This window comes from Brachycentrus maculatus, unplaced genomic scaffold, assembly GCF_059751285.1.
Source record: "Brachycentrus maculatus isolate JH-2025_06_01 unplaced genomic scaffold, ASM5975128v1 h1tg000601l, whole genome shotgun sequence".
NCBI lineage: Eukaryota > Metazoa > Arthropoda > Insecta > Trichoptera > Brachycentridae > Brachycentrus > Brachycentrus maculatus.
Window position 1 is genome coordinate 144600 of NW_028281340.1, and position 144179 is coordinate 288778.

General features: G+C 31.0%; 1 protein-coding gene across 2 annotated transcripts; it reads right to left on the minus strand.

Moving 5' to 3' along the window:
• Positions 1-10702: 10702 nt before the first annotated feature.
• LOC148301148 (LIM domain transcription factor LMO4.1-like) lies at positions 10703-116250 on the minus strand. Of its 2 annotated transcripts, XM_088273740.1 has the most exons (6): positions 115716-116250; positions 64933-64995; positions 25352-25656; positions 23941-24066; positions 14642-14792; positions 10703-14165 (listed from the first exon to the last, which is right to left on the minus strand). In XM_088273740.1, the coding sequence occupies exons 2-6, from the start codon at positions 64936-64938 to the stop codon at positions 13947-13949; spliced, it is 807 nt and encodes a 268-aa protein (XP_088129866.1). In that variant the 5' UTR covers positions 64939-64995; positions 115716-116250; the 3' UTR covers positions 10703-13946. The 2 variants fall into 2 exon arrangements, with proteins under 2 accessions (XP_088129866.1, XP_088129865.1); XM_088273739.1 differs by lacking the exon at positions 64933-64995.
• Between the last annotated feature and the right edge of the window lie 27929 nt (positions 116251-144179).

The following is a 144179-nucleotide window of genomic DNA, read 5'->3' on the forward strand; positions in this document are numbered from 1 at the left end:
AAAATAGCTCAGTTAAAAGAACCGTTTATTTTTTTAATTGCTTTCTGAAAAAAATATTTTGAGACTCGCTTGATCAAAATGACAGTATAGCGGCTGTGGGAGGAAAACTCATTAAATTGGCAAACAATGTAACGAATAACAATTGTGCCCAGAGTGTTTTGAAATTTTCTGTTTATTTCTTGTAGTATTATAATTTACAGCATTTTGAGTGTGTCCAAATACTTGTTCACAAATCTAGATTATCTCCAATAAGAAGTTTTTTATTATTATTTTTGACATCTCAACATAGGTGAAGAAGAATATAGAAGTCTGAGCATTTACACTCAAAATGTTGTAAATAAATTAAGTGGTTAAATTATAAGCTTAAACATTAAATTAAAGGATATTTGAATTTTTTATACAAATGAAAGAGTTTCTGTTAAATATATACCTATATATATATATATATATATATATATATATATATATATTGATATATATATATATATTTATATATATATATATATACATATATATATATATATATATATATATATATATATATATATATATATATATATATATATATATATATATATATATATATATATATATATATATATATATATATATATATATATATATATATATATATATATATATATATATATATATATATATATATATTTATACAATACAATTTAAAATATTTATCATTCAGGGTTTTCATCACTTGCCACATATTTATAAATACTAAGTTTTATACTCTCATATTTTATCAGTAAAAGTCGACTTATTAGATTTTCCAGGAAAATACTTTAACAGTTCTTTTTATGATTTATATTTCATATTTTATTTTATTAAAATACGAAATAGAAATCGTATAATATGTTTGTTAAAAAAAAAAACCTTAAAAACATTTTACTTATCAGCCGGGTTCACTTTAAATATTCAAGTATCAAATTTTAATTTTAAAATAATATTTGTAGACGATCAATATTTTGAAATACGTGACATTTTGAGGAATCACTTAATAATTTCATTAAATAAACTTATGATCTAGCGTACTTTCATAATAAAATAATTTTGATGATTCATTGTATTCATTCCTTGGATTTTTTTTAATTTATGCTAAGCCTATAAAATACCAATATTTATATAAAACATAAAGGTAGTTACACGAATGGAATTAAATTTTGATTTCAGTGTTGAAATTTGTTTTAAGTAGGGTATTTTAATACATACAATATTTATTTAAATAAATAAAAAAACATTTCAAAAATATTATGATTGAAACAAAAAATGATTGTGATAATTCAAATTGTAAAACGGAAGCATTCCGAAAAAAATCTATTTAGGAAAATACTTTGCAAAAGGAAAGACAACAATGAATCTCGATTTTCTCACTTATAGAAATGGGGTTGATTTTTCAAAAGAAACGTTCATTTAACGGAAATTAACATGAATCGCACATTTTCTCATTTCAATTATCCTATTTTCTTGGTATGCATTTAGTGTAAATATTATCAGATAAATAAAGTTCAGTTCTTACAGGCCCAATATTTAAAACTTATTTCTATGCAATATTTTAAATAAAAATAAATATAAGGGATACATCAAACAAATATTTTAATAACATAATTACAATAAAACTTTTTACAACCATTGAGTGTGTCCAAATACTTGTTCACAAAATGGTATTTTATGGCGTTTCTCATGTGTGTGATTATAATCCAGGATTCGGACCTCACATACTAATATAAGAGTTTCTGCTTAGTAAAAAGCTTCTTTACATCTCACCAATAGATGTCTTCAGTGAAGTTCTAGTGATTCAATAACAAGGTTTCTTAATTGGTTCATGTATATAGAACTTCCAAAAATTTGAGTAGTGTGGTTGTCAATAATGGGTAGAATTGGTGAATGTTACACGTGTGAAAAGTGATCACTTAAACCAGCCTTAAATGCCCAGACTTCCATATTCTTCTTCATCTTTGATGAGATGTCAAAAAATAATATAATAATAAATGGTCGTATCCCAGTATGTAGAAAAAATCCGGGGTTCAGATCTTGCACATAAAAGGGTCTTTGCTAAATAAAAGCTTTCCTCAATCCAACATAGTAGATCGCTGTTGTGAACTCATATGTACTGTGTCAATAAAATTTAATTGATCAAAATATTTTTAAAGAAACTCACAAAAAATATCCACAAAATTCTGGGTGTGTCGAAATCCTTGTTCACAAATCTGAGGATCTTTCATGCATCTTGCAAACATTTAAATAAAAGAGTAGATTTACTAAAATCAACCATAGATTCTGCCACGAACTTATACATGAAGCGACGTGAGAGTTATGTGATATATGCAGGGCTTTCATGTCAAGATTTTTTTTTAAACATTGTATATTCAAATATCATTAAAATATTAATTACAATACCATAATTTATCATTTTGATGAATTCTGTAAATAAAGATTGTGATTACGTAAGCGCAAACATTTTTTCCTCTACTTGATTTTGAAAATTAAAACAAAAATACCATGAAAAACAGTGCTTGAATGCCGTTCTACCGCGTTACATGGAAAAAAAGCCCTGTATATATGTATGAGTTCCAAAAAAATCAGTAGTATGGTTGTCAAGCTACACGTGTGTCCAGTCTCCGACAGATCATAAGCCCTATAAATACCAAAAGATATATCAAAATATAAAAATAAGATCACCCACTGCAGTTATGTATTATTTAGTACAATGTAATTGAATGGAAAGCAAAATGTATCCGATACGCGTTCACACAATGAAACCATTTAACCCTAAAAGTGATTTTCCGCCAGTAGGTCGAGCTGTTCCGTGTAGAAAGGGCGTCCCCACCTTTCCTCGCGTCTTTCCGCAGACGCCGTCTGACATAACAAGCCTACCTAGCACCCATACGTCAGCCAGACATGCTGTGTTTAGGTTACTTCCAAATTAAAGATGGTTTTGATAACAATTCCATCATCAGCGCGAGCGGGACGGGAGATGCGGCGCGCTGGAGACAGAGAGAGTAGAGATGCTCAATTCTATAGGCTAAAAGGAAATTGGGGTGATTTTTCTCGTGCTTTCTTTCTTGGGTAGCAGGGGTTATCAAGCGGCCGGTGGGGCCAAGCGAGTGTCACTTTTCGTTAAATGGCTTTGTACACATGACGGGCGGTGTTTCTGAATGGGAAGAGCTCTAAGGGACGTTTTTCATTTGTACACGTTTCGACGTCGAGTTTCAAAGGCTTAATTTCATGCACCTTCATAGAAATTGTAATAGAAAAACACTTTTTTTTTACCAATTGAGTTTCTTTTATTGTGACGACTAGTTTCAGGAGCTATGCTAGCATCTTCAGGTCTAATATAAATATAAACTAAAACAAAATAAATAATTATGTGTTCTATAAATAAGGAGAGAGGTAAGGTTCTTACCACAAAGTAAATGCCGAAACAATAAATAAAATAGCTTCTATGAGTTTATTTTTTTTAATGAAACAATTTTTTGAATTTTCTACCGCAGTTGTTTTCATCGACATGTAATAAAACTTTTTTAATTTATTTTAATGTATTTTTTTTAATAATGAACATTTCATTTCACAAAGTAAATGCAGAATCAATAACTAATATTCTTTGAGTATGATACTTAGAACGTGTACTGTATCGAATACAGGTTTTCGATACGTATCAAATAGTTTCATTGTCACTCAAAACAAAGACAAAAAATAATTTAGATCAATTATTATTATTGAACCAGAAAATAATTACTAATTTTTAAGTCTATTTTTATGCCTACTATACCTCTTTTAACTACTCGTATCAAAGATACATAAATATTGATTGTTTTTTTTTCAAAGTACAATAATATAGAGTAAAATTCTATTTATATTTTATCACATAGTTTTTTATCATTAATGAAAATCAATTCTATCTAAACATAGCTGAAGAAGAATAAAAATATCCGGGTATTAACAAGGCTTTCGACCTATCATAGGATGGATGACAGATCGTAATTTTTTTTCAAAATAACGAATCTAGATATGATTGAACTCTTATGTGTCTCAAATTATACTTATATATATATATATATATATATATATATATATATATATATATATATATATATATATATATATATATATATATATATATATATATATATATATATATATATTTATATAAATATATATATATATATATATATATATATATATATATATATATATATATATTTATATATATATATAAATATATATATATATATATATATATATATATATATATATATATATATATATATATATATATATATATATATATATATATATATATATATATATATATATATATATATATATATATATATATATATATATATATATATATATATATATATATATATATATATATATATATATATATATATATATATATATTTATATATATATAAATAAATATATATATAAATATATATATATATAATAATAAATATATATAAATATATATATAAATATATATATATATATATATATATATATATATATATATATATATATATATATATATATATATATATATATATATATATATATATATATATATATATATATTTATATATATTTATATATATATAAATATATATATATATATATATATATATATATATATATATATATATATATATATATATATATAAATATATATATAAATAAATATTTATATATAAATATATAATAAAATATTTATTTAATCAGAAAGAATGAATTTAAAACAGAAAGAGTGAAAGAAAAATTATAATGAATTATGATTTATATCGAAAATCGACTGTGAAGGGTTGATTGGTAATTTATATATATTTTTTTTCATTTGCTATCTTATTTATTATAATATTTGTCATTCCCAAAGCAGCAAACATACTGTATAAGTAAAAAAAAATTTTTAAATAAAACCACTTTATTCTTTGTGTTTTTTCCAACCGGTTTCGAAAGCACCTTGTCATCTTCAGAGATGAATATGCACAAATCCATCCCTTAATCTGTTAGCAAAATACATTCGAGAAACTGTAACTAATTTGCTGTGGATTAGCCAACCCTGTCTCTTATGATTGGTAGCGAATAAATATTGGGCTGTATATTATCATTATTCTCAATGTTTTTTTGTAACTCGGATACAGGGGTGGGGGAAGCTTACAGGTTATGGTGCGGGAGGGGAGGAAGGGGGTTGGTGGTGGTTGATTTCGAACTGAAAGAAGAGGAGAGGGTGGTGTGTTTTACGCATTGTAAATGGGCGATTAAAGGAGCCTGTAAGGGCATGCGTCAGGGCCGAAATAAACTGAAAGTTTCTGAAAGATCATTTTCGTAGTTACTCGTTTATATAATTTTCTTTTTTTCTTATTCTATAAGATGCATTTTAATATTGGAAAAATATTTTTAAAATATGTAATATAAATCGGATTTATCACGTGTTTAAATAATACTAAAAAATCAAGCACTGTCGATTTTCGTTAAAGTTTGTATGTATGTATATCCAACACGTATTTATTTATTTTATTATACATGTTAGTGACAATCACATCTATAAAATAACTTATTTTTCCGTTTTTTTTATTTTTTACAAAATAGAATATGCGTCAATTTACAAAATAAACTGTGTAATATAAAGTATAAGAATATAAAATAATAATAATAGAATAGAAAAGGCGATTTAAATATGCAGATTTTTTAAATTATCATTTCCTAACATCATCATTTCTTTTAAAGATGAGTATATAAAAAAATATATGCGTGATTTGTTACAAATTAAAACAGATTTAATTACTAGACACTAAGCACTATCATTAAAACGTAAAATATATGACCAAAGTAATGTTTGTCGCTCAAATAAATTATGTAAAAAAATATTTCCTTTTTAAAAAGTGAATTCACTTCACTGAATCTACGAGGAACAATAAAACTACACTCTCTAATAATAATAAAAAAAAACTCGAGTACCTCTGTAAACAGATATTTTACCTTTATTTTATTGATTTTATTGTTTATACTTTAATTAATTTAATTATTTAAAAAAAAAATAGAAGTAAAATAACTGTGAACAGAGAGGGTGTGTAGCAAAGATTAAGAAATTCGACTTGCCAAAAATTATCCGAAACTCCCATTATCAGCTTCAACTATATGTTTTCCTGGTCACTATATCACTTACAAACTACCGATTTTTTTTTAAAATAAAGCACTTATTTGATTTTAAAATTTGAAAAATAGTACGTACCATAGTAAAATGATCAAAGAAAACACTTGTTTTATACCACTTGAGTTTTATTAAAGACTACATGTTTCAGAAGTACGTACAATAGTACATTTTTGACCGTGTTTGTACATATACGTGTACCTACGTAGAAGGCCATGTTTAAATGGCATCAAGAAAAATAACGTATTATTTCAGGGAGTATTAGTACAAGTAATATACTACGCATTTATAATTTTTTCCCACTACCAGACGTTATTTTGGACGAGGGAAGGTTCACGGAATGCAAGCTGACTGTCCGATTGTTTTGTTTTTTCAATATTATCTTGTTTATTACGAGATGATATTTTTTTTAAAGTACAACAATAAGATTTACGGTACTCAATAAAAGATACACAACGGGCTATGCTCACAGGTGGGCAATGAAACACAGACTGAAAAATAATCCGCAATTACAATGACGATAATAATTTGAGGGTATGAAAAAAAAATACAATTCAGTAAATGCGATTAACTGGAATCTGACGTCAGAGAGTGACACAATTACGCGGTAGAAAAAATAACGAGTTCGAAACAAAAAGTTTTTAAAAAAAATATTTATTACAACTAACCATCACGCTGCTTCTCCGTAGGGGTGGACAGAAAGAATAGAACGCCACACCACTCTGTCTTTTTATTTTTCGCCTCTTCTACCTTCATCCATCTCCTCATACATACCCGACGATCATACCAAGTTTTCATTTACTAATCATTTATTATTTTGAATAATTATTAAAATGAATGTGAGTTTTCGTAGTAAAATGATAAGCATTTAAATTTCTACTTATGAAGCCTTTCATTTCATTGTTAGCAGTATAAATTTAAACATTTTTAACCCCAGCTTTATAGTTCATAGTCAGAACTTACAGTATATTACAGTTTATTACCTCTACGTTCATAATTTACCACTAATACAACGATGGATTATCTGATCAGTGCTCTTTGCACCATTTCGATAAATAACCGATTTAGAAAAATAAAGTGTCGGATTGTGTTCCCGTGGTTAGTGTCGCGGACTCTTGAGTCAGAATTTCTCGGTTCGAACCCACTCTACCACAATTTGATACCTATTTCTAATAATAAGCCGCTTAGGCTTACAGAAATAGTATGAAATTGAAGTATTCTTGTAAATAATAAAAATATGTAAATAACCAAAAATATGCTTTTGAGACTTTTCAATATGTTCGTTGTATTTAATTTTGTGAAATCAGGAAAAAATGAAACTTTTTCAGAGCACTGAAAATTGATTTTTACAGGGGTAGGTTTAAGTACAGCCCTGTGATAAAGGGTGGTTTGCCATTTAGCCAGTTGATTCAGTGTTGAAGTGATTTTATTTGCTTCTTGAGCGTCGTCTTGCTGTCGAATAAAGTTTCACCTAAATGGTGTTATAATTTTATTTAAGAGAACTTGATTTTCAAAAAATTGTTTTTAATTACATATTGTACACATGATTGGTTGAGTGAGCGGGGTTACTTACTTTGGATATAAAGATAGTCGGTTCGATTTCCCATTTTGTTTTAGATCTTAATATGTAAAATAAAACAATATTTTTTTTTTTAAATATATTGTTACATACTGTTTACTTCCGCCTTAATGGTTCAGTAGTAAGCGCATTGGCGTCCATGCTAGATATCCAGATTCAAGCCCTAGGGGGGTCATAATACAGGTCATTTTTATTATCATTTTTTTTAACATCTCTTTGGACTGGTACAATAATACCAGGACTAAACATATTTCCTTCACACAAAAACGAACAATATAACAGTGCATTTATTCGATGCAGTGCCCTACTCACCGTTGGATCCAGTTAGGAGTTAATAAAGAAGAATTCCCTTTGAAGTATGTGAATTTTTTAATTTCATATATTATTAACGATTTAATTCAACTTTTTTAATAATGGATCGTTTTTATGTGAACGTTTTGTAGTCGGTATTATGTTTCAGGTTTGAAATCTGGACTATTAATATTATTGTAGAAAGCGCTAAAATAATATTTTAATTAAATTTTTTTATCAACTTGGGGATGAATCCATTTCAGTATCTGAACTAAATCCATACAAGACACTTTATTTTGATGTCTCCCGGTGTAGAATGTTACTTCCGTTTCAATGACGCACAATCAATAATGGGAATAAGATTTTTGATGGCATATTACTCTAAAACATTGGACAGCCCTTTTAACCCCCATAACTCCCATCCGATGGGATTTATTTCAGATTATGTGAAGGGTAGGCAATAAAACAAATAGCCTTATGGTGTAGGTAAAGGGCACATAGCTAATTTAATATTGTTTTAGAGCATTTCTAGAGGGTGGAGGAAAACGCCGAAATAGGAAAAAGATTGAGCGAGTATTCAGCTACTGACGTCAAGACTTAGATTGGTTTATAAAGGGGAGTTGGATGAATTAGGGAACATGAATCACTGATATAAAAACTCATTTTTTCTTCCTTTTTGATATATTTTCATCCTGACTGATGACGTCAATTATTCATCGTGAAAACTCGAATATAAAGGGATGTTTTAGGCATAAAAATATTTTGGTTGCAGTACATAAATTACGTTCAGCATAATGGGGGAAATTAGATGAAATTTAAATATGACCCCACCAAAATGTAATAAGTAACGTGCATTTGAGGGCTTTATATTCAAAATATCGTAAATTAAAAAAAAACTAACCATCCATCACACATCTTCATAATACATAAATTGCAATGGAGTTCAAAAAATTAAACGCCAAATCAAAACATAAATTGAATTCAATTGAAAAATAAAAATTAATGTTCAAAAAAAAATTAGACAATTAATATTACTAGATTTAGCAATTTTGTAATTTTTTTTGTACAAAATAACAAGTGTTATTTTTACTTGTTATTTTGTACAAAACAACACTTGTATGTGTGAGAGCATTTTTTGAGTTTATCAATATAAACAAGACTAGTTTCGAGAACTAATGATGTTCTCATCAACATGTGAAAATACAAACTGTTGATGAGAACATCTATAGTTGTTGAAACTAGACGTGTTTACATTAAGAAACTTAAAAAGTGGTCATAAGTAAGCGTTTTTTTAGTGTTTAAATTATCATCATATTCCACAAAGTTAATGCCAAATCAATAAATTAAATGAAAATGATTGTAAGCGAAATGTCCGATTCCGGGCAGCGGCAAAGGTAATGACCAATATTTCCAACAGAACGGATCCTAATGGAACATGTTCTCCCCTAACTGTATTACAAGTATTCCCCTCCACTGTAACTGTGTGGTGTCGTATACTGTAGTTAAGTGTACGGTACAGCATAACAGAGACGGACTGTCCAGAATACGTTGTTCCTCTGACCCATTCAACGCCAATGAAAAAATAAATGTAATAAATGAAACTTTTCTAATAACTTATAAGAAACGTCTGAGACATTACTATTTATCATAAGAATCCAAACTGTCTATCAAACCTCCTCCTTTAGTATTTACCTGTACCACCTTCCCTAAACTCCCTTTTTCCTTTGCTTTCCTTATTATCATCAATTGGTAATTTATGTTTTTTTAATCTTCTCTCTGATTGCAATATATGGTATCAAACGTTTTGATCGATATCACTGTCTGTTTTTGGTTGGTTGGAAGACATTGCTTTTTAGCAGTAAGCCCGACAATGTATTGTACTTATCTGTTTTCTGTTCATGAAGTATACATAAATAAATAAAAAATAAAATTTATCTGTAGTAAAATTAAAGCCTATTGTGTATCTACCTGACTTGAAGAAAAACTATCCTTTCACAACATTTTTGGTGTGTCCAAATCCTTGATCACAAATCTCGGTTTCTCCACTTATTTTCAGTTATTTTTTTTCATTTTTGAATATGAAAGTCTAAAATGTGAAAATCTTGTTTTCAGGTGGGTTTTCAAGTATGTGAATATAATCCAGGATTCGGACCTGGAAAACAAATAAAAAGAGTCTCTGTTCAATAAAAGCTTTCCTCATTCCAACAAAGATGGCTGTTGTGAACTCACACGTACTGTGTTACGAGATTGATAAATACATGTATCTAGAAGATCCAAAAATTTGAGTAGTGTAGTTGTTAATCATGGGTAGAATTATTGAATGCTACATATGATCACTTAAACTAGCCTATGGCAGATCGTAGGCCCGGTAAATGCCCAAACTTCCATATTCTTCTTCATCTACGTTGAGATGTGAAACATGTAAAAAAATATTGTAGCTTATTGTCAAAAAGTGTAATGACCTCTTTTTCGCTGTGACCGGAGTCCTCCTGTTCACCCTCTTTTAAGAATTTCCTTTATATAATGAAATGTTTTTTCAGTTCTCACCGTTAGTGTACAAATATTTTGGGATCATTTTTTGAGTTTTTTTAATGAGGTAAGGGGATCTTAAAATAAGGCAGGAAAGGGTTATATTGTCGACAGTAAAAAAAACATAAAATTTCAGGTTTATTTATTTATTTTTTCTTTGGTCAAATCATTGGTTTGGTTTATAATGAGGTTGTGATATATTTTCAATTATAATTGATTTCAGGTTTCAATTCTCCAACTGTCAACAGTTATAAAATTATAATTAATACCTCACATATTGTATTAAGGTTTCCTATAATAATTATATTTACATGTACACTCACATTTTTTTAGAATTAATTAAAAGCTTATATAAATTGATTATAACCAGAAAAGTCAATAACTTTTTAACAATCATTCATAACGTAACTTATAAATATATACGTTTTTGTAACAAATAATATTTTCAACAATGCAATTAAAATAAAATATATTCAGAAAAAAATGCTCTTAATTATTTAAATAAAGCGCGGATTTTTTAAAAGTCAGTCATTAAAAATGAGATTCGATATTTTTTTGGAAACTACTTATTAGAAAAGAGCATTTTTAAATCGGGATTATGAAACTTAATTAAATATGGCACATTACTTAAAGAAATTACTGAGATCGAATTTATGTTAATGAAAATATATTCGATGAAATTCTAAATAATATCTTGTTACGTATTTAGTAAATGAAAAACTGCCGCCGATTGATTATTTATTTAAAACATTAATCCGTGTTTGATAAAGTCAATTTTTTCCACAAACTTGGGAAATAAGTTTTCATAATTTAAAATAAAGTTAAATATATTTTGAGGATGGGTCACGTTGAATTAACTAGCGGCAGTTATCTTTTAAATTATCATTTGGCATTCACGAGCATTTCTGACAAAAAATTGAGTTTAATCAGTTAATATATTTCAAAGGAATGTTATCTAATACAAATATTCTAAAATTTAATTTTACATATTCACATATCTATAAAAATCTTTGTACAGTTATTTACACAACAGTAATTAATACTATTACGAGAACAGAAATAATCTCAAAGCTAATTATGTACGAGAAATGTTGCATATGTAATACAGTGTTTATAAATATTGAATTTACGAATTTAATTCAAACCATTATTTAAAAATAAAATAAAAACATGGCTCATTCCAAATCCTGCTTAATATAACACATTTTTTATTTATTTAATATTCTACACCATTTAAAAACAGCTTTTAAAAAAAAAACAATAAATTTAAACTTATTCTATACAAATCACATTTAATAAATAATAATTATCGTCATATAATATTACCATTATGTTTTACAATAACAAGCTTTCATTCGTAAAACTTGAGTTTTAACTAGACAGGTGCAACAGAATTAAAACACCGAATGAAATGACGACTTTTAAAAAAAATCTGTACTTAATTCGGTTTTTGGTTACGATTTCTAAAAGATAACCACGACAAAGTGCACAAATTTCGATGGGTATTGCGCATTTTCAGCAAAGAAGCTTTCTTTCCAGCTTAAGTTTTTGAAATCCAATTGAGAAATGTATTAGAATTTATGTCTCAATTTGAAATAAAAAACTTAAGCTGGAAAGAAATACAAGCCGAAAAAATAACGATTACCAACCATTCAATAACCGAATACGTAACAGTTACCTAGTATTCACATCTCTAGTTACAACTCAATACAGCGCGTGTTTATTATTTTAACAATAACGCTAATCTGTCACGAATAAACCCATTATCAATTCGTCACTATACGTTGTTAAATTCATATCAAATTACTTTATTAAGAGCTGAGTAATGAAACACAAGAACAAAAAAATATTAATATTCACGTTCATTAAAAACTGTGAAAAGAATCAACAGCCCAGTATAACGGGGCCCAATTATTTATCAGATTTACTCTTTGCTCTAACATAAACGATTTGGAAAATTACTCCGTTATACAAATCAAACTGGACTCTCCACAAATCAAATCGGACGTTTTACTAAACTAATCGGACGCTTTATTGTATTTTCTAAAAAAATTAAAATTTTTAAAATATATTCAAAAAAGTATTCATGATTCAAAGTAGTATTAAAAATCTTCTCTGAAAACTTTAATACACATCGCGCGCACAAACTATGACAGCGCGCCGCGTAGATTTGCCAACTTGCCAACTTACTAGTCTTAAGAATAAAAGATGTGGGCAAGTATTCACACTGATGGTATACGTAGAACTAATATGAACATATTTTAAATAAATTATTAAATTTTTACAAAATACAATATAACGTCCAATTTATTTTGAAAATCATCCAATTTTAAGTGAAAAGGCTGTATTTTAAATTCTATTGCAATAATTAATGTCGTCGATAATCTTGAAATTCAGAATGAAAATTACATCATTCATAGTCTACATAAGGTTTTATTAGGCTTTAAACACATATTGAATACAAATATAGACATACTATAAATCAGTGGTCTAAATTCAACTTAATGAACATACAAACAATTGTTTCTGATTAACTTTTGAACAAGAACTGTTATTTTAAACGATTTTTGGCGCACATAAATGAGAGTAAAATGGTATTATATACTCCTACTTAGAATCATTTATTATTTAACCATAAAAGAGGGTATTTTTGACGATACAGCGGAACCTCTTATAACGAGCATAATTCGTTCCAGCATCATACTCGTGGAGCAAAAAAACCCCCCATAGAAAGTAATGTAAAATACAATAGTGTGTTCCAAGCCGAGAGCAAATTTTTTTTTTAAATTGTTGAGGAGTGAAACAACTTTGAATGCAATACAGATTTTTTTTAAAAATGTAAATAAAAATACGAATTTGTGACAAATAATTATTTCTATTAACTAGAAAACTGTCAAAGACGTACCGACGCATTGAAATTTGGCGAAAATGTGCCATACCATTATTATTGAATAAATTTTTAGCACGAATTGCCACCTCCTTATTTCTTCCTGTGAAACACGATGTAACTCTATAAACTCTTTGGTGGTCAGCTCTTGACTGTGTCACAAGCTCTTCAATATCGTTGTTATTCACCTCGAGTCCCGGCCCGCAAGTGAATGTCATAAAAAAGGGACTTGCCCTTTCTCTGTAACTCGTTATGCGAAATATCGCTCGTTTAGGGAGAAACTTTTTTGGATTTTTATTTGCTCGTACTGCGAATTACTCGTTATGAGAGGTTCAACTGTATTTGCTTTGAATTTAACTTGTTTTAATAACGGTACAATCGTAACAAGTAGACACTGCGTCAATTAAGTGTATTTTTCAATAGAAATACCCTCGATTATTGTACAGACCATATTGGTTAGATGGATTGGTCTGGTGGGCGCGCCCTCAGTGATCTCAGCTGGGCGTGCCCATGCCCATGCCGAGGCCGTGCGAGCCCCCTTTGGGGCCCAGGTGCCCCGGCTGGTAGGGGCCTTGTCCCGGACCCCCGTTAGGCCCCCCTGCTCCCTGCTGCTGCGACATGTTGTTGTTCATGTCGCCAGGGGGGCGCACGCCCCCGCCGCCCCCGTGACCGTGACCGTTCATCAAGGCGTGTGGCAGACTGGTGTTGTTTTGCTAGAGGAAAAATTAAATATTTAAATTCAAAATTGGAAAGTTACACGTGTATAACGAGATCAACAATTTGATTTTACCAAAAGATGTCTCTGGTGAAATTCTTGTGATTCAAGCACAATATTTAGAAATTGGATCATATATATAGAACTTCCAAAAATTAACTAACTAACTAACTAACCATCACGCCGCTTCCCCGCAGGGATGGGCAGAGAGAATTGAACGCCACACTACTCTGTCCTTGGAAACATTCTTCGCCTCTTCCACGTTCATGCATCATCTCATACATACCCGCCGATTGTTACGACTCCTAACCTGACCACTTTCAAGTATTTGGCATACCTGACCGTGCCATGTTTTTCTCGGCGTAATCTCCAAGAATTAGTGTTTATTGAAGTGGTATTACACAAAGTGAATGATGAATGATGAAGAGGGTGTTAATTTTAATTTGTTCGAAAATAATAAACAATGATTCTTACGGGTGGTGGGGGTAGGTGCGTGGTCTGACGCTTGAGGTGGGCAAGTGGCGGAGGGTTGTATGCCATGTTGGCGAACACGAGGCGCTCCTCGTAGTCATACTCACACAGGATCTTGTTCTCACACAAATAGAACCTATCTCCAACACAGAACCTGTAACAAAACATCAAGAATTATTAAAATTGAAGGAATAACGCTAAATTGAAAATGTTTTTTCCGAACTTTATAAAATAAAACTAAATCCTTGTTTTTCCTTTATTTTTTTTCCAACCAGTTTGGATTGCCACTTGGAAATTTTCAACGAAGGATAGTAAGTAAAGAGAAGGATAATAACATATTCGAAAATTAAGAAAAAAAAAGCGGTTAACGGTTTTAGTTTTATTTTATAAAGTTTGTAAAACGTTCCACAAACTATCAGAAAAAAGTAAAAATCAAAAAAAGTTTTTTTACAGTTCAGCTATACGCTTTTCTAAAGCACAATGCATTTTTTTTTATTTTAGGGAAATAATAAAATAAAAAATCTTTCAGCAAAAGTAATTTGCGAAGTATATATAGCTTCCTCTATTTGAACGTACGTGAGATTCATTTCGAATAAGTTAATACATGTATATTTCAGGAAAGCCTGAGATTAAATTATTTCTTATGTATAGGTACTTCCATTTGTTGTTATTATACTTATATTTTTATCATATTTTTTTAAAGAAAAACATTAACAATAAATTATCATTTATTCTATCTTCCAGCATGGTAGCCAAATGTGATTGAAATTGCACTTTGGAGGTAGTCCATAATTAATAAAAAATAAACGCAATGTTATCTTGATCGTTAACACATTAAGGAAAGGTGATCCGCCCTCCACTTCAGTGTGATATTGAATAAATATTGGAGTGAAAAAAATACATATTTATATATATATATATATATATATATATATATATATATATATATATATATATATATATATATATATATATATATATATATATATATATATATTTATATATGTATATATATTGTATATAAATATATATATATATATATATATATATATATATATATATATATATATATATATATATATATATATATATATATATATATATATATATATATATAAATAATAAATATATAAATAATAAATATTTTTAAGGGATGATGTTTTTTGTTATAAATGTTATATCAGTCGGCGCAGTGTCCGAGAAAATGGTTTATAGAAAATTCCACAAATTGAAAGCTAAAAAAGGTGAAATCGCCATGTAAATACTTGTTCAAGAAAACATTTTTTACTGCTATCGCTCTCTGGTGACACGACATCCTCCGTAGGCGAAGTTAACAATTCAGGTCTCGCCTGTCATGAATTATTGTATTGAATCAGATGGGGCTGTGTGTCATATACAATAGAATCAGGATCGCAGGGCAAACAAGAGGTCCGGGCCAAGATGTAGGGAAAGGTTGTCCTTTAAAGCATTTTATAAGTCGTGTGGGAAATCATGGGGCCAGTTTCCCGCGCAAACGAATTGCACAAACAACATTTTTCGCGGGAACCGAATTTTGCCGCTGGACGTGGCAAAGGTCCGTATTTCAAATATTCAAACAAACAATGCAATACGAATTTGAATGAAAAATCGTTTTTCAGAGATCCCTTTTTTCCAAACTCTACATACATACTCTATACTCTATATATTTTTAACATCTCAACATAGATAAGGAAGAATGTATAAGTCTGGATATTTATAGAACTTTTGATATATCGTGGGGTAGTTTAAGTTATCACTTTATACACGTGTAACATTCACCATTCTACTCATGATTGATAACCTCACTAATACATTTTTGGAAGTTGTAAATTCTTCAATTGACACATTATTTTACAAGTGAGTTCTCGGCACCATCTATGGTTAAGTTGAGTAAGTCAAACCAGCCGTCGACATATCGTAAGCTCTGTAAATACCTAGACTTCCATATTTTTATTCATCTTTATTGAGATATATTATGTACTCTTCTGGATTTTACCTAAAATCTGGTGGTGTTAAAAATCTACGTAATTGGAGGGCAAATATGACTAGACAGAGTGTATATCAGGATAGATAAGTGTGGCGTTCTATCCTCTCTGCCTACCACTAAGGAAGACGGCATGATGATAGTAGTGGTATAACAAAATTCAATTGCGTTTTAAACATTTTCCGAACGTTTGTTTAAACTCAAATTTGGTATTCTAGAACACTTTCCTCGAGCGGAATAATATCGTTTGGAGGGAGAACAGTTTGATTCAAATTTAATAATATTTGAATGTAAAACGCATCAGAACGCTACAGATGTGCTGCCATTATAAATAAACAATCGACCAGTCCCGAATAAATTTGAATTCGATGTTCAGAAAAGGTCACAGGAGATGGGGTATTTCTCCTGCCATACTTTAACATGCATCTTGGAAATTCAACCAGAAAAAAAGATAGGAAAAATTGTGGAGTTGACATAGAATTTTAGAAAATCAAGTTATTTCCATTATTTAAACTAATATGAGTTTATTTCATGATAGTGGTTGGAGATTTTTTGTGGTATAACGAAAAATATTAAAAAAACGTATATATATATGTACGCTTCCTTGTAGTACCAATTGTCTTCGTATCACCGTAATTATGCGATAAATTTTATCATTTTAGTAAAGATGTGTTTGAAATTTTTGTAAGAAATATTCCTTCTTCTAATTGGTCTTAAATCGAAAAAAGTTAAACAAATATCAACTGATTTATTGAAAACAGAAAAATTTATGATAGAGATATTAAAAAAATATCGAGTTTTCCTGAATTTCTATTTACTTTTTGCCGTTGAAAAAATCGTTATAAAATATAACGAAATGAGTTGCTTTTATGGATTTTTATCACAAGTAGGTACTAAAGGACGGTAATTTGATAGAAAAATATTTTTTTACCCTTGTTTCTTTTTTTACTTTTGGAATTTTCGTCATAAAGACTCATATTAATAGTATTCTCCGTATCAACGGAGAATCCAGTATGTAATTTGCAAAATCAATTACAATTTTATAAATTGATTAGGTAGTCACTTTGTGGTAATGTATTTTTAATCAAAATTTTACTGAGAAATTTCAGTGATTTAGTGTTCACAATGATTTTACTGTTAGTGAAAATATCACTGTTTATCAATTTACCAAGAAAATTTTATGAAAAAATTACCGAGAAAAAAATGTAATTTTTATTATCTTCAAATTGATTAATTAAGGGTAAGTATTATTTATATTATCCATATATTGAGATTTTTTCAAAAGTACATATTTTGCTTTTGGCATTGACATATTTTATATATTTTTCGTCGGAATTTCATTTATTTGTAAAAAAATATATATACCCACATAATAAACAAACATACTTTAGATCCATTTTTGTTTTTTTAAATGATACATTTATAAAAATATTTTTTGCAGAAACCTCGTGTCTTGTCAGTGGAGTTTCTATTTTAACTTGTGCAATAATTTTAACTATAAAAAAAACTTCCATGCAAATGCAAATCACACATATCTTGATCTTGATATAGAATATGAATTTTGATTTATAAATTCAAACCCAAAAAACGGTAAAAATACGAAAGTGTTAAACGATTGATGAGTAAAACCAATTTGATACAAGTAATTTGGAAAAAAAGGTAACAGAACATCTTTCCATTGCAGTTTCCTGCATACAATGAAGTACGGATAAGACATAATATGATTTTTTTTTACTAAATATCATAAACTTGCACTTTAATTTTAATTTCCACTTAAAGAGTAGTAAAAATGTGTGGTTACGCGTAGACCACACGACCTAAATCTTCTGAATAATTATACCCTTACACATCCCTTTGAAAGAAAGAGTTGACTTTTATTATTTAAACGCACCCTTAAATTCTTTAAGCCCGCAATTCCGCAGGATATATGTTGGGGTCTACGAAAATTAGTCCCCTATAAATTTTTATGAAAAGCTGTTTCCATAAATAAGTGCAGGCTTCGATACACAAACCGATTGATTTAGTGTTGCGCGTTCTTTATTGTTATGGTCTGTAAATCCCATATATTTTTGCTTAAATTCACATATATTTCTTTCAAAACCGATTATTTCAAACAGCCTGCATTCTATACAACCTCGCGTATGAAAAAATGTGATTATAATAAAAGCGAAATTTTTACTTATTTTAAATCGTCTTTTTATAAATAAATTGAAGATTCTTCAAAATAAATCTATGAGAATAGTGTTTAAGAAAAAAATATATAATAATTTAGAGAAAATGAGAGAAGAACTCAACTGGTTACCTTTAAAAAAATACTAATATAAAATACACTTATTTTAATATGTAATATTTTTTTTAAGATAAAATCCCTAAATACTTTTAAAATGAAGTTTAAAAAAAATCATAAACATGTTACTAGAAATAAAGACAAAATAAGACTTCCATTAAAAAATACAGAAACAAAATTGTATTATGTATAAGGGTATGAAAATGTATGATGAGACGCCTGAATGTATGAAGAATAAAAAGAGTCTGAGAGAATTTAAAAATAAATGTTTTGTATACTGTAGCAATTTGTTAATATATAAGATGTAAATTAAGTGTAAATAATAGTTTGTATCAAATGTAATAAAAGCTTATTGAAGAAATAATAAAATAAAAATAATTATTATTAAGTAATAACTGCTGAAATGCTTAGATGGGTTAGCTGGAGTATCATATAGAGATAAAAAAAAATTTAATCACGCATTCGTGGAAGCCTGGGTGTAAAATGCATCAACAGTATAAAGGTAGAGGAAAGGCAATAGAGATAGTATAGGCACATAAGACGCAGAGAACCTGATCATATCGTGAACAAGGCAATCCCCAAGATTTTGGTAAGAAGACCAAAAAACTCTTGGACGCTGCACAAAGAAAACATAATTCGAAGGCATAGCCTAGGTGACGTTGCCCAAGATAGAAGAACTAACAACCTGAGGACGAGGAGAGCTGACCCCAACAGTCTACAAAGACGGTAAGTTTAGACAGAGCCAAGAAGAAGAAGAAGAAGAAGAAGAAGATAATAATTATTTTGTTTCTCAGTTATCTCTTTTCCATGGCAATACAGATAATTAATAATAATTGACACAAAATGTGAGTAAGGATGCATTTCCCCTGTTTGCAGTACAGGTTGGAATGTATGGCGATAGTAATAATTCCATTCATTGGCATATGTTAATTACATGATGGTATTATGAAGGCAGCTATCACGATTCGGAATTTGGAATATTATGCCGGTCCATGTCAAAACGCATTGGAATCAAATCAATTTCTATAGCACTCAATACATTTACTCGTAAATGATTTTATAGGGGTGGGTATATATAAATAAAAATATTTGTTTTGTAACGTTATCTCTAGTTTTTCGTTAAAAATATTAAAATATAAAGAATAATCAATATAAATTTTCAAAATGTAACAATTTCAAAAACCTATTCATCATAATAACCCCAATAATAATTCGTATTAGGGGTTGAATGCTGTGATTTAACCCGATATTTGAATGTTATGTATCGGCTCTCCTATGAAATTAGTTAAACTTTTTTTTATACCTCACATGATTTTAAAGCAGAAAAATAAAAAAATATTTTACATATTTCAAAATTTAATAAAGAGATGTTTTCACTCATGGTAACCTCAATAAATATCTAGAAAAATTTTCAAGGAATACTTATAATCTCTCTTAAAATATGATATATAGATGTATGATAAAAGAGAACTGATACAATACATACCATATTGATAGACGATAAAGATAGGTATGATAATAAGTTAAACCCTTGAAGACTGTAATAATCTTTCACAATAAATATTTATTTATTTCTTGAATGTATTTTGCCGATTCTTTGTGGCACATTTTATAAACTCGATAAAATAAAATAAAAAAATTTTTTAGTTTTTTTTTTAACATCTCAACAATGATGAAGAAGAATATGTAAATCTAAGTATTTCCATGGCTTATGACATATCATGGACTGGTTAAGTGATCACTTTACATACGTGCAACCTTCACCATTCTACCCAGGATTGGGTAAGAGCTGACTCAAATTTTTTGAACTCATAGTTAATAATAATAATAATATAATTGGACAACTTATATAGCGCCATTTTCGTAATATAATACCTCAAGGACGCTTCAGTTATATTGGTCAATCTTATGACTCTTTATTTTTGGTACTTTTTCCAATCAGGAATGGATATGTACTTTTTGTAAATTTTCCGAATTAAATATTTTAATTGGATGATTATATCCATGATAATGTTGCAGAATCACATTCGTTATTTTCATCCCTTTGCGGAGTCACACATTAATATCTGCAAATAATTTGGACAGTATTTCCAATAGCGCAGGGATATAAATTATGAATCCTAAAACGCTTTAAGCTCACAAAACCGAACAATAGCCCTCAACTTCTATTGAATGCGGCGGCGAGGGTGAATCCAGCTTTCAAATTAATTAGATACTATGACAAAATTAAACTCGGATAATATGACGGTGGTAATTCAATTCTGGCGTCATGAAATATTTCATTAGTTTAGACGGCAGTGGCTAGTATTTGTGCCATTGTTTAATCAAAATGTAAACGATAACATGCAAGCTGAATGCAGTCACTTTTCAATGGTTAATAATTTGGACGATCGATATTGCTGCACTTTATTACAAAAGGTCGTTCATATTCCGTGGAAACTTTTAATTGGACGCATTTCAGATATTTTGAAACCCCACACTAGTATGTAGAATATGTTTTCATGTTTGGTGACGAGCTAGAAACAACGTATATAACGTACGTAACGACGTAGGAGATAGTTACTGCGATAATGAATAGATTTATGACCTAAAATTACTGATATATCGCTGATATAACGAGGCATACTAGTAAAACGTATCAAGTCATACAAATGTGTTAAAGGATAATGGAGTTTAAACGAGAAAAGCTTATTAATTGATTCGGCGATCACTTCGTGGTAACATACTTGGTTTATCCATTAAGTCACAATGATAGAATCTTCCGTATTGTTTAATCACATTGATAAAAACAAGAAACAGCTTATACCCCTTGTTATCTTTCAACATCCCAAGGGCACAATTCTAATCACGCCGTTTTCTCTCAGGAGTAGGCAAATCTGCTTACTCTGAAAAGAACACCACCGCAATCTGTATTTCCATACAATCCTTGCCTCTATCACATTCATGCATCTCCTCATATGCCACATACCCCCTGATTATTCCAACCCCTAATCTAACCACATTCAAATATTTGAAATACTTGGCTACGCCAAGTTTTCCTCGGTCAACCACTGCTTCTATTACAACCACATTTGCCTCATAAATTTGTTTACTATTCTTTCTTCACTAATTCGATTCACACGCACAAACCATTTCAACACACATATATATTTTTTTAAATAATATTATGCAGTTGTAAACAAAATATGCCCTACTATATACCCAACGCTTTGTCAAGCCGGATAAAAATTATTATTTTTATCGACATTTAAGACAATTACATTTTTCTTGCTCATAAATTGAGAAATAGATTATGGTTGGTAATCGAAACAGAGGATGACCGAAGAAAATTTGGCATGATCAAGTTTTTCAAATACTTGATGTTGCTCAAGTCAGGAGTCATATGGAATAATCGGACATGTATGAATGTGAAAGAGGCCAAGATTGTATGCAGTGTCAGATTGGTGTGACGTTATATTCTCTCTGCCTACCCCTACGGAGAAACGGCGTGATACTTAGTTGGTTATTTAGTTAGCTAGTTACATTTTTCTTGGATCAGTATTTTGGATCATATCATATATATTATATATGCGGCTGATCTATTTCGAATCGGAGGTCAAAATCCTACGGTTACAAATAATAGAGCGTACCAGACAAAGAGTTCATCCACAATTGAACCCTCGCAAGTAGGTACTGGGTACGCGAATAGCTGTGACCTATTGTACGGGAGTGAAACGTTACCTCCACAATGGGCAGAGTACAACTTTATAAATAATACCCCTATAGAAGATATGATTTAATACACCAATTAACATTTCAATTCTTTGTTTCTGCGAATTGAATGGCGGGTCACGGGGGAGCGAGTAAGAGGTTCTTTGATAAATTATTATATCAGCGACCTGAGATTTGCTACAAAAGGGTTTGCTTTCAACATTTTAATTTCACGAAGAATGGATACGTTATCGCTTTATCTTTAGGAGATGCCGTTAACGCGATGATTTAGGGGGATATTAAAATTATTCCCGACTAAGTACCTATTTAGGGTTGTACATGATAATTAAACGAGATTTTTACTGGTGGTGGAGGCTGTTCTACCATCCAAATTACTATACGAATTGACTCTTTAAAACAGAACAAAACATCGTAAAGATGAAATTTTATCTCTGCAGTTTATCGATTTGTCTCAAACAAATATTGTTTAAACTCGTATCTACATAGATTAAAATATACCCATTCTTTTGTTAAAAATCGCAAATCACGTAATGTTATATACTGATTGCTTTTTAAAAAAATAATTGGCATCTCAACATAGATACAAAAGAATATGGAGGTATGGGCATTTACGGTTGTCAATCATGGGAAGAATTAGAGAATATAACACGTGTGTAAAGTGATCACTTAAACCAGCCTATGACTGCCCTGTAAATACCCAGACATCCATATTCTCCGTCATCTATGCTGAGATGTCAAAATATAATATGGAAAATATGTCCTATAATATGGAGATAATCCAGATTTGTAATAAGGTATTGGACACCTCCGTAGTGTAATGGTCAGCACGCTCGGCTACCTTTCTAGAGGTCACCTTTCCTTCATGTGTAAACGATCAAGATAACACTGCGTTTATATGACGCAGTGCCCTATGCAGCATTGGGGTGCGGATGAAGGTTTTACATATATATGTATATATATATATATATATATATATATATATATATATATATATATATATATATATATATATATATATATATATATATATATATATATAAATATATATATATATACATATATTTTATATATTTATATATATATAGATATATATATATATATATATATATATATATATATATATATTTAGACAAACTCAAAATGTTGTTAAGTTAAGATTAAGTCAAGGTTAATCTTAATCAAGTTACGATCAAAATCCGTTCAAATCGATATCAAGACAAGAAACTTTTTTATGGAATCAATTTTATGTTAGAAATAGTTTTATATGAATAAAGGTATTTTTTTAAATATTTTGAACCTTACCTGTGATTGCATTGCTGACAGGCGAAGCATTCTAGATGGTAAACGTTGTTCCTGGCTCTCATGACCATTTCAAAAGCTGGAATAACTTTGTTGCAAGCTGCGCAATATCCCGTGTTTCCAAATAATCTGTGGACAATAATACTTATTTAATAAATAAATACATAAAGTTTATCGTTTAATTCTCTTCATTTGACGAATTTTTCTACTGATGGCAACACAATCAGCCATACTGACAAATCTATTAAAATGCTACCCATATGTGAAAAGCACCCAAGACCATTACAAATATTTATATATACATACATACACGGATGTCCCATATTGGGCAGAATTGTGAACGTTACACAAATGTATTTATTTATTTATTGGAAATTAACAGCCATTATCAAAAATAATTTAAATAAACCATATAAGGAGCCGATAATCGGCTGTACAAACTCAAAACACAGTAAGGGACATTTTTTTGTAGTACTTTTTTTTTGCATTTTTGGACTAAGTAGATTCTACGTAGTCCAAAAATGCAAAAAAAAACGTACTACAAAAAAATGTCCTTTACAGTGTTTTAAGTTTGGACAACCGTAATGAGGCCAATTACTGATTTCACATTTTATACAACAATATATAATATATATAACAAGAAAGAGTGAAAATAAAGTGATTAGGTAGGTAATTAAAATAGTCATTAAGTTTACATTATCAGTCTTAAACCAAATACTAAACAAAGTTCATCCTTTCATATGAAAAAAAAAACAATTAACGTTTCGTCTTAAGTTGAGGCAACATTAATATTGCTATTTTAACAGTATGATGTTAATATTCCAGTGTCTGATGAGAACATATAATAAAACGCGTAAATTGTTAATATTTCCATGTTAGTTTTGTGTTGATTCTAAAAGAAAGACGGAAGATATCGTGAGGTGCGGATGACAACGAAAGCGATACTGGAATGAGCATATAAACAGAATGTTAGAAGACAGACTTTCACGTATCGCCCTAAAAGGAAACCCTGAAAGATGCAGACCTCCAGGCAGACCTTCAAAAAAGGGAGAGATAGCTAGGAGTCAACATTTCAAGAGCAACATGCGGAAGCACAAACAGATCCTGAGGATCTATCAAAATTAAGAAGTATTTTTTTCAAACCCTTATTCGCACCCTTTGATGCATAGGATACTGCATCATATAAATGCAGTGTTATCTTGATCATTAACACATGAAGGAAAGGCGATCAGCCCTCCGCTTCAGGAACCAGTCCAGGGTTATATTGAATAAATATTACAGTGAAAAAATCACTAATATTTATGTGACCCTCCCTGGGAATTGAATCCGGGACCTCCAGTATGGTGGCCGAGCGTGCTGACCATTACACTACGGAGGCGGACATAAAAGAAGAAGAAGAAGAAGAATTTCTCACCTGAGGTAGTCCCTCTTGCACAGGATGAGGTTGGCCTTGGTGTAGAGCGTGGAGCCCACCTCGCCGAGGCGACAGTCACAGCAGCCGCACTTGAGGCAGTCCTCGTGCCACAGCAGGTCCAGCGCCTTGAGCAGGAAGCGCTCCGTGATGTGCTTGCCGCAGCCGGCGCACTCCTGCGGCGCGGCTCCGGCGCCCGGCCCGGCGGCCGCCGCGCCGCCCGGCGCGCTCTCCTTGCCCGCGTCCATGGTCATGGCGGCCACCACGGGGCTGCTGCCGTTGGGCACCGACAGGACGCGCCTGTCGCTCTGCAACAAGCGGACAAACGGGATGAGGACATAAGCAAATACATGTGGAGCCGTTAAACACGACTTAGTTATATTATTTTTCACATTTCAGCCCAGACTTCAATTATTATTCTTCATCTATATGAAGAATAATAATTGAAGTCTGGGCATTTACAGGGCTTACGATCGTCCATCACTGGTTTAAATGATCACTTTACACAAGTGTAACATTCACCAATTCTACCTGTGATTGACAATCACACTACGCAAATTTTTTGGACTGACTGAAAGTGACCAACTAATAAAACGTAAAATGTTCAGGGGGGTCATTTAAGTCACTTTTGCTTTGGCAAGAAAATAAACAGTTAGTCATTTTTAACAAGTCAATATATTATACTTCCAAGTATAAAATACTTTGGGATTTTTTTCAGGGCTAGTAAGATATCAAATAGTCAATAATCACGTTTTTGTAAATATTGCACGTGGTCACTTTCTCCTGTATGACTACGATATATTGATCAATCTCGTGACAGCTTTCAGATAGGTCTGCGAATATGCGAATATAATCCAGGATTCGGACCTCGCATATAAATAAAAAGAGTCTACAATTAATGCTTTCCTCATTCCAACATAGATGGCTGTTGTGAACTCACACATACTGTGTCACTATAGCGGTAACATCTCTCTGCCTACAAGTACGGGGAAGCGACGTGATGGTTAGTTAGTTAATAATTAATAAAAAAATAAAAAAAAACCCTTATCCGCACCCAAATGGTGCATAGGGCACTGTGTCATATTAACGCAGTGTTATCTCGATCGTTTACACATGAAGGAAAGGTGATCAGCCCTCCGATTCAGGTACCAGTCCAGGGTAATATTGAATAAATATTACAGTAAAAAAATCACTTATATTTATTTTACCCCCCTTGGGAATCGAACCCGGGACCTCCAGAACGGTAGCCGAGCGTGCTGACCATTACACTACGGAGGCGGACAAATTAATAATTAAAGTTAATAATTAAAAAAATATATATTATATTACAAAGTGGAAAATCACACAGTCAGTATGTACCTTAAATATTAATTATTGTAGATTTACGCTCGGTTCCATAGTGTAAGTACAGTATCTACTCAATGAATTAGAGCCACGCAGAATTTCGCGCAATTTCTCAATTCAAACAGGAATAACTCAGAGAAAACCTTGAATAAAACAACATTGAATTTTATTTACACATGAACACTTTATTACGCTTAAATTATGCATATATTTTCAAATAAATATAGTTAGTATTTAGTATTTCCACCTTTGGCAGAAATAACTGCCTCAATTCTTTTTGGCATACTTAAAATGCACTGTTTTATCATGTTTTTTATTTCTTCGTCTTCTGACCAAATTTTTTGAATATTTTTTTTAAGACAGTCTACTGTCGGATTTGGAAATGAGTATACCTTATTTTTTTACATGCTCCATACGTTTTCTATAGGATTAAGGTCCGGAGAATTTCCAGGCCAGGGGAGAAAAGGTAGATTTTTGTTAGACAAAAAATTTATTATTGATTTAGCCCGGTGGCAAGGTGCCCCATCCTGCATGAAGGTGTATGGACCTTCTGTTGGGTCGAGTGTATGGTAGAAGGGTAATAAAATTCGTTCGAGGACCTGCTTATAGGAATTTTGGTTCATTGTTCCTTCCACGAAAAACAAATGGCCTGGTAAATTGTTAATAATACATGACCATATCATTGTTGCAGGGGGGTGTTTGATAACTTTTACCACACAGGCCTCATTGTAACGTTCCATTGGTGTTCTCCTGACGAATCGACGGCTCTCTGTCACGGCTTCTAATCAGCACTCATCACTAAAGATGACCCGAAAAATAATGAAAATTTAAGTTTAATTCAAATATATAAGTTTATTAACTCAAATGATATGTTGAAAATTCAATTTAAATAAATACCTTTTTCCAATCATCTACCGAATAATTTCGATGTAGTCTGGCCCATTTTAATCGATCCGCTTTCATTCGTGGTGTCAATTTTGGTACTTTTACAGGGCGCCTGCATTTCAGATTTACTTCGTAAAGACGTCGCCTCAGTGTTGATACCGATATATTTATACCCTCTTCTTCCAATTTTATTTTTAATGTTTTTGCTGATGCACTACGGTTTTCTTAGGCACTTTGAACGATTTTTCGATCAGTCCTCGGTGTTGTTTTTCTAATCCTATGACAGTTTTTTCGCCGATTGCTGGTGGCAGGTGACTGATTTTTTATTGATTTTGAAATTCTGTCCACTGTTTGACGAGAAACGTTTTCTTTTTTTGAAATTTCTCTATTAGATAGTATTCCTAATTTCAGTAGTACTATAACACTAGACTTTTTTTCCTCAGAAATGTCTTTACTTTTTCCCATTTTGTCCTTTTCAAAAAAAACACTTGTGTTTAATTTTTTTTTTATACTTTATGAACTAAAATTAAAAATTAAGTTTTTTTCACAAGACACGATAACTATATAACCTTTTTGAACAAAACATTAACCAGAACTCAAGAAACTTCACTAATAAATGAGATAGGACTATTTTTTGAACTTTCAACTATCCGTCTACCTGTGCTAATTAGGGACCTTTCTCAGAAAAAGGGTTTGAAATTTTATAAAGGCTTAAATAATCCAGGTATATTTTACATATTATTGAAGGTCATATACATGACATTAGATGTCAATAGAAAACTTAAAGTATTTATGTAAAATAAATATAATAATCCAAAAGATTTCAGAGTATTCAAAAAAATAATGGGTGGCCCTAATTCATTGAGTAGATACTGTATGTTATTTAACGTTTGCTGAGGTTACAATAAACATTTTATTGTATTTATTTAATATTATCCTGTATTTGTACCTAAGGTGCAGGAATAATAACCGTATATGAATGCTATTAACGATCAATAAATTTTGTTTGTTAAGCTAGATATATGTAAAGATTGAAAAAAACATATTTATTAGTTGCCTTAGAAAATTCTCCTTGCCAGGATTCTTTACAAAAATTTATAGCATATTTACTTATATTTATTGATTTGGCGTTTAATTTGTAGAACTCCATTTTAATTTATGTATTAATTTTAAATCAAACACAGATTATTTGAGTCTACTAAGTTGTATTTTATTAACAAAAACACATAATTTAACAACAAAAATTTTAAACATTTTTGTTAATAAAATACAACTTAGCAGACTCAAAAAATCTGTGTTTGATTTAAAATTAATACATAAATATTTACTTACAGTTTATATGTCTTTAAATTGAAAGAGAATGTTTAAAGTTAATAATAAATGAAAAAGGTTGATCCTCGAAAACAATACAATGGATTCAATATCTTATAGCAATCAAGATTTGTCACAGAGCTCATTTATTTGAATTATTCGTCTTCAAATCAGACACCACTAAATCTGATGTCCGAACACTAGATCATTGTCCTATTGCCTCATAAATTTTCGTTAACTACCTTATACCTTTTTTTTGCACATTCTGTTTCCAATTTAAAGCTTTCAATGTATATACGTTACAATTTATATATGTAGTATGTTGAATAAGTTATTATCTAAATATTACGGTTGTGTGCAACGACAAAATAATTAATGCGCTACGGCTATTCCTCTTGTTATATGTATTCTGTTTGTGACGGCTTAAGCCTGTACAGATAATTAATTATGATTTGTAATGGCGGATGACAGAATCAATCACAACCAGTCATGTCATAGGCAAGTAATTAATAATATTAAATAATCGTCCGGAGCATGGGGGATTGATAGGAAAATCATGTAAAAATACTTCATACAAAACACCTTTTAAAAAAAATGCAATATTTATTTTTAACCCTCCCTTCCCGGTGTTGTGTACCTTGTATTCAGTTTCAATTCAATTCAATTCAATTCAATTTATTCAATAATTAATATATACATTACAAACTAACATTTAAGGCGAATACATTAAAAAAAAATTAAAAGTAAGCAAGAAGACTCTCGTTAAATGTGTAGAAGAATACCGCTTCGGAAAACTCCTTCGGACACATAGAACAGATCAATATCCAATGTGATATTGTTCAACATAGCGGTAGCTCTTCCTACAGGCATAACCATCGGCAGGTTGGTCCTGTGTATAGGAATGTGAAACAATCTATGCCGACGCTGTCTTAGGTAACTATCGGGAACATACAGAAACATTGCTTCTAATAACCATAATATCTCTATAAATATAATACAACAATTTGAGTGTGTCCACTTGTTCACAAATCTGGATTATCTCCAATTATAGGAGTATTTTTTGACATCTCATCAAAGATGAAGAAGAATCAAGAAATCTGGGCATTTACGGGGCTGACGACCGTTATAGGCTGGTTTAAGTGATCACTTTACACACGTGTAAAATTCACCAATTCTAATTATTACAATTGGAGGATGCTCATATTATTCACATTTTGAGTAAAATAACATTCACACACTTAACGTGAATAGTGCTATGGTAGTGACACCAACCACAAAGTAAAAGCTTTAATCATGTTTTAATGATATAACATTAATTTAAGGATATTTTAATACTGGAAAATCAAATTAAAGTTTTTAAATTCTTAAATTTTAATAAAGTTAAGTCTTTAGTTTAAAATAAAGTTTTTGTCCGCCTCCGTAGTGTAATGGTCAGCACGCTTGGCTACCGTACTGTAGGTCCCAGGTTCGATTCCCAGGGGGGGGATCAAATAAATATAAGTGATTTTTTCACTCTAATATTTATTCAATATTACCCTGGACTGGTAACCGAAGCGGAGGGCTGATCACCTTTCCTTCATATTTTAACGCTCAAGATAACACTGCTTTTATAAAAATGCAGTGCCCTATGCACCATTGGGGTGCAGATAAGGGTTTGAATGAAAATGGTTATAATAGATATCAAAATTACATTAAATTTATACTGTCAAAAACCTGTTAAATATATTTTTTTAATATTTTTACAGGAGTGTTAATGTAAAGCTTTTTGTATTTTGAACAGATTGGTCAATGTTTTTTAAACTGTTTTCGACAATATTACACAAAGGCCGGCTACATAAAACAACACTCGTTGTATTTTAAAACATGTAACAATCAATCAATTATTCCTTGCGCTTTTGTTACGCTAAATTACATTATCGGCAGAAATATGATTTGAATATCACCGCTATTTATCTCATTTCATTCTAGAACACTGTAATTTATTTACTGACGCTTTGAAATGAGGTCCATTATTAAAATCTATTGTCAAATAATTATAATTAAACGAACAAAAACGTAAAGTTCCGAACGAAAATGTGCAATGAAATCAATAGATTTATTGATGTATTGTTATGAACCCAGCATCATTGCATAACACATTGAAAAGGTATTGTTAATGGGGAAACTATTGATTCGTTAATAATTATTTTCGTTTTCTTATCATATGTTTATTTAGTAAAAAGTTTACCAACAAAACGTCGTAAGTTTTTTTTTAGATATGTTCTTTGAGTCAATGGACATTTATGACACAGTAATTAATACTGCTATCCATCAATGTGAAAAAATCTTCATAATTACTAACAAATATGTAGGTTAATGAAATTCTTTAAAAAAGTTTCCGTAAGATATTTTATTTTTATTTTCATCTCTCAAAATACAAAACGTTTGTACTGAATGAAATAGTAACAAAGTATTTGAATTTTGGTGGTACTATTTTTTAGGTGAAACTATGTAAAATACCTGGTATCTGTGTTAAAATGACAGTTAAGCACATTTGGGTACCACGCTAGATATTTCCTTAACCACGAGGGTATATAATAAATCAATTTATTTTTTTTACCATAAAATTTATTAAACATTACTCTGGACTGGTACCTGAAGTACAAAACTGATCACCTTACCTTCACTTAATAAACGCTCAAATTAACAATACATCAATTTAAAACAGTGTCCTATGCACCATTGGGTGCGGATAAGGTCAGTAGTAAAAGCAGTAGAAGTATTTATATCGTTAGCCATAAATTATTTATCTTCCTAAATAATATATTTTACTGTTTTAAAAGACAAATGTAATGATATTGCATAAATTCTTAATTTTTGAAATATTTTATTTCAGTTAAATTATTTCCTGGAGGCAAATTTCAGTAAAATAAATGGGATTTCAGTGAAATTATTCCCTATACTTATACCCATGTGTATTAAAATACGTCCGAAAAAAGTCTACCAGTCGGGCGGGGCTTTGAATATGTTAGTATTACACTGCATCAGGTCCTCTCAGGAGATCTAGGTCTGTCAAATTGAGGCTCAATGGTAAATTGAAGCCCCCTGGAGCCTGAACTAGACAGAGCAGGATCCAGTGGACCTATCTACTAAAAGAAAGTCGTAAAATATATCTAATTCTATCCTCTAAATTCTAAAAGAGACAAAATTGTACTTTATAGATAGATATAAAGTATTTACATACATGCCCCGCTGACAGTGAGAGGGATTTTGCAGGCGTTAATAATTATTTTTATCCTTGATCGTGAAAAGCTTTGCATTATCGATTAAATACTGACATACTCTTAAGATTCAAAATAAGGATTTTTTTAAATGGATGAGTCCGTTTCTATATTTGACCTGGGAATGTGGCGGGAGTTTTCAGAGAGGTAAAGTTAATTAATTGAAATGTAACTTTGTTGTAAAATCACTATAAATATTTTATTTTAACTTAATTTTAATGTAAAAATAAAATTAAAATAAAGCCATTTGAGCCACATCTACCTAAGCTTCTTTCCCTAACCGTCAAAATATTTTGAATATTGTTTAGTAGATAGTGTTTAATTAATCAGGATAAAGTTATTACAAAGTATTTACAGTGATTTTAAAACAAAGTTACATTTTAATTATAAAATGGAAAATCACAAGGTTAGTGCTTCAAATATAAATTGTATAGTTAATTCTTTAAAAATGTGAATATTTTTATTTAAACATTTTTATTACATAATGATCACCCATCATTTTCACTTTTTGTAATTTATACATGTTTAAAATTAATGTATTTTCAATGACTGACGTAAGTATTTATTATATATAGTTTTCCCCTATTACATTAAAAGAAAGTAAATTTAATTCCTAAAATGATATTTTTTTATCCTTCATTCCTTAAATTATATATTTTTTATAAAATTTTTGTGGAATTTTTATGGTTGCTTTTTATAAAATACTTCTAACCTTATACATTTCTTTTAATTTAGTAACTTACATTATAAAATTCCTACCGCTAATTTACCTTTTGGCATTTTTTTATGAATTTTCAATTGATAAAACTTTGTTTTTTAACGTAAGCAGGACCAAATTAATGTAATATCACATAAGTACATAGAATAATAAAAAAATGCTTTAGACATTTAACAACAGTTACCGAACACTTTTTAAATGTTCAAAGCAACAATATTTTTTTATTAAAATTATACAGTTTTTTTTTTACTTTTATGCTTTTTACTTTTTACTGTTTACGATAAAATATTAAACCATCCAAGATCTTGATATTTCTCGACCGCTACCAGAGACATCTAACGAAGGATACTCAAAACAATTATCCGACGAGAGTACAATCGAGAGAAATAAAATTGAGGAAGGAAGTGGGCCACTTTGTGGAAACATTTCAGACAACTCTACTGTTTTATAGCCGTGATGTCCCAACCATACATTTCCTAACCACTGAATCGAAGTGTCTCAATTCAATACAGTACCAATTCGGTGTAATCGCTTATTTTTTACAAAATGCCGGTTACTTTATATTTTTATTTCGATCTTAAGTCCGGCTGTGAATTTATCAGAAGACAAAAAGGTATAAAGAAAATTATACCACTTCATACAAAGGTTATAGGTATACCAATACTTTATTTATTGTTGCGAAAATTCACGAAGTTTTTTTTACTCGGTTGTGGCGTCTGTTAGACGATTGGCCATATCGAGACAGACTTTCAGGGGTTCGGCAGACGAAGGGTAGACTAAGGGTGGATCTGAGGGTGTTTAGACGCGCATGAGAAGGGGAGGTGATTGATTTACTCTAAACCAACAATTTAACGCTCGAGTTGATCTGATTCATTGGATTTAGGTTTGTTGCTTTCTTAGCGGTCATCCGTACTCGGTCCAATACTGAGAGGAAGGACTATTGACTATTACGTTCAATTTATATATTTTTTTACAACTTTCACGTAATTGATGTAAGCTCTAGGAATAAAAATAATCTGCAGATGATTAAAGCTACATTTATTGAGAGATTAATATTGTCTGGAAAATGGACTACTGATCAGATTTCGTTGTTAGTAAAGACATTTACATCCTTTATTTTTCATATTATTACTATTATTATTTTATTTATTTATTTATTGACTTGGCGTTTAATTTGTAGAACTCCATTTTAATTTATGTATTAATTTTAAATCAAACACAGATTTTTTGAGTCTACTAAGTTGTATTTTATTAACAAAAAACACATAAAAAATTATATTGTGACAATTGTTTCACCTTGTTAGGGCATTATCAAACGAATGACATTCGTTTGATAATGCCCTAACAAGTCGAAACAATTGTCACAATATATTTTTTTATGTGTTTTTTGTTAATAAAATACAACTTAGTAGACTCAAAAAATCTGTGTTTGATTTAAAATTAATACATAAATTATTATTTTACTTTATTTTTATTTATATAATGTTATTTCAAGATTATTTTATAATATTATTCATTTGGTAGTTATTTCTATTTTTGATAATCTTAAAATTAGTTACACTGTTCTCTCCGATAAAGAGACTAAGCTCTTAAGTTATTGTACTTGGTGAGGGACTTATTTATTGTTTATGATTATGAGTGAAGTTATTTTTTTTATGTTCATAAACGTTATTTAAATTTGTTAACAGTAGAAAAAATTGGATTCCAATTTACGTAATATTTTAACAAACATATATGTATATATATATATATATATATATATATATATATATATATATATATATATATATATATATATATATATATATATATATATATATATTTATATATATATATATATATATATATGTATATATATATATATATATATATATATATATATATATATATATATATATATATATATATATATATATATATATATATATATATATATATATATATATATATATATATATATATATATATATACTATTTTCACTTTCTCTTATGAAACTACTCTACCATTTTAAAATCATTTAATCGAACTAGTAGTATGTAATCGAGTGGCAGGGTGGAAAGGACTATCGATATAATTTCAGGTTTCAAAGAACACATCATGAGACATTCACATATGCATAAATAGTTATATAAGAGTTAGTTAACTTAATACAGAGGTAGTTCAGTTAACAAAAGGCTGTACGCGAAGTGGCCATTTTCCGCCAGAGATCACCCTCAGCCCCCATTATGCCGTTGTACTAATCTGCTCGGGGATAATTCCACTTTGATTTACTTGGCCGACTATGAAAGGCTCTTCGGGAACATGAAATGTCTGAGCAGAGCCTGCCCGTGCGGGGCAGCCTGTTTGTGATGGGCACAAAGATCTAGTTTTCTTTGTTTGGCTGCATGAAAATACTACTGATAACTGTCCCAATCTCCTGATAGAGAAAGAAAATTGCAGAAGGCATTTTAATAATTCATATTTCAATATATCCACCCCATTCGGTAAAATATTGAGTTCATTTAAAAATATTAGTTTGGTAATAAATAAAAATACTTTCAGGTGGAACATTGCTTTGATTTCAAAACACTGTTTGGTAATATTCGAATATTGCTTAAAACTAATGAATCCGAGTGCTTTACAAAGAATGCAACTCAAACAAAAATATATTTATCTTATCCATTTTTCATAAAGGAATTTTATTTAGAGGTTTGTTCAGAGGTAGGATAGTAAAGACGGGAAAAGAAAAACTAAAATATACCAAAAATACTTAGCTTTATTAAAATAAGGATTTTATAAAATGAAATCTAACTAGAAAGTAATTGAATCTGCAAAAGTCAGTTTCTTGATTGAACGTTTACAAAAATATGCTAATAATATTGCATAAAATATTTTATCTGAAAATCAAATAAATCAAAAAATCTTTTCATTAATTGATTCAGCAGTCACTTTGTGGTAAAAATGTATTTCCATATATTTTAAGTGATAGTTCCCAAGTAAAATTTTAAATAAAATATACATATATATATACATATATACATATATACATATATATATATATATATATATATATATATATATATATATATATATATATATATATATATATGTATATATATATATATAAATATATATATATATATTTATATTTATTTAAATATATATATATATATATATATATATATATATATATATATATATATATATATATATATATATATATATATATATATATATATATATATATATATATATCCTTACGTGAGCCTTAGTTGAAGTTTTTATCGGTCGCACAAACCGCAAGTCAGGTGCTTTCAAACGGGGAAATGTAACGGAACGAGAAAACACGTAGATCTAGTGCAGTACCTGTTCTAGTGGTTCCACACCTTGATGAAAAGCTTTGAAATTATTCCGGGAAAACATACTCCAACCGTTTATTAAAGTGGTGCAGTTTCGTATTTGAAATAAATTTATAATATAAAAACTTTATTTAAATATTTATTATTTAGAAAACATTTAAAATCAGCAAAATTAAATACAAATAACTTACAGTAAAAAAAACGTATAAATCCTACCATCATTTAATATTTAATCTATAATATAATAATCATAACGTTTAGTCTCTTTAATGAGGTTTTAAATTCAATATGTTTAAAAATAAAGAAATATTTATGTTCAAACAGAAAAAAAATTATGTTTATTCGCAATTTCTAAATTAACTTTAATATTGAAAGAGACGCCCTAATTATTGGCAGTTTTTATTGTAAAATCCTATTTTATATTGAAAAATATTTCAAAATAAATCCAAGAAAGAAAATATTTTAGTGTAATGATATGCTCATAGTAAAAATAATATTTACAATTTTTTTCGCGCCACTTCTCCGCAAGGGTAAGCCGATAGAAAAAAACCCAGATTTGTGAACAAGTATTTGAACACACTGAAAATATTGTTTTTTTTTAAAGAATAACCGATCACCTTAATTATAACAGACAGTATAATATGTTATACTAATAATTTTTAACCACTATGATATATTGGTGACATTTTACTCAATTGCCTTTTTTTTAATTACCTAACGTCCAACTGACTCTGAAACCTAGCTACGGCTTATGCAACACCGCTTATTACGACCCTACTCAGGCTTCAACTTGTGAGTTGCCTACTTTATGTTTAAAGTTACTATAATTTCATGTAATTCATGGGTGAAAATTCTAGGCAAAAACTACTGCACTAAATATTGTAGCAGTTTAATAATTCCGCTGTGGAGCTTCTTTCTACTGCGGGCAAACTGTACAAAGTAGTACTTATTTAGCAGATTGCTTCTCTTTAAGTTTTTCTTTAATACAGGGAGCGCTGGTGGGGACAAGTTCTTTCTGGGAGAGAATTAGGAATATCTGCTGTGAGTGGAGTAATGAAACATTCATACGATGGTGGGACAAACTCCCTTATTACTTAGACTTAATTTGTTTCGCGCGAAAGCACTTTCATTTGTAGCGTTTTTGATTAGTGAATGGGAGAACCACTTTATATACTACAGTCGTATACCCATCGGCGGCCATCGGCGTACACCTTCTTGGGAACTAATCTAGCCAATTGCTTTCTTCATTACTTAAATGTTCTTGCTGAAACGTATCTTTTCTTATACAAACGCCTCCTAGATAATAACTCCGCCGTGCTGCAGAATATTATGTAGAAATCTTTACTTATTTTAGCCGCAATTTTAATCACACTATTTTTAAAATTCGTTTCACAACTCAGTTACTATAAGTGACATAATAAAGTAATTTTATTTGTTTTAAGGTAAGATAAAACATGAAACTTCTTGGAAGAATGTGCGGCAAAACAAATTATGATAGATGTTCAAATGGTGATTTAAGCAAAGAATGTAAAGCTTAGATAAGCAATATAGATAAAATTAAGAAAGGCGTGTTGAGATGGTTTAGGAACACTAAAACACATTTATGAGATAAATGCATATGGAAATAGAAGCAGACAAGACCGAAGAAAACATAACGAATAATAATTTCAAATACTGGAAAGTGCTCGGCTCAGGATTCAGAATAATCGATGGGTATGTAGGAGGAGATGCATGATTTTGGAAAAGGCGAAGATTGTTTCCGAAGTAAAATTGATATGTTTACTCTCTGCTTACCCTTGCGGAGAAGTGACGTGATGGTAAGTCAGTTTAAAATATGATCTGATGACTATTATCAAAAACTTTTTTTTTTAAAACGGTGTTTTTTTAAGAAAAAACACAATATTTTGTTTTAAATACCGCAAGCATAATGTATTTCATACGCTTTACTTACTGTTTAATTTTTTTTAACAAAAACCATTCTGAAATATATTGTATGTATTTTTTTTACCTAAAATCCACTTTTAAGATAAATCGAATAATATTAAGTATTCTCAAGATTCTAGAACGAAATTTATAAAATAAGAAAATATTAGTTTTAATAATATTACTATGAGAAAATATTTAAATTGGTTTGCAGATTACAGCTGTTGCGACGTTTGAAAGTAAAGAATACGTATTGCGTTTGATATAGAGTGCACTGGTCTCTACTACTCACTCACTCAGGCTTAATACAATGTCGATACTGATACGATGGAAAAATAAAAACCACTTTACTGCTGTCATTATCACATAATTTTATTTTAAAAAGCAATGAATGGATATTCTGGATTTACGTCATTAGAAAATTAATTATGTTTCGAGTAATAAATGTGATAAGTTGCAACTGTAAAGTAGTAGTATTTGTACATGTGTGTATATTGTGAGGTCCGATAAGTGGACAATAAAACTTTATACAATATAGCAACAGGCTCTTAGACAAAAGCGATAAATTATAATTATTATATTTTATTATTTTGAGAAATAAAAAGACTCTGTTTTTTTATCCACTCACATTGTGAGTGGATCAAAAAAACAAAGTCTTTTTATTTCTCAAAATAATAAGTCAATATGATCCACAAAGTTAATGCTTTCAATATTCAAAACAATTAATATATTTACTTTACTTTATAAATATTTTCTTTTAAAATAGTATGAAAGTAACTCCTGGAATTGGAAATAATCCAGATTTTGTGAACAAGTATTTGGACACACTCAAAATGCTGTTAATAAATTATCTGGTCAAATTATAAGCTTTAATAATAAAAATGAAAATGGTATTTTCTGGCGTTTCGCATGTGTGTGATTATAATCCAGGATTCGGACCTCACATACTTATATAAGAGTTTCTGCTAAGTAAAAGCTTCTTTACATCTCACCAATAGATGTCTCTAGTGAAGTTCTAGTGATTCAAGAACAAGGTTTTCTAAATTGGTTCATATATATAGAACTTCCAAGAATTTGAGTAGTGTGGTTGTCAATAATGGGTAGAATTGGTGAATGTTACACGTGTGTAAAGTGATCACTTAAACCAGCCTTTGACGGTCGTCAGCCCCGTAAATGCCCAGACTTCCATATTCTTCTTAATCTTTGATGAAATGTCAAAAAAAATAAATTGTTTGCAGCAATTTGTAGTGACATACTATTGTGACGTACTAGTATTTAATGATATTCATTAATGAATTCAAATTCTTTTCCGCAACCCACATGGTGCATAGGGTACTGCATCATATAAACACAGAGTTATCTTGATCGTTAACACATGAAGGAAATGTGATCAGCCCTCCGCTTCAAGTACCAGTCCAGGGTAATATTGAATACTTATAACAGTGAAAAAATCATTTGTATTTATTTGTCACTTATCGAACCCGGGACCTTCAGAACTGTAGCCAAGCGTTCTGACCATTATACTACGTAGGCTGACAGATTCAAAGTACTTTTAATATTTAAAATCGTTTCAGTATTAAATTTTATCATGTACCAGGATAACAGTAGTATCATTTGTGTACAGTTAACAGTTAATGTTATTAAAGTAATGTTTATTCACTTGAAGTGATCCGGCATGGGCGGCATGGGCGGCATGCCTAGGGCGGGAGAGGCGGACTAAGTGTATTGGACTCGATGCAAGATTACCGCCCTATATCCGCTCGCAAGTGTCTGGCACGTGTCTTTTACATACGTGATCTGAGAAAACCTAATTCATTACATTGACAGTTTTTTTCATTTAAATATTTATCTACAAATAAATATCGTAGTCGTACAAGAGAAAGTGACCAACTAACAAAACGTAAAATGTTCAGGAGGGCCATTCAAGTCACTTTTGCTTGGAAAGAAAATATGTGTTAACTTTCATTTATGTGTTAGCAACCAAGATAACACTATGTTTATATGATGCAGTGCCCTATGCACCATTAGGGTGCGGATAAGGGTTTGAAGAGGAAAAAATGCACTTTGATGATTTTAAAGTTTTTTACGAGTAGATATCGGTATATGGAGGATATTATTCCTGCTATCCTGGTATATGAATAAAATATAGTTCGATTACTGTACCACAGTTCGGAAGGTTCAAGGTTCGATTCCAAGCTACAATTGTGAACTAGACTCACAACTAAGCCTTCATTAAATTTACCAACATAAAAAAAATCTTGAGACAGTTCCCAATGCACAATTCATTTTTTAATTGCTGAAAAATACACATTTCTTTACCGAAATGGCAGCGCCATCTGTTGAAAGTAATATTAACACACGCAATACTTAACATTGCTCAAAGCAGACATCTTAATACTTAACAGTTGCTATCACTGTTTCATACACGTTTAATATCTGCATTGGTTCACAGGCATTATGAAATTATACGTAATTGAAAAGTGAGCATTCAATTTTATTTCTTTTCCATTTAACCAGGTTGAACTACAGCGACGCGTGCCGTGCACGGCCAATACTAAATAAAAATAAAACTAGACGGGTATATTTATATATTATAATGATAATAATTCATTCCTGACCCGACGTAATTAAATACTAATTCTTTATTTTAGCAACAGAATATCAGTAACTTTAATATAAAAAATAATATATTATTATATAAAACAAGATATTTAATTAAAAACCATTTGTAAACGTTAAAATTATGAGAAAAAATCATTAAAGAGGTCAATAAGCTTCCTTCTGATATTATTATATTGTTGCTATGATAACAATAAATTGGGAATATAATTAAATTAAATGATATTTAAAAAAAATATATACTTGAATTAATTATATAAAAAAAAAACAAATAAGGAAATAGAGATAAAACTGCAATTATTTTTAAAAACATGGTAAAAACAATTAAAAAGATAAATCTTAGCAAGTCATACAAATTAAATGATTTTTTTATGAATATATTTAAATAAACGTTTTATATTTTAAATTGGCGTTAATTTATTATTAATTTAGATTTTAATTGGAGCGATATCTTGTTAATTAAATGAAAACACTTACTTAAAAGATTTTACTCAATAATTGATATTTATAAATTAATAACGTTATAAATTAAATACTTTGGAGACAGCAAAGCATTTTATTTTATTTATTTATTTATATTTTATCATACTTATAATAACAAATAACAGACATCGCCCACTCCTTTCAAGAACGTCATAAATCAAGAAACTTGATTTTTCAGGAGAACGTTTTTAAAGTTTAAAAATATAATACAATGTATTTAAAATAAATATCAAGCCACCTATTGAACTTTTTACTGTGCAACAGATCTTTTTAGGTAAAACCTGAAGGTTTTTTCTCCACTTGAAAAATATTTAGTATATTTAAAAAAAATATACAATACCTTTTCTTTAAAATGCAAAAACAACACTTTCTGCCCTGTAGCGGGTAATTATTAAGTAAAAAATATGCCTCTTTTGCTGGGATATAGTTCGTTTTTTGGGCATTCCGAAAACATGCACAACTGAAAATTGTCGATTTTTTATTCATGACGTTCTTGAAAGGAGTAAGCGATATGTGCCCTCTTTGAATTTTCCCATGCCGAGGGTACATTTTACAATACTTTTTTTTCATAAAAACATAAAACATTTAAAAAATCTTGACATTCATTTAAATGCGTCATAACCGAATGATGTAATCTATTTCAGACCTATCTACCTCCATTATTCATTTATTAATAGCTCTTTTATATTCAACATTTTTCAATAATTTTTTGGATAATGAAAGCAAATCGTACAAATTTATTGCATAATAATCAAAGTTCTATTAATCAAAATAGGTATGTATATGTAAGGTTTTGTTTGAAATGTTTTTTGATCTTGTAGTTCTTCGTACACTGCTATATCTAACTGTATCAATTGACGTTTGTGTTATGCATGACTGCAGCGAACATTTTTTCAAATTTGTAGTTAATATAAAAATTAATAAAATGATCGTGTATATATATTATATCTACATTTTATATTAACGGATGCAGCCATTTTGTACAAATTATTTATTAATTGTACGAAAATATTCACGGTCACAGTGTGTAAGTGGTAAAAAAATATTGCAAAATCTTTATAAATAATAAAGAAAATGATCATCAGCTTTAAATCTGAAACCACCTTAAATTATTCTCCGGTTGCTTTGAAATTTCGTCACAATATTGCATTTTAATACTCGTGTGTTTTCAAGTATCTATAAAAATAAATGTAAATGATCATTTGTTCAGAATCTACCTAAATCTATCTAAAATTTCGAAGTAGTAAGATGAGTCGATCTTGAAACCTTATCCATGAAATACAATTTGTTAGCTTTGGAAATATTGCTCTGACTCTAGCCATTCTTTTGTTTTTGGAAGGAAAGTTTGTAAATTTAAACAGTAAATACTTGGACAGACTGGATAGTTTTATCAAGAGAAACTTCTAACTGTCTATGCAGTTGAGATGTGTTGGAAGTTGTGCGGAGGAAGAAGGGAATATCTTGTCAATATACTGCATTCTGCATTCCAGTGCACCAAAGGTAAACGCAAACATACCCTCACATGTCAAAAGTTTAGTCAATGCAACATCTAAATCTAAAGGGGATCCCTCACGAGATAATTCAATTTTCTACTTTATTTTAAAATATTGCAAATGCTCAAATCATCAAAAAAGGATTTGCGTTATTTCTTCAGTTTTGCTATTCTTTCAGCGTGATTTTCAAGTGCGGATTATATCCAGTATATCTGAGAAAATATTTTATTGACTTTGTTTAATGTTTATGTAAGATAATATATTGATATGTCCAAATACTTTTTCACAAATTTGGATTATCTTCACTAAGGAGTTATGTTTTTGAAAACATCTTTTGACATCACAACATAGATGAAGAGTGTTTATATATTATACTAATATTACTAACATATTATGTAAAAAATAATAGTAAAAATGACTAACCACAAATTAAATGTTATAAAATTAATAATATTGAAAATAAGAGTATGAAAGTCATCAATATCTCTACTGTGGTTGTCAATCATGGGTAGAATTGGTACATGTTGCACGTGTGTAAATTGACAAATTAATAAGCCCATTATAGGTCATAAACCCTGTAAAAACCCAGATTTCCTTGTTCTTCTTCATCTATATTGAGATTTCAAAATATATCAATGGTTAAGCATGAGAATATCTGAATATGTCTTAATTTTTTGCACTGAATATATGAAAATAAATTATTTATTTATTATTTTTCATACTTATTTTCATTTTTACATAATATATGAAAGCGTCTACAATTTATGACGTTATAGCAGTGCTTTAAAGCAGCCACGTGTGTAACGCAGGTAAAGTTTGACAAAGTGAAGCATAGTTTGCGAGCTTTACCCCAAACTGTAGCTACCAGTTATTCCATTCGAAGGGAAAACAAAACTATAAACTTTGCTTTATCCTTTGGTTCATGTCTTCCATCCATTTCGTCTGTCCAAAACAATTTGATCAAAGAACTAACCGGAGATATCTTCATCTTTATCAACCATTTTGTAATGGTGAAGTATTCGTATTTTGACAACAACGACAAAAACTGCATTGTATAGTATTGACAAACTTCTTGTAATTTATTATTAGATTAAAACCAATATTTTTAGCTTTTCCACTTTTTTATTTGACCAGCGACCGGGTTTCGTCGTTACCGACATCATCAGACTGGTGAGAGGCTATACAAATTGTTATGTTATATATAAAAGAAGGCAGGAGTTGATAACCATGATTTGATATAATTTTCAATATTGATATAATTTTCAATTGATATAATCAAATCATGGTTATCAACTCCTGCCTTCTTTTATATATAACATAACAATTTGTATAGCCTCTCACCAGTCTGATGATGTCGGTAACGACGAAACCCGGTCGCTGGTCAAATAAAAAAGTGGAAAAGCTAAAAATATTGGTTTTAATCTAATAATAAATTAAAAATGCAATTCCATCACGAAGTGTCAGTGGATAATATAAATCTATTAAAAACTTCTTGTAGTTTAAACAAAAACTTATTACTGCTTTAATGAGATATTACAGGTTATTCAACTCAAATTGGACATTTTACAAATCAATTTGGACGCCTTACTAATCAAATTTAACGTTTAATAAATCTAATTTGACATGTTACAACAAAAAAGGACATTAGAAATTTTATAATTTTATTCAAAGTAGAATTAAAAATCTTCAGTACACATCTCACGCACATACTATGATAGTGCGCCGTGCAGGCTTGCCATCTTGACGACTAACGCACTTGTTAGACTTAAGAATAAAAATGTGGGAAGGTATTAACACTGAATACCTGTATAACTGAATATGACACACTGAATATGACGGTATATGTAATACTAATATGAATATATTTTTGATGATCCCTACTTTTTTATATGTACAATTTAGCGTCTTATTTGTTTCGAATAACACCCAATTTCAAGTGAAAATTTGTATAATATAATATTTTTTTAATTTTGAAAAACACATATATACACATAGATGTTGAAAACAAGGTTAATGGTCAACGTTAAACAAGTTAATTTAAAAAATACTTAAGCCAGCCAAATGCCAGCCATATCCACGATATTTCATTATTTTAGAATTATTTTTTTATAAAAATATCATGCTCCTTTTTTATATAGTAGCATGGAACGTACTACCGTATAAATAAAAGAAATACAGTTCAGTACATATGAGATTTTTTATGAGCTTACCAAAAATAATGCAGATTCAACCATTATTGAAGGCCAAAAAATATCTTTAATTTTTTTCCAAAAAAATGGTATTTTTCTGTTTTTTTTTCTTATGATTAGTCTGGCATGGGTATCATTCAGATGGCCGCGTTCGCCGATACAATTTTTTATCAGTGAGCCGATGCAATAAAAGCACAATAAATATCGAGAAAGGGGAAGATCATTTGTGTAATTGAACCGGGGTGTCTGTCTGCGCACGCGCCCTCGCCTCCGCCAGGCCCGGCACCGCCGCGGGCAATCACTTAACCACTCTTAATTTATAAAACCATCCAATTTTCTATATTACCACTTATTTTATCCGTCTATCCACCGCGCACGAACTGAACTCTGCAGACCTCTTAAAGCCATGGCATTCAGATCGCAGTGCGCTTTCGTGATTAAAAATATATACATTCATTCAAACCCTTATTCGCGCCCCAATGGTGCATAGGGCACTGCATTAAATTAACGCATGAAATGTCCAAAAAAAATTATATTGTTTGCAGCAATTCGTAGTGACATACTATTGTGAGGTACTAGTATTTAGTGATATTCTTTAATTCATTCAAACTCTTTTCCGCAACCCACATGGTGCATAGGGTACTGCATCATATAAACACAGTGTTATCTTGATCGTTAACACGCAAAGGAAAGGTGATCAGCCCTCCGCTTCATGTACCAGTCCAGGGTAATATTGAATAAATATTAGAGTGAAAAAAATATATACAGGAATGATAAATAAAAAGTAATCAACGATCGAGAAAGCATGTACCTACATAGATTTTGGTGACCACTACAATTTATATTACTATAATACTAACTGTCAGAGAGAGACAGTTTACATTAGTTATCGACTGGTATGTATGAATGTATGAGGAGATGCATGAACTTGGAAGAGGCGAGGAATGTTTGCAAAGACAGAGTGGTGTGACGTTTTATTCCCTCTTCCTACCCCTGCAGAGAAGCGGCGTGAATATGAAAATGCGAATGAAAGGTATACAAAACGCGATATCTCAGAAGAATGTGCGACAAAACGATGTATGATAGATGTTCGAATAGTGAAATAAGGAAGGAATGCGATGCTGAGATAGGTATTATCGATAAAAGTAAGAAAGGTGTGTTGAGATGGTTTGGACATGTAGAACGAATGAGTGAGGATAGAACGGTAAAACAAATTTATGGGGCGAATGTAATTGGAAAAAGGAGCAGAGGAGACCGGGAAAAATTTGGCACGATCAGGTTTGCCAAATACTTTAAAGCGGTCACGTTAGGAGTCGTAACAATCGGCGGATATGTATGAGGAGATGCATGAACTTGGAAAAGGCGAATGTTTGCAAAGAAAGAGTAGTGTGGCGTTCTATTCTCTCTACCTACCCCTGCGGGGAAGCGGCGTGATGGTTAGTTAGTTAGTTAGTTGTATGAAAGTCTGAGCATCTCAGGGCTTGTCGAAAATTCTTTCTAAATCTTACGAAATCATCAAAGTTCGTAAACCCCTTTTGAAATAATAAAGTTTGCAATTCAAAACACTATACAACAACATGTAGTTTACAATTCAAAATGAGAGATGACGATATAAAATTTGAAATTCAAAGTACAGTAGAACAATGAGCAAATTTACAATTTATAATACTATGTGGCAACAGGAAATGATTTTTATTTTAAAATACAGAAAAACAACTTGTAATCTAGAATTCAAAATACGGTATAGCAACTTGCGATTTACATACGAGTATATCATAATAATTATTTTTTAGATATTTTTATTACAAAAAAAAAATTTTTCCTCCAAAGTGATTAATCTTGTACTCCAGTTTCCTATACCTAGGAGTGGAATATATTTGTAAGGATGCAGATGACGTAAGTGAAGGAGATCAAAATGAAGGACACAGCTGTTAAATAGGAAAGGAAATGCTCTATAAATGGAAAATCAGATTTTCAGGCGTTTCTTAGTATGTGAAATAATCCGTTTGGATCGTATTACAAATAAAACGGTCTTCGTCAAATAAAAGCTTTCTTAATTCAATCATATATGGCTGTTGTGAACTTAATCACGGAAGATCATGAGATGGATAGTATATCTATGACTTAAAAACTTGAGTTAAGCGATTGTTTTTACCTAGAATTTTCACTCATGAATTGCATATATGAAATTATTGTATCTTTAAACATAAACAGTAAATCCACTCACAAGTGGGTAGAGCCTATAAAACTTGTAAAAATGAAGCCTAATTAGGAACATGATAAGAGTCGTTTCATAAACCATACCTAGATTTCAGAGTCACTTGGACGTTAGGTAATTTAAAAAATATCAGTAGTATTGTTGTCAATCATAGGTAGAATGGTGAATGTTACAGAACTGGTTTTTGACAGGTTGTAAGCCCTATTCCTAAACTTCCATATTCTTCTTCATCTATGTTGATATGTCAAAAATAAATAGCCATAATTAGATTTCCTAATACATCGACAGCAAATTATTTCTCTGTCATAGACAAATTATTCAATTGCTGAAATGATTAAATTGTCATTTAAAATTACATGTAAATGTCTTCGCAGCCAATCAAACAAATTACCTCTCAGTTAAATTGACTCCGTTTTCAATTACTTCGGCAACGGTATTATCTCATCCGCGAAACTTGTAATTACGGTTAATCAAATTGGCAGTCTGCGTTTCTTCTGCGTCTGAGTGATTTGCCATAATATCCTTTCGGGAGCGTCCTGATAACCCACCCCGACTGCACAAGACACTAAACAGGCCCTTTTAGTTAAATTGGAACTTTTATGTAAGAGTCCCGTAGACACAGCTGCTTCTGTAGGCAAAGTCGAAACATTTGTTAATGGGACTCGGCGCACATTTATCTCCAGCCATTACCTTATTGCCTATTGCCTTCGAATCTCTAGCGAAGCTTTGCTCTCCTGTTACCAGAATATATCAATTAAATTAATTACATATTTATAACATACCTGCAATTACAACATTTTGAGTGTGTACAAATACATGTTCATAAATCTGGATTATCTGAGTTATTTTTTACATTATTTTTGACATCTCAACAAAGACTGCCTTTTGCCTTCGATTTCCAGCAAAGCTTTGGTCTCCTGTTACCAGAATCCATCGAATAAATTAATTACATATTTTTAACTAAATATATAAATGAATAAATTGAAACTTCCGTTACAATTTATTTATTAAACATATTACAATTGTAAGTAACGTATATAAAATTTAGATGAGGTAATTTTAATTACTCATTTTGGGACATGGGATTAAGGTTAACAAGACTGAAAAATAGAGAAGAAAGTAACAAATAAGAAAACACAGGACAAAATGTAAAATATAAAGTAATAAAAGATACAATAAATAGGCATTTAAAAAAATAAGGTAAGAAGCATTTTTAAAGGAAAAAAAGAGAAAAATAACTTACACAAATATCTTAGCATAAAGTATTTTTTTTAAAGTAAAGGCAATATATTGTAAGGAACTTAAAACCAAACTTAGTTGTATTTATCGGCTACACTAACGTTAATCTAACACGTAAATATAACTAACTAGTTCACTATCATGCCAGTTATCCGCAGGGGTAGGCAGAGAAAACAGAACCCCCAGACCAATCTGTATAGAAAAAATATTGAATCTACGAGATCATTGTGTGTGTGTGTCAGTGTGTATGTGTGTGTGTGTGTATAATGTGCCTATATACGTACCTACATACATGTATAGGTATACAGGTACATAAAAATTAGAGTTAATTTTCATGTAATTTATTTTGAATTTTATTCATAATTATTTAAAAACTAAATTAACTCTACTTTTGCTCGTAGCATGCACAAAAAGTATGTATTTACTTGTTATGTATTTTCTTAATATGTATGTTTGTAATTACTTATTTTCTAAACGATTGAGAACAAGTGTTGAATAATTAAGAACGCTTAAATGATTACAGTCAAGTACTTTTCAAAAGATTGAATTCGAGTCGTCAATATCAAACAGGCAAATGATGACAAAAAAACTATTATTATCGGGGTCTATCCAGGTTGGCTTTTAAAGTAAAAAAATATATGAAGAGATTATTTCATAGCTCCATTTGAAGATTAATCTCATAAACGTGTCAAACTGGAATTAAGCTGTCAAAAGTGTATGGTTCGGATTTAAAGCGTTATTAAGTCCATATTAGGTGTATTTAAAAATGAATTGATGACGTATAAAATAAGGGATAAAAAATTTAATACATATTTAAAGATGAATATTTAAACGAATTATACCTACAAAAACAATAGTATTTTTACCATGCACATTGGAAGTAATTATTTCAGAATTAGGTTATTAATTTCGTGTATTTTGAAAAAGTATTCAATTATCAATGAGTGAGGAAAGAACGGTAAAACAAATTTATGAGGCGAATGTTAATGGGAAAAGAAGCAGAAGAAGACCGAGAAAAACATGGTGCAATCAGGTATGCCAAGTACTTGAAAGTAGTCAGGTTAGCAGTCGTAACAATCGGCGGGTATGTATGAAGAGATGCATGAACGTGGAAGAGGCGAAGAATGTTTGCAAGGACAGAGTGGTGTGGCGCTCTATTCTCTCTGCCTATCCCTGCGGGGAAGCGGCGTGATGGTTAGTTAGTTAGTTAGTTAGTTAGTTAGTTAGTTATTATCAATCAAATAAATGAAATCTAAAATTTTGTTTGCTCAAAATCTTAAATTCATTAAATTAATTCACCGATTTTTTTTTAAATTTGGGATGATTTTGCATTCAAATACGCGCGTGTTTTTATGTCGAAAGCAGAAATATTTTTAAACAACTTTTTTGTGTCACTGGCATTATTCATAAAAATAAAGATTATTCACGAAAAAGAAAAAATATTATAACGTGTACGCTTTTTCTTATAAAATATAAGAAAGTTTAAATAACTGAATAAATGAATTATTATCCTGTAGGGTTCCTCAAATTATCTTTGAATTTACAGCTGATTTGTCTTAGATTATATTTAAAAATATATCAATTCAAACATACTCTTAAGGGATATATATACAAGGGGCATACTTAACATATTCAAAGTTTAACACCCTTAAGGCACAGTTTTCGTTAAATCTTTATTTTTTTCTAAACCCAGGTAACATTTGACGTAATTGATATTTTTCTTAAAACACCGTTTTTGTATTTAAAAAAAAAATCTTAGAAATAAATATATGGTTTTAAAAAGAAAAGAGTCATTGAAAAGAATGAAGCTTAAAAATATGTAAAAATATTTCACTATTTCATTTATATGAGTATATTCTAAAAAACAAACAAAGAATCCAATATACATAAATTCTAGATATTAAAATTTAATCTTAATTGTGGCCGCATTCTGAGTTGTTTTTTTTTCATTCACAAGTTCAAATGATATATTCTTTATTTACTAGATAGAAAATTAGCATAATAACTAGTTCAAAATGTGAAAAGGATCCTTTTTACATCATAAAATACTCAGTCCATAAAAGGATCTGTCACTCATCACATTATCCTCTTAGAACGCCTAAAGCACTTGCAAATGGGGGCTTAGTCGAGATTTTATTGTTAATACCGTAATTATGAGTGACATCTGTTGGGACTTATTGGAAAAAAGGTGACCCTTGGATAAAGTATTTTTATTCGAATCAAAATCTGACAAGAAAGGACTCTCAAACTTAGTAAAAAATATTTTATTTATTAAAGTTATAATGGCCATCTTTTGATGTAATTACGAAAAAGATTTTTTTTGTTTTTTTTTATCAAAAATTCATAAAATATTTATTACAGAAATAGAAGGCCAAAATATTGCGTAATTTATTTTAATAGCACTAATTTATAAAAAAAAAATGAAAAATTCCTTAAATGTATGAAATTCAGTATTTTTTTTTAATCCTAATTTTTTTAGAAACTTTTCATCGGGCAGTGGAAAATATTCAGATATGCAAAAAATATCATCATTGTACATTAGAAAACTAAATAATATGTTTATGGAAAATATAACAAAAATATAAGCAAATAGTAAAATTGTATATTTTTTTCAGAGACGATGAAACGCTAATGATCTCGTACATTTAGTATTTTTTCCGCGTGTCTTGCTACTGGAGCTAAAATTATATAATGTAGTCTCGGCGTTAAATGACTTAATGACTCTCTTTGATGATCTTAACATGAAAACTATGACAGAATAGTCTATTCGCATTTATGAGAATATTCATCTACATGTTAAAAGGACTCATCAATCGCATGATTATCGCAAATTCTGCCTTTGCCTAATATGCAGCATTATTTATTTAGTTTGTTTAAAAAACGCACTAACTTTAAATATATCATTTATTTTTCAAACTTTGTAAAGATGTTTTGTGAAATTATGAAATTTTAAATTATGGTTTTATAATATTCAAACATTTAGTAATATTTAAAATCCATAAATTTAAAAAAACAGCGTTCCTTTAAAAATCTACTAATATACGAGTACTATTTACTTCCTAACCCCTTGAAAATTTAACAAAAGTGCATAGTATAAAATGTATCCAGAGTAAAAATACGTCGATGTTAAATCTTACATATTATCTTAGAAAGGTAATTTTTTTTAATTACCTACCGTCCAAGTGACTCTGAAATCTAGCTACGGCTTATGCAACACCGTTTATCATGTCCCTACTCAGGCTTCAACTTTATAAGTTTCATAGCCTATGCCTACTTGTGAGTGGATTTACTCTTTATGTTTAAAGTTACTATAATTTCATGTAATTCATGAGTGATAATTCTAGGCAAAAACACTCGCAGAAAGGTGGGTTAATTTACCTCGAAAGAGTGACAAAACCGGTTTCAATTTCAAAAGAAGGCTGATAATAGCTCTATTTTTTATTTTTTTTTATTTTTCAAAAATTATGTATACCTCCATATCTGTGTTACGAAGAACGATTTAACATGTGATAGAAAACTATAAGAATGTGTTAACCATGAAATGCTGAATATTTTTTATATTCTCTTAAAATTTATCATGCTTTTTGTCATTTTAAATTTAAAACAATAATCGTGTATAGAAATTCTGGTACCATGTTGTAATCCTCTTGATCATGGTCCATTGCATTCGACACGCTAAATTTTCCAGCCACGTATGATTTAAAATACAATCATGAATATTTTTTACAAAATGTTCAGAAAAAAAACGTTTTGTCTTGGAGGTCAGTATTAATTTAAATTGTGGGTATTTAAAAAAAATGCGTAGAAAATTATTGAAGCGTTTAGTGTTAATCGTTGGAGGCTGATAAGATTTTTTGTTTCGTAATTTTTTGTAAAATCCTTGGTTATTAACACTACATAATATTAGTGTATAATATTGAAAATTAATAATAATAATAAAACCATTATCCGCACCCCAATGGTGCATAGGGCACTGCTTCATATAAACGCAGTGTTATCTTGATCTTGATTTATGAAAGTAACGGCAATGTCTCCACCGAGACACCCATAGAGGCAAGGGTGAGTGAGGGTATGGTATGTGAGATAAGTATGTCAGAAATAACGAATGCCTTAAAATTAATGAGGAACGGTAAGGCTGTTGGGTATGATAATATTGCTATAGAGTTTGTAAAATGTGGTGGACTGACCACCCTCACATGGATTCACAGACTATTTAACCTGTGTCTTGAGGAAGGATACACACCTCTGGATTGGAGACGGGCAGTAATCATGCCTCTATTCAAGGGAAAGGGATCTCGCGCAGAGTGTGGGAATTATAGGGCGATAAGCCTGCTAAGCTCTGTCGGTAAACTCTATAGTAAGATTATAATTGAAAAAGTTAGAATGGTGACGAAAGAACGGATTTGGGATGTGCAAGGTGCTTTTATGAGTGGAAGAGGTTGCACAGATCAAATTTTTGCACTACGAATGCTGACGGAAAAGTTTTTGGCTAAAAATCAGAAACTCTTCTGTGCTTTCGTGGATTTGCAGAAAGCGTATGATAAGGTTGATAGGATAAAATTATGGAGCGTGCTGGAAAAATATGGAGTAGACGATAAACTTATACAAGCAGTTGCTTCCCTCTACGAGGGCAGCACAGCTAGTATAAGAGTGAATGGGGACATTACATCATGGTTTGCAATATCCAAAGGCGTAAAGCAGGGATGTGTAATGTCACCATGGTTGTTTAATCTCTATATGGACCATTGTATGAAAGAGATTGAAAGTATGGGAGTCGGAGCGAAAATGATGAATATAACTGTTAGTTGCTTGCTGTATGCGGATGACGCCGTACTGCTAGCGAGCAGCGCGGAGGACTTGCAACTAATAGTGTCAAGAATGTACGATGTATGTATGGAAAATGATCTGGCAATGAATGAAGGTAAGTCAAAGGTCATGGTGTTTGAAAGAGAGAAAGATTTGACAGAATGCAAGATTATCGTGCACAATGAATCCCTAGAACAGGTGCAAGAATTTTTATATCTAGGAAGCATGTTCACAAGGGATGGAAAAGTGGATAAGGATATTGAGAGAAGAGTGAATGCAGGGAATAGAATAAATGGTGCTTTTAACAGAGTGATTGGGAATAAGAGTATGTCCATGGAAGCCAAGCTAGCGGTTCACAACGGCGTGCTAGTACCGACACTAATGTATGGAAGCGAAACATGGAACTGGCAAAGGAAGGATGAAAGCAGAGTGAATGCTGTTGAAATGCGCTCCCTCAGACGAATGTGTGGAAAATCATTGTATGACAGAATTAAAAACGATGATATAAGAAAGGAATGTAAGGCTGAACGAGGAATAATTGAAAAGATTAGAAAGAGCTCTTTGCGGTGGTATGGACATGTGGAGCGAATGGATAGCGAGAGAATGACTAAGAAAATATATGTGGCGAATTTGAGAGGGAAAACAGAACGTGGACGACCGAAAAAGACTTGGCACGATCAGATCAATCAGAACCTAAAATCTGGCGGTGTCAAAAGTCTGCGTAATCGGAGGGCATGTATGACTAGATGTATGGATGTGAAGGAGGCTAGGAGTGTATGTCAGGACAGAAGAGTGTGGCGTTCCATCCTCTCTGCCTACCCCTGCGGGGAAACGGCGTGATGGTAGTAGTAGTAGTTATCTTGATCGTTTACACATGAAGGAAAGGTGATCAGCCCTCCGCTTCAGGTACCAGTCCAGGGTAAAATTGAATAAATATTACAGTGAAAAAATCCCTTATATTTATTTGACCCCCCTTGGGAATCGAACCCGGAACCTCCAGAACGGTAGCCGAGCGTGCTGACCATTACACTACGGAAGGGGACAATAAACGCAGTGTTATCTTGATCGTTAACATGCAAAGGAAAGGTGATCAGCCCTCCGCTTCAGGTACCAGTCCAGGGTAATATTGAATAAATATTACAGTGAAAAAATCACTTATATTTATTTGACCCCCCCTGCGAATTGAACCCGGGACCTCCAGAACGGTAGCCGAGCGCACCGACTATTACACTACGGAGGTGACCAAATTGAGAATTGACTGTGAATTATTAGTCTTATTGTATTTTGATAACGTGACTACTTATTATTTCATCAAAGGCTTAAAAAAAATTATTCGACTCATTGAGTTTTATTTCATTATAAAGGATTTTTTGGCAAAGCAAATTTGGAAGATAGAATAAAGCGTCTTTAGACGATATATTGTAAAATAGGCGCTTCATAAATTAAACAAATATTTTGACTTTTATTATTTTAAGATCGCAGAAAATTAGGTTTTCTTGGCAATTGAAAAACTACTGATAAACATTTTGAACAGCACTCTATGAAAAAATTGCCAGGAGATGGACAGCTAGAAATCAACGACACATGTTGGAACAGGATGCAGCAAACCTCTCATCAATGAAAGACAATTTGTACCATCGATTAAGAAGATTGGCGCTCTTATATTAAGCTAATATATTCCCCCTTGAACAGTTCAAACGATTGGAATTGGACTCAATCATAAAACTATTCAGTGAAGTGGAGAGACCGCTAATAAAATATGACACTTAAATAAAAGTAATAAAATAAAACTAAAATATATGGAAATAGGTTATAGTAAAATAGGTTAGAAAATAAATGGATTTCTATCGAGCAATTCAGTCAGTTTAGGGATTGTTTTATACAGTATATAATAAAAGAGTATTGGCGATGCAGCCATTTCTTAAAAGTAATAAATCAGGAAGCATTTTTCAAAAATAATCATAAAATATATTAAGAAGAGAGAAGAACCATTTATTTTTTATACGAAGGAAAAATGGAAGTCTGTATCCCAAGATCACACTTACACCATCTGGCTTAAGTGATCACTTTATACACTGGTGCAACGTTCACCATTACGCCTTTAAAGGAACATTAATTTTCTAATATGTATGTACGGAGCGTTGGAATTCATTCGCGTATTGGTTGAAACTGGCAGATGGTGTCGCCATCTATTACGAAATTGTGAAGTAAATAGATTTCTTCACTTGAACGTAGGTGATAACTCTTTCGAATTATTTCACATATTAGGAGAACCAAATAAGGGAGTAGGTCGGCAAGGAATGATAACGTATGTTCTTTTGAAAGATTGAAAAGTTAGAGTATGTTTTGGAAGGATAAATGATCTTCAGAACCAAGGTTAAAAAGAATGGAAATGGAACTCGATCGTATACTGTTGTATTGAAGGTGTTGTGGGTAGAAAATGATATTTTAACTGAAGAAGGACATTGGTTGGCAAGGAATGCTAAAAAATATTCTTCCAGAAGATTGAAAAGTTAATCGATCTTTGGAACCAAATTTAACTAAAAACTAACTAACCATCACGCTGCTTCCCCGCAGGGGTAGGCAGAGAGAATAGAACGCCACACCACTCTGTCCTTGCAAACATTCTTCGCCACTTCCACGTTCATGCATCTCCTCATACATACCCGCCGATTGTTTCGACTCCTAACCTGACCACTTTCAAGTATTTGGCATACTTGATCGTGCCAAGTTTTTTTCGGTCTTCCTCTGCTCCTTTTACCAATCACATTCGCATCATAAATTTGTTTTACAGTTCTTTCCTCACTCATTCGTTCTACATGTCCAAACCATCTCAATATACCTTTCTTAATTTTATCGATAATGCTTGTCTCAGCTTTGCATTCCTACCTTATTTCACTATTCGAACATCTATCATACAGCGTTTTGTCGAACATTTTTCTGAGAGATCGCATTTCGACTGTATTCAGTCTAATTTCATCCTTCTTTTGCCAACTCCATGTTTCACTTCCATACATCAGGGTCGGAACCAGGACTCCGTTGTGTACCGTTGTGTACAAGTTCTATCTTTTTCGTATTAAATTTGGAACAAAATTATAACGAAAAAGATAGAACTTGATCGTATACTATTATTTTAAAATGTTTTGAGTAGAAAATTATATTATTACCGTAGAAGGAAGTCGGTTGTCAAGAAATTCAAGAAATTCAAAAAAAGTTATTCTAGAAGATTGAAAAGACAGGCCATATTAGGCAAGATAAGCGATCTTTATAATCAAAAATTAAAAAAAAAAAAAGAAACTCGACCGTATACCATTGTATTGAAGGTGTTGTGGTTAGTAAACGATATTATTAGTGTTGTCAGAAGGGAAGAAGAAGAATTAAGACTATTTGCCAAGTACCCGGAGCCATAAATAACTGCGACAATAAGTCAACACGCTGTCACTGGCGCGTCGTGTACTCAGCATTATGCGAGCTGCTCGCCACACTCGTTTAGTGCGACACGGAGAGTGCCGCCGATACTGCGTTGCGTCTCCCTCCCTAGCGCAGCCCCGCTAATGGGAGCGACCGAAACAGGAATATGATTAAGAATCAGTTTGACAGTAACAACAACAAAATTAGTCTAAACGACTTGCGAAGATCTTACACGCGCCCTGCCTTGTGAATAAATATTATTTTACCACCACAAATAAAACGATAAATCGAGTGTGCAATACCGTACACGTGATAGAAGTGAAACTTCCTAAAAAAATTAAGAAAAATAGATACCATATTTAGTGTGAGAGACAAACGAAATACAACAATACAAAAATTTTGCCAAAAAAATTATGTTTATTTAATATTTACACTGTCATTGATTTGTTCTTCAATTGGTAATACTGATTATAAATAAATTATAAAATATTTGTCCGTGATTCGATATATTAGAGATAACATGTAAAAAGCTCAAATAATCACAAAACACAATGTTAAATATTACATACAGAACGTTTGTACCTCGCTGTTCATATATAGCATCCGAAGTGCACATCAACAACTTAATCTATCTCTTTGTATCGTTGTATATACTCTTTCTTTTTATCCACTCCCGTGGCGTCGGGATATATAGCTCTCTTTCTCATTCTCTCCATGATATATCTTTCTTCTCTTTCATGTAACAAAATGTGCCTAATAAACGTGACACGTCTATGAAATAAGAGAAAGAAAATCCTTGCGGCTTAGACCTTCACTTTATGCTCCTTCACTTACGTCACTTTTCCCTATAAATATATCTCACCCCTAGTTCCTAAAAGTGTGGAGCGTACGATAATCACGTCGCCTTCACATAATTTTATTTACAAATAATATCTTATTTTTATATGGAGTTTCATAAAACTTTTACATGATTTTTAATTTTTACATTATTAATCTTATTTATACTTGTTTTATTATTTATTTAATAAAATATATATGTAGCTAGCAAGTAAAAATGCAACAACAAAAAAAATTAATAGAATACACGTAGGTAACACAAGGATTAGAATAAAGGTATTTTTTTCCTTAAAAAATATTACGTTTTTGCTCATAACCTTGTCCTTCTTACTGTGGATTATTATTCCACGTATACAAAGAAAAACGGTCTGATTCACTTTTTTAATAATAATAATTTAGTTACAAATATATTATTTAACATAAAAATCTTTTTGTTCATGGTGCCAAAGAAAGACAATGAGTTTAAAAAGTTACAATCAAAATTATTTCTGAATATTCCTATATTCACACATTTTGACTATACTCGAATATCTAATTTTTAGATAAACGATATTCAATATTACAATTTGTATGCAGAAAAGTAAACATTTCATGCCAATATGAATATTATATAATTATTTTTGGTTCAAATACTTTTTCATTTTATCATATTTTTTGTTAGGTGTGAAATGAGTCGAGTTTGTACATTAGCATAATGTGCACAAATTAACTGTGAAGTGTCTCGTAAAATAAACACAGGCATTAGGTAGTATTTTAGATGTACACGGTGACTCAAAATTCGGATACCAAAAAAATATATGGATTTAATTAAAATATTCATAAATTTACCAATCCTATTCATGGAACTTCACCATTTAATGGCAAACTTGTAGGTATATAGGGAACAAACTCTTAAATTTAATATATTTATTAAATTTTACGTCATCTCATATGTTTAAATACATTTTAAATTATATGTTGAAAAACTGATTTGATTTTTTCACAAAATGAAGGCAAAATCACTATATCTAATATAAGATTTTACCACAAAGCGACTGCTGTGATAGCGTAAGATAAATACGTATTTAATTTTTTCTCTAATAAATATCATAATCATAATATTGTTATCGTTGAAATAAATTGCAGAATTAAAATGTATTACTTTAGTTGTTATAAAAAAACATAAGTCATGTTGAATAAAAAAGATAAAGTCTACCCCAAAGTTATTATTCGGCCGCCTTTGTTGTGTAATGGTTAGCATGTTTGTTAACTATACTGATGGTCCCAGGTTCCATTCCTAGGGAGGGTTCAAAAATATATATAAGTCATTATCACAGTGAAGTGCCCTTAACATAGAATTTTACAGAAATGACTCTTTGTAAATCACTTTTATTATTATTAGTTCATTATAATATTTACATAATATTACTCTGGACTGGTATAGGAAGCGCAGGACAGATCATCTTGCCTTTAAGTAATTTACAATCAATTCAACATTGTATTAATGAGATTCAATGCCTTATGTACCATTTGATGCTGATACAGGAGAAGAAAGTTATTACCGAATCAATTAATAAAAACATTTTTCTTTTTCTTAAGTGCCATAAAATTTGTGTCATCTTATACTTGAAGAAGTGCTGGAACCCGAGTTCTTGAGGAACAGAATACGAGTAAAAAGGGGTAATTGCAATAACGATGGCTGGTGACAGCATTTGCCACCAGATGGCGGTTTGTTCGTCAACTTAGATAATCTCCTCATGGGAATATGATAACATAAATTTGAAAAACACATTCCGATAGCTGCGCGCTGACGAACATCCCAGACCTAAAACAACTCATTAAAAATACTGGAACGACGTCTACCCAGGACAACGGATGTTATGTCTGTCAATGGTATCATTCATAATTATTTTTTGATGTCTGATCTCTTATTCATTACATTACGTGGAAATAGAAAATTATATCCTGACTTATTTGAGAATCCTTTTAACGTAAAATATTCATTATTTAGAATCACTCAAACTGATAATGTTTTTATGTTCTGTACAAAACCCCCCTCAATTTTAAGACAATTTAAAACGGAAAAAACATGTCAGACGATTTTCTATTGTTATTTATTTATAACTATGACTAACTAACTAACTATCACACCGCTTTCTCAGGATTAGGCACAGATAATAGAACGCCATACTCTTTACATCGTTATTGGCATCCTTGCCTCCTTTCTAAGATTTAATTAATTTATTATGTTTTGCAATACGTCCGCCTCCGTAGTGTAATGGTCAGCACGCTCGGCTACCGTTCTGGAGGTCCCGGGTTCGATTCCCAAGGGGGGAAAATAAATATAAGTGATTTTTTCACTGTAATATTTATTCAATATTACCATGGACTGGTACCTGAAGCGGAAGGCTGATCACCTTTCCTTGTGATTCCTTGTGATGTGTAAACGATCAAGATAACATTGCATTTATATAACACAGTGCCCTATGCACCATTGAGGTGCGGTAAGGGATTATTTTTTTTATTTAAAAAGATTCAGAAATAAGTCAAAATAATTTCGATTTAATATATTATATAGTATATCCGCTATTTAATGATATTTCTACATCCTCGTGGAACAACTTCATTTGCTGTTTTTCTTTTGAGCTTGCTTTCTTTGATCTATTTTCAATAGGGTAAATATTCCGGTTCCTTTACAAAACCGGACATCGCACAACGCACAGCACTAATAAACAGAAGAAACAATATCAAAAGATGTACAACTGGCTCCCTCGTAGACGCGGAACATTCAACACGTGTTTCGCAATGAGTTACATTATTATATGGAGTTTAAATGGTTTCGTTACACATTTTAAAAAGCTAAAGCCACGAGTACTAAGAGTTTCCTTGGTTCAAAGAAAAAAACACCCAAGTAAAACTAATATTTATTTATAATTTATATTTGAAGCACTAACTTTGTGGTTTTCCATTTTATAATTAAAATGTAACTTTGTAATAGATTTATATTGTCCACTGACACTTCGTGATGGAATTGCATTTTAATATATTATTAGATTAAAACCAATATTTTTAGCTTTTACTTTATTTTTTTTTCACTTTATTTTTATTTGACCAGCGACCGGGTTTCGTCGTTACCGACATCATCAGACTGGTCTGTTTTAAAATCACTTTAATGTGTTTATTTATAGTGATTTTAAAACAAAGTAATACTAGTTATTTATAGTTATTTTGTAATAATATATATTTTAAAACAAAGTTACATTTCAATTTCAACATTTTTTAAAAAATTTTAAATTTATTTATTTATTTAATATAGTTACATTTTTATACAATTTCTATACATTTCTACTTGATACAATCATATTATTTTATTTGCGCTGGGCCTCGCAAAAAGAGACTGAGCTCTTGTGCTTGGAAAGGGACTTTTGTATTCTTTTAGTTGTTGTTGACAGTATCATGTTAATACATTTTTTTAATATTACCAGTAATACCTGTTCCCCAGGGAACATATATTTTTATGCGTTGCGAGGGAGTTATCTTGTTTAGTTTTCTATTGTATAGTCGGTATATCTTTGTAGTGTTCGTTAAGCTAATTTTTTAGAGTGTTTGTGTCTTTTATATTTTTTATTTCTTGAGACAGATGAAATGTTTTATGTTGCATTTGGATATTTTAAAATTATTTTTATATCTTTGAGATATGTTTGTTTCTAGTTTTAAGTGATTGTTTTCTTTAAAAAGGTGTATAATTGATGTTTTTGTAGATAAATTCTATATTAACATTTTATTTAATTGGTTGACGGACGCTTGCTTTGTTTATTTAAATATTGAAATAGCTAAGTAAGGAGTCAAGTATGATGTACAGATTTTGTAACTGAACTAAAATAGAAAATATCCTCTGATTCTTGACCATTTCAAAATTCATTACTTACGAATCTATATATAATAAATAAAGTTCCTTTGATCGAAATGTTGAATCTTGATTGACATGAAATTTGGCACAGTTGCATTGATATAAATAAAAATGTAAGAGACGAAAATGTTAAAAAAGGTATTTTTTTAAATTGTTTTTTTACTGCAAAGGCAGCGCCATCTGTTGAACATAACAGCATCACACGAAATATTAAATATTGTTCATGGCAGAGAGCATGCTTCTTGATACATGCTGCCACTATGCATTTTCAATGTTTTGTTGTTTTATAGATTTTAAATATTTTTATTTCTTCGCAAGTGTTGAGAAATTATACATATTAGAAATATCTCCCATAATATAAAACCAGCCAGAGAACACCTGGCTGGGTTCAGATATTTGGTTATAAATTATCGTATTAACTCGTATTATTTTATTATGAATTAATACACAATCGATTTTTTTTTTTCTTGGGTACTATTTTTTTTAAATAAAAAATATTAATTTGATTTTTATTAATATAAACAAATTTTATTCAATTTAAAATATAAATAAAATTCAAATTTTTAAAATATCAAAAAAAAAACATTTCATTTCTATTAAAGAAATAGTATATTTTTCATAATACTTTTTCAATAATATTTAATTAATTAAGATAACGAACGAGATACCTAGTACGCTAAAAAAATATGTAACTTTACTATCTACATAAATACATAAATTTACCCACTTAAAAGTTAATTTTTCAATTTTATTTAACTTGTAAAATAATATAATTTTGATATATTTATTGAGATAAATAATGTTTAAATTTAACCAGTATCTTTTTCATGTTTAAATTAAAGGTTAGTTATTTTAGCAAAATATAAAATTTTCCTTTTTTACTTTTTTTACAAAAATGTTAGTAATGTTAGTATATAACAGCTAACCGAGATTTTCGTCTATGACGTAACCATCTCTTCGAGACGTGCCCATTTCTTCGTCAGGACAATCCCTACACCAGCAAGCAAACAGTACTACAAGTCACTACCGTACTATTATTCACATACTTACAACTACGCAAAATGTTAATCACATGCGTTTTAGTCGATTGTCTCATTGTCGAACATCTCAGTGAGTTACTTACATTATTGAAGAAAAAAAATGTAAAAATGAATAACCACAAAGTAAATGCTTGAAATGTTAAAAATCTTGAGAATATTACCCTTTTTTGTTTTCAAACAGAGATTTTGATCATTAAAATAATATTTTCCCGCTGTACCATAAATAAGAGTGACAATTTGGTATCAAACGCATATAGAAATGTGAACTATAATCTGGTTTCATGAACTTGTGAAGTTTAGTTTATGTTTTTCTTAGGCGGCAAACGAGTGACGATGTTTTTACTGTCGTCGAAACGGAACGTCTGCGATGTGCGATGTGCCTAATTGCATAAAGTCTTCAAACGTTGAAAACACAGCATCCTATATTTACGTTTCACAAAATATGCTGGAACGTTCCACTTTTTTACAAAAAACATAAAATATGCTCATGAAGCCATTGTCAATGATTCTTAGAAAGCATGACACGCTTTTTTTAATTTATAAACATATTGTACGATTTATTTTCTTAATATATTAAGTTAAAGTGAAAACGCTAAATATTTATATAATTATTTTTCTTACCCATATCCGCACTCAATGGCGCATAGGGTACTGAATCTAACTGAGGTTGTATTATCTTAATCGTTTATTTTATAAGGGCAAGGTGATCCTTCTATTCAAGTATCAATGCCTTAAAGGGTGTTTGAAAATGATGCCAAATGCATTGAAACGCGTGTAATAATAGATTTTAAGAAATAGTGGTATTTACGTAGAGAAATTTAAATTTAAAAAAGATATAATTTATATTTGACCACTTACTTTGTGATTTTCCATTTTATAAATAAAATGTAACTTTGTTTTTAATTTACTATATTTATTTTATTTATTTATTTAAACTTCGTATACAGAAAATAAATAAGTTGGTACATTGGAGGGCATCATGCTAAAAAGCAATATTTTTTATGTACTTTTCTTGGGTTACTGTTTATTGAAGTTTTTTTTCGTAATACTGTACTTATTTAATAAATTAAGATAACGAATGAGATAGCTAATACTCTTTAAAAAATCTGCAATTTTTATTTTATTATAACTTAATTATAATGTCTACCGGTTTCGAAGCTGACCGCTTCTTTATCAAGACTGATTAATACTAAAACACTATCTACTTAACAAAATTCAAAATATTTTGACGGCTAGGCAAAGGAGCTTGGTAGATACTGACATTATCATGATATTTTTAATACAGGAAAAAATATATACACATAAATCACGAGGAAGGACTTGATTAATAACGTGAGACAATTAATTGATTTATGTACTCAGACACACGTTTTAAAACAATGTACTTAAATTTAATTAAATCCTAATGAGACCACCTAATTTTAAAAGCTTTTATACAGCGGTTTGTCACGCAAATTGTTATAATGGAAAGATTTATGGATTTTAACCTGAAACACGTAACTATTCTGTACCATCTAGATACATGTATTAACAATTTATTTAATAACTAGCTAAAATAAAATTTTAAAAATATTTCTAATATGGCAGTCACAAGCCTTAAACATATTTTTTAAATTATGTCTCCCAAATGTAAGTTTTATTTTATTTTTGACATATTTTATTAATTAAAAAAAATATATATTAAAATATCGACAAATTGAAAATATTTAATATGTAATAATTTAGGTTTTATGGTTTAAAAATACTTTATCACTAGCTCAGTCTGGTTAAATGGAAAAGAAAGAAAATAGAAATTAAAAAATTAAGTTGAAAATTTTATGAAACAATACAAGCGAAAACATTAAAAATGCTAGGTGACAGCGGCTGTCAAGAAGCAAGCTGTTGGCCATGAGCAATGTATAGTTTGCGTGTGTTGCTGTTACGTTTAGCAGATGACGTCGCTAAAAAAAAAATTAAAAAATATTTTTTAATATAGAGCTAAAAACATGTGAATGCATAATACCAGGCGAATTCGAATGCCACGTGTTGTAAAAAAAAATCAAAGAATTGGTGAATAACTTTAGAAGATTTAAGATTTTGAACAAACGAGCACTTTTGAGCAAACACAGTTTTTTTTATTTAAAAAGATTTTAATAATAATTAATCATTCCGGCTTGACTATGCGATGGGTGCCACACTTATTTAGCTATATTTATGTGTTTACTAAAAACAGTTTTATATTATTAGCAGGTACGATAAAAAAATTAAATATCAGGCGAAAAAAACACCAAATGAAGTAAAATAATAAAATATTTAGATATTTTTTAAGTTTAAAAATATAAAAATTAATATTGGAGATAAATAGAGATTGGATTCTGCTACATCATTATTTATTTAATTACCGAAGCGAAATCTTACGTTATAAAATGTGTAAAAATACATTTAAACTATTAAATATATTATATCATGCGTAATAATTCAAATTTATATAAGAAAATCATTTCACATTTAAATCGATTATTAAAATACATGTCTTTGTAGGTATCCGTCAATAAGGTAACAATTTGTCTTTAAAAATAAACGTAATATAAAGTAACTTACCGTCATGGTCTACTGGTCAAATAGTTTGCGATTAAATGTAATGTTATTGTTGTATCTCGGTGCCTACCTGAAACAAAAAATATATATTATAATTCTAATATTTTACATTTAAAGCATAATGTTTAAAAATTCATAATGCAATGCAGTTTTCCACAAAAGCAGTGAATGGAAGATAAGGGGAAATGTTGGGACAGCATGGTGTTGGCAAAAGAAGAATGAAAGTAGACAGAATGCAGTCAAAATGCGATCTCTCAGATGAATGTACAAAAAAACGATGTATGATAGTTGTTTGAATGGTGAAATAAGGAAAGAATGCAATGCTGTACATATGTCCAAGATTTATGTATTATTTATCTCATACTGTGTCACGAGATTAATGATATATTCAGCACATTAAAAAAAATGAGTAGTGTAGTTGTCAATCATGGGTAGAATGGTGAATGTTGCACGTGCGTAAGTGATCATTTAACCAGCCTGTGACAGGTCATAAGGCCTGTACTTTTATGTTTACCCATACTTTTATGTTTTGTTCATCTATGTTAAGATGTCAAAAATGAGACGAATGAGATGGAGAAAATTTAGATTTGTGAACAAGTGTTTGGACACACTGAAAATATTGGAAATAAAATAACTGGTGAAATTATAAGCCACATAAAAAAAAATCAATCAAGTTTTCAGGCGGTTCTCAGTATGTGAATATAATCCAGAATTCGAACCTTACATACAATTAAAAGAGTCTCTGCTTAATAAAAGCTTTCCTCAATCAAACAAAACGGCGTTTATAATAATTTCAGCTGTTCACATTAAAATGGGTATTGTTAACAGTTAGTGGTATCATATCCAACAATGAGACACTTCATAAATTATCGATCACTGTAATAGTAGTGCCATTATATCAATAGCCGTAATGGCGACTCACCGCATGGAAAGGGTTAGGTTAGCCACGTAATTATTATAACAATTTCCAGGGATTCAAAAATGACTGAATTTCATATCTAAAACTCATAAATCATGAATTCGAACTCTATTTGAAAAACACATCATTGAGAAAAATAAAAAAATAAACCCTTCAATGAGCGATTGAAAAAAAAATACAAAATGATTAAGTCGTGAATACAAAACCAAAAATTAAAAAAAGGGAATAACGTACGACTGACGAGATTTATGAGGCGAATGTACTCAGACATAGGAGCAGACGAAGACCGATAAAAAGTTATTAGAATCAAGTATTTCAAATACCTACTTGAAAGTGGTCAGGTCAGGAGTCGGAATAATCGTCGTGTATGTATGAGGAGATGTCTGAATGTGAAAGAGGAAATGATTGTAAGCAAAGACAGATTGGTGTGGCGTTCTATTTTTTCTGCCTACCCCTGCGTAAGCGGCGTGATGGTTAGTTAGTAGCCATAATTACTTAATAAATTGTTTATTTTATTGTGAAACATTCGCTAAAGACAACGTGTATCAGCAAATTAAGGCACGTTTCACACGGGGTACCTAATTTCACCGCACTACTTGTGATTCTAAGCCGACTCGTTTGTCGTGACCTTTCGAAATGGTAAGTTTTCACAAAATGACAGAAAAGTGGCGTGAAATTGATTCCGCGTGATTGGGCCCCATTGTGAATGTCACAACGCTGATTTCTATGACGTATTTAACTGCTGTTTCACCTGCTTTGTACTGCGCAGATTACACGGGTGTAATAATTGAAGAGAAATCGGGAAAAATGGTCGTGCATTGCGTTAGTCCGTTGGCCGTTTTTATGATTCTATTACGTTACTGCTCTCATTTTCCGAAAGAGTGAACCGAAGAAAAGTATATTTATACCGTTTTATGGCAATTTTATCAAACAGATTACCGATTTCCATTATTGGCAGACAATTTTACGCAATCAATTTATTTTTAGATAACGTACTCGACAGGTATCACAAACATCGGTATTATTTTTAAACTAACCACCGTACCACTTTCCCGCACGAGTAGGCAGAGGCGCAAGAACTCCACGCCACTCTGTAGCAGAAAGCTTACCAAGAATATCATAAATAATGAAAAAACATAATGAATATACTTATAGCAAATATTATTTTAGGATATTAGAAAAAAAAAACAAATACGACTTTAGCGAAAACTAACCAACTAAAATAACTAACTAACTACAACGCCACATCACGGCAGGGGTAGACAAATATAAGAGAATTAAAGTATTTTATCAACATGGCAGCGCCATCTGTTGAACGTAACAGTAACATAACTAAAATTGATCTTGGCGGGTAGGGTGCTTCTTAACAGCTGCTGTCACTTATATTTTCAATGCTGCACAAGCATTGTAAAATGAAACATACTTGAAATGTTTAATTACTATTTTCTTTTATTTTCCTTTATTCAGACTGAGCCACAGCAACGCGTAACTGGATAAAGATCGTTTAAAAATATTGCGAGTTATTCACCATCAGTTTGTATGCTTAACACATTGACTGTCAATGACAGACAATGAAGACGGATTGAAATCGGTCACCGGTGGGTGACACTTTGTACCTTATACTAACAATACAAGGTACAAAGTGGCAGCCTTCGGTGGCCGACAAGAGGCAATTGAAATGACTCGTGTCGGCCACCGGTGGCTGACACTCGCAGTTAATGTGTTAATGGTCGGAGTATGAAAAGCATTCGCCCCCTCCACTTGAAGAGTTAATTAATTAATAAATATCAAGGATAGTATATCCCTTTCTTCATTTACATAGCAACACGGAGCGATTCATTACGACGAGCTTCTACTAACCTGAGTTCTGACCAAACACGCATTCTGATATTTTCATATTCAACGCCTCACTTCCGCGGCTACTGGAGGAAAATAAATTATATTGCTACAAAAAACCACATTTGTCCCGTAATTTATGTCGGCTGTAAAAACGGCTTTCAAAATAAGGCGTAATAAGCCATCCCTTTGATTAAAATTCCAACAACGTAGTTCTAACAACGGTTATTTTCATAACGTGTCCGTTTATAAATATTACATCATTTTGTTAATTAAATTAAGTCAATATAATTATACTACAGTAGTGTAAATTATTATACAAGAATTTTCCAACTTTTCTAAATTAAACTGTCACTTAACATGTTATAATGTATAGTAGAACCTCTCACAACGAGCATAATTCGTTCCAGAATCTTACTCGTTAAGCGAATAAATGTGGAGATCCTCACCAAAAATTACATATCCGATATTACACAAAAAATCATTTCAAAGAAAATCTGTTCTGTTTACTGTATTTTATAGAAATCTTAATTAAAGTTGCGACAAAACGTTACCAATCCTGTGTTAAACCAATATAAAATCATTAAATCACACCAAAACGTAACAATTTTACAAACTAGAATTCCTGATTACTTAAAATCATTTATAATGGAAATGTAACGTTTTGGTGTGGACCTCCACAAATGGTAACTTTGAACAGAGTGATTGCAAATAAAGATATGTCCATGGAAGCCAAACCGTGGTTTATAATTGAACAACGTCGAAATGCGTTCCCTCAAACAAATGTGTGGAAAAATCATTATATGTCAGAATTAAAAACGTCGATATTAGAAAGGAATTTATGGATGAACTAGGGTTAATTAATAAGATTGAGAAGATTTCTTTAAAGTCGTATGAACATATGGAACTAATAGATAACGAGAGAATGACTAATAAATCATAACTGGCAAATGTAAATAGGACAACAGAACGAGGATGGCCGAAAAAGAGTTAGCACAACCAGATCAATCAGACCTACAATTTGGTGGTGCAAAAGCCGACGAATCTGAAAGCATGTATGACGAGATGTATGCATCTGAACAAAGCAAGGAGTGTATGTCATGACAGAAGATTATCTCTGCCTACACCTGCAGAGAAACGGTGGTTCGTTAGTAGTAGTAAATAAGATTCTCTAAACTTAAGTCGTATCATATAAGGAAAAATTATTAGGATTTATTTAGTTATTCCCCAAAATTTAACGGAAATACTAAGTTCATTAATTTAATGGTGGTTACATAATTAAGTGATGTTTCCTATTATTAATTGGTCCAATACGTCGGTGTTCCCTCAAACTACCATATAATTAACCGCAGCACGAAAAATGCTCTACCGAAATCGCGGTTTAAAACTTCCACTTCTATATTAATTATAAAGAACTTGTTTATTTGAACTTACAAACTTGTCTTTAAATGTATAGGAACAAGAATGTGATAAATTGTGTATTATTGTTTTAAATTTGAATAAGAAATAAAATATTTTGTAAATGAAAAGCATTGTTAACATTGTGGTATAAATTGTTTATTTGACCAGACAATTATAAGCTTGAGTAATAAAAATGAAAATGGTATTTTCTGGCGTTTCTCATGTGTGTGATTGAAATCCAGGATTCGGCCCTCACATACTAATATAAAGTTTCTGCTTAGTAAAAAGCTTCTTTACATCTCACCAATAGATGTCTCTAGTGAAGTTCTAGTGATTCAAGAACAAGGTTTCTAAATTGGTTCATATATATAGAACTTCCAAGAATTTGAGTAGCGTGGTTGTCAATAATGGGTAGAATTGGTGAATGTTACACGTGTGTAAAGTGATCACTTAAACCAGCCTATGACGGTCGTCAGCCCCGTAAATGCCCAGACTTCCATATTCTTCTTCATCTTTGATGAGATGTCAAAAAATAATATGTTTATTTGAATTTACAAAGTTGTCTTAAAATGTTTAAGAACAAGAATTTCTCACTTTTAATTTTACTAATTCAAAATTGAATAACAGAGGTTGACGAGCAGTGACATGGATTAGAAACTAGCGTCGCGTATTCAATTCTTGCAATTTTTTATTATTTATTTATTTATTTAAACTTCAAGTACCTACAGAAAATCAATGTACATTGGCGAGCTTATTGCTATAAAGTTATATCTTACAAACAACCAAAAACGGACTAGTGATATTGGTCAAAACGTTTGATACCTCATATAGCTGTTTTCAAACAGAGGGTAGATAGTGCTGGAACATAAAAAAAAACATAACTTGGAAATCACTGCTATATTAATTAGGCAACTACTTTATATATTTATATACTTTACCATACTTCCTTCCAAATAAATGTTTATAATCAGATTGTAGGAATCTATTAGTGCTCTTTGTAATTTGGTCGATATTTTAGGTTATTATTGATTTGGTAGATTTGGAAGAGAACACTGCTGCTATACGATGCAGTGCCCTATACACCATTGAGTGCGGACAAAGGTTAGAAGAATATTATAGGTTATGATTGATTTGGTCGTGCCAAATATTTTTCGGCCGTCCTCGTTCTTAATTAATTTTATATTTTGATTTTACATAACTAGTTTGATAGTGAAATGAATATAACGTATTGCAGAAAAAAAAACAGTTTTGTTTGTGATATATCTCGGGGCTCAGTGGCATAATGCTCTCGCATTATTCCGGCATTTTTGCTCCTAGCTGCGAGCAGTGAGTGTTTACTTTGATAATAATTGAGCGACTGGCGGCTAGCGACCCGCAAGAAGTAGCGGCCCTCCCACTCAACATTTGGAGAGATTTAATTACCAACAAGTGCCATGCGCATGCAAACGCATTATCAAAGTGCTGTGTTCTGCAGTCGTAGGGGGACAATATCATAACGTGTACAGGGAGCAAATTATAAACACCTGTATGGACTAAGTAGGTAAAGAAAGTTTTTTTTTAATGTATGGAAAACTCACAATTAAGTATATATATATAAATAAAAATATAAATGTTCACAGCATTTCGAGTATGTCCAAATAATTCTTCACAAATGTGGTTTTCCTCCATTGAGGAGTTTCTTTCATTTTTTAAACCTTAACATATCCAAATAAAAGGACATCACTTTCATATTTCGACGGATATTGATCTGTTCCATGTGTCTGAAGGATACTCCTAAGCGGGAATCTGCAATAACTTTAACAAGAATGGTTTTACTTAGTTTGTAATTTGTGTTTAATACGCCTTAAATGTAAGTGAATCATGTACATATTTACATGTTAAGTATTGAATTAATTTATTTGAATTTAATCACTTGTGACTTCCAGTGCCTGTGTAATATTTCTATCAAAATTTTCAGATTTACTGCATTTAAACAAAAATTCGCTTATCGATCGCTGACTATTTTTTGTGAGTTGCTTGTATTACTTTTATATGTAAATCGTGTAAAAAAGTATAAAAAGGGCGAATAAAACGAATACGTTTCGCGGCGAACTTTTGACGATCGGAGTCGCGTAGTGCGCTGAGACCCCCTGTAAATTAACCGCGTTTTAAAATGAATATATCATATTAGAGCCCACTAGCGTGTCAAGTGAATTAAGGGCGCGGGGTGGGGACGAGTGGGGGTGACGGACGGTAATCAGGCAGAAAGCAGAGCGGAGAATGTCACTCACATATCAGCTTATTAGCGCACACCCACACATCCACACAGCTACGCGTGCAGCTACATTCCTTCACCGACACAAGCAGACAATCGCACTCGAGCGGCGGGCGTCAACGATCGGCATTAGAGCCACTCACAACATAAAAAAATTATAAATACACGTAAACAATTACATGAAATTATGGTAACTATAAAATTAGGATTAAAGCTCTGTACTGACATTTCTTGGTGGAACTGCATTTTATAAAATAAAATTTAGTGTGATAAAAATCTATATAGTGTGAAAAAAATATATATAGTTTCTTCCTCATCAATTTGATCAATTTAACCGACATCATCAGTTTGATGATGTCGGTTACAACGAAACCCTGTCGCTGGTCAATTAAAATTTATATGGAAAAAAACTTTAAAGTTGTTATTTTATTATTTTGAATGAGGAAATTAAGAGGAGAACCAGAATAGCGGATATCATGGATCGCGTAGCAAGAGCGAAGTGATATAAGACAAGACCATATAAGATGACCCCTGAAATATTTGGATAAAGACCTTGGGAGAGTAAGAGAGGCACTGAAAGATCTTTAAAAAGGTGGTTGTTTATAGAAAGTTTATTTCCAGGTGTTTTTTTATGATAAATGATCATTTTTATTATATTAATTATATTCATTGATTATTATAAAAATGAAGCACTTATATTATAAGACTTATAGAGTTTTATAACGTTACACACTAGTTTCGAAAACTAACAGTTATGATCGATAGGTGTAATAAAATTTCAAAATAATCAACATGTCATTCCACAAAGTTAATTCTTCTTCTCCGTCTTAATCCTCATTGCTGAGGGTTGTGACCCTTGCAGGAGCAATGACTCTTCTCCAGTTATCCCTTGACTGCGCTGCACGTAGCGCTCCAACCACTGAGGTGCCTGCTGCTGCCTTAATTTGATCGGTCCATCGTGTGGGGGATCTTCCTCTCCCTCTCTTTCCCTCCAGGCTACCGATCACAACTAGTCGTTCCAGGCTATCCTCGTTGCCACGCGCAACGTGTCCAAAGAACTGGAGAATCCGTCGGGTACAGATATTGGCCAGAGACAAGCCATCCAAGCGTAGTTCCTGGCGAATGGACTCATTGGTGCGTCTAGCTGTCCATGGAATTCGGTTAACAAAGTTAATACCGAATCAAAAAAAATACATAAATTGAATTGTTGACGTTTTATCGCGATCACAATTTGTAAACTGTAGCATAAAAGGTTAACATATTCGTATAAAAGTATTTTTATTAACCTTACAACCTACATAAATATACTATATAAACTTATTGATGCTGACACCTTTATCAAATTTCAAACAAGAATTATTTGTATATAGTTTAATACACCAATTGTTTAGCACACCTTCTTAGCAAATAACATGTAAACAATAGATTGCGTATATAATTATTAATTAGGAGGCGTAATGAGAGATGTTTATAAATTAATTAGAAATAATGAGTAGAGTGATTATGTGAAGAAGATTGAAACAATAATAGCTGATAGGAAACTAATTAAGCTGAGACATAACAATAGTAATTGGAACTTGCAATAATAAAACGGTATAACTACATCATAATATGACTTATACGTAAGAAAGAGGAATGCATAGTTAATGAAGTATTACGGCCTTATTTGGACTAGTTTTTTTTTTCTTAATAGGCACCCAAAGGGAATCAATGATGAAACTGCATGAAACATTTCAAAAAATATTATTTTAAAATCTAAACGGTAAGCTTATATCAAGGGGTAAAATCTTAAAATGTATCTATGGAGTCAAGTGTAGGTAAATTAACGACTATGGCATGTTGAACTCATTAATCGATTCGTATATTCTGTCAGAAAGTTAATATTAACGATTTAAAATAACATATTTGACATATCAACATAGATGAAGAAGAATATAGAAGTCTGGGTATTTACAGGGCTTATGGCCTTGTGTAGTGGAAAATTGGAGTAGTGTGGTTGTCCATCATGGGTAGAATAGTGAATGTTGATCGTGTGTTCAGTGATTACTTAAGCAGCCTTTGACAGGTCATAGGCCCTGTAAATACTTAGATATCCATCAAAAAAATACCCTGGCTAAAATGGCTCTGTAAATACTTAGATTAGATCATCTGTGATAAGATATAAACAATGTAAAAATAACTCTTATGTAAATTAATACTTAGTCACAATTCACCATTGTACCCATGAATGACAACCACACTACTCAAATTTTTGGAACTATTAATATTTATTTAACTCGTGGCAGTACATGTAAGTTCACAACATCCATCTATGTTAGAATAGGGGAAGCTTTAATTGACCAAAGACTCTTTATATTTGTATATAAAGTCTGAATCCTGGATACTGACGTACATACTTGAGACCCGCCTGAAAACATGATTTCCATTATTTAATGTAGCTTAAAATATAAAATATATAAGTATGTATGTACTTCATGAGTATGTAAGTTATGAATCTGGGTATGAAAGCACTCCTGAAATAAAATATGTATGTTTGCACAGCGTAATTTAAAGTATTATGCTCCATAAAACACAATGTTACATGCACGTGGCCTGTCACAGGCAGAAAAATTAGAACGCACTCTATGAATGTGGGAGATGTATGAATACTTCCCTCTCTGCCCACTGGGAGACGTGAGTAGTATGTCATAGCAATATTATATCACTATCCATATTTCCCTGTATAAATGCCAAGATATAATGTAAGAAAGGTGTGTTGAGATGGTTTGGACATGTGGAGCGTATGAGTGAAGAAAGAACGGTTAAACAAATTTATGAGGCGAATGTAGTTGAAAAAAGAAGCAGAGGACGACCGAGGAAAACTTGGCACAATCAGGTATGTCAAATACTTGAAAGCGGCCGGGTCAGGAGTCGTAATAATCGTCGGGTATGTATGAGGAGATGCATGAATGTAGAAGAGGCAAAGAATGTTTGCAAGGACAGAGTGGTGTGGCGTTCGATTCTCTCTGCCTACCCCTGCGGGGAAGCGGCGTGATGGTTAGTTAGTTAGTTAGTTTTATAATGTAAATGAAAGACTGTTTGTATTATTTATTGATTTGGCATTAACTTTGTGGAATGACATATCAGACGTATCGTATCAGACCACTAATTGAGTTTAATTCCACACTTTCGAAAACTACAGATGTTTTCACCGAAATGTGATCACGAAAGTATCTCGAAGAAAACATCCGTAGTTTTCGAAACTTGTCGTGTGAAACAAAAGTCAATTAGTGGTCTAATACAAGTGTTTAATTTTATATAAAAATAGGTGTTCCCTAGCATTTTTTTCAAATGGATAAAATGTCAGTATCAAAAAAAGAAGATAAAAGTACCTCTCAAAGCACAAGAGCTTAGTCTCTTTTTTCGAGAGGCACAGTGCAACGAAAATTATAAGATTGTATTAAGTATAAATGCATAGATTTTGCATTAAAAATGTAACGATATTAAAAAAATAATAATAGTAAAACAAACGTAAACAAATAAATATTGCCGGACTGTCAATATTTTATTGTAAATTTTTTCATACTTCATGTAACAAAATACAAGTGTCTTTAATCACATAAGTTTTTTGTCGGATTTTCTTTTAAACCGACTTATAGTCAACTAGTCGTCGACTGCCGATAACTCGGTCACCAACTGCTAGGCGCTAGGGCCGACTACCTGGCAACACTTTACTGTGCTAAAACGACTGTTTGTTATATTGCAAGCTGTCCGAATATTTACAATTCTGACCCAGTCTCACTCTCTTAGATTTAGAACTTTTAGTATCCTTTGCACCATTATGTGTTTTTAACATCTCTACATAGGTGAAAAAATTTGGATATCTGTATTCTGTATTACAGGGCTTACAACATGTTATTGGCTGGTTAAGTGTGATCACTTTACACGCGTATAACATACACCATTCAACCCATGATTGACAACCACACTACTCAAATTTTGGTAGTCAACATACTTGTATAATCAATCTCATGACGTGCCATGAGTACACTACAGCCATCTATAATCTATGATCACTTAACCAGCCTACGACTGATCGTGAGCCCTGTAAATACCGAGATTTCAATCTTCTTCTTCATCTATATCGAGATGAAGAATAATGTGGTCGTGTCAGGAGTCGAAATTATCAGCTGGTGTGTATGAGGACGTGCATGAATGTGGAAGAGGTAAATAATGTTTGCAATGACAGAGTATGTTGGCATTATATTCTCTCTTCCTACCCCTGCGGGGAGGGGTGTTAGTAAGTTTATCTATGTCTAGATTTCTAAAATGTAAAATAATTTTTAAGGTGGAGAAAGCCAGATTTGTGAACAAGTATTTGGACACAATCAAATTGTGGATTGTGTATTTTTACTAAAAACATGGACAACATTTCACAGGGATGGTTATGTAAAAGTAAGTACTCTCAATTACTTAATTATATTCCATTGGCTACCACACAGATATTTCACAAGAAATTTAATTAACAAAATGTATTCGCTATCTAATGCGGGTTGTAATCTCCCCATGAAAAAGAAATGAATTTAATAATAAAATTTTGGTACATAGAAGGAACGGGGTGACATCGCTTGTCTCCCTCCCCCGCAGAATAAATTATTCGGTTGTCTTTTTCTAACCTTCACCGGCCCCCGGAGCTCGGTCTCATTTGGAAATTCAATTATTTCAATATGAAATTTTAATTTTGATGCTGAAATTAATTATCGGAATACCTTAGATGCTCAAGATTTCTCTCAGTATTATTAGTTTGGCAGCTACAACTCCAGTAATTGCTTGTTGACTGATATAATATTATTCAATTATTAATTAAAATAGTTTTTAATAATTTTAAGGGTAAGTTTTCAATACGTACATAACTTTATTTAATATCTTACGTTATTTAAATAAGGATGGTGATAAACATTTGTAAGGTTTTTATTTTATATATTTGTATAATTTTCTTTCTTTATAACCACTTTTTATTGGTACATTTTTTCTCCAACCGGTTTCGACAATAATTTCAACGTTAATTGTCGAAACCGGTTGGAGAAAAAATGAACCAATAAAAAAGTGTTTAAAAACAAAGTTGTTTTATTTTAAGATTTGTAAAATGTGCCACCAAGTAGCCGCGAAAAACATTCAAGAAAATGAACTTTATAATTTTAATTAATAAAAATAAATCCATTTTTAATTAATGTTTTACTTGGTAAATACCACTATTACTAAGTAAAACAGCGGTATTTACCACGTAAAGCATTAATTAAAAATGGATAGATTTTACCACAAAATGACTGCCGAATCAATGAATGAAATAAAAATAAACGCTGATGTTTTTCATATTTATTGATTTGGCATTAACTTTTTGTGGAAAATCATGAAGGGTTAAATATTAAAATGAAATACTTGTATATGTATAAGACCGCTTTTTTAGCGTATTGATGTAAGCACGATTAGTTTCGAGAACTACAGATGTTCTAATCAACTTATGAAAATACGAACTGATGCATTTTTACCTGTCTTAGCCAACATCTTTTGATCTCGAAACTAGTCATGTTTATATTAATTCGCTAAAAGAGCGATTTTTTACAAGTGGATTATTTTTATATAGTCATCTTTTTTGTTACGATAAATTAATATACCATCCACGTTGGCTGACATAATACAAATTTAGGTAAAAAAATAATCATATTACAATGGCATACTTACCACAAAAAAATTCATACTCAACAGCCATTTTATAAATTCTGTAGAGAAATGTTATAAAGATTGTCCTCGAAATATGACACCGCAGTATAATTTAAAGCATTTGGTAAAGCACATTACTTGATAAATTCATATGTATTAAAATGTAATCTTACTCTCACATTTTTGTAATACAATGTGACACTCGAGTTTTCCCAGTCTAAAGTCTATCATGACAACGAAAAACAAATTTGTAATAAAAAAGAACGTCTCGACTATTTTTCAGTCTTTTTCAATTCGAATCTTGAACCCTACAAGTACAAGTATGCTATCTACAATATATGTGCGAGTGAGGAATTCATCTCTTTTTTCGTTGGCTTACAGGGATCACAAAGCCCACACAATGATTTTTAGTATTAAAATATTTATCGTCACTCTAAACTGAGTGTATTACATTAGACCACCCAATGTAATGTTGTTATTGGTTTCAAGTAACTCACTAATTAGCTGTATATTTAGTGTATGGTTTAGTGTTATAGCATCGTATTTCTACGCCTTGGAATTATACCATAATAATCATACTGTATCCAATTCTCAGAATTTCAAACAGCTTGCAAGCATTTTTCACACTCCACCTCGTTAATATCAAATAACTAAAAATACTAATTCGAAAAGTGCATTATTTAATTTTTAAGTAGCTGTTGACCTATTTAAAAGCAAATTGTTTGATTTTAGCATTGCATAAATTTTGTTAACTTAAAATATAATAAGTGTTGACCTATTTGTGGGTATGTTGTTTGCTTTTCTATGACAAATAATTAACTGATACTATGCAACGTATGTTATTTAATGTGTCACACCTTTGTAAACATGTGCATATGTATTCAAACGAATTTGTGATAATTAAAATTTCATACACATGTTATATGAATCACCAACGGATTGAGTAAATAAAATACAATATTTTAATTATTCGTGAAATTATTTAATATATTAAACATATTTGAACACATTTTTGTTCGTGATATTAATTTTTTTCTACATAAACGTACGTGCATATATAGTTATACCGTTAAAAAATTGTTTTAAAATTACCTTGTAGCGAAATCAAAGATTGGTAATTTTTCTAGAATTAACTAACATGATCAAAACCGATATTAACGAAACCTGATACGTTCGGTTTAATAAAATTTGCAACAAAATTGAGTAGAAATTTAGAAAACACTCATTTTTATACTTTTTCTATGCTTTTGTGTAATAATTTAATTTTCTGTTTAAAAAATAAATATCATACCACACATTTATACAAAAAAAAACTAAAAATCGTCGAAACAGTGATAAAGACGAGTAATGTCCGGATATAATTATTTTACTATTTTCATTGTGAATATCAGTTAACATCAAATGCACGATTTCATCTACGTGGGCTACATTTTTTTTAAGAGAAATATTTGTGTTTTTATTACTCACACAAATATTTCAATTTTATACTATTTCTCTGAGTCTAAGCAGCTCATTATTAGAAATAGGTATCAAATTGTAGTGGTGTGGGTTTGAACCGAGAATCATGGCCAGTCTCCATATGTCTCTAACTGTTACGCCGTCATATAATAAAATCTTTAGAAAACAATTTACATCATTTTTTAATAACAACTGAATTGGCCTACATCCTTTCGATATAAGTTCACGGTACATAATGCACAGGAAGCCCTTAATCTGTATTGATAGTACATAGAGACAGAATGACAAACTATGCATGAAACATAACTGATAACTCCGCTGCACCGGGATAGTGCACTGACTTACTGCATCCTGAATAACTATTAGGTTAATTATTGTCCAGATAAAAAATTTCGTAAATATTAACTCCCGTTACTGATAAGTATTATACATTCGTTAGACTTGTTAATACAAAGTCTGCTTGGTGAATTCGAATCGATTTCAATTTGAAATTCAATAGCGATTACAACCCAGCAATATCGTATAAGAATACAAACAAATATGTATGTTGTAAAAATAACAACAAAAAAACGTTAGAAATCATTCACCTTAAAACCTGTATAATAGATATTTACGAAAAACTGATATTTTGAAAATAAATAAAGCATTTTTTATTATATTGTTAATAAGACGGATTTAAATATTTTTGAGTGTGCCCAAATCATTGTTCGCAATTTCGGAATTTGTCTCCGGTGAGGAGCAATTTAACTTCTGATTTTTATTAAAATCTCAATATGTATGTATATGAAGAAGAATATATGGAAGTCTGGGAATTTACGGGGTTTACTACCTGTCATTAGCTGGTTTAATTGATCTCTTTATACACGTAGATCATTCACCATTATATCCATGATTGGCAACCACAGTAGATAAATTTCAGAAATTACATTAATGCTTTGATTGAGCTTTATTGATGTCTTTACATAGATAAAGATGAATATATAGAGGTTTCAGTTCAATTGAAATATAAATATAGCTTCTGGCTTGTGTGGTTGTCAATCATGGGTAGAATGGTAAATATGATTGGAATTTAATCACTTGAACCAGCCTTTGAATGATCGTAAACTCCAAAAATGCCTGTACCTCCATATATTCTTCTTCATCCGTGTTGAGATATCAATTATTTTAATTTAAAATACTTTTTTTTGTCCAAATACCGAATCACCGAATTCTGATTTTTACGAGCTATTGTTTTATGAGCTATAACATTTTAAACAATGGGAATTTCCTGTTGATCGAAGATTGAAGGAGATACAGATTTAAAAGTAACGCCGATTATCAAAATTGACAAACAAATGTCTTATTTCTTCAACATTCGTCCCACCATTATTGTCGAGTTTTTTAACATCAAATAAAACTGGACAGTATTTAACCCTAGATTACGGGACATTCGTAAAATTTACGAGTGACATCCAATCTGTTGGGGGCACCGAGACAATACATGTAAAGTAAATGAAGTGACAACTAGTAACGTTTTTTACCAATATTTTATGTTCATTTTGTTTATAAATCTCTAAAAAACATTTTTTCGTATCGACGTACATTTTACGATTGTCCCGAAATAAAGTACATTAAAACAAGTCTCGTGGTTACGGGTTAATGTAGCTTGTTAAATGACACTTTACTGTATTGTTACAGTTCCCGAACCATATTATAGATTGAAATTACACTATAATAGTTATAAACATGGATTTCCCTAAATAATTCAATCTAAAACTCTTAAATTTAAGCAAGTAAACATATTGAAATTCTAAATTACATTGAATTACAATCTTCATAGCTTTTTTTCTTCATCTTTCAACATCCTAAAGGTAGGTACATCTCTCAAACTTATACTATGTTTCACATACAGATTTTACTAATAATGTTGAGTACGTCGAAACACGTACCTTTTTAAATACACTTGTTTCTTAATATGTGTTTGTTTTTTTAATAATCAGAGTTGTTTACCGAGTTCAAATTAAGTTTAAAAATATATAAATACTTTAACAAAGTGACTACCGATTCAAACAATACAAATATAAAAAAAAATCAAAATAAAACATATATAAGTATATAAAATTAGTGATTTTAGATTTTTTTTCAAATATTTTTTAAGGTCTCGAGGATCCAAAACAAAACAAATATAATTCACGATATTTTTAGAAAGTATATAAAAGGTTCTTTTTTAAATAAGTCACAGAAGGTGTTATAGAAATAATAAATATATTGGAAAGGCCCTTTCGATTTCAACTCTGTAAGGGTGGAATATAAATCACTCAATTCAAGGACTGCTTAAGCCTTGGCAGGAGCGGATCGAGGTAAAACTCTTCCCCGCTTACTCGAGATACAAATTCAAAAAAGAAATAAAATTATACACAAGGATTTTCTTTGCTAAAGTGAGGAAAAATAAACTGAAACTTTGTAAAAAAACATTAATGTTTCATAAGTAAATGATAACCCTTTGATTTAGTACCCTTTTTAAATAATGTATTTTCTGTTTTGTTTGTTAAACTATATCAATCAATTCAGAAAGTTTGTTTAATCATTTTTTTAAGTTTTTAAAAAATTAGAGATCTTTAAATTCTAAAAAAATCTAAGAAGCATTTTCTTACATATATTTTTTACCATTAACTGTTTATTTCTGAAATTATGTGTTTAAAACATAGGACAAAAAATAATGATATAAGTTTACAGTAAATACAAATTTCATAGACGCACTACTATTAAAAACATTTTATTTTAAAGTAATTGATATTTGCAGAAAGAAAATTTCATAATATAAAATTATGGATTTTATATGAATTCCTAATGAAATTTGATTCATAATGATAATTTTTCGTGCGTTTTTTCAAATTAAATTTAATAAATTATTGATTCGTAAGAAAAAAGTTCATGGTATAAAATAATACACGTTTGTTTGTAAAAAATACTATGTTCTTGAAAATACGATCGATCGGTTTCTATGTAAGAATGTACTTGATATAATGATCAAACGAGCCGATTTTTTGTGAATAATGCAACGCTTCCCATTATTTAAATATAAACCAAACAAACAGATTAATAAATACGTGTGTAGCCATAAAAATAAACATAAATTTTCTAATGAACATTTCAATAATTTATGATGCGTATGTTTGATTTCATCTCAATTTCATCAGATGATTGGAATTTCAGCATTGATTGAGTATTCGTGTCGCTTATAAATTAATTGCATAGCCATGTACATACGTGCCCACAATTACACGTCAATTTATTCAGTACGGGGATATGTTATGCATTTGTGATGCGTTATTAGATTTCGGTTATTAAGATCGATAATCATCAGGTATTGATAAACAATTTGGCACGATGCAAACGATTTTCATTAACTGACAAAGTTCATATATATATATATATAGAACTTCCAAGAATTTGAGTAGTGTGGTTGTCAATAATGGTTAGAAATGGTGAATGTTACACGTATGTAAAGTAATCACTTAAACCACCCTATGACGGTCGTCAGCCCCGTAAAGGCCCAGACTTCCATATTCATCTTCAACTTTGATGAGATGTCAAATATAAATGACAAAGTATTGATGATATTATTGTCATTCAAACACTTTTTAATAAAAAGTGTAGACGATGAAAATAGATGTAGGCATAATACAAAAGACATCACTCTTGTGGGAATGGATTTGTATTAGCTAACTTGTAATATCAATTAATTAATTTATGAAAATTGGGTATTTATTTATTATTTACTCAACCGGACATTAGATTATTCGCATCACAAATAATATATCAAAATACATTATGGATGTTTTAACTTGAGATGAGGCATCTATTGTTTTTATATGAAAGAAGATCTGACCATTCAAGGCATACGACTTGTCATTTGGCCGAATTAAATAATCAATTTATACCCATTATCAAACACTCACATAATAAATTAAAATGTAACTTTGTTTTAAAATCACTATAAATATTTTATTATAACTTATTATAATGTCTACCGGTTTCGAAGATAACTGCTTCATTATCAAGACTGATCAATACTAAAACACTATCTACTTAACAAAATTCAAAATATGTTGACGGTTAGGTAAAGGAGCTTAAGTAGATCTCAAGTGGATATTTTTTTGTGTTGATTAGCAGTCACAGTCAAAAGGGATAACAAAGTTACATTTTAATTATAAAATGGAAAATCACAAAGTTAGTGCTTCAAATATAAATTATGCTTATATGATTGTTCGTTATTCGATGGGATGTTTAATTTTTGAAATATGTTTATATGACTGTTGATGGATTTCTTTCGTATGTTACTTGTAATTTTGAAAGAAACGGAATTAGGCTGTCGATACTGCTCTCCATTGAGAATTTGTAAAGTTTATAGCTTTCTATAGAGTGAGAATGTTAGGTGAGACAGAATACTGAGACATCCATCTTCTTTCGTACAAAACGATAGATGCTTCATCTCAAATTGAGACACCTATAATATATTTAAAAAATAAGGCCTTTAATATTTCAGATTACAATGTAGTTATTAAAATAAATCATATATTATGTAAATGGACACATAAAATTGTTCAGTGAACATTGTGTCTCTTCGGTAAAATTAATTTGTTGATAAGGGTTTAATAAGTAGAATAACCTCCCCTATATATTAATTTTTAAACACCCCCTCCCCTCCCTTGTAGTCCACCCTAGATGAGAACTCATTAAAAAAGAAATGAATGAAAAGCAAACATTTGTTTTCCACACAAAGATTGTATTGTGTACGGACATTTTTTTGGTTTACAATGGTTTCCCGACATTGTTCGACCGCAGATATACCGAACCATCGATTTAAATATTTATTTAAAAATAAAACGATATTAGTATGTAGGTACCTTGTATAAATAGTAATATTGTAGAGCACTTGGTAGATATTTACCTATTTCACGATAGAGCATTTTTCATCAATGGCTGGTCTTAAGGCCGATATTTTTTAAAATATATACATAAATGTTTATAAAGTAGTACAAATTAATATCATTTTTATAGAATTCGGTGAAAAAAAATTTATAAAAATACATCTATTAAAAAAAGAGAACTTGTGTCATTTCATTTTATTTTTAATATATTACTTAATTTTGTAATTTACATTACACATATACAAAATAGTATTCAAACTGAAAAATATATATTTTTGCGCTTATTAAAAAGCAATATCATGTCAAAAATTCAAATTTATCACTGAATAACTTTGGGGAATTTAAGATTGAAAAAAAATGAGTAAGTACATATTTGAATTTTTATTTATTTTAATTTGAACTTTTAAAAAAACTTATTATTACGTAATTTTTAAGTAATCAGTAGTTTTTGATCGCCTATTCGGGCATAGAATTTGAATAATGGTTTCAAAGTAGATAATATTTAATTTGTTTTACGAACTGCATAGCCATCAGAAGCTACTATGGTTTTATTTTGTTTTATGATTAAATAACATATACAAAATCACTCACAAACGAGGTTAATAAAAAATAAAAATAAATACATTTTTATACCTTTTAAAAGAAGTTTGCCAACTGTTTAAGAAAATAGAAATCAGAGTGTGATTGAGTGAAAATTGAGCCTAGGACCTGAGGAACAGAAGTCTTCGATGCCACCACGTTGCCACAACCCGACTTGATTATTTCGGATGTAATAATTAAATAAATACTGTAACAGACCCCGATGGTTGCTCAACCCTGCTAAGGTTCTGTTTGTTGAACATGGAAATGGGATCGGTGTAGGTATTATGTAATATACGCTAATCACTTATTTGAAAACACGACAAATCAAATAAGCTCAAACTCCACGTAATGGGCAAACATGATTACGACCGCGATTTTAATATCATAGGACCTGGATAAACCATTCCATTGTTATTTTATATCCAACCTCTCCAATTTCTCAAAAATAATATATATATATATATATATATATATATATATATATATATATATATATATATATATATATATATATATATATATATATATATATATATATATATGTGTGTATACATATATATATATATATATATATATATATTTATATATATATATATATATATATATATATATATATATATATATATATATATATATATATATATATATATATATATATATATATAAATATATACACACACACACTGAAAAACGGTGTTAATTGATTATTCGAATATTTCATTTTTCGAAGGTGCTTTAAATTTTATCAATTTGATTTATTTTATATCAAGTTTAGCTATTTATTTAAAAATAAATTGACAAATACTGAAAAATAAACCATATACGTGTTGAGTTTGAAATATATTGTATTTATTATATTTTCTTGGCTAGATGTTTATAAAAATATCCATAGTTCTCGAAACTAGTCGTATTTACTTAAATATTTATTTTTATATTTGAATAATAATATTGAGGCTTAAATCCAGTAATAATATTACAGTAAAACATTTAAATTTAGTTATAATATTTCCGCTTAACATTTTCACTACATGAATATTTTTTTCAGAATCGAGGACATTTATTGGAATTCGTATTCTGCATTTCCAGAAATCGGATCCTCTATCGTCTGGACATTTCTTTCAACTTTCATATCGAATGAAATTTCAATCTCCCACTTCATTTATTTACCAACCGTTTCTCTGTAACCCTATATCATGCGATGTTCAATATAGAATATTTTATTTGATCTTATAATGTGTACCCTTACGGGATGCAAAGCGCGCTAACCCAATATGAATGGTTCCATATTGCAAAATATCTAGTCTTTACTTTGACATTTGGGTTTGCCTCGCTTAATCCGGGTAATTAGTTCTACCGGGCTGTCCGATACTGTAAAAAATATTCAATCAAGAATTATCAATTTTAACTTTTATAGTATCTCTCATATATAATGGATTCATTTCTATAATCACAATGATCCAAATTTATATTTTATTTATTGTTTCGGCATTAACTTTGTGGTAAGACGTGTTACAATGATTAAAGAAAGCACTTCGTTTTTTACCACTTGAGTTTTATTATAGACCACATGTTTCAGAAGTTAAACTTCCATCATTCAGGTCTGTATAATAATATATAATATATTAATATATAATATGTAATAATATATAATATGTTTTATAATATATTATTATGCAGACCTGAATGATGGAAGTTTAACTTCTGAAACATGTAGTCTATAATAAAACTCAAGTGGTAAATAACGAAGTGATTTCTTTAATCATTGATCCAAATTTATAGTATTTAAATTAATCAATTTTAATGTATTGGTTCAATAAATCAGCCCACTAATTGATATTTATCATGCTTAAGAAATTAAATAAACAGATAAGTTGTGTTTTATTATTTATTAATAAAATACAACTTAGTAGACACAAAAAATCAGTGTTTGATTTAAAATTAATATATACATACATTAAAATGGAGTTCTACACATTAAACGACAAATAAATAAATAAACTGTACCCGATTAACCCCGAGATTTTATAAAATCATCCACTTTTAGTTTAAATTTGAGAGTTGTTCCATTGGGACGTTGAAAGATAAAGAGGGGTAGAAGCTGTTTCTTTTTTTTATCAGTAAAAATATAGACAATATGGAGAAGGTTTTTGTCATTATCATAGATTTTTTTATTAATTTTTTTTTGTTTTAAAATGTTTATGATTCCAGTTATTTTTTACTTGTGCGCAACCCATCATGACGTATGGGATCGAAAGCAGAGCGGACAACTTAGTCACAAAAAAAACGCCAAGGGTGCAAGACATGAAGACTCTAAGAAACATACTCGTATCTGGCAGGAGTCTACGAGACAGAATAAGGAACAACAGGATAAGGGAAATATGCGAGATTGAAGATGTCGTTAGGTGGGGAAGGCAACGAAGAAGACAACGAAGAAGACAATGGTATGCGCATGTGAGAAGAATGGAACCATCTAGACTCCCCCACATTGCACTGTACGGCCAACCCCAAGATAGACTACTCCCGGGCAGACCACCAAAGAGAACGGTCGATGGCTGGGAATCGACATCACAGGAGGCTAATCCCTCTTAAAACAGGCCACAAGGCCTACATCAAGCAGAAACAGCAGAAGAAATATTTTTAAGGATTTTTACGTTCAAAATAAGTAACCACAACAAAAAATTACCAGTGACTGCGGAATCAAAAAATAAAATTAATTATCTACCTATATTAGTGCACTTTTTCACGCCGATTCAATCTGTTACTAAGCCAACCAGGGTACTAAAGTGAAACCGGACCCTTTGAAGCGCGACTAAGTGAGGTATGCCTATAACGTGATTCTCGGTAAGGAAGTGCGTTAGTGGTATTTATGAATTTTCTATCAGTGTACACACGCCGGTTTAATTGATTTTGTGATTTGAATATCGCGGCATTAATCTCTTTGGTGTCAACATCCTCTTTTATTAAGTCATCATCACGTTCGCACTTAACACGACGCCATTAATCATTTCTATAATCATTTCCTCTCCTTTTCAATATCCCAGGCTATATCGTAATCCCTCACAGTATAAAGCGGCACATAAATTGTTGTTCTACTCAAATCAATATCGCTAGAATTATTGACGGGATATTAAACACATATTGCTATACTTCTATGACTTTTTTATTATTGCTATGAAATTCTTATAAAGCTGATCGAACCCATTTTTAAATACAGTTCAATAAAAGGCTTCCAGCTTCGTAAAAATTTCAAATGAATTCAATTTTTTGAAAATTTTATAAATATATTTTTTTGTTAATTTCTTTCGGTCGTACATAACAGTTTACTTTTTTTTACATATTGTGGATAAGATAATTTTAAAATAATATGTGTTGTTAATACGTTTATCGGGAGCCTTTCCTAAATATGTAAATATTAAACAAATACATTGTATAGATTTATCAACAGAGATAAAGAATATTGTTAAAAGTGCTACGAGTCCTTCATATCTGTTCAGTTACCTTTAAAATGTTAATAAATCCATTATAAAATATTCATGTTCTAACTTTCACCCGCATCCAGTTGTGCATAGAGCAAGACATCCCATTGACACAAAAGTATACTGTCGTCAATTATGTATAAGGCTTAGGGTTGAATCCAATATTGGATCATAAAGATTTTAAAAAATACTTAAATTATTACAAAATTTGTATTACAAGAATGTCTAATAAAAAAATAGGTGCCAATCTCATTTAAACAAAGGATAAATTGATAAAAAATATTCATCCTACGAGTATATAAGTTGATTCGAATACAGGTCTAATTTTATTGCACGTTTAACCTCGGCTCGTAACGCATGTCTGTATTGAAAACTATAGTGCATGTTGGTCTTCGGGTCGACCAAAAATCGCATGTGTTAGACATTTTGTGTAGTTTTGAGTGTGTAATATTTTGGTGCTATGGTGGTGAAGGGTAGTATTGTTTGCATGCTGTGTGATTGTCCTGACGAAGAGACGGGTACGTCTCGAAAACGATAGACGTAAAAATCTCGGTGAGTGGTTTTATAATAATTTGATTAACATTTTTGTAAAAAAATAAATAAGTAAAAATTTCTAACCAAAAAGTGAATGCTTTAAATATTAATAATATTGAGAATATAATTTTTTTTATTTCAATTTGAAAATGTTTTGCGTAGTCCGCTATGTTTATTTAAAGATAAAATCCATTTAAAACTTCAAAAACGGCACGGGATAAAGAGTACCCAACGAAAAAAACTAAATTTTAATCAAACGATTGTTTGAGAGGACTTCAAACACTTATGGGAAGGGAAAGTTTTCCAAAATTCAATTACGCCATCCGGCAAGTATGTAATATATCAGAGAATTCTCTCATCTTATTGTACGCAGTAGCAATTTTTTCACATGAGATACAGAGAAATCCATCCAATGCGAATAAGGCAAGCAATCCAATAAACAAATCCATATCATCCAGCATCTAAGCCTAGACTGGACGACAATATATTACTTGACCGACCTTTGCAAGGGTTGATCTCAATATGTACACTGGGCGTTATATTATTGTATGATGTTTTTCTTATATTTTCCAGACAAACAAAATTATAAAATAAAAATCAAACTTTGTTTTTAACCACTTTAATTTATTTAAAAAAAATAGTTCAATACTTGTCTGCATATGATAGTGATTTTATTTTTATTTTTTGTGTTTTTTTTCAACCGGTTTCGACAAGCACCTTATCATCTTCAGGAATGGATATGTACTGAAGATGACATTCCTGTATGGATATTACTGATGATGACAATGAGCTTGTCGAAACCGGTTGAAAAAAATAGACCAAAAATAATAATAAAAATCCACTATTATATGCAGATAAGTATTGGAATATTTTTTTTAAAATTTAATAACTCAAGGCATAGTATTTGTTAAGTCGCAATTTTTTTCTTAATCTAGGCAACATTTAATTGATTGTTTTTTTAAACTTAAAACACCGTTTTCGCATTGAAAAAACGAGTTTTTCTTTGAAATAATTGTATTGTTTTGAAAATATAAGAGTCATTGAAATGCCTCTAAAGGAGATAAAATAAAATTTCAAAGATATTTTTCCATATTTTTTAAAAAGAACAAAAATCTCCAATATGTATTCCTTGAAAAATCGAGCGTGAACAGACATGTGACTTCTCCGGTAGTCTCCGGTGGAATAAATTCTGTGCTTAGGAATACCTCCGTAATATTACAGTTGATATTACTTAAATTATATTTTTCACTGTAACAAACCTGTGTATATATGTATATATTTTTTATAATATCATTTTTCCAATAAAAAAACATAAAAGTAATATAATTTATGACGTAATCTCCGCAAAAGTAAGAAATTACGCCTACACAATAACAGAAATCAATCAGGCATTAAATCGGGAGAGAAATTTATAATTATCAGAAGTAACATAAAATAAAACTTGACGTTGTTTCATTTGCGTAGTGAAATATACAATAAAAAATATTACTCAATGTTCTCTTTGGTAATAATTATCGGATTGACAGGAAATTGTAAGAAATATGTTTTTGTAAGCAATGAGAAACGATTCAGAGAGTAGAATATCTCGAATATCTTCCTTCACTAACTGCCATATCTAGGTATTATTTTGAAAATAATGTTGGTATGGATGCACGTAAATTTTACTTTAAAATTGTATTTAATATATTTTTTTACATGATTTTTGATTATCAACATTTTTGAGTGTGTCCAAATAATTGTTCACAAAATCGGATTATCTCCAATTGTAGGAGTTATTTTTCATTTTATTTTTTGACATCTCAACATAGGTGAAAAAGAATATGGATATATGTAAAGTGATCAGTTAAACCAGCCTATGGCGGTCGCAAGTCTCGTAAATGCCCAGACTTCCATACCTTCATCCACATGGAGATATCAATTACAATGATTTAATAATTAAATACCGAAACAATAAATGAGATATCAATTGATTGATTTATTTTTTTAAAAAATTAAGAAGTATTTTGATATTTTCGTTTGAAGCTGATAGTTATTATGGTCATCTCGTTGCGAGCTGGAAATCTGTGTGGACACTGGAAATCGAATTTCTTCGCATATTACACAAAAGGATGTGTACATTTATATCGTACCCCTTAGACAAAGCGGAAACGATGCGTTTTTAATAAAACGCGAAGATATGCCCCGGAGATGGAAGGAATATTACGTAGGGGCTGGCACGTACGTATATATAAAGGTAATAACTTCTTTACAAGTCCAAAGTCCGAGGGATTGAAAAGCAATTTCACTAGCGGACACCCATCCTCTTACCTACTGCGGGGGACGGATCGGACGCGGGCGGCGTTTCGTACACCCGCCTCTACTTCTCTTCTCCTGGTCATTGTTTGAAAGTAAAACAATCGAATTGAATTAATTGGCTTAAAAAATAGGCACCATTATTTTGGGGAATAATAGGTGTTTAATTGCAGAGACAGTGCCAATGATGCCAAAAAAAATACTAAAAAAATTGGACATAATCGAATGAATAAATTATGGTGGTGTTGGTAATACAACTAAGTTATTCAATAATAATTTTAAAAATGTATATATGGCAATTCAAAAGTTTTTTTTATATCTCAAAGAAGTTATCGAACAAACAGATTGAAAGATTCGAAACTGTATAAAATAATACTCAGACTGTGTTTTTAACCTCTTTTAATTTTTTTAACTTTTAACTTTTTCCAACCGGTTTCGACAAGCACCTTGTCATTTTCAGGGATGGATATGTATTTATATATCTGGTTATCGAAACCGGTTAAAAAATGGCACTAAAAATAAAAGTGGTTAAAAACAGTATTAAAGTTTTTTAAGACGCCTGAAGCATGACTTGCAAAAAAAAAAAATATTTCATTTCTTTAATGTCTTTTGCTGCAACTTTGTGGCACATTTTATAAACTCTATAAAATAAAACTACAACTTTTTCTAAACCACTATTATTTTTGGGTTTATTTTTCAACCGGTTTTGAAACGCACCTTGTAATCTTAATATTTTTTTTAAATTAAAGATAAATATTTTTGTTTTTATTATTTACACAAATATTTCAATTTCAAACTATTTCTTAGTATTATTAGAAGTAGGTATCAAATTGTGGTTGAGTGGATTCGAACTGAGAAACTCTGAGTTAAGAGTCCGCGACACTAACCATGGGACCACAACCCAACACTAGATACGACAAGGTGCTTGTCGAAACCGGTTGGAAAAAAAATACTAAAAGAAAAGTGATTAAAAACAATAACAAAACAACAACAAAAAAATATTGAATTATTTCATTTATTTTATCGAGTAATAAATTTTTCGTGTTTCTGCAAAAACATTATATATTTTTTTTGCTTAGTAACCGGTCCGGCCCTTGGCAAATACGTTCAGTTCCTATTACATTATACGGTCAGAGCGGACGCGCCATTGGGGCACATTATATATCCAATTCTGGGATGCATATGTTATGAGCTCCCTTTGCACGTGGGCGGCACGTCGGCTGGCGGCACGGCGGCACGTCAGCACGTCGCGGCGTGTGCGTCTCTGTGACTAGTTGCTAGACTCTTCGGCGCTTGTTCAAAAAATACTCACATGGATATAAACGCATGGCTGGTAAATGACCATGGAACAAGCTAAAACGCCTCACAGCTCATGTTCGTGAAATCATTGTAAACCATAAATGAAACCATAATGGTATAAAGAATAGAACACCCTGTGGAAATTTATTTTTATTCCAGTGCAGTGGCCCTATGCACCATTAGGTGTAAATGACGTTGAGTATAATTAGTAGAACAACATATGATAAAATTCTTCATTAAATTGCAAAACTTTCCATGAAAAATATTCATACTTTTAAAGTAATTTATTTATTTCATATATATCACACAACATTAAGGCGGAGGGCTAGTCACCTTTTATTCGTATATTTAACGATCAAAATAATAATAATGCAGTGCCTTATGCACCATTAGGTTCGGATGAAGGTTAGAACAAGAAGAATATATTACATAACTGCCTTTTCAGATCGCCTAAAAATAAACTTGAATTTAACCACACTCCTGACAAGCCATAATAATAATAATAATAATAATAATAATAATAATAATAATAAGACAAAATGGATCCAAATGAAATTATAATTTTTTTCAGTTTTTTTTTTTAGTTTTCAGTTTTTTTTAATATATTTTGGAAACATGTCATTACTATTGGAGCACCATGTATCACAATATGATTGATAACGAAATGTATCGAGGAAACATTGAAAAACAAAGAATAGGGGAAGTATCCAATATATCCAGTAGCACTATCCACTATCCATGTATTGTTCTGTATACCATATTCTGTTGGGGCCCGCATTCACAATCGCAACATAACTCCAATATCGCGGTGTTTGGACCAATCTAACACTTTGTACACCGACATTATTTAAAATTTCACATTTTCATTTTTTTTTTCTTTTCGAGAAATATTAAAAATTAAAAAAATATATTTCAAATACATTTCAACATAGATGAAAAAGAATTTAGAAATATGGGTTTTTATTTACAGGGTCTTATAACCTGTCAGAGGCTAGTTAACTGATCACATTACACACAAGCAACATTCACCATTCTATCCATTTTTAATTAATGTTTTATTTAGTAAATACAACTATTAGTAAATAGTGGTATTTACTAAATAAAACATTAATTATAAATAGATAGATTTTACCACAAAGTGACTGCCGAATCAATTAATGAAATTCGCCATTCTACCTATCATTGACAATCACACTACTAAAAAATTTGGAACTGCTACATATACCATTAATCTCATGACAGTGTACATGTGAGTTTACTTGAGTCATCTATGGTTCGATTGGGAAAGCTTTTATTTAGCAGAGGCGTTTTTTATTTGGGCGTATTCAATATCCTTACCGGATTCTTTTACATACTAGGAAACGCCTGAATTTTCAATTGTTTATGCAGCACAAGCTGCAAATTACAAAATTTGACCAGTATTTTTTTTCACAACATTTTAATATGTCCAATTATTTGTATAGAAATCTGGGTTTCTCCACTTATTTTTACATTTTGACATCTTTACGAGTATAAAGATAAAGAAGAAAATGGAGGAGAAAATTTATAATTTAAAAACGTAATAATGGAAAAAATTAAAATCATGGTTTCAGGCGTATCCAAGTATTCAATTTGCTATATCTTGTTACTATCTTGCATGCATCTGCATATATAAAATAGTCTCTACAAAACAAAAGTTAGTTTTTTATTATCTTTCTTCATATATGTAACTATAATATAAATTAAACAAGAGGGCATGCTACATTTCATTTATTATTTTATACCACTTTTTATCAATAATATTTAATATAATATATTATTAGATTAAAACCAATATTTTTAGCTTTTCCACTTTATTTTTATTTGACCAGCGACCGGATTTCGTCGTTACCGACATCATCAGACTGGTGGGAGGCTATACAAATTGTTATGTTATATATAAAACAAGGCAGGAGTTGATAACCATGATTTGATATAATTTTATGGAGAAATTAATTTAATTTGAGTGAATTTAAGTATTGCATGATATTAAAAATATTTTTACAAAGGTTTTTTTGTATTGAGAGCACGATTTTATATAAAGTTATAATAGGTAAAGTTATAATAGGAAAAGCTAAAAATATTGGTTTCAATCTAATAATATATTAAAAATGCAATTCCATCACGAAGTGTCAGTGGATAATATAAATCTATTTAATATAATTATCAAAAAAAGTTATAACCATACGTATAATATTAAAATGAGGTTCATATTGATAAAATATATGTATTAAAAATATTTTAGTGGTCCGATCAAAGCTAGTAGGCAATATATACACAATACAAGTTCTTAGTGAAAAGTAATATATGTAGCGACGTCTGCTACTGGCCTGAAAGGAGATATGAAAGTCGTGGAGTGAAAGAAAGAATATTATTACCTTTTTTACTGAAATTTATTCTTGAAATAGTGGACCAAAGTGGTGAAAACTATTTTCATAAAAAATAAAACAAGAACAAAATCGTATTTACGATTTTCATCTAAAAAAATAACTATTCACTACGAGTACAGACGTCATTTTTTAGTTAATACGTTACTTTAACTTTTACTATAATCACACCGTTTTTCTGTAGGTGAAGGCAGAGAGGATAGATCGCCATACTCGTCGATCCTGATATACACTCCTAGCTTTCTTCACATCCATACATCAAGTCATACATGCCCTCCGATTACGTAGACTTTAGACACGACCAGATTTTAGGTATCAAGTCTTTTTTGGACGTCCTCGTTCTGTTCTCCTAATAATGTAATGTTCTCCTAATAAAATCTGCCAAATCCATTTTTTTAATTATTCACTTTATATATTTGCTCCATGTACCTAAAACATCTAAAAAATTTCAATCTTGTTTTATTTTTAAACATTTTTAGCTCAATGGCAGCGCCATCAGTTGAACGTAAAAGCATATATATCGAACAATAAACTTTGTTCATGGCGGAGAACATGTTTCTTGACACTGCTGTCACTTAGTTTATTCAATATTTTCGATTGCGTTGTTTTATGTTTTTTCATTTCATTTTCATAACTTCGTATGAAGTTGAACATATTAGAAATAAGTGTTTTCTTTTTTTATATTTTCCATTTGACTAGACTGATCTACAGCAACACGTGGTCGGATACAGCTAGTAAATAAAGTAAAAATATATATCCAAAATCTACGGTTAAAATATTGATTTTTTAAATATTTTTTCTCCCTTATTGGATTTCGGCTACCGTCTCTGACTCAATGTTTATAATATCAGATAGCTAAATTCTAAATTGGAAATTTCATTTCGCAGCGAATCCATTTTTATCGCAGATAAAATTAATTCGTATTTTTATTTCATTACTTTTGAATGACAAATGTGTAAGAATCGGCGGTGTGTTGAATGAAACGAAATGAATTGGATGATTTTCAATATTCCTTGTGAAAATTTTCATCTCTGACACAGTTCCCGCTTGTTTTCTTTCGATTCGTTTCGAATAATTGCAATTCTTTCATTCCGAATACAAAAATCAATTCCAGAACACCCCTCGACTTATTTTCGGTACATCGGGCGACCCATCCGTGCTCTAGCAACACCAAACGCTTACGGAATAAGGATATCGTAGTCGTACAGGAGAAAGTGACCAACTAACAAAACGTAAAATGTTCAGGAGGGCCATTTAAGTCACTTTTGATTGCCAAGAAAATAAACATCAATGCAGTTAGTCATTTTTAACAAGTCAATATATTATACTTCCAAGTTTAAAATCTTTCGGGACTTTTTTCAGGGCAACATTAAGCTAGTAAGATATTAAATAGTCAATGATCACGTTTTTGTAAAAAATGCACTTGGTCACTTTCTCCTGTATGACTACGATATTTAAGTTCCTCTTCTTTCCCGTACACATTCTCAGTGGTGCATAAGACAATGTATAGTAGCGGTGTGGCTTGTATAGTGTTGTCGTGACATTTATATTTCTTTTAGTGTGTATAAGTACTTGTTCACAAATCTGGGTTTTCACTACATAGGAATTATTTTTACATTTTTGTTGACATCTCAATGCAGATGAAGAATAATTTGGAAATCTGGGATTATGATCTATCATAGGCAGGTTAAGTGATCACTTTACACACGTGCAACATTCACCATTCGAATGCATATAAAGACATGGTCAGGAATCCAAAATGAATGAACTGAAAAAATATTTTATGGTAAAAGGTATTTGATTTAATGATTAGTTACATTTTCTCATTTGTTTCTTTTAAACATGCTTCTTACCTTGTGTTTTTTTATATGCCTATTTACTGTACGTTTTATTGTTTTATATTTTACATTTTGCCCTGATTTTTTTTATTTGTTTTGTCTAGCATTTCTTGTGTATGTGATTATAATCCAGGATTCGGACCTCACATACACATGAAAGAGTTTCTGTTGTACAAAAACCTTATTTCATTTCACCATAGATGTATAAGTATAATCAAATTCTAGTGAATTTAAGCACTTTATTTCGAATTCGAACAATATATAGAAGTTCCAAGAAGTTGAGTAGTGTGATTGTCAATCATGATTAGAATTGGGTTAATTACCCATGGGTAGAATTGGTGAATATTGCACGTGTGTAAAGTGATCACTTAAATCACCCTACGACGGTCATAAGCCCCGTAAATGCCCTGACTTTCATATTCTTCTTCATCTATATTGAGATATCAAAAAAATAATATACTTGCAAACGTGTCGAAATTTCGGCACTATCGAATCTATGTATTTATTTGAGGGGTGTAATTTACCCTCGTTATATCTACTCTATGTAAGTGTATTGAACTTCTAGTAGCTTCCGTCCCCTCTGGTCGCTGTTGCTATCCGAACCTCACACCAAATATTTTTTCACTTTGATTATGTTTATTTTTAATCAAATTTAAGGATCGAGCGCTTGTAAAGTCGATTTACTGTAGTTGTTTTAAAATAACGTATCCATACTCTTTGCAAAATGTTGAAAAATACTCTCTGGTATAATTTTAACTAACTAAAAAAAAACTAACTAACCATCACGCCGCTTCCCCGCAGGGGTAGGCAGAGAGAATAGAGCGCCACACCACTCTGTCCTTGCAAACATTCTTCGCCTCTTCCACGTTCATGCATCTCCTCATACATACCCGCCGATTGTTACGACTCCTAACCTGACCACTTTCAAGTATTTGGCATACCTGATCGTGCCATGTTTTTCTCGGTCTTCCTCTGCTTCTTTTCCCGCTAACATTCGCCTCATAAATTTGTTTTACCGTTCTTTCCTCACTCATTCGTTCTACATGTCCAAACCATCTCAACACACCTTTCTTAATTTTATCGATAATGCTTATCTCAGCTTTGCATTCTTTCCTTATTTCACTATTCGCACATCTATCATACATCGTTTTGTTACACATTCTTCTGAGAGATCGCATTTCGACTGCATTCAGTCTACTTTCATCCTTCTTTTGCCAACTCCATGTTTCACTTCCATACATTAGAGTTGGAACCAGGACTCCGTTGTGCACTGCCAGTTTAGCTTCTGCTGATAGGTTTTTATTTGCTATAACTGATTTCAGTGCACCGTTCACTTTGTTCCCAGCATTCACTCTCCTTTCTATATCTTTATCAATCTTTCCATCCCTAGAAAACATACTACCCAAATACACGAAATCATCTACCTGTTCCATTTTTATAATTTTAAATAAAATAAATTTTCCTGTTATAATTTTAAATAAAATAAATTTATTTAAAATTATACCATATGAGAAAATTTACATACAGGTTAGGAATCTAAAAAATAGGCGGGTATGTATGAGAAGATGCATGAAAGTAGAAGAGGCGAAGATTTTTGCAAAGACAGAGTGGTGTGGCGCTCTATTCTCTCTGCCTGCCCCTACCATATTATTAAGTATCCCGTGTTATCATTATCAAATTTCAATAAAAAACCAATTGATGTTATGATTGTATATTTTTTTAAATAATTGAGAGATGTACGAGTATGAGTCAGATAAAAGATGTGCCAACATACATACATATCGCTCACTCCTTTCAAGAACGTCATAAATCAAAAATCGTCAATTTTCAGTCAAGCATGTTTTCGGAATGCCCAGAAAATGAACTATATCCCAGCAAAAGAGGCATATTTTTAACTTAATATTCACCCGCTACAGGGCAGAAGGTGTTTTTTTTTCGCATTTTGAAGAAAAGGTCTTGTTTAATTATTTTTTTAAGTATACTAAATATTTTTCAAATGGAGAAAAAACCTTCAGGTTTTACCTAAAACGATCTGTTGTACAGTAAAAAGTTCAATAAGTGGCTTGATATTGTTTTTTAACACATTGCAATATTTTTTTAAACTTAAAAAACTCCTGAAAAATCAACTTTTTTGATTTATGACGTTCTTGAAAGGAGTGATCGATATGTCATCAATATAAACAAAATCCCAATCTTCACATTGAATTTAGTAAACACTGCTATGGGAATTAAAACGTGAGTCTATGTAATAATAATATTATGAAGCCTAAAATGCGAATGTCTTGATGTCATTACATTTACAACATGCAAAATATTTAGACTACGTGCATCATATGAAATAAAGACAGGCCTAAAATTCCATTGAAAAATTTATAAACTTAATAAAATATTTATTGATTTGGTATTAAATTTGTAGAATAATACGATGATTCAAATATGAAAAATGAAGAAAAAATAAGTTATAAACACTTATATAATATGCTTTTTGAGTTTATCAATGTAAAAATGACTAGCTTCGAGAACTACTGATGTCCTCATTAACAGAAAAATATAAATTGATGTATTTTTACGTGTCGATGAGATATATTGTTCTTGAAACTAGTGTGTTTATATTTATAAACTCAAACGTAGTATTGAACTTGTGTTTTATTTTTATATTCAAATATTATTGTAATAGAAAATTAAAACAAGAAATATACAAAGAGTTGAACCTGCTATCTTTGTGTATGTATGTGCTAGGAAAATTACAGATAATGTGTGATAAAATACGTGCATATGTATAATATGTTTTAAAGGCCAATCGATATTCAGAACTATAAAAATAAAATACCATCCAACCGTACAACAAACAACGGACGGGAACAATATATTAAAGTACCATATCCAATTTCAAGGCATATTGCATTTGATTAATGGTCTGTTTACCGCTCAAATTACCGTGGCAGCTTTTAATGACCAGCAAACAAATCACGTGACAAAAAGGGTTCCGTACGCCACTGACTAGAGAGGTATGCCGAAAGGAATTACACAAAATGGGGTAAGTCACAACATACTGCGCAACAGCATTACGACATCTCTCGGGAATTTAAGAGATTATTCACCTTCAAGACAAAATAATGACAGTCTGGAATGACCAACTTTGCAAGAGTACAATTTTGTATTCTTTTTTAATTACATTGAAACCCCATACAACCACACCATGTATTTATTGTATGAAATATTTTTTACCATACTAAATGTAAAAAGTAATATTATTTATTGATTTGGTATTAACTTGGCGAAATTACATGTTAATTATTTAAAATTAAACACTTCTACATATTAGACCACTAATAGTGTTTTATTTCACACGATAAGTTTCGAAAACTACAGTTGTTTTCGTCGACAGATGATCGCAAACACGTTTTTGTGATCACAAGTCGATGAAAAAAATCTGTAGTTGTCGAAACTAGTCGTGTCAATTAAAACTCAATTAGTAATCTAATACAAATATTTAATTTTAAATAATAAAAAGAAGTTTTTTTTTACATTTTTTTTAGAAAGTCATTTTATTTATTTACTTTTTGCAATAAAAAAAAGGAAAAAAAAAATTATTATTTATTTGTACAGAAATATATCGTTACTTTGAAACAGTTACAGTACGCCGAGATTCACGAACAGATGTATTTATTATTAAAATAATTAATTTTAATGATAAAGTATCTAATAAAGCTTTTAATTTATAATTTATTAATATCACATTGTAAAATCACTCCTTTTTTTTCACCCCCCCCCCCTGGGAATCAAACCCGGGACCTTCAGCACGGTGGCTAAACTCGCTAACTATGAAACCACGGAGGTGGACAACTACAAACAATTACTTTTGGTGTAATTTACACATCTGTAAATTGGCCTGCAATTTGCAGGAAATATTTTTTGATGAAAATATTCACCAGTAAAATATCCGATAATTATTGCGTTATAATTCAGAATAAAAATATTGTCACTATAAATTGCAAATATTTCTTATGAAACGAAATTTTACAAACATAATAAAAACAGCTGTAATGAAATATTGCAAACACAATTACACGATTCATTGAAGACTGTGGTCAAATTCTGTATACCTAATAAATCACTCTTCTAACACTAACCAATTTTATTTTACATTTAAAAATAATTTAACAAATAAACACAGCGCAAAGAATTTTCGTTATACGGCTTGGTAATGTGCGACACTGCTATTTTCTTATTTCTTAGATGGAGAAAAATGTGTAACTCTTGACATTTACAGGGCTTTCGATCTGTCATTGGTTGTTGTAAGTGATTATATTATACACAGTTTAACATTGACCATTCTACACATGATTGACAAACACACCACTTAAATACCGGATGTAGTATATGGTATATCCTTCAATGGCAAATATCTGCTGTATGTTACTACATCGGCGACATCTGTGGTTGAAATTCGTTAGTATTTTTTACTAGCAGAAACCTTCATTAAGTATGTAAGATTCGTGTATATGAGATATCGATATGAAAAAAATCAACATAAATAATTTGATCGAATCGAGAATTCGTTAACAATATTTTTGACACTTTAAAAATATTGTGACCTTAAAATGAACATTATAACATATAACTAACTAACTAACCATCACGCCACTTCCCCGCATTGGTAGACAGAGAGAATAGAACGCCACACCACTCTGTCTTTGCAAACATTCTTCACCTCTTCCACGCTCATGCATCTCCTTATACATACCCGCCGATTGTTTTGACTGCTAAGCTTACCGCTTTCAAGTATTTGGCATACCTGATCGTGCCAAGTTTTTCTCGGTCTTCGTCGATATATATATATATATATATATATATATATATATATATATATATATATATATATATATATATATATATATATATATATATACATATATATTTATTTATACATATATTTATAAATAATAATAATCCATCCACGGATCGGTTCAACACTAATTACTTAAGTAAAATAAATTAATAATCTATTTTAATATTATTGGTGGTTCATACGTCAGATTTACAACAGACAGTAACCGAGCCACTAATTGAATCCAGCCTCTTGAATGGATTATTTTCCAAATAATTGATTGGATATTATATCGGCTATATTCCTCGACTAATTACGCTGCGTTGAAGAGGTTAGGTGCGCGAGGGCCTCCGGTCGAGAGGGGTTGTTTTATGTGCGGGAGGGATATCGAGAGCCAATCAGAAAAAGGATTCAGTCAACAATAGCTGGAAATAGTAATAGTGGAGCTTTGTGAAATATGCAACAGAATTCATGGAATCGAAAAACGAGTATCTCTCGAATTAATCCTATCGAGGGCAATGGCTATTAACATTTTAAAAGCGACAAGTGGGTTTGAGTAGATATTATCATTTTTCAAAATACATTTTTTTTTATTGCTATAGTCGGTAACATATGTTGGTACTTATTAAATCATATTCCATAATATTATAGTGTGAAAGGAATGTAAGGCTGAACGAGGAATAATTGAAAAGATTAGGAAGAGTTCTTTGCGGTGGTATGGACATGTGGAGCGAATGGATAGCGAGAGAATGACTAAGAAAATATATGAGAGGGAAAACAGAATGTGGACGACCAAAAAAGACTTGGCACGATCAGATCAATCAGAACCTAAAATCAGGCGATGTCAAAAGTCTGCGTAATCGGAGGGCATGTATGACTAGATGTATGGATGTGAAGGAGGCGAGGAGTGTATGTCAGGACAGAAGAGTGTGGCGTTCCATCCTCTCTGCCTACCCCTGCGGGGAAACGGCGTGATGGTAGTAGTAGTAGTAGTAGTTATAGTGTTAATAGTAAAATAAGGGTTTTCAAACATTTTTCCTACAGCAGTATTGGCTTTGATTTTTCTTCAATACAGTGTTTTTCACTTAATTTCAATATCTAAGTGGAACCAATGCGTATATCGCAGTTACTCCTACACTTGAACTGGTGTCTCATAACGTACTTACTATTAAATGTAGAATCAGTGAACAAAATCTTAATAGTAAAACATTACTTTGGGTTTTTTTAAAGCTTTTAATCTTCAGTAGTGACGTAATAAACGAAATAATGATAGAAAAGAAGTCATCAAAGAAATTTAAATATTTGAATTTGAAAAACTGATTTCCTGAAAAGGGTGGTTTTTGTTCCAAATGATTTATAACTCATCAGCAGTGATTAAGACAAAAAAACGTTAAACATCCAAGACATTTTTTTACGAGAAAAAAAGTTTTGCCATCTTATGATTTATTGTTTAGTTTTGTTATTTAAATTTACATTACATTCATTCAAAAGGGTGGTTTTTGTTCTAAATGATTTATAACTTATCAGCAGTGATTAAGACAAAAAAAACGTTAAACATCCAAGACATTTTTTTACGAGAGAAAAAGTTTTGCCATCTTATGATTTATTGTTTAGTTTTGTTATTTAAATTTACATTACATTATTAAAATTAATTTACATTATTGAAAAATGTAATATTATAGAAAATCAAACCCCAAAACTCGAAACTGAAATCCTCAATCCTACAACTGGACTGCTTTCATATTTAAATATGTACATATTATTGAAATTTTACAAAGAAATTACATTTTATTTATTTATTAATAAGTACTTCTTTAATATTGATGATTTAACATATTTTCATTAATTGATTCGGCAGTCACTTTGTGGTAAAATCTATCCATTTTTAATTAATGTTTACTTAGTAAATACCACTGTTTCTTAAAATCTACTGTGACAGTACGGTGTTTGAAAATGATGCGGAATGCATCGAAACACGTGTCACAGTAGATTTTAAGAAATAGTGGTATTTACTAAGTAAACATTAATTAAAAATGGATTTAACATATAATGTAATTATTGAAATAGTATTGTTTTTATATCCTTTTTAAACGGCACTTTCGAATCATACATCCGCGCAAAGATCAATAAAAAAGTTATTAATAAAATATTAACAAAATTTCATCCCTTAGAGGCTACACCCCTGATCCATTATCCCGCGTTCCGCCCGCGTCTGGGAAATCTATGATCAGGTCGCTAAGAGAAGATCATCGCGGGATCGCTCGTAAAAAAGCAATATTCATTTTGGATGTATCGACTTTGGGCAATTTAAAAGTTTGTAAAACTGTTATTACTCTCCTCTGAGACCTTACGGAATACCGCTTTGTGCGCTACTCATCAAATTGATTGGAGACAAGGTAAGTAGAGTAGTGGTTAAATTGTACGAGTATTAATGGATAATTGCATAAGATCGTAACCGATTTTCATAAATGATTTATTTATTTATTTAAACATATGACATACATGAGTCACATAAATAATATTCCCGGTGAGTAATTTCCATTACTCATTGGAGACATAAGGTTAACAAGACTGAAAAATAGGTAAGAAAAACGGACAAGAAAACACAGGTCAAAATGTAAAATATTAAGCAATAAAACGTACAGTAAATAGGCATTAAAAAAAACACAAGGTAAGAAGCAACAACGGCGGTTTTGTAGCGTTGTATTTTCTGAATTTGTAACAATATTATATAAAATTAATTATTATTTGAACCTCTCGACAATCCGAAGCACAAAAAAACACAAATGATTTTTTTTAAATCGAACCATTTTTCTATATAATTATAATAAAACCCTTATCCGCACCCCAATGGTGCATAGGGCACTGTGTCTTATAAACGCAGTGTTATCATGATCGTTTTACACATGAAGGAAAGGTGATCAGCCCTCCGCTTCAGGTACCAGTCCATGGTAATATTGAATAAATATTACAGTGAAAAAATCACTTATATTTATTTTTACCCCCCTTGGGAATCGAACCCGGGACCTCCAGAACGGTAGCCGAGAGTGCTGACCATTACACTATGGAGGCGGACTTTTTCTATATAGCCTCAGTTTAAGTAGAGAAAATCGTTTTTTTTTTTTTCAAATAAACATTTTAACTTTTTTCGTTGCCATATTTTTTAAACGTTTTAAGAGTGCATTCGATACCTATGCAACGAAAACGGACATGAACTTTATGAGAAAAAATAGTCTAGGCTATTTAACGCTATAACCAAGAGATATTGAATATCGGACTTCATTATTGTTTTGTTCAAGAATAAACAATTCATCATATAATACCTCAACGAAGTTCCCCTAGTGTTAGTATTTTACAAAAATAGCGCTACATAAATCATCAGAAATTATTATATTAATGAACACGCTTTTACACAAAAAAAAACAAAAAGCTTTTTAAATTTTGAAATAAATTTAGGTAAAGAAATATGTCCCTTGCACTATTGGATGCAGATAAGGGTTGAAAAAACAATTGTTTAAAGATATCACAATGGTACCTATGGCGTAATCATTTCTATATATGAATCATGTTGATATATGTAATCAGTAGGTATGTATGAGGAGATGTATGAACGTGGAAGAAGGTTAGATTGTTTGCATATACAGATTGGTGTGGCGTTCTATTCTCTCTGCCTACCCCCTCGGAGAAGCAGGGTGATGTTTATTAGTTTTTTTTATGTAACATAATTTATTAATAATAAAACGTTTAATAAAATAACATATTATTCATTTAATTTATTACTGGTTCAATTTGTAGTATAATTATTTTCCAATTAAAATAAAAAAACATTCTCGAAAAAATAGAGTGAACGTACACGAGAAAAAGTTCTTAATATCCAGAATTCATTTTTCATGTACCAACAGCATGTGACACCGAGTATTTTTTGCCAAGATCAAAGCATTATTGGTTATTATAAACTTTCCCAGTTATTTTCGACAACTTTTACTTAATATATTTCATGGCAATTTGATGTGATTCAATGAAAAGTTTTAAACTACAAGAAGGTTTGTACATATAGGTACCTACACGTACCAGTATGTGTATGAATATAGTTTTTTTAATATTTTTTTTTAAATCATGTCCTTTCTATTCAAACTTTATAGTTTTAATCAACACCACGATAAACAAAAACGGAAAAAATGAAACATATTTTTTCGTTGACAACTCATTAAAGATGAAGAAGAATATAGAAGTCTAGGTATTTACAGGTCTTGCGACCTTTTATAGGCTGGTTTAAATGATCATTTTATACATCTGCATGATTCACCTGCATGATCTACCTATGATTCACAAACACACAACTAAAAAAATTGAGACTTGTATATATAATCCTATAATTGACACATTCTTTCATATGTGAGTTATTGGCAGCATCAATGATTGACTTGAGTAAGCTTTTTATTTAGCACCATTATGACCATTATGAAAAATGTTTGTCAGATTCTTCACGAATTCTTTTACATACTAGGACACGCCTGAAAACATGATTTTACATTTTTATTAAATTTAAAATTTGAACATTTTGATTGTGTCCAAATCCGTGTTCACAAATCTGGGTTTCTCCACTTAGGGTTTTTTCTATGAGCCATCACAAATTTCATACTTTTTTTTGATATTCTTAAAAAAAAACAAATTTAACAGCAACTATCTGACCTCTGATTTCGAACGGCTGTTTTCAAATTTTAACCAGTATCACGAGTGTGTTTTTGGTTGGAAGGTATTGCTTCTTAGCAACAAGCCCGCCAATAAACATTAATTCTGTAAGAGAAGTTAAATTAAGAAAGGTGTGTTGAGATGGTTTGGACATGTAGAACGAATGAGTGAGACTTTCCTGACTTTAACGGTAAAACAAATTTATGAAGCAAATTTAATTGGAAAAAGGAGCAGAGGAAGACCGAGAAAAACTTGGTACGATCTGGTATGCCAAATACTTGATATTGGTCAGGTTAGGGGTCGAAATAATCGTCGGGTATGTATGAGGAAATGCATGAAAGTGGAAGAGGCTAAGAATGTTTGCAAGGACAGAGTGGTGTGGCGTTCTATTCTCTCTGCCTAAAGGTTAGTTTTTTTTTAAGTTAAATAAATAAATAAGTTATCCACATAGTAACGAATGTGTAGTATTAAATCATTGTATGACGAATCATTGTATTAAAAACGAAGATATAAGAAAGGAGTGTAAGGCTGAACGACGAATAATTGAAAAGATTAGGAAGAGCTCTTTACGGTGGTATGGACATGTGGAGCGAATGGATAACGAGAGAATGACCAAGATAATATATGTGGCGAATGTGAGAGGGAAAACAGAACGAGGACGACCGAAAAAGACTTGGCACGATCAGATCAATCAGAACCTAAAATCTGGCGGTGTCAAAATTCTGCGCAATCGGAGGGCATCTATGACTACATGTATGGATGTGAAGGACGCGAGGAGTGTATGTCAGGACAAAAGGGTGTGGCGTTCCATGCGGGGAAACAGCGTGATGGTAGTAGTAGTAGTAGTAGTAGTAGTAGTAGTAGTAGTAGTAGTAGTAGTAGTATTAATGATGTTTTCATTCCGAAATCAGGGCAATTCGTTTGTATGGTAATGTATTTATATTCCCTTGGTCCATCAGTATTGGTTAACTTTAGGACATAATGAAGATAAACAGTAATTAACCAGTAACCTTTGGTTATCTTTAACTAGATTTATATTTTAATGATCTCGTTAAATATTTTGTAATCATTATTGACACATAAACAGTGTAAAGATGTTAATAAGTAAACAACGACTGAAATAATAACCCTGCTTATTTTATTGTATATATTCTAAGTAGTTTTGATAACCTAACCAAATCACTAACTAACCATCACGCCACTTACTCGCAGGGATAGGCAGAGAGAATCGAACGCCACACCACTCTGTCTTTGCAAACATTCTTCGCCTCTTCCACATTTATGCATCTCCTCATACATACCCGACGATTATCACGACTCCTGACCCGTCCGCTTTCAAGTATTTGACACACTTGATTGTGCCAAGTTTTCCTCGGTCTTCCTCTGCTTCTTTTCATAAATTTGTTTAACCGTTCTTTACTCACTCATACGTTCCACATGTCCAAACCATCTCAACACATCTTTCTTAATTTTATCGAGAATGCTTATCTCAGTCTTCCATTCCTTCCTTATTTCATCATTCGAACATCTATCAAACATCGTTTTGCCACTCATTCGTCTGAGGGATGGCATTCAGTCTGCTTTCATCCTTCTTTTGCCAACTCAATGCTTCGCTTCCATACATAAGGGTTTGAACCAGGACTTCGTTGTGTACTCCCACTTAAACTTTCGCTGATAGATTTTTATTTGCTAAAACTGATTTTAGTGCACCATTCACTCTGTTCCCAGCATTCACTTTCCTTTCCATGTCTTCATCAATGTTTTCATCCCTAGAAAACATACTACCCAAATATACGAAATCATCTACCTGTTCCAAAATCTCCCCATTTACCAATATTTCACACTCAGATCTACATTCATCTCTTTCAAAAACTATAATCTTGGATTTGCTAACATTTATCAATTAATCACTTTCTTTGCACACATTATACACTTTTGTCACCAGCGTTTGATAACCTATGGGTACGTAAAATGTATGCATACATATATTATTTATTGACATTTACGTACTTACATCAAATGTAATCATACCACAATTTATGATTGGTGTGACGCAAGTTATAAAGTTTAAACAATTCATCGTCCACTTATGTAGATAGGCAAAAAGCATTCTATTAGTTAAGGCAATATACTCTACTGTTCAATCAATTTATTCTTAAATGGCTGGTACAAATAATCAAACGTATTATTTTGTTCACAACGATTTGGTTGTATCCAAATCCTTGTTTGCGAATCAAGAGAAATTTCAAAAAATAATATTCGGAAGAAAAAATTTAAATTATGTTTTCAGGCGTCTCCCAATGCATAATATGTTAAAGAAACAAGTTAAATCTTGCATGTATGTAAATAAATGGGTCTGCTAAATAAAAGCTTTCTCAAATCAGACATAGATGCTACTGCGAACTCAAAAAAGAGATTTACGTTATACGTATTACAAAAATTTGAGTAGTGTGGTTGCCAATCATGGATAGAATGGTGAATGTTACGCGTGTATAAAGTGAAAGCCTAACCAGCCCATATTACTGGGCATAAGTCCTATAAATACCCATACTTCCGTATGTTTTGATGTCAAAACGTATTATTTTACTTTAAAGTCAAATAAATTTACACCAATTAAAATCTTTATAAATATTTTCATCCAATCAGCCAATTTAATATAGAAAATGATTGCAAAAACACAAGATATTTGATTATTTCTAAAAAAAGAAGCCGGCTACTCGAGATTCCAATGCTTATTTATAGAGTACGCAAAGTTATAACATCGATAGGATATGATTGATTTCTCGATCGGGTCAACAGATTCATTGGTTCAATCGGTAGAACAGCGGGCGCGCCAACCGAGGATCCCGGGTTCAAATCCCGAAGTAGGCAGTATTTTTCTGACATACTTGTAATAATTTCATATTTTTACAAAAAAAATCTCTATTGAAACATTATACGTAAAATGTTTAGCATTTTCAACTATTGCTTAGTTCCTAGATGAATATGTATAAAATATGGTGTAATAAAAATATTGAAAAAATAACATACACAAATAATTTATATAAAAAAATAAGAAATGATTCACTTCTTCTTCTTCTTCTTTTTAATGGCTTTTCACCCATCTTGGCTATTATAGCCAGTGTCGAGTTATTTTTTATTTACACTTTTTACATTTGACTTTCAAGTGTTAGTATTCCTGTTAGTGGGGTTAGTTTTCAGTTAAATGATTCACTAATTTAACTTACATACAATCGTAGTAGATTCTGTAAAAAAATACGAGATAGCACAAAATATTTTTTCAGAAGTTACACAATAACTGGCAGTTTTAATAACTATGTATTGTAACAATAGTTTCCTACCCTATTTTTAATTATTTAATTATTTTATTTCTAAGTAAAATACAACAACAAAAATAAATATGTTTTTCGTGTTATATTTACGTACATACTATTAAAAGAAAGACATTAAATAAATAAAATAATTTGATCCTTATTCTTTTCTTTGTTAAAAACCTTTTTTATTTAACAGTTGTAAAAAAACTTCAATGTGGGTTTTAGATACATTTGTCTTATAATGTATATATTTTTTTATGTTTTAAGAATTACATAACTGCTTTCTATACATTTTCATATTATGGTTATATACATTCATGTCACTTATAAAAATGAGTACCTTTATTTGATTATTTAATACGTATGCGTTTTTATCACATATTTTTTTCATAAACATCATAAAATAAGCAAAATACCAACATTGTTTTTAACCATTATTTTAGTACTATTATTTCAACGGTTTTCGAAAAGCACCTTGTCTTCTTCAGAGATGGATACCTACGTATCTACCATAAGTACGTATCCATCCCCGAAGAAGACAAGGTGCTTGTCGAAACCGGTCGGAATAATAGTACCAAAAATAAATGTGGTCGAAACGTTTAATTTAATTTATATTTAAATAAAATATGCCACAACTATTAGTAAAAAATCTTATTTTTAAGTATTTTTTTCTGTTCTTCGTAATTTTTTATGCAAAATGAAGTAAAAAAAATCAAACTTGATTTGGACTTAGATTTTTAGTTGAATAATTTTATGTTATTAAAAATATATGTATATACAACATAATAAAAATAGAATAAAACCCCTATCCGCACCCCAATGATGCATAGGGCACTGCGTCATATAAACTCAGTGTTATCTTGATCGTTTACACATGCAAGGAAGGTGATCAGCCCTCCGCTTCAGGTACCAGTCCAGGGTAATATTAAATAAATATGACAGTGAAAAAATCAATAACATTTTTTATTTTACCCCCCTTGGGAATCGAACCCGGGTCCTCCAGAACGGTAGCCGAGCGTGCTGACCATTACACTACGGAGGCGGACATATACAACATAGTAGACCCTAAAATCATTGTTTGATTTGAATATTGAAATTATATATTCACATATATTTTTATTAATAAAGAGTAATATTTGTGTTTTTATTATTTATACAAATTTTTCAATTTCATACTAATTCTGTGAGCCTGAGCGGCTCATTATTAGAAATAGATATCCAATTGTGGTAGAGTGGGTTCGAACCTAGAAACTCTGACTTAAGACTCCGCGACACCAACCACGGGACCACAACCCGACACATGGAGTTTTACAATTGAACACCAAATAAATAAATATAATAAATACATATATATTTTTATTCGACCATAATTAAAAATACAATGTCGAAATCGATATAATTGGACTCGGTACATTAAATGTATGAATGAGTAATTATGATGATAATATATATTAAAATAATTTAATAAACAAAACTGTATTTCGAAAATGCGACGTCGGTGATTATTAATGCAATCGCTCAATCTTATCGAGCTAATTAAGCATGTAATTAATTTTGTTGTGGAGTGAATATGTATTTGTATAGTTCTACAGACAGTTGGGTCGACAGTTCAAAGCTCACTGGAGATATAGTTTCATTAATTAAATGAAGTGATAATTAGTCGGGGTGCGTCACTGATGCTGATGAGTAGCTCGCGTATTCACGTACCCCTTGGCGCTAGGCGCTTGAATTACCTAACGTCTAAGTGACTCTAAAATCTAGCTATGGCTTATGCAACACCGCTTATCATGACCCTACTCAGGCTTCAACTTTTTATGTTTCATAGCCTATGCCTACTCGTGAGTGGATTTACTCTTTATGTTTAAAGTTTCTATAATTTCATGTAATTCATGAGTGAAAATTAGGCTCGTCTTAACGTACTAACCAACCATCACAACGCTTCTCCGCAGGGGTAGGCAGAGAGAATAGAACGCCACACCACTCTGTCTTTGCAAACATTCTTACCATATTCCACGTTCATCTTCCTCATACATAGCTGCCGATTATTTCGACTCTTAACCTGACCGCTTAAAAGCACTATAGTAAAAGTGCAAGAATCCCTTACCCGTAGCATTTATAATATATAAGCAGGGTGCAAAAAAATAAAAGAGGAAAAAAAAAACGCTTTCAAGTATTTGGCAAACCTGATCTTCCTGTGCTCCTTTTTTCAATTACATTCGCGTTATAAATTTGTTTTACAGTTCTTACCTCACACATTCGTTCCACATGTCCAAACCATCTCAACACACCTTTCTTAATTTTATCGATAATGCTTTCTCTTTTGGCATTCCTTCCTTAACTTCTCAGCTTTGCATTCCTTCCTTATTTTACTATTCGAACATCTATCATACATCTAGGCGCGTCTTTCAGTCGAATAACGTGAAGAATTGGATTATCTATTCACTTTTGTACTGTTTTTATTTTCTGAATCTCTGGATGGGTTTCCATAGCAATTATTTATTTATAAAATAGCACATATAATTAAATGTTATAATACTATCTTCACTAATAAATTAGCTTTATAACTTCTTTTACGGGTCATTAGCAACCGAATTACATAAAAACTTTTTATAATTTATTAATTTTTTACAGTTTTTTTTTCGCAATTTCTTGATAGATTTTTATAGTAATTATACATTTGTAATTGTATTATCTTTATTAATAAATTTAGCTTCTATTATGTGTCACCAGCAACCAAATAACATAAGAACTAGCATTATTTATTAAGTTTTTTACTTTTAGTATTTTTACAATTTATTGCTAGATTTCCATAGTAATAATATACTTCTCTATGTTTTATTTCACAAATATATTATTTTTTATCAATAAATCAAATTTCTTATGCATAATCAGCAACTTAAAAAAATGTATTATCCGAACTTATTGACTCATTTTAAAAACTTTGCTAAATAGTATTTTGAACAACTTTGTTTTAATTAGGCGGATAGGGATTTTTTGATGTGATGCGCTTCAATATCACAGTATGCCGTTATTCATAAAGAGCAGCAGAGAGTAGGATTATCAATTATCACATTCCCTGCACTATCAGAGCGGCAATTATTTTTATCAACAATTATCCTCCCATATATGCATATCCTTTATTGCTCTCGTTATCCTTGTAACTTGAATTATTTCTAGGAATTCTCTGGTGTCATTATAACCGATTATTTGTTTAATTAAAAAGCAAATAAACAAAATCAATTAAAGCATTTCATAGTCATTATTTAAATGATCGAAATAGACGAGTACGAAAATATTAAAAATACGATTTCAGTGTGATTTCAGATATCGCTCACTCCTTTCAAGAACGTCATAAATCAAAATTTGACAGTTTTCAGTTGTGCATGTTTTCGAAATGCCCAGAAAATGTACTATGTCCTAGCAAAAGAGGCATATTTTAACTTAATATTTACCTGCTACAGGGCAGAAAGTGTTGTTTTTGCATTTTGAAGAAAAGGTATTCTTTAATTCTTTTTTTAAATATACTAAATATTTTTCAAATGGAGAAAAAACCTTCAGGTTTTACCTAAAAAGATCTGTTGCACAGTAAAAAGTTCAGTAAGTGGTTTGATATTTATTTTTAATACATTGTGTTTTATTTTTAAACTTTAAAAACGGTCTCCTGAAAAATCAAGTTTTTGGATTTATGACGTTCTTGAAAGGAGTGGGCGATATGACAAAATGAATCAAATAGAAGAAGCAGAGAAAGATCGCGTAAAACTTGGCATGTCAAGTACTTGATCATGATCGAATATTTCAAATACCGTGGAACCTCTTATAACGAGCACCTCTCATAAGGAGTAATTTGCATAACAAAAAAAATATGTCATAAAGTTGCTCCCTTAACGAGCGAGATTTCGCATAACGAGTTACAGAGAAAGTGCGAGACCTCTTTTCACGACATTCTCTTGTGAGCCGATACTTTCGCGCTAGTCAAAAGAAAAAAATGTTTCGCTCTACGAGTGTTTCGTAAAATGAGTAAGATTCTGAAACGAATTATGCTCGTTATGAGAGGTTTCACTGTACTTGAAAGTGATCAAATCGGGAGTCATCGACAGGTATATACGAGGAGATGCATAAATGTGGAAGAGGCGAAAAATGTGTACAAAGACAGAGTTGTAAAGCATTTTAATTTCTGCCTTCTACTGCGGTGAATAGGCGTGATGTTTAAATGGTTTGTTAAAAAATAAATTTGTAACCAAATATTATTAAAATATATCACATATTTTTCAAATGATTCATATTATTTTGCAAAATTAAAATACCTAAACTAATTTTATGCCTAAATGCAGATTTAATTAACGAATAAATTACAATTTTCTATGGTTATCTTAATTGATTGCAAAAATAATTGTAAGTTTTAATTTAAAGTAGAAGAAAACCATTAATTTGAAGACGTGTTTCCTCATTTAAGAAATTATAGGTAATTATTACGAATTTATACGTGATTATTTATTTTTTGGACAAGTAAAACCTATCATTTTCTCTTATTTTACATAACGCTATACAAATACTCGTATGTACCTAATTACTAAGTTAAATAGTAATATATAGGTACGTAGTATGTGGCGGAGCATTAAAAAATTAATTATTGCAATTTGGGCAGTTTATTTACACAGAAACACGCCAATTAAAGATACACAGATACAAGAACATAAATTTAAAAAAAAATGTAATTAGCTAGTTTATGCTGGTAATTAAAATCATCGATGGCTAGTACAGAGCTCACGCGGGAAGTATGCTTGCGTACAACAGCAATTAGCGAACGCAAACAAGTGAGATATACACTTATAATGTAAGATGTTTTCCAAATAATCATTATAATGAGGCTTCAAGTGAGTAGATGTGCATAGTCGAGTAATTGGCCATTATATTAGAGATCACAACAGACTACGATAATGGTTCTAAGAACATTGATGATACGACGGGGTTTATTATTCAATCCTAACTCTTAAAATATTGATATACTATAACTAAAATGCAGTATAATATTTTGAGTGTGTCCAAATACGTTTTCACAAATCTGATGGACTGCTATAAATGGATTATCTCCAATTATAGCAGTATTTTTCATATTATTTTTTTTATGCCTCAACATAGAAAGAAGAATATGGAAATCTGGGCATTTACGATGGTTACGACCGTCATATGCTCGTTTAAGTGATCACTTTACGCACGTGTTACATTCACCAATTCTGCCTATGATTGACAACCATACTACTCAAATTATTGGAACTTCTATATATATAATGGTTCAATTTCAAAATGTAGTGCTTACTTAAATCACTAGAATTTTACTAGAGACATCTATTGGTCGTAAGCCCCGTAAATGCCCAGACTTCCATATTCTTCTTCATCTATGTTGAGATGTCAAAAAATCATATGAAAAATGCAGTATCATTTTTATTTAACATTTTGATTCACTTTTATAAGATAGAAAAAACCGTTAAAACATTTATTTTTATTTTAGTTATTCAACTAACTGACCATCACGCCGCTTCTCCGTAGGGGTAGACAGAGAGAATAGAACGCCATACCAATCTGTCTTTGCAAACAATCTTCGCATCTTCCACATTCATGCATCTCCTCATACATACCCGCCGATTATTCCGACTCTTGATCCGACCACTTTCAAGTATTCAAATTTCTTGATCACGCCATGTTTTCCTCGGTCTTTCTGTGTTTCTTTTTCCAACTTTATTCGCCTCATTTATTTTTTTTACAGTTTGTTTTATCCTTAAGAATAATATCATATATCCATATATTCAAAACGACCTCATTTATACGTTGAAACGATATTTAAAAAATCTTTATTTGCAATTAATATATATTGATGTATAAGGAATAATTCAATTTATAACATTTTTTAATTTTATTCAATGGGTTGATAATCTAAACATGAACTTAGTATACGGCAAACAATGATATATAAATACTTTGTTCCTATGTTTTCATCCCGTATATACATACACCTATACTGTTATCCTTAAAATAAATTATTTAATTCATTTTCTTTCACATTAAATATGAGTGTGACTATTTTTTTTGTTATGAATATGAATTTTTATAACCAAAAAATAAATTAAACTTTAAATATGAATTATTTTTATGGTTGCTTTATGGTTTTAGTGAATTGTTATAGTATAAAAAAATATAATTGGAACATATTGTGATTGTGACAAATAACAATAAATTCTAGAATTATTATGTTATATTAAAATTGTAATTAGTTTTATGATAAATAGTACAGTATTTATTAAAGGGTGGATATTTAATAAGCTAATGTAAAATTTTAATATAAAGTAAAAAATAAAAGAACACTACTTTTTATTTATATGTAGGTATATTTATACACATAAAAAACGCATTTTAATATCCACATTTTTTTACTCTATCCCTTTTATATTATTTCATAATACACACGTATTTTAATTTTTTTTTAAAAAACATACATATTTTGTCTAATTTTTGCCTGTTTTTTTATGAATTATTACCACTACCATCACGCCGTTATCTGCAGGGGTAGGCAGAGAGGATGGAATGCCATACTCGTCTGTCCTGACATACACTCCTAGCTTATTTTACATCCGCACATCTAGTCATACTTGCCATCCGGTTACGCAGATGTTTTACACGACTTTTTTCACAAATGAAGTACAATAAAACAAATTTTTTTAATCTTAAAATACTGATGTTAGAATTATTTAAATCAATATAAGTTTTAAATAAATTCAAATCAAATGTTAGTAAACACGTAAAATTTTGTAGAGCCATGCGCGCAATGCAATATCCACGTGGCTTCAGCGTAAAGAGAAACGTCAAAATATGCCGGTAGCTTTATTTACGTTCCAAACGTTCTTTTATCACCTTTTTACTTTTTCTGTCATATTTTCTTAGGTGTATATGATCTGTTTTTATAAAAAAATGCTTATAAAAACATGTATTTTTCTTTTATTTTATTATTTACGAAGTTTTATTAATATTAATAATTTGTAAGGTGTACCTTCATGTAATAATTGGGAAACCGGCGATCCTTGAGGGTGTTCCTGCTCCTGAATCCTCCCAGTTCGCTGGACTGCCAAATGATGAAGCTGAGAGTCTCTTGTAGGCGATCAAAACTTCCTTCCAACAGGCGAAATAAGACTTATCGTGCAGTCTTATCAAATAATTGAGTGATCAATCGAAAACGCAATGAGTCTAACTGTTAATTTTTCTCATCAAAACATGTTTATATTTATCGCGTCCAATTTAACTCAGCAATTAGAATTTAACTATTTCGATATCGTCATAATTGAAGCGCACTTATTATAGTTCCACAGTCCTGTATCAAACTTTCAAAAAAGTTTAGTTATTTTAACAATATCCACAAAATTATCGTAATTTCAGGTGAAAATTCTGGGAAAACCGGCGGCTAGCCTGCAGCGACCTTTCAGCGCGACCGCTGAAAGTTGAATGGGTCTACGGTCGTATTTCGCGGGACGCCGGTCGGGAAAGTTCGCCGGAGGTCGGACACACGCACCGCGCACAGGTCTCGTCGGGCCGACTGACGCGCGACGAATGGGGCAGCGCTGGCGAGGAGGCCCGCCGCGGCGGCCGCTGCAACCGCGCAGGCGCACACGCGGACTTTTTAACATTTCGAATAAACAATTTGAATTGGGCGGGTAGGTAGATACCCAGGATATTGTATGGTCAGTACTCTAGGTAGGTACCTAGGGTGTTGTATGATTAGTACCCTAGGTACCTAGGATATTGTACAATCAGTACTCTAGGTAGGTACCTTGGATATTGACCAAGTCAACTTATTCTTGGCTCCATCTTAACTTATCGTTTTTGAAAGAAAGAAAGAGAGAGAAGGGAACGCTCCACTACGAGCGCCAATAAGAATATTTATGCCTACGAGAATTTTTATCTACCAACGCACAGTGGGGTATATTAGCGATCTGGGCGGCCAAAAGTCACTTTTAAAAACATTGTCGCAGGTGTATGAAAAATATATCAACATGAAATAGAGTATTTTGTTGATGACATGCAATAATTGTATCCCCCCCACGCACATCTCACGTGTCTAATGGTCAGTCGCAAAGTTGTTGTTATTGTGAGTGCACTTGTTTCTCTTTCGCTGTTCGTTTAGTACGCAAACATTTCAGTGATTATTATTATTTTTTTGTATTACACGTATACAATTTAATAATGGATTGTGATCAAGCAGGTAAGATAGTGTATTGTACATAGATTTAAGTTGCAATAGCTAACATATTTACTAAAAAAAACTAATTTAAATAAGTGCCTTTAAATGGATTTTTCCTTCATTTTTTTTTAAATAAAGGATATTTAGTTGTGCTTCCGAGTGTTATCCGGCTATAATTTTGATTGTATCAAATAGCTTAGCCCTCTTTCTTTATATAAATTGAAAATTTTTTTGCAGAATTTTGCTCTTTTGCAAGAAATTGCTCTTTTAAGATGAGTCAGCACAATAATGAAAACTGAACTACGTACAGTTTTTTATCTTTAAATTGTTACATTTTTATTTTAGGACCAGTAGATGTTAGAATAATGACTAGAAAACAGTTATTTATTATCATGCAGCAACAAAATGCTAATAAAATTAATGAAAAATTAGAATGCTTGCAAAAGTACCTTTTACAATTAGATAATTTTTCTGACGAGTGTGCAATGAAAATTAAAAACGATTTTTCGCATTTCAAGTCTAAAATGAAACGAAGATAGACTAATGCACTCAGAAAGGAGGAAACTTTCTTGATAAAAAATGAAAATTGGCTTGACGGAACTTTTACAATTCCTTGGGTAATGAATCGATCAGGACGACCATCAAAGTCGTTTGGTGAATCAAGTCAGAGAAGCAAAAGAAGGAAAACTGAAGATTTGCGCAAACATATTGAATTAGATGTGCTCACCCATGCTACTCGGTCAAAGTTAGGAGAAAGCGGGATGAGAGATGCTTCTTTGGTGTTGAAAGAAATTATCTGTACACTTAAGCGTGCTACCAAATATAAGAAAGCGTATTCTCGTTGCCAGCAAAAAAATACCCGGATAACGCAATTGACTCCATCACAGGCTTTATCTATTTTTGTTGAAGCCGATCTTTCGAGAAGGCAATATGAAATAGTAAGGAGTTCTCATAAAAAACTATACCCGTGTTACAGTATCTTACAAAAAGCAAAACTCGAGTGTTACCCTGCTAAGAAAGCTTACAGAGTAACTGAAACTTGTGCCGAAGTAAACCTACAGAGTTTAATGGATCACACTACCACGCGACTATTGACACATTTAGAAGAATGTTTACAAAATTTAAATAAAAAAGAAAGAGAAACATTAGTTTAAATGTGCAAGTGGGGTTGTGATGGAGCACAACAAGCTCAATATAAACAAACGTTTTTAAATGATGCAGACTCCGATGCAAACATATTTCAGAGTTCGTTTGTGCCCCTACAACTTATTTGTTCCTTGAATAATAAGGTTATTTGGCAAAACCCAATTCCTTCTTCACCACGTTATTGTCGTCCAATAAGAATACGATTTATAAAGGAAACAAAAAAAAATAACAAATGAAGAAATCGCTTATATTAAAAGGGGAAGAAGAACTGTGTCCGGACGAGGAACCATGGCCATCTTTCTCGGACTAATATTTTTTAAATTATTAACTACGATTTGCATTTATTAAAAAAAAAAAAAAATTTTTTTTTTTACTGATAAGTAAAAAATATCTCCATATAATACAATGAATTAGTCAAAAGGCATATTTGGAATCGATTTAGAACGAAAAATAATATTGGCCGCCCAGATCGCCAATATACCCCACTGTGCAACGGTAAGTACCTACTTTCTTCTTCTTCTTCCTGGCTCCATCCAAACTTATCATCTTTGTAGACTGTTGGGGTCAGCTTCACATAGGCCATGCCTTCGAATCATTTTACCGTTCTGCAACATCTATGAATTTTTTGATCTTCCTCTAGATGGCATTCGAGGAAGATCCATGGCAATAGCCTGGTTTACAACATGTTCAGGTTCTCTACGTCCTATGTGCCTAAGCATCTCAATTGCCTTTCTTGTTCCTCTTCTTACTATTGCATGCTGACTGTTATGTAATGATTGCATGCTTTGTAGTGATTGTCCTGACGAAGAGACGGGTACATCTTAAAATCGGTAGACAAAAAATATGGTTAGTCGCTATACTCGTATGCTATAACATTACCTTAAATCAAAGGTTCCCAACCCCGTGCCCGCGGTCACTATGGCGCCCGCGCGCCCGCGGAACGATTCGTATGTGCCCGCCACTATTCGACAAACAGAATTTTTTCAAAAACATTAATTTAAAATGATATTATTATTTGTTAGTTTAAATTTTTTGAGTGCCTAGATTTATTAAATACGTTCGTATGTTTACGATATTGTATGTATGAGTGGATCCTTTTCTGACAATACTTAAAAATTAGTCGATTAAAAATAAGTGGTGCCCGCCACCCCACCGACATTTTAGAATGTGCTCTAGAGTACAAAAAGGTTGGGAACCCCTGCCTTAAATGATAACGTTACAACACATTATCTTTTTAAAAAAAAGTCTTCAAAATTCTTACATAATATTGGTAAATCGGTAGGCTAGTAACTTTCAGCAGGCCAATAACTTTCAGTAGGCCAATAGCTGTCACCGGGCCGGTATCTTTCACCAAGCTAGTAACTGTCACCAGGCCAGTTACTTTGAGCATGCAAGTAACTGTCACCAGACCAGTAACGGAACATTTACCCTCCTCTTAATAATATGAGCGCTTGTGTTCGAGAGTGTGAGAATAATTACATATATTAAACATGTCTTCTTCAAAGCTTGGACGGATAATTTACTGTCTAAACAGTTTGTGACTTACTTACATATCTGTTATTGTAATAACAATAAAAAGTTCTCAAATGATTAAAATTATCAATGTAATATGATGACTTAGTTGAGCGGCGTGATTATGTTAACCCGATGGTTGCCAGAGACGAGATATCTCGGCAAATGGCGGAGTGCCCGTATGGCCAGAGACGAGATAACTCGTCAGTACTTTTGATGACGTATTACTCCGCAGTTTTAACTCATATTGACAATCTGTCAAAAACGGAACATACATTGCCATCAGTTGAAGTTGTCACAAAATATTTTATAAAGTTTTTAAATACTTTTAAGTGATTTATCGGTATCACTTTCAGCTGACAGTTGTCAGATGTCATTATTACCACTCAAACCACTTGAAATATTGATTATTTTAATCGATTGTTTTGAACGCCAGGGGTTTTTATTTTGCTCAATTTTTTTGTGTTTTTCTTATTATTTTAAAATATTCCATTGATAAATAATAGTTGTGTGTTAATATTAAATTTAATAAAAACTTGCGTGTGCGACTTAGTGCGACAACCCTGAAAATTTGAAACTGGTTTAACTTCAAGAATAAAACTCTAACAATCGATGCGGGATATAATATTTGGTAAGTAAATTATAATTCAATAAAAACAACAACAAAAAATATCTTTAGACAACTTTTTTTTTTCAAAAAAATACTTGGCCTGTTGAGCACTGCGGCGTAATTTATTTGCGGCCATGAAAAGGTTAATCACAACTGAGTTGGAACGCAGTGATAATGTTTAAGTTGTAAAAAATATGATATAAAATAGCGGACAAAGTCCCAAAAATGTAGATTTAGATTAGCAATGACCCCTCTCATAATTACAAAAGAAAAATAGCTATATTTCAATGCACATAAATTATATTATTTTTTGACATCCTATCAAAGATGAAGAAGAATATGGAATAGTCTGGGCATTTACGGGGCTGACGACCGTCATAGGCTTTTTTAAGTGCCAAACCAGCACTGAAACCAGCCTATGACGGTCATCAGCCCCGTAAATGCCCAGACTTCCATATTCTTCTTCATCTTTGATGATATGCCAAAAAATAATATAAAAATAACTCCCGTAATTGGAAATAATCCAGATTTTTTGATCAAGTATTTGGACACACTCAAAATGCTATAAAAAAAGCATATAAATTAAATTAAGTTTTTTTTTTCATTTGAAATCCCTAACGCCCATGTGACTGAAATCTAGCTACTTCGGCTTATGTAACAGCACTTATCGTGGCTTTACTTTGGCTTCATATTTATGTATTTTATATCCTATTCCAAATTGTGAGTGGATTTTCTCTTTACGATTAAAGTACCTACAATTTCACGTAATTGTTGAGTGAAAAATTCTATCTACATAAATATCTTGTTTATGGCATGAGTTCATACAATTTTATGATTCTTGGATGTATGAAATTACTTGTGATTAAACAACAAAGTTACTTGGATGTATGAAATTACTTGTGATTAAACAACAAAGTTACTTGGATGTATGAAATTACTTGTGATTAAACAACAAAGTTACTTGGATGTATGAAATTACTTGTGATTAAACAACAAAGTTACTTGGATGTATGAAATTACTTGTGATTAATAATATTTTTATGATATACTTGTAAACGTGATTCTATTTTTTATAACACTGAAAATGAAAAGAGATTTAATCGCGATTTTTATTAATTTTGCCTGCCCAAATTGGATTGAATACACCCCCCCATTTTATTTTATATACAGGTACATGTAATGAACGAAAACCTGTTAAGAATGCAATATAAATTAATTTATTTTCTGACAAATAATAAAGTTACGCAACAGTATTTTTACTTTTAATGGTGTGGGCTTGATTTTAATTTTATTTGGGCATGTGTGGATGTCAAATACTCGTGTATCAAGGCTTGAACAATTTATTTTTGTCATTTTAAAATAAATTCTGCGAATTACGATATTTTCGGATAAAATTTAATTAACGGTACGAATATTGACATTTTGGAATTGTAAAGAGAAAAATGAAAATGTTACATCACACAAGTGTCGTAGTATATTTACTTTTTTTTCAACATACGTATTTTGTTTTTTTTTTTTAGATTTTTTAAGAAAAAACACATTATACGCTCTATTTTTGGAGAACCGACCTTCCAGGAAAATCATTACTACATAAAAATTATATTCATATTTAATTTCCTTTGATTTTTCAAGAGCTTTTTCATTTATTGTTGAATTTTAGGACAATATACAATGAATTTCAAGAAACGCCTGAAATTACTATCGATCCTTAAAACCCTATTTTTTCATCATATAATTCTTCCATGGTTTCCTCCACCTTTTCCACTCATCTCCTTACCTGATCCAATTTCTAATACTTTCCTTGTTTACATCAATTTACAGTTTCATTAATATATAATGTGATAATTATTTGTTCATTTATACTGTGATCAATTGTAATTTACTGACTAACTAACTAACTAACTAACCATCACGCCGCTTCCCCGCAGGGGTATGCAGAGAGAACAGAACGCCACACCACTCTGTCTTTGCAAACATTCTTCGCCTCTTCCACGTTCATGCATTTCCTCATACATTCCCGACGATTATTACGACTCCTAACCTGACCACTTTCAAGTATTTGGCACACCTGATCGTGCCAAGTTTTTCTCGGTCTTACTCTGCTCATTTTTCCAATTACATTCGTCTCATAAATTTGTTTTTCCGTTCTTTCCTCACTCATTCGTGTTTTTAGTTTACACTTATGTAAAAATAATATCTTTCCACAGATTTCTAAATGCTGAATTAAAATTTTGACCAGTTGCACAAGTTTGTATTTGGACGGGTGTAAATATATTTCATTCCTAGCCATAACACATCGTTCTTCAGTAATTCCCGCACTGACAAACGGCCAGACTATGGAATGCATTATCTCTTCTTCATCCGTTTTTGATAACTTTCAAGAAATGCCTGAAACACAACTAACTATCCTTACTAGGAACCCTAACTGTCCATCATATCATTCTTCGTTGATTTCCTCTACTTGTCTCCCTCAACTCCTTACCTGCTACTTCTTCCTTTGCCTTTCATGTTTTCACCAAATTATTTATTCGTTTATATTGCATTAAATACTGCGGACGCTAGGTGGCAGACGTGTTTATTTTTATTTTTTTAAATCAGGGCATATAATGATTATTTCTTTTTGTAGAATATATATTCAAAAAATTTTTTTTTTTATGATTTTTAAAATCCTTTCCTTTCAATTACACTTTTTCTTTTCAAAACTATATTGATTTCAAAGAAATATTTATTTTTTAATTTTAAAACGGTGTTTTAAGCAAAAATTCAATTGATTACGTCAAGTGTTACCTGGGTTTAAAGAAAATTCAATTGGGATTTATCGTACATAGTACCACAATTATGTGAACATTAAAATATTTGGGGTAGTTTCATCAGTTCTAAATCCTATAAGTCGGTTTCAAGAAATAATTTTATATCAACCCTTATTTAGGGGTGGCGATACTCCATTCGAATCACATTTCATCGCGCCACTGATTCACTGCAGAATTATTATTTTTTTTTACGGGGGGAGTATTGTATTCATAAAACCGGAAAGTGTTTTCAAATTCAGGTAACCGGTTCAATAAACACAAAGAAACATTTAATTTTTATGATTTACAGATTATTGTACCTGCTTTACAAAAAGAACTTAATCATTTCATTCATTTTAGAATACACCTCATTTCAATTAAATCATATTTGCATCGCCGAGGTAAATATATCATTACTTTTAATCATTCCATTCATTTTAGAATACATCTCATGACAATATAAAATTATTTTTATATCGCTTAAATAAAGTCGGTAAATAAATGATTACTTTTAATCATTCCATTCATTTTAGAATACATCTTAATAAAATATAAAATTATATTTACATCGCCGAAATAAAGTCGGTAAATAAATCATTAGGTACTTATTTTACTATAAAAAAATTATATTTTTCCCCCATCCCCAGAATTTTAAAATCCAGATTATTAATCATTTAATTGTATCGAATTCGGATCATAGTAAGTTCATTGGTAGAATCGTAATTCTCATTTCTAAGTTACTGGGTTCTTCTTATACATTTAATATATAAAAGTATAATACCAATTTTTCTTGTTGTATTTGTAAGTGTTCAATGGAAATTTAATTTCTGCCTCTTATTTAGTATTTCTAAAAAAAAAATTGTGCAAAAAACACGTTTTAGGTATTTATGTTGCTAAAAATTTACGTCTTATGAAAACCTTTTTGAAAGTGGTGTTTTATCAGGGACGTATGAAATTATGTTTTTTCAACATTTTTTAACGACAATAGCAGCCCCATCTAATGAACTATCTATTTAATCCCATCAATCCATCTATTGAAGCAGCACGCAATACTTACTTAATATTATTCATGGCAACAGCATGTTTCTTGACAGCTACTGTCACTTTTATTACATTGTTGTTGTTTTTTAAACATTTTGAAAGATTCATAAGCACTGTGAAATTAAACAAATTAGAAATTTGTGTTTTCTATTATCATTATTTTCCATGTCTCTATTATGAATACTCGACCGAGTATAGATAGTATTGTTATTCTTTAACATTTATTTTATTGTGCCCCGATATTTTGGTGTTGTATGCATTAGGTAAGCAATACTAAGAACGAGGCAAGTAGCATTATCAACAATACATTTCGATTAAATAATAAGTCCGCAATCAAGTTCAATCCTTTCTCAATATCTAATCTGGGTTATTATGCCTCGCGACATAACTCACCAGTCATGAATTAAATATTAAACGTTGCAATCGGATTTGATTCAATTAATGTGTCCATTGTGTCGATACAAAGAAGCCATCAGAAGTGTATCAGGGCTGGGCAAGCGGGCCCGGCAACCGATGCTTGTCGGCAAGACTAATCGGCTGTTTTTGCGCCCCTGACACGGCAACCATTGCTTATCCGCACAATGGGCCATTGTGGCCCGCTGAATGGCTCTGATTGTCGAGGGATTGGGGTTCGAACCACGTAACAGGACCATTTCACAAGTTACACAATTCTGATACGATAGGCGAGACGCATCAGGACTGTAATAATCTACCTACATTGTATTTTTTTAATGCAGAAATTAATAAAACATTTTTATGGCCTTTCTCTTAAAAAAATTCATGGTCATATAAGTTTTGTATTGATATTTCTCGGTGAAACTGCATTTTATATGATAAAACACACGACTGGCAGTAGGAGGCTAGATAAAATTCTAATATGCTTAATATAATATTATATACACGACAAGGCAGTGGTTGTTAGCTTATATTACAACTAATATAAACTATTATTTACACTTAATTTACATCATCTATATATATATATATATATATATATATATATATATATATATATATATATATATTACATTTCCATACAGTTGACAAAATATTTTAAAAATTCTTTTGGACTCTTTTAATTTTTCATACATTTAGGCATATCATCATACAATGATCAAATAATGTTTCTGACATTATTTGTAAGTTTTCTCGGTGAATAGCACTGGATCTATAAATCTATTGTAACACTGATTTCAATGGATATCGCATAATTTTTAAACACACGCGATGTTTTAAATTAATGCGGAATGCATCGAAATACTTGTCACAATATGTTTTAAGAATTAGTCGTAGTAGTATTTACCGAGTAAAACTTAAATAAAAAGTGGACAGATTTTACCACAAAGTGACTGCCGAATCAATTAATGAAAAAATGTTTTTAAGTTGAACGATTTTAACTATAATCACTTCATAATCTGGGAGGTTGAACAAAATTTCATATTATATACACATTTTTTAAGTATTTATTAAGTAAAAAAATATATAAAAACAAAATCCATCTATATTTACGGCTGAACAAAAAAAATAACAACCTATATTATTTGTGAAAATATTTCGCGAAAAGTGGACTTTGAGCAATATGAATGTGAATAAAATCCAACCAAGATGTAGATTTAAGGATCTATTAATCAAAGTCGCGTTACTTTTGTGCACTATTCAACACATTTACACCTTTTTTACTACATTGTCCATTATTCAGACGGATCAAAAATTGGAATTTGGTCCAAATTATTTGAAATTTAAAAAAAAACTAACTAGTCATCACACCGCTTCCCGGCAGAGGTAGGCTGTCTTTGCAAACAATATCATCCACATTTATGCAACTCCTCATACATACACGCCGATTATTCCGACTCCTAACCTGACCACTTTCAAGTATTTGAAATACTTGATCGTGAAAAGTTTTCCTCTGTCTTCCTCTGCTTCTATTTCCAACTAGATTCTTAAATTTTTTCACCGTTCTTCCTTCACTCATTCGTTCCACATAACCATCCAAACCATCTCTACCCACCTTTCTTAATTTTATCAATAATGCATACTTATCTCAACCTTGCATTCTTTTCTTATTTCACCATTCGATCATATATCATAGGTTCACCGTTTTTCCGCACATTCGTTTGAGAGATCGCTTACAAGTCGACTATTATTCCCCGTATTATTTTGATTCCTGACCTCACCACTATCAAGTATTTGAAATGCTTGAATATGTGAAAATAACATGGTAGCAAATCTTCAATTATGTTACAAAAGTAAAAATAAATTGCACGTTAGCATATTAATCCACGATTTAAAAAAAAATCAAGTCTTCTTTTGGTTCATAAAAATATTCAACATTCTCGCACCTAGCCTGTTTTTTCAAATCATTTTGGATATTCCCTACGTAACAATATTTTTTTCAAGCAAACTTATAATCGTCTTATAGAAATATAACTGAATAGCAATCGTATCGTAATAAATACACTTTTCAATTCTAATAACTTATCTCATTTTTATCATAAATTCGGTTTATCGGCGGCCATTTCCATCTTGTTTACGGCATCCCGGATAGGAGAAAAACTCCAAGTTTATTTGAGTTGAAAATCTAAACGAGCGATCGGCCAATAATAATACAAACAAGAAAACACTCCGCGGGAAATCTTTCGCAAACCCGAAATGGTTTCGATTTCGCGTATTTTATATCGGCGATAGAAAAGAAGTCGTTGCATTTAGTGGACCTATGTATGTAGATACGTATATCTACCTACCAGATAAAGGGGTGGTCTTAAATTGGAAACCGATAAACGAAACCGGATAGATGTATATAACATTTTCTAACCGATGAAAATTAAATCATTCATTGAAATCTCAACGCAGAAGATTTTTTTAAATATTATCTGACTTGACTTTTTAATTATTAGGCTGACGACCGTCATAGGCTGGTTTAAGTGATCACTTTACACACGTATTTGGACACACTCAAATTGTTGTAAATTTTTTAAATTTTTATTTAATTCATTTACTTTATTATTCTGTTCTCTCCAATGAAGAGTTTGGGAGAAAAACTTATTTTTGTTTCAATACAAAAACGATGTTTTATTTTTATTTTAAATATTTTAAAGAAAATTAAGTTGCGATTTATCGAATACTGACCCTTAATCAATATTAAAATTCTCAGTATTATAGTGTTAGAATATAATTTTAAAGGGAACATTAAAACGAAAGAAAAAATGTAAATTACGGAATAAGAACAAATGTATCAATATTTTTTCAAAAAATAAGCGGTTCCCAAGAGGTTAAATGCTTTACGATGGAACTACTACATATTTACGCGTAAATCAATTTTTGCGCAATTGGCATAAATTTATTTGGACACAAAAAAACATGATAACTAATTTAGGTTAGGAACGATGGGTACATGTAACTTACACTATCTTATTGTAATAAAAAAGTTTTTACTATTTTACATAAAGTGATTTAGGGGTGTATCGGATTAAAGGTAAGAGATGAGAGTCCCCACTAGCGCCATCTGCTGAGACAAGGCGAACTTAACTTGTTTTTACTAACTAGAGCTTTTCCCTAATGTACTAGTGTGCATTTTATTAAGCTCAGTGGACTTCTGAATCTCAACATATTTTTTTAGTCTTTAAAAAAAATTGTTTTGGTTTGTACCACACATCTCAACACACAACGCACAGATACTTTCACAAAATATTTATAACCATACCGTAGATTACATACCTAATATTCAAGTTGTAATGAATGAATAATGTTACTACGTTTATTACAAAAATGTATTACGCCTCAATACTAATTATTAAAAAAAAAAAATTACAATCACTTGAATAATATTACTGTACCCCAAACGTCATATGGTGTAACAGAAATGTACCCAGAATGTAAGCGTTTAAGGGTTTTACTGCTCTCTGTGCAGCTTGCTATTGATCACGCTACCTTATTACTATTTTAAAATTTCAAATTCATAATATTCAAATGCGGTGCGAGTAAAAAATGATTTATATTCTACTCATTAAATTAAGGTTAAAAATTATGTAAACTTTTTTACTTATTTTAAAAAACATTTAATCATACATATAATATTTAATATTATAAATTACTTCAGTGGTCGAAAGTTATAACGATCAATTTTTTGTAATGACGTGTAACTGTCAGAGATAGGTGGTTTTTATATGAGAGTAAAAACTGTAACTTAAATTCAGTGTGATAGTAAATTTTTTTTTTATGATTCATAATGTTTACATTTTTTGTTTTCGTCGAAAAACATATATAGTTAGGTGTGTGTATGAATTTTTCAAATACCAGTTTTTCAATTAACGGCTCAGCTAACTAAAATCAATTTATAAAGCTTTTGTTGGTTATTCCATTCACTTCGATATAATTAAATTTTGGGTTTCATCGCATAAAAAAAGTTCACTGGGTTTAAAAAACAACAGAGTGAAGGGGATGGAACGTGCAGTTTTTACGTATTAATTTACATAATGAGAAAGAGCCCTAAGTTTCGAACGAATACACCCCTTGTTAACGGATTTCACAAATCACCAAATAATATTTTGTATTTAAATTTCTTCACATACATTAATTTATTATTTTGTGACGTTTTTGAATGAATCAATGAAATATTCTTCTCTAGATCTAAACGACTAAAAAATAAAAACCACTTAAAATAACTACCTCTAAATGTAACATATTATGTACCTTATATTCATTTTTCCAACATATTTTTTTTTAAACAAACAAAACAGTCAAAAAATTTTTATGAAATTATAAAATCAAAAATAACCTGCTGAACTTTTTAAAATAAATTTTTGTTTACATAAATTATGGCTTTTGGCGCACTTTAAGTGTTAATAATAATAATAAAATTGGATAACTTATATAGCCCCATTTTCGTAAAAAAATACCTCAAGGGCGCTTCACGGTGAATGAATTGGGGAAAATATTATGGTCGAAATGATTTAGCAAACAAACAAATGTTGGTACATTTTACTGACGAATTCGTTGATCGCCTGAATTCAAACATGTTAGCTGGATTAAATTATAATTTAGTCGCGGTCTATTGCTTATTATTGGACTCGGTGGTGTAATGGTTAGAGTGTTATGATACCGTACTAGAAGTCCCGGGTTCAATTTCCAGGGGAAGGGGTGAAAATAAATATTGGTGACTTTACTCTCTAATATTTATTTAAAATTACCCTGGACAGGTCTCTGAAGCGCAGGACTGATCACTTTGCCTTCATGTCATTAATAATCAAGATAAAACTGCGTCAATACAATTCTGTGCCCTATGCACTTTTAGAAGAAGAATTGAGCAGAATTGATTGTTGAGCCTTAACACATTTTCATACAGCAAGAACAGCTTTGTCGGCGATTATCTCAGCATCAACAAAACAGTCATTTTTTAAATGACAGATATCATATAAAACATCCGATCATTGAAGGGCTTTCAGACCAATTCCCAGCAGAAACGGAACATGATTCTGCATACAAATTTCAGCATATTGTAATCGTCAAAAAAGGACAAGTCATACACCACACAACCCAGGATAATAATAATTTAACAAAGAAGGGATAAGCAAATAGTTCTCTGGTCGTGTTTATTCTTCCCACGAAATATCGGGGTTGAGGTTTGTTTATAAAGCAGATCAGAATATTCAAAATTGGGGGCTGAATTTATTCATGTAATCAAATATTTATTTTATATTTTATTGATTTCTAAATCAATATTATTTAGGACAGCATTTAAAATTAAACTAAAAATACGTAAATTAATTTTATATCTAACTCGATTTATACAATAATTTACGATAAATGAATATTTATCCAGATATCGTAGATTATTGTATAAATCTAATTCTATTGTATAAATCTATTGTTTAAATCATTTTTTACTATAAATGTTGATTATAGTATAAATGTTTGTGATGGTAAAAATACTTATACGGATACATTATATATACACACACACACACACACACACACATATGCGTTATGCGTTTCATACCATTCATTTATGATAACAGTTTTTTCCTACAACTATCAGTGTCCAACTTACCATACGTAAGATAGTACGAGTACAGATGTGTACATATACGCAACCCTAGTGCTTAATTTTTAAAAAAAATATTATATTTCCTTCATTTCCTTTCTCTTATATAAGAGCTACGAACCCTGGACTATATTCTTTATAATTTCACTTACGTCATTTTATCATAATTTTATATTCCCCTCCTAGAACCTTAAATCTGGAACGCATGATCATCCGGGTTTTATTAAGTTGATGTCGGAACTATTCATTTTGTGGTATTTTTGATCTTTTGAACAAATAAATAAAACCACAAATCAATTTAAGATTAATCCAATGGATATTAATAACATTAATACTAACCCAACATTATTATCGGTTATCTACAAAAAAGTATGTGAAATTTTGAGTCAATTACTACATTCAAAATAATTAATTTAACCATCATTACTTTCAAATAAAATACAATATTCCAACCCGTAGTCTTAAAAATAATGGCGTCTTGTTTCTCGATCATCATCAAACTAATTACGGTTTTAATGGTCCTATGTCTCGTTTGTGTCATATTGTAATCTCGAGATCTGGATTTCTTTAGTGTCAATCTGGCAAGATTTGAACAATCACTGAATGAGCAAGCTAAACCCTATCTCATTATTTTTTGACATCTCAACATACATTATTAACATATTAACATAAATTGTATACATTCATTTAAATCACAATTTTAAACATATTTAGAAAAAAAAATATTTTGCAGAGACTCACCAAGCCGCCACCTTGTGTGTCTTGTCAGTGGAGTTCTTTTTTAATATATTTTTTATTGTTTTTAACCTAATATACACACAAAAAAATAAAGAAAAATTAATAATAAAAACATTTTACAATTATCATAAAATTAACTCTTGATCATTTACCAATTCCTTTATTTTGCCTTTTGATGAAGAAGAATATGGAATATGGAAGTTTGGGCATTTACGGGGCTTACGACCGTCATAGGCTTCTATTCACCAATTCTACCCATGATTGACAACCACTCTACTGACCCTGTTTCCAAATCTTAGTCATAGTTTTTTGTTTGTTATTATTTTCTATGAACCTTGTTCTATAAAATTTAATTCCTATGAAAGCACTATTTTTTATTGAACCTAATCCATAATAAAATATATTCATACAAAGAAAAAACGTTTTAAAGGCATCTTAGTTTTTTTGTCAGCTTGTAAACGACAAAAAATCTAAATTTATAGCTTAAAGACGACCCTTCCAAATATTATAGGTTTTCGCGTGCACAATATGCTCTGAGTGAGAAAATGTCAGATCGGTGCACAAATTTAATTATGTTTACGAATTGTTTGCGTCCCCATTACAGTATAACCATTTGTAAGGGATGATCTGACGGGCTATTATTAGGTAGACAGGGTGTGCCAACACGTTCGCACATAATATATTACAATGAAAGTATTATATCTACTTATTCAAAATAGGGTAGGAAAAAATCTTTTGAAATATCTAAGCTACTTTTTTTATAATTGTTGAATCAAAAAATGTGACAAAAGTTAAGAAAATTAAAATCAGTTTTAAATTTTCAGGATATCAACCGCCTCGTTTTATTTTACAAGATTTTCCACCTTTCGAATTGCATGATGATATTCAAATCCTTAATAAGTTTTTATTTAATGTTATAACGCCATAATCATTCTAATATACAATCTTTTCAATGATTCAATTTTCTTTTTATTTTTTTTTTAACTCTCATGGATAATCTCGTAACTTCAAATGTACCAAGTATTTTCTTACGTATGAACATCGTTAGGTTATAAATGCAGTATTGGGTGACCGAATTGAAAAATAAACAAATGAAATGTTGCTACTTATACGTATAATTTGGTTTTTGAATTTCATCACTTAGAGCCAATTAAGCCAGTCAGTACCCAAATTTGGTTGCGTATTGCGTAATTTTAATTTTTCATTCATTTAACAATTTGACACAAAAAAACTTACGCATGACGTAGGCAGGTAAATACCCAGATTATCCATATATTCCATTACACTATCTAAATAATTTTCTTGTTCTATATTATACGAGTATATGTAAAAATCTTTAATATATAATATCATTAAAAAATCAAGTACGAAATTATATTACATTTAAATACTATAATAATGATACTAGTATCTATCAATCTTTGAAGAAGTAGGTACGGTATTTGTCAAAACTGATTAAAAAATTTCCAAATAAAAGTGGTTAAAAACAAAGTTTTTAAATTAGTCTAGGCCTTGTGGCCTGTTTTTTTAAGGATTAGCTTCCTGCGATATCTCTTTCATCTATATCTTATATTTATTTAATATAAATGAAAATAGTTCTCCTATTTACAGTAAAAATTTTCAATATACGAAATATAGAGAGCAGATTATACGTGTGTAATCACAGCAGTTTCTTAGCTGCTTTCAAAAACATATTTCTCCTAACATTTATCATATTTAAAATGTCTCTGTCAACTCAACCTTCTGACGAGTGGGAAGTTTTGAAGTTTGATTGGAAATCGACAGAACAAACAGTAAAAAGTGACGCAACAGAGAGAGCGCCCCAGTTTTAATCTAACTCGGTAACGCGGTGTTTCAACATTGCATTCGGAAGCCTGAAAATTGGGGTGGGAACAAATTTGATTCGCAGCATCCCTTTGACTATCAATCATGCTTAGAACAGGTCACCCGAGTTCCCACGATACAAGGGAACAGGACAAATGCAATTCAATGTAGGAGGATTTTTTGACAAGATATTTCCATTCAAATTAAAAACCGGACATCCCTAAAACCCATCCTTTTTAAATAATATTTATTAGCTGCCTTAGAAAATGGTCCACGCCTTTTACGTACGAGAATTTGTAGTGTATTTAGTTTATACGAGTATATCGTAGTCGTACAGGAGAAAGTGACCAACTACCAAAACGTAAATGTCCAGGAGGGCCATTTAAGTCCCTTTTGCTTGGCAAGAAAATAAACATCAATGCAGTTAGTCATATTTAACAAGTCAATATGTTATGCTTCCAAGTTTAAAATCCTTTCGGATTTTTTCAGGGCAATATTAAGCTAGTAAGATATCAAATAGTCAATGATCACGTTTTTGTAAAAAAATACACTTGGTCACTTTCTCCTGTATGACTACGATATCTTTAAAATTGTTTAGTATATGTATAATAAATGATAAATGAATAAACTTGATACACTAAAAACAATACAACAGATACAAAAATACAATAGATTGAATGCATTCAATCATGATTTGTCACAAAGCTCATTTTTTTTGTTTTATTAGTCACATTTTCTAAATAAGAGACCATTAAATCTGATAGATCTTTATGCCTTGTCGATTAATGTCAACCGCATACCTTCTTTTGCACATTATGTTACCAATTTAAATTTTCCTGTTTCAGAAATTGGACATTCCCGCACTGACGAGGGACATCTTGTGATGACGTCTCATCATATTCACAAGTAGAGGTTTGTCTAATTTTAAAACGGAAGAGGTATTCTCGAAATGCTCCATGACCCATTCTATAAAAGTACCACATTTTTTCCATATTCATTTTTTTAGCTTCAATAAATTATCTACTATCTGTACCCAAGTGCTCCATCGTGTACCATGACGAACCTATTAATATAAAATAAGTATTAGAGTGAAGAATTCGCCTTACCTTCAAAAAGACCTTCCCGCTAAAAATTGAATCTGGGACACCTTAGCGGAACGCACTAACCATAGTTTTTTTTACAATAAAGGCTTTAAGATAATTTTTTTATAATTTACATTATAAGTTACTTATCTTTGATTATACACATCTGTAAAAAGGACATTTGTTTAAATAGTATACCCTCAAATCAGGTAGGAAAAATATATATAATATTTTAATATAAGGAATGTGGGTATGTTGGTGACATATTGGTGACAACAACACAGCCGCAATCATGTCCATACCCGCATGGTCTAGTAAGCAGATTCTAGAATAAGTCTCTCCTAGAAACCAGTCACTCACTTAGAACTACCTATTAATACTTATTTAAAATTAACTAAAGTTAAAGTACTAGTGAGTTATTACAGACCATCTTCCAACACGCGTAGTACATAACAGTTAACAAGATATGTGGTTTGTCTCCTACTATTATTTTTTTTTTAATTAAAATAAAAAAAAAACAGGTTATGTGACTTCAAAAATAAAATTCTCGTTACACGATATATATCTTTCTATAAATGCAACGCTTATTAGCTGTTAAAAAAGTTTTACTTAAATTATGGTATTTTAATCTGCCGATATAATCGCGTGATCACATTACGAAACTTAATTGCCCGGTGGCGTAGTGTCGGTCATAAATACGAGGGTTTCAGCTTCACAATCGGGTTTGGCATTTGCCTTTGTGAAAGGGCGTCCGTCGGACATCGAACCGCGGTCCTCAACCCTTGTGATTGGAGGGAGGGTGAGCGGCTCATCGCAAGGGATCAAATGCAATAATAAAAATGACTATTATCGTGATTGTAGTGGATTAAGTCGGTATCATACCAAACTCTGTGATCTGTCTGCTGCATCCCTCCATAGTGAAATGTTGTATTGTGTATGGAATATACTAACTAGTATGTATAAACAAGAGAAACTTATGTTAGGGATGAAAGGAAAACAAGTATGTGAATTTTATTTTATTTAAATTAATTTTTAAATAACCCGTATAATGAATTTTTGTTTTTTAGTTACATGTAAAAAAAATGCATTTACCTGGATTATCAATGAAATGTTGGTGAAATGTTTAATAAATTAACCATTTTAATATGATATTTTTTGATTATATAGTCGTTAAAATGAATATAACTCAAGTGGTAAAAAAATAGTTTTCATTTACAATAAAATTATGTTTTATTTTTTAACATCTCATCAAAGATGAAGAAGAATATGGAAGTCTGGCCATTTACGGGGCTAACGACCGTCATAGGTTGGTTTAAGTGATCACTTATGATTATGTTAAAAAATAATATGAAAATAACTCCTGTAATTGGAGATAATCCAGATTTTGTGAACAAGTATTTGGACACACTCAAAATGTTGTAAATAAAATTATGTAATAAACTTCTTTTGACTTATACTATATTTTGAATATAATTAAATAATGGGCAGAATGGTAAGCTATACAGATCACTTAAGTATAGTATGTTTACAGATAATTGAGTTCAAACATTATTGTAATTTTTAATATCATATCCTAATAATGAATACAACTCTACACCCTATTTAAGTTCCTTATTTTTCATGTGATTAGTTCAATAAGTGTGTTTTTATGGTATTTATCAAGGCAGTGATGTCCTAATACCCGTAAATCCTAGAATACACTATCATCACCTTACATTTATTAAATTAACGATCAAGTTAACACGTTGTCGATCAGATCCGTCGTTGAATGCGGAAGAAGTACAGCTATAGTGGTTAAAATTCGATGAATTGTTTTGTCCGCTAAATTTGTTTCCGATTGAATTCAAATGTGGCCAAAGTTAATTTAAATAATTTCCACTCCTCGGCTGCAAATTCATGGCTCGGAAAACGGAAAAGTCCGCTTAAAAATTAAACGCCATTGCCATTTAAATATCTCGCAACACCGAGCAACAATTGGGACGTGGGAGCGTTGCCGCCATTTTGCCTGTTTTAAATTCCCTTCCCGCGCTTTCCCGCAGCCAACTGTCATGTCCGTCGGCTGGCCCTACAGGGCTCGAATGCACAGGGACGTATTCATCATTTAGGCTCATTAGGGCTTGCGAGCGCTCCCACCTTCGGGGAATATCAATGTATTGAATTATCGTACCAGAATACCACCCGAAGAGTAAATTCCATCGACCCAAAATATACGCAGAGAATGTTGTATTTAAAAAAATCACATTTTTATAATTTTACGAATTTATTTAGAATTTCATATCCATGATTATCTTATTTATCAGCTTTCAATATGTTTTGAAAGAAACAATAAAAACAAAAACTTTACTCAATTATCTAGGTATATTACAGTTACTTATTATTTATTATCTATTATTTAATAAAAACCTTCACCTTATTAGTTAAGCACTCGAAAATTGTATATTTATTTTTTCAAATGGTAATTTATATTATTCATTATTCTTTTTCATCTCTTATCAGCACCATATGTGCATAGAGCACTATATTACAACGACACGAATTGTCTTGTTCAATTACTTAATATTTGAGGTAAAGTGCAAAAAATACACCATACTGTGAAAATGGTTTCTTATTTCAGTTTCAATATATATTTTTTTTAATCGATGGAAAAAAAGAGATTACGGAGATTCTTGTCTCACTTCCCCCTGAATCCGATCCTACTACTGTACTACCATCACGCCATGGATGGAACACCACACTCTTCTGTCCTGACATACATTCCGAGGTTCCTTCACATCCATACATGTCATACACGCCCGCCGAGTAAGGAAAGATGCTTAAAAACCTTCTAAAATTAAAACTGCAAATTTTACATGTATGTGTATTCAGTGCGCATCCGTAGTGTAATAATCAGCACGGCTCGAGCTGGTGGTCCCGGGTTCAATTTTCAGGGGGGTCAAAAAATATGGATGATTTTTTCACTCTAATATTTATTCAATATTACCCTGAACTGGTACCTGAAGCGGAGGGCTGATCATCTTTCCTTCATATATTAACGATCAAAATAATACTGCATTTTTATGATGCAGTGCCCTATAAGGGTTTAATCTTGAACTGAGACTGGAGAGCGCGTTAACGCGCTCTCCAGTCTCCGTGCTTGCCAGGCCGGCCATACAAAATAAGCGCGTAAACGCGCTCTCCTTTGAGCTTGTCGTAAGCCAATATCAAATTCAATTCTAATATTTTTAATTAGAATAATATTTAGAGACATCCATAAGAAAGATCAAGAAATATTAAAATAATAAAATTTACCGATATTATCAAAGTCATCTTTTTAAAAGCTTTCATATTTTTGCCTGCTGGGTACAGCCATATTAATACTTTCCGGCATTGAAAGGATAAAGAATCATCCTAAGTAAGTATATTTTTAAAAAAAACACGATTTAAATTAGTGTCGGGTTGTAGTCCCGTCGTTAGTGTCGCGGACTCTTGAGTCAGAGTTTCTTGGTTCGAACCCACTCTGCCACAATTTGATACCTATTTCTAATAACGAAGCGCTTGGGCTCACAGAAATGGTATGAAATTGGAATATTTGTGTAAATAATAAAAACACAAATATTCCTCTTTTTAAAAAAAAATTATTACTTTTATACAACTATTTCTAGATTGTCGATGCTCCTCTGTGTTACCAGTTGGGGTCCGGGCTCGGTGGGGTAGGTACTCGGGCAAATGAAATTAAAACACAGAGAGAATCGTCAGGTCGGCCATGCGTGCGGATAGTGTCGCGGGCGGCCGCCGCGCGCGCGCCTGTCACCGCCACTGCTCAGCTTCCCGCTATCATTTTCATATCATCCCGATGGGTAATGTGTATATTGTAAATTAAATTTATTTTTAAAGCACGGCTAATTTCAGGGTTGGCTCCAGTGATATTCCTACCCCCGTACGCATATGTACATGGTTTATGATTTTGTTCTGACATTACATAAATTAACAATTTATTTATTCCATCAGATAATGGATTATTCACCCTACGGATGATATACATATATTAAAAGTATAGGTGTCTCAGCTTGAGATAATAAAAAATACAGAGAAAGAGATAAGAGTAGTATCTGTCTTTTTTTTAAAGATGATGGGAATCTTGTGTTGCATTCACCATTCTGCCCATTAATTATTTAACACCTATATTGCATTAATTTTTGGAACATGTGTATATGGAACGTTCTTGGATCACTTTTCTTGGCAATTCAATAAATTTGAAGTATGGCTGATGTTGAGAAATTTTTGAAGAGACAGACCCTGATAATAATAAAATAACCTGATTTTATCAGTTTCTCTCTCCTAACTTTAAAAATTTAAGGAATTAATGATTTTTAGATACTTTTACTTGACCAGAGAACTATTAATAATTTATTATTATTTAACACATACATCAGATACTATATTAATTTTTATATTTAAGTACTTAAGATACATTATATTTAAGTATAAGTTACATAGAGTACAGTATTTTGTTAAATGAAACTTTGACAAAGTGTCACAGTGTCGTAGGTACGACTTCGAAAAGGAGGGGAACTGAAGCTAATACTGTGTTCCCAATTTGAGCCGAAAATAAATAAATCATGGTTTAATCCTTAAATCGAGTGTTATCACAAAACAGGATCACACGCGGCGCTCACTTTCCATGTCAGCCGCATGCAGGGGGTTAACTTTTCCTTGATTTACCGGCTAGGAATATTTGGAAAAGATAAATCCTATAAAATAATGATTACAATAAATTGCGGTTCAATGACTAGGAACTCTCTTTTGTCAAAAACAAATCAGAGGGTCTTAACACCATGTTTCTAAGTCTCAATTCTTCTTAAACCAAATCTTTGTAAAATAAAAAAATCCTAATAGTTTCTTTCCGATTTTTTTTTGTCGGACTTAGAACTGGTACTTATCCTAGTCAGTTGGACAATAGTCAGTATACCATCTCAAAGTTATTTTAAAAAAAAATTAAAAATTGGTTTAATTTGTATCGTTTACTATCGGGTTTAATAAATAGTTATTTCGCAAAAAGTAATTAATTAGTAGTAAACTTGCATTTTTTATGTACATTATAATGAGTCACATATCGCTCACTCCTTTCAACAACGTCATTTATCAAAAATCGTCAATTTTCAGTTGTGCATGTTTTCGGAATGCCCAGAAAATGTACTATATCCCAGCAAAAGCGGCATAGTTTAACCTTAATATTTACCCGCTACAGGGCAGAAAGTGTTGTTTTTGCATTTTGAAGAAAAGGTATTGTTTCATTATTTTTTTAAATATACTAAATATTTTTCAAATGGAGAAAAAACATTCAGGTTTTACTTAAAAAGATCTGTTGCACAGTAAAAAATTTAATAAATGGCTTGATATGTATTTTTAATATGTTTTTTTTTATATTTTTAAACTTTAAAAACGATCTCCTAAAAAATCAAGTTTTTTGATATATGACGTGGTTGAAAGGAGTGAGCGATATGTTTTTCAACTCTCCTTTTTGATCAATTTCATGAAACTATGTATGGATTTTTTAGGATATTTTACAAAAATGGCGTTAGATTATGAGATCCAATAAAAACCTCTTTTATCCAGTTTTCTTTCAATTCAAAGGATCTTCTTTAAAAATCTTAACAGCCCCAAACACAACTATTAATAGATTCTCTTGTAATGCATTTTCTATACTATTACTAATCAATATATAAAAAAAAAAGTTATCTTTATTTACGTCTTCAAAAATTCATCTAAGTGTACTAAAAAAGTTTAGCTTAACATATCTCATATAAATATGCATAAATTATTTCAAATTATTAAATTTAATCGCGCCAAATTTCCCCGTCAATCTATCATTGAATAATGTCACTACCCATACTGAATGAGTACCTACCCGGGTAGGTACTTGTTTATCGCATTTTTCTCTCGGCACAGCCCTGAACGCACTTACCCTTCATCTATGGTTATTGCGATAGTGGCGGCACGCGCCGCTAATGCGCAGAGCGCGGCCGGCAACACTGCGCAGAGCATCGATAGCGGCCGACCGAACCTTAATAATGTGTTTATTTAAAGGATTAATGGACGAAGATCGACCGCCATTTGTGGAAATGGCCACCGCTCGTGGCGCTCCCTGATTCCTGATTCGATTGTGAATCTGAAATGTAATCGATTATCATAAATTACTGGTTTTCAATACAAATTCCCTTGAATGTTATAATATCTTGAGAAAATGACGGTATTTAACGGAAACAATATAAGAAATTCTAAAGAGTGGATAATTTTTCGAAAAAAAAAAGTTTCTTTTTTTAAACTCAATTCTTTTTCTTGGTGTATGGCCTATTTTTAAGAGGGATTAGCCTCCTGCGAGATCGATTCCCAGCTATCGATCCATCTCTTTGGTGGTCTGCCCGGAGTCGTCTACCATGGGGTTGGCCATACAGTGCGATGTGAGGGAGTCTAGATGGTTCCATTCTCCTCACATGCGCATACCATTGTCTCCTTCGTTGCCTTCCGCACCTAACGACATCTTCTATCTCGCATATTTCCCTGATCCTGGTGTTTCTTATTCTATCTCGAAGACTCTTGCCTGATATGCTTCTCAGAGTCTTCATTTCTGACACTTTAAGATGAAAATAATTTATTAATAATAATAAATTAAAATGAAAATAATTCCAATTCCCAAAGATAAATATTTATGCACATATATTGACGTAGGAATATTTAAGTTTGCCGATTTACAGGACTTATTTTATCATTGGCTGGTTTGAGTAACTAATTGATACATTTTGTTTTTAAAAGCATTGTTAACTTTGTGTTAGGTAATATTATAGTATCCTTAACATTCATCGTTCACTTTTAAAGTGGTATTACACAAAGTGAACGTTGAATGATAAGGAGAGTGTTAACCAACTTATTCACTATATAATACTCACTATTATAATCATAAAAAAAAAACAAACACATACTTAGGAATGCACAATTGTCCATCCAAGCCAGACATGTTATCTGCGCACATTAAAAAATATATATATTTATGGTAAAAAATATAAATATATGCATCATTTTTTTTTATAATTTTTGTATCTCCTCACCTCTTTTCTTTTCTAGTAACCCTTTTTTCTAATAACGCTTTTTTTTAATTCCCATATTTATTTCGAAGAAAAACGCATTTAATACAAACGGTGGTCCAAGAAAAAACTTGCGTTAAATTTTACCTGGATTTAAAAGAAAATTAAGTTGCGGGCTATCGAATATCCCGCCATAAACACTCATCTCGAATCTTCTCCTTCGCCTCCCTTTTATAGGAATTTCATTAAAATTTTATTTAATTAATTAAACATTGTAATTATTTCGACATCTGCAGCTAAGATGATAAATCAGCAGATTCCTGAGACACCCCTTCCACACCACCTTCCCCCGACGAAATAACAACAATTGCCGGCAAATATTAAATTCTTACAACTCCAACGCCTTATTAAAAATATCTCTGCAAATATTTTTCACCTTCGCCACGGCATAAAAAGCCGTTGACATTGTCTCGGGAAAAGAATTTTGAATAAATTTTTACGGTATTATGATGAGTCGACTGAAAAAAAATCATAATTATGGTACGCTGATAATCACAGCTTTTTTACTTCGAATTGGACGTTTTACAAACCAAATTGAACGCTTTAAAAATCAAATTGGACTTATTTATTGTAACTGCAGACAGTTGGTAGAATTATATATTGAATTTTTGGGTAATATATCCAAAATTAAACACGGAGAATATATTGAATTCTACTTTTATTTAAATATTTTTATTCAGTGTTTGATAATGTCTTAATAAGACGAAACGCGTCAAATATAATCATATATGTTTATCGTAGTCATACAGGAGAAAGTGACCCACTGCATTTTTTACAAAAACGTGATCATTGACTATTTGATATCTTACTAGCTTAATATTGCCCTGAAAAAATCCCAAAGGATTTTAAACTTGGAAGTATAATATGTTGACTTGGTAAAAATGACGAACTGCATTAATGTTTATTTCCTTGGCAAGCAAAAGTGACTTAAATAGCCCTCCTGAACATTTTACGTTTTGTTAGTTGGTCACTTTCTCCTGTACGACTACGATATGTAAATAATAGTAGAATTCAATCCAATAACCGTGTTTAATTTTGGATATATTACCCAACAAATCAAATTGGACGTTTTAATGTGAATAGATATTTTCAAACCACTCGATTCTTCTACATTATGCGTTACATCGTTGGCAAACGTAAAGTTTTTCTTCATCCATCCGCTATGATTTAAAAAAATTAACAGGTTTTTCATTTCAAATTAGACGTTTGTTATCCATGTGTCTGAGGGAGTATTCTGAAGCGAGATTCTTTAAAATTTTTAAGAAGAGTATTCATACTTACTTTATAATTTTTGTGTTAATATATACGCTTTAAATTTTAGTTTGTAATGTATGTATATGTTAATTTTCACTGAATAAATTTAAAATGTTGAAATTGAATTGAATAGTCCCTTGAATGTGTCTTGAATTAAATATGTCCAATTTTTAAAAATTAATAAATTAACAGAATGTGCGAAAGAAGGTATGCAGTTGACAAAAAATTATGAGGCAAGAAGACATAAAGATCTATTAGGCTTAGTGGTGTCTTATTCAGAAAATATGAAAAGAATAATAAGACAAATAAATGAACTATGTGAAAAATCTTCATTGATATAAAATATTGAATCCATATCAAATCTTTTGTATTTTATTGTATAAGTATATTGTATTGTTTATTCAAGATCAAGTTCTTTCATTAATTATTTACTACACACATTCACTGTCATTTTTAAGATATATAAACTAAATGTGTCGCCTACTTTCAAAATCCGCCAGATCCATATGAGTCGATTCTACAAAAAATGCAAAATTCTCCGGGCAATATTTATATTTAAAAGATATGTCTGTCTTTAGATAAAATATTATGAAATAGAGAATTTTCCCATTTTTTTAGAAAATTTTTCAGCATTTAAAAAAAAAACGCGAGATGCTAACCGATAATGACGTCATCTTAATTTTTGACCTATCCCCGCTTTCTGATTGGCTGATATGGGTCAAAAGGCAAGTTTCATGTTTATAGCGGAATTTGAAATATAACGCTGTTTTTAAGTATTGGTTAGCAGGGTTTTTAAGTTTATAAATATTTTAAACCATAAAACCCTCGAATTGGCAATCCGATAGAGTATTTATTTTTAAATCTTATAAAATTGGATCTGACGGATTTTGAAAGTAGGCGACACATATATGTATCACAATTAGTAAATATTATGCGATACATGTCACCAGATAAAATGAAGCATGTTCCTGACAAGGAATAAAAATCTTGCGTTTAATGGTATGACCAGTTTTAGCCTAATTATGAATTGACAATAATTTATCTCTTGTAAACAGCTTGGTGAGTTTGTGACGTGTAGGTATTTTTAATTTTGAATGTATCAGAGGTTGGTTCTTTCAACGCCATCAATTTTCTCCCCCACCCCGATCTGCCGAGAAAAGTGTTGCGAAGGGGGGGTTTCCACAAGAGTTATAAGCGGAAAAAGTACTATCTGTTCGCGGAGAGAGAACTAAACTTGCAGATTCGAAAATTACTAAAGACCTCAGCGTCGGCTGTAATAGCACTTTTCCCGAGTTCAACTCCCAGCGGTGTGATCTGTCGGGCTAGGCCGATAACTGGGACCCGCCCTCGACCGAAGTTTAACCATTTCCTAGATCGATACCTTCGAATAAATCTCCCGCCCAAAACTAACCGAATAAATCGATGTGTTTTATTTACAATTAAGTACCTCGCCAAAATATTATATGTAATTGATAAATCCCAAACTATCACGCCGCAATGAGCAAATGCTGAGAAGTCCACACTAGATTATCCCTCATGTTCCCAACATGGATTCAAATAAAAACATATTTATTTAGTTAGAAGAAACAAAAATCCACTTAGTGATCTATAAACCTTGTACATAATAAACAAGGTAAAAACAAACAACAACAAAAATCAGATTTAAAAAAAGCTATCACGCCTCTTCATCATTCAAATCATCTCAACACACCTTTCTTCTTTTTATCGATGATGCTTATTATCTCAGCCTTTAATTCTTTCAGATGTATGAAGATTGAAGAATGAAGATTGTTTCCTAATAAATATTAGTGTGGCGTTCTAATCTCCCTGCCTACCCCTGCAGAGAAGCGGCGTGAATGTTAGATATGTTTTTAGAAATGCGTTTGAAAATTCAATTCACCGTACATAGACTAAATATCCACCACCAAATTTTAAATTAACCAAAAACATATTTTAAATGATACTACAGGGGAAACTATATATTTTATTGTTAATTTAATTGTATTTTTAGATATTTTTTAAATGAATGAGACAACCGAGTGTTTTCCACCCCTACTGAAAGGAAATCTGAAAATGTACGCCATTAGTTCTTTACTTTGACTTTTGCTCACATCAATGA

Coding starts and splice junctions, on each gene's coding strand:
- LOC148301148 (XM_088273739.1), bottom strand. Junction 24,067..25,351: donor TGCAAGAGGGACTACCTCAG/GTGAGAAATTCT, acceptor TATTGTCCACAG/ATTATTTGGAAACACGGGAT. Junction 14,793..23,940: donor TGTCAGCAATGCAATCACAG/GTAAGGTTCAAA, acceptor GTTTTGTTACAG/GTTCTGTGTTGGAGATAGGT.